The sequence below is a fragment of the Melanerpes formicivorus genome, unplaced genomic scaffold (genome assembly GCF_026170545.1).
Source record: "Melanerpes formicivorus ecotype bairdi unplaced genomic scaffold, bMelFor1.0.p_v2 SCAF_54, whole genome shotgun sequence".
NCBI classification, from domain to species: domain Eukaryota; kingdom Metazoa; phylum Chordata; class Aves; order Piciformes; family Picidae; genus Melanerpes; species Melanerpes formicivorus.
Genome location: NW_027142406.1, coordinates 4434905 through 4547404, shown reverse-complemented (window position 1 = coordinate 4547404; position 112500 = coordinate 4434905). Strand labels below are relative to the sequence as shown.

General features: G+C 48.5%; 2 protein-coding genes across 8 annotated transcripts; both read left to right on the top strand.

Annotated features, from left to right (window-relative positions):
• The first annotated feature begins 51599 nt into the window (after window positions 1-51599).
• Window positions 51600-83696, top strand: MDM1 (Mdm1 nuclear protein). 7 transcript variants are annotated; one of them, XM_068160954.1, is made up of 15 exons: window positions 51600-51775; window positions 53519-53624; window positions 55297-55661; window positions 56665-56799; window positions 58869-59024; window positions 61616-61749; window positions 64777-64876; window positions 68056-68094; window positions 68475-68650; window positions 69263-69538; window positions 71176-71324; window positions 72633-72763; window positions 74427-74676; window positions 75552-75620; window positions 82329-83696. In XM_068160954.1, the coding sequence occupies exons 1-15, from the start codon at window positions 51620-51622 to the stop codon at window positions 82433-82435; spliced, it is 2349 nt and encodes a 782-aa protein (XP_068017055.1). In that variant the 5' UTR covers window positions 51600-51619; the 3' UTR covers window positions 82436-83696. The 7 variants fall into 7 exon arrangements, with proteins under 7 accessions (XP_068017055.1, XP_068017058.1, XP_068017057.1 ...); XM_068160958.1 differs by lacking the exon at window positions 51600-51775 and adding an exon at window positions 52227-52317; XM_068160957.1 differs by lacking the exon at window positions 56665-56799.
• Window positions 83697-100661: 16965 nt separating this feature from the next.
• On the top strand, window positions 100662-106217 carry IL22 (interleukin 22). Its single transcript, XM_068160868.1, has 6 exons — window positions 100662-100751; window positions 100832-101084; window positions 102498-102563; window positions 103027-103170; window positions 103623-103688; window positions 105109-106217. Exons 1-6 carry the CDS (start codon window positions 100687-100689, stop codon window positions 105220-105222), a joined length of 708 nt encoding a protein of 235 aa, XP_068016969.1. The 5' UTR covers window positions 100662-100686; the 3' UTR covers window positions 105223-106217.
• The last annotated feature ends 6283 nt before the right edge of the window (window positions 106218-112500 follow it).

Sequence of the window (112500 nt, the reverse complement as noted above, 5' to 3'; positions counted from 1 at the left end):
CAAATCAAACTGCATGGAGAGGAGCATCAGGAGATTGCAGCATGTCTTAATCAGGGCTATGAGCCTTCACAATTTTGGTTGTTGCTCTGTTCTTTCTTTGGGGTTGTGCTTTTGCCTTTTCCCCTTTTCTTTTCTTTCTTTTTCTTTTTTCTCCAAGTGTGAGAAATGGAACGATTCTGGGATATGGAGACCAGGATAATCTAATTAGCTTTTATGACCAGGACTCCTCAGAGATAATCATAAAAGTCAATTAGACTGTATTAAAAGGCAGCCATTCCCCTGAAGCTTGTGTGAAACAGCTCTTCCTGATTCAGGAAAACAGTAAAAATCTAGCTAGTGAATCACAGAATTGTCAGGGTTGGAAGGGACCTCAAGGCTCAGCCAGTTCCAAGCCCCCTGCCATAGGCAGGGACACCTCACACTACAGCAGGTTGCTCACAGCCACAGCCAGCCTGGCTGCAAAAACCTCCAGGCAGGAGGCTTCCACCACCTCCCTGGGCAACCTGTGCCAGTCTCTCACCACCCTCATGGGGAACAACTTCTTCCAAACATCCAATCTGAATCTACCCATTTCTAGTTTTGCTCCATTCCCCCCAGTCCTGTCACTCCCTGACACCCTCAAAAGTCCCTCCCCAGCTTTCTTGTAGCTCCCTTCAGATACTGCAAGGCCACAATTAGGTTTCCTCCAAGCCTTCTCTTCTCCAGACTGAACAACCCCAACTCTCTCAGTCTCTCCTCATAGCAGAGCAGCTTCAGCCCTCTGATCATCCTCGTGGCCCTTCTCTGGACACCTTCCATCACCTCCAGATCCTTCCTGTAATAGAGACTCCAGAACTGGACACAGTGCTACAGGTGTGGTCTCAGCAGAGTGGAGCAGAGGGGGAGAATCACCTCTCCTGACTTGCTGGTTCTGCTTCTCTTGCTGCAGCCCAGTCTCTGGTTGGCTTTCTGGGCTGCAAGTGCTCACTGCTGGCTCCTGTTGAGCTTCTCATCCCCCAGCAATCTAATCTCATAGAAAGAACAGCCATGTAGAAAGAATGCTGTTGGTTTTTCCACCCCCCCAGTGTAAGAGATTTCCTTCTGCACTTCCCCAGTGCCTGCAATGCATTGTCACCTAGAGGTCACACCCTGAGCTGATGCATTCCTACGGCCAGCCACTGTCAGGGTATGAGCTCGCAGTGCACTTCCAATTGGATTAGATGGAGATGGTTAGCAAAGTGTGGTGACTCAGGGCAAAAGCTGATTATCTGCAGGAAAGAGGAAAGGACTGTGTCCCTGCTGTGCTGCCCTTCCTAATTCCAGATGTTCCACACACACAGAGCTGGCTGAGTGCGCCGGAAGATGTGCAAATACCTAAGCACAGAGCCACAGGAATACATCTGAATCGGTGCCTCCTTGCCTCACCTCTGCCTCTCTGTATTGTAATCAGATCTTCATCTAGGCTATATTTAGGAGCAATTCTGAGGCAATACTTGGTGACCATCCAGCATTTACTTGCTTGGTCTCTCTCCATCTATCCTACTGCATTGCAACAGCTGCCCAGGGAGGTTGTGGAGTCTTCCTCCCTGGAGATATTCAAGACCTACCTGGATGTGCTGCTGTGTGATCTGCTCTGGGAGATCCTGCTCTGGCAGGGGGGTTGGACTGGATGAGGTTTCAAGGTCCCTTTCAGCCCCTGAAATTCTGTGGTTCTGTGTGATGCTGCATGGCCTCATGCAGTTAGTCTATGCATGATGGGTCCCTGCCTTGAGACAAGGTTGTCTGTTACTGTTGTAGGTGAAGGGAAACCAAGGGTTAACTGGTATAACCACATAGAAAAGTCCTGCAGAGGGTAGAGAGTCCCAGGGGGACAGGCAGTTCATCCCAGGATATAGCAATCTGTTACTCCATTCCAGTTTCCTGTATGTCTCCATTTGAAGGAGTGCACAGCCAAATCTCTCTCTCTCCTCTCTGTCTTGGGATGTGTGCTGTTATCTCATAGGCTGTGGGGGAGAGCTTTTGTATATATTTGTAAATAGAATTTCCCTCTCAACTTCCAATCCAGTCTGGAGCAGTTTCATTACACTCCTTGGGAAGGGGTCAAATATCTTTCCTGCCCTTTTGCCCTGGGCAGCTCGTGGCTCAAAACCAGGACAGTCACTCCTATGGGCTTGGTCTCCAGTGCCCCCTGAACTTCAGGCTGCTGCTGAAGCTTTTGAGGGTAGGAATCACATTCTTGCTAGCTCTAATGAACATTACAGACATATATGACTGTATTATAGAATATTCAACATTGAACTTTTAGGTTTGCTTTGCTTAGTTTTCATTTTTCTTTTTCCCTCTGAGCATAGAATCAGAGAATGGTCCAGGCCAGAAGGGACCTCCAAAGCTCATCCAGTCCAACCTCCCTGCAGTCAGCAGGCACATCCAGAACTAGATCAGGATGCCCAGGGCCTCATCAAGTCGTACCTTGAATATCTCCAGGAAAGGGGCCTCAACCACCTCCCTGGGCAACCTGTTCCAATGTTCCACCACCCTCATATTGAAGAACTTCTTCCTAACATCCAATCTAAATCTGCTCTGCTCTGGTCTGAAGCCACTGTCCCCTGTCCTGTCACTGCAGGCCTTTGTAAACAGTCTCTGTTCATCCTTCTTGTTGCCCCCATCAGGTACTGGTCATTACCAGTTCTGGAGCCCTTATTACAAGAGGGATGTGGAGGTGCTGGAATGTGTCCAGAGAAGGGCCACAAGGATGATCAGAGGGCTGGAGCACCTCTCCTGTGAGGACAGACTGAAGGAGTTGGGGCTGTTCAGTCTGCAGAAGACTCTGAGGTGACCTAATTGTGGCCTTCCAGTATCTGAAGGGGGCCTACAGGAAGGCTGGGGAGGGACTGCTCAGGATCTCAGGTAGTGATAGGACTAGGGGGAATGGAATGAAGCTGGAGGTGGGGAGATTCAGGCTGGAGGTGAGGAGGAAGTTCTTCCCCATGAGACTGGTGAAGCCCTAGAATGGGTTGTCCAGGGAGGTGGTTGGGGCACTGTCTCTGGAGGTGTTTAAGCCCAGGCTGGCTGAGGCTCTGGGCAGGCTGATGTAGTGTGGGGTGTCCCTGCCCATGGCAGGGGGGTTGGAACTAGATGATCCTTGTGGTCCCTTCCAACCCTGACTGATACTATGATGATACTGATACTATGATACTATTACAAAGAGCAATATTCTACTTTTAACTGGCTTGATCAAGTATGCACTCTCTGAAACATTACTATGTCTCTTAATGCCAGGAATGGCTTATATTATTCCTGCAGTTATAGATTGTTCAGAGCAGAGACTGGGGTGGGGTGGTGGCATGGAAAGAGGTGTCAGCAATCTAAAGCTCTAATATCATGCCTACCAATAGTTTTGCCTTGAGAGAAGGAGTGGCAGAGCAGCTGGGCAGCTTCCCCATCACTCTCACATGCAGCCAGTCCTGAATTCCAAGCAGAGTCTTATTTATTTCAATTAGCTCCTTGGCCCTTTCAAGCCTCCCTGCTTATCTCAAAACCAAATATTTGCTGCACAGCACGTCCCACTGCCCACTATTGTGTTCTGTGCCTAAATCAAGTCCTTGCAAAACACAGCACAACCACAAAGCCTGCTGTGAATTTATTCTGAGAGTCTTCATTCCGGCTTTACCTGATTCTTACAGGATTAAAGTCTGGGACTTGATACTGCATGAGTGTGAAATTTATGTGGAAGTTATTGTGTTTCATAATAACATCATAGAATCTGAGAATCATAGAATTGTTAGGGCTAGAAGGGACCTCAAGGATCCTCCAGTTCCAACCCACCCTGATATGGGCAGGGACACCTCACACTAGATCAGGTTTCTCACAGCTACATCCAGCCTGGCCTTAAAAACTTCCAGGGACAAGGCTTCCACCACCTCCAGTTCTAAAGTTCATACTCAAGTTCTAAAGGAGGCAAATGTGCAGCAAACAAAGCTCCTGTCAAACTTGTGGCAGATAAGAAGCAGCATTGTCTTGAGATCTGATTTATTATTTTCCTCCCCTCCCCCTCTTTTTTTTTATGGTCTAAGAAGAAATATCTGAGAGCTAGCAAGCGTGGCACTGAGGCGATGTCCCTTGCATCGACGTAGTGAATCTGTCAGCAGTTCCATCAGCAAACCTGTTTCTCAGACCTGTTAACTGCAGCCTGAAAATCAATTCCAGACTTAATCATGGACAAAGGGGTGTGTGCCACCATTCTGCATGCCACTGATACTCATAGATCATTGGGAGAACAGATTCCACAGTCTCAGCCCAGGAGAAACTTTATGCTTGAAATATTTATCATAGAATCACAGAATTGTCACAGGGTTGGAAGGGACCTCAAGGATCAGCCAGTTCCAACCCCCCCTGCCATGGGCAGGGACACCTCACACTACTGCAGGTTGCTCACAGCCACAGCCAGCCTGGCTGCAAACACCTCCAGGGATGAGGCTTCCACCACCTCCCTGGGCAACCTGTGCCAGGCTCTCACCATTCTCATGGGGAACAACTTCTTCCCAACATCCAATCTCAATCTACCCATTACTAGTTTTTTCCCATTCCCCCCAGTCCTGTCACTCCCTGACACCCTCAAAAGTCCCTCCCCAGCTTTCTTGTAGCCCCCTTCAGATACTGGAAGGCCGCAATTAGGTCTCTTCAGAGCCTTCTCTTCTCTAGACTGAACAACCCCAACTCCCTCAGTCTGTCTCCATAGTAGAGCAGCTCCAGCCCTCTGCTCATCCTCGTGGCCCTTCTCTGGACACCTTCCAGCACCTCCAGATCCTTCCTGCAACAGAGGCTCCAGAACTGGACACAGTACTCAGTACTCTGTACAGTATTCAGTACTCTGTACACAGTACTGGCGTGGTCTCACCAGAGTGGAGCAGAGGGGGAGAATCCCCTCCCTAGCCCTGCTGGCTCTGCTTCTCTTGCTGCAGCCCAGGCTCTGCTTGGCTCTCTGGGCTGCAAGTGCTCACTGCTGGCTCCTGTTGAGCTTCTCATCCACCAGCACCCTCAAGTCCTTTTCTTCAGAGCTGCTCTCAAGCCAGTCCCTGCCCAGCCCATATCAGCTGCAGGACCTTGCACTTGGTCTTGTTGCACCTCATGAGGTTGTCATGGGCTCACCCATTTACGAGAGTGCATCATTTGTTGTGCTACAGAGTGCAGAAAACCAGACAGAATAGGTGATTCAAATGCAGAATAGTTTGATGAAAATTCCTTGCCCTTTGGCCTTATCATACAACCCAATGCATGTAAAAAAATTGTGCTGGAATTTGCCTCTTGTCATATCTCATTGTTTAATTATTAAACATGTTTGGTATGGTGCAGTTGCTCTATAATAAGGACTGTCATTACTTGACCAAACAAAATTCCTTGTGCTTTTGTCCTCTTAGATAGGCAATACCTGATAAGGGCCAGGACTGCAGCTCCTGGCTGAAGCAAGCATGGCAGAGTATAATCTTGGGGCCATGCTGGCATTGAGAGCAGCCAGGCCCTGTATTTTTAATTCTTTATAGTTTTCTTCATAATGAAATAAATCCTGCATCCTTCCCTCCACCTGCTCAGACAATTACTGAATTAATCAGGTTGGAAAAGACCTTCGAGATCATCAAGTCCAACCTATCACCCAACACCATCTCATCAACTAAACCATGGCACCAAGTGCCTCAGCCAGTCTTTTCCTAAACACCTCCAGTGATGGTGACTCCACCACCTCCCTGGGCAGCACATTCCAATGGCCAATCTCTCTTTCTGGGAAGAACTACTTCCTCACATCCAGCCTAAACTTCCCCCTGCACAGCTTGAGACTGTGTCCTCTTGTTCTGTTGCCCAGGGTGAGCTTCAGGAGCCTGTCGGGGTGGCAGGCTGGGAAGGGCAGCGAAGTGTGCCGGTGTTGCAGCTCCTTCCGTGGCTGAGACGCTGCTAATTTATCTTCACCTGTGGTTTGCACTACACACCAGCCTGCAGACTGGAGCATCTGAGGGGCAGGCAGACCCTCCACAGCTGTGCAAGTGGTTACCTCCAGTGCAGAGCCGATGCTCCCCGCTCAGTCCCCTTGGGGCCGTTTCCGTTCCCTCCTCCCACCTCAGTCTCCGGGGGGGTGTGCTCGGCTGCAGTCGGGACAGAGCAAGCCTCCCTCCCGGCTGCTTCAGCTCCCAGCACCGCAGCGCAGGCATGGGGCTGTTCCTGAACGCCTCTGCTGCAGAGCTGGCAAACGTTGGCAGTGGACAAGGCAGGGAGCTGGAAGGGGCTTTTCCGGGCAGGGCCTTTTTGGGTGGGAGGACAAAGGAGTTGAAAACCTTATATGGGTCTTCTACAGTTTATATCTCATCTCTGGTGTATGTTCTCCACAGCAGTGTGATGGCTTTCTAGCTGTATAATCTAGCTATATTTCTCTGGAAAAAAAAACCCAGGCTGGGGCTATGACACATAAAATAAACCATAAAAAACCCTAGGTCATTTCTTTTGAAGCCAACTAACTCAGCACTTGCAACCCTGACTTGATAAAAAGAGCTTTATGCCGAACCGTGGGGCCACCCCACCCCACCAAGCTTTTCAATGACTTGGAAATGATTTCTCTTTAATGTCTTGACCTCAGGGCTGGCAGCAGCCTCCCACAAAAGCCCAAGTGTGAAGCGTTTCTTTTCCCTGAGCCGTTGTCTCCTGCGGTCTGCGTGAGGAGGAATTTGCCTCAGCCGGCGCAAGGTGAGCTTTATGGATGGTGAAACTCTGCCAAAGTAAATACATGTGTCCTCTCTCCCCTCTATCGTGCACAAGCAGGGACAGAAATCAAGATCATATGGTAAAAGGCTGATGGGAAAGCCTAGCTGAGGAGCTCCTTCAATTTTATCACAAAATCTCTTCTCCAAATAGCAGAGGTCTGGGTAAGACCTGGCTGTACTTGCCGTGTTAGAGGAGCCCTCTGGGTGCAGGGGCAGGAGAGGCTCTGAGCTGCGTGGCTGGAGTGGTTTAATGAGCAGACAGGGTGCTCTATGGCTTCAAAAGGGTGGTGGTGGGTTGAAATTACTCCCCCAAAATAAAACTGCCAGACTAGCTCAGATGGAAGCAAATGAAACTGTATTTCCAAGCACACTACGATGTAGAAATATGGAATGCAATGGATATGGACAAAACAGACAATATTTACATGTGTTTCCATTTACAAACAAGACAAGACCCTCCCTGGACAAAACCAGAGGGTTACCAACAGCTTCTTCATCTCTTCCCCCTCCCCTCTGTACACAGGACAAGAGAAAGAAGGAGAGAAGCAGAGAGTAGCTTATTAGTACTTAACCACAACAAAGAAACACAGCCAAAGTCAGAAGGAACCAGCTAGTATCTGCTGGAGTGAAGAAGCAGTGAAGAGAGAGTTAGAACAGAACAGAACAGAATAGAATAGGATATATATTTCAAAAGTCATGGCAGTCTGGGGAAGTCCCCACAGACTGGAAAAGGGGAAACATTGCCCCCATCTTCAAAAAGGGTAAGAAGGAGGAACCAGGGAACTCCAGGCCAGTCAGTCTCACCTCTGTGCCTGGAAAGATCATGGAGCAGATCCTCCTGGAGTCACTACTCGCTCAAAAGAATAGTGAAGAGGTGATTGGGAGCAGTCAGCATGGCTTTGCCAAGGGCAAATCCTGCCTGACCAACCTGGTGGCCTTCTATGAGCAGGTGACAAAACTAATAGATGAGGGGCGAGCAACTGATGTCATTTACCTGGAGCTGAGCAAAGCCTTCGACACTGTCCCACACCACATCCTGGTCTCCAGGCTGGTGACACATGGGTGTGATGGGTGACCACTAGATGGATAAGGAACTGGCTTGATGGCCGCACCCAAAGAGTGGCTGTCAATGGCTCCATGTCCCAGTGGAGGCCAGGGACAAGCAGAGTCCCTCAGGGATCAGTCCTGGGACCTGTCTTATTCAACATCTTTGTGGGTGCCATGGACAGTGGCACTGAGTGCACCCTCAGCAAGTTTGCTGATGACACCAAGCTGTGTGGTGCAGCAGACAGCTGGAGGGAAGGGAGGCCATCCAGAGGGACCTGGACAGGCTGGAGAGGTGGGCACAGGCCAACCTCATGAAGTTCAATAAGAGCAAGTGCAGGGTCCTGCAGCTGGGTCGAGGCAATCCCAGGCACAAATCCAGGCTGGGCAGTGACTGGCTGGAAAGTAGCCCTGAAGAGAGAGACTTGGGGGTGCTGGTGGACAAAAAGCTCAACAGGAGCTCTCAGTGTGCACTTGCAGCCCGCAAAGCCAATCAGATCCTGGGCTGCATCAGGAGAAGTGTGGCTAGCAGGTCGAGGGAGGTGATCCTCCCCCTCTGCTCAGCTCTGCTGAGACCCCACCTGGAGTACTGTGTCCAGTTCTGGAGCCCCTATTACAAGAGGGATGTGGAGGTGCTGGAAGGTGTCCAGACAAGGGCCACAAGGATGATCAGAGGGCTGGAGCACCTCTCCTATGAGGACAGACTGAAGGAGTTGGGGCTGTTCAGTCTGGAGAAGAGAAGGCTCCGAGGTGACCTTGTTGTGGCCTTCCAGTATCTGAAAGGGGCCTACAGGAAGGCAGGGGAAGGACTTCTCAGGATCTCAGGTAGTGCTAGGACTAGGGGGAATGGAATGAAGCTGGAGGTGGGGAGATTCAGGCTGGATGTGAGGAGGAGGTTCTTCACCATGAGAGTGGTGAGACCCTGGAATGCGTTGTCCAGGGAGGTGGTCGAGGCCCCGTCCCTGGGGGTGTTTAAGAGCAGGCTGGATGAGGCTCTGTCCAGCCTGATCTAGTGTGGGGTGTCCCTGCCCATGGCAGGGGGGTTGGAACTAGATGACCCTTGTGGTCCCTTCCAACCCTGAATGAAACTATGAAACTATATTAGGATGCATTAGAATACATTGGAATGGAATGGAATGGAATGGAATAGAATAGAATAGACCAGACCAGGTTGGAAAAGACCTTTGAGTCCAACCTATCACCCAACACCATCTCATCAATTAAACCACGGCACCTAGTGCCTCATCCAGTCTCTTCCTAAACACCTCCATTGATGGTGACTCCACCACCTCCCTGGGCAGCACATTCCAATGGGCAATCTCTCTTGCTGGGAAGAATTTCTTCCTAACCTCCAGCCCAAACCTCCCCTGGCACAGCTTGAGACTGTGTCCTCTTGTTCTGGTGCTGTTTGCCTGGGAGAAGAGACCAACCCCCAGCTGGCTACAACCTCCATTCAGTTAGTTGTAGAGAACAATAAGGTCTCCCCTGAGCCTCCTCCTCTCCAGGCTAAGTTAGTTTACACAACGACCTTTATGTTAGACATCAGACCAATTTAGACCTCGTCATTATTTTCCCTATTACACCCAATGGTAATTTATTTACATTCTATCACTTTCCTACTCAATCTGTGGAAAATGTTCCTAGGCACAGCCTAAAACTGCCACAAAGGGGCAAAAGAATAATGCTCACAGAATTGGATTGGATCATGATGGAACACTTAAATGGAAAGGCTATTCATAGAATCAGCCAGGTTGGAAAAGACCTCAGAGATCAAGTCCAACCTATTACCTAATACCCGACACCTCATGACTAACTAAACCATGGCTCCAGGTGACACATCCAGTTTTTTTTGAACACTCCAGGGATGGTGACTACACCACCTCCCTGGGCAGCACATCCCAATGGCCAATCTCTCTTTCTATGAAAAACTTTCTCCTCACCTCCAGCCTAAACCTCCCCTGGCACAGCTTGAGACTGTGTCCTCTTGTTCTGGTGCTGCTTGCCTGGGAGAAGAGACCAACCCCCACCTGGCTACAACTTCCCTTCAGGTAGCTGTAGAGAGCAAGAAGGTCTCCCCTGAGCCTCCTCTTCTCAGACTACACAGACTACAATGCTGCAGTTTCACAGTGGTGAGCACAGCAAATCATACCAGACACAAAGAAATCCATAGCAAGCCAAAACTTCACACACAAGTCCCTTTACATCAGGCCACACCAATTCAGACCAAAACACTAGTGCTCTTCTTTCACCCCCTCCTGGGGTTTACCATAAGCCCCAGAGCTCGCTCTTTCCCTCTATTGCTGGGATGGTTTGAGGCTGGCCAGGCCTGATCTGCCCCTCCTCATTTCTCTGTCCCAAAGCCCATCAGGGCCTCAGTACACCCCCCATGCCTAGACCATAACTTCACAGTAAATAAACCAGAAGGTGCCTCCCATGGGAGCAGTGAGGGAATAAAAAGAAATTGGCTTTGCAGCCAGCTTTCCAGGGATGCAGGATTGATGGGAAGAAATACAAAGATTACACCTCCTCATACACCTCCCCAGCTTTCTTGTAGCCCCCTTCAAATACTGCAAGGCCACAACTAGGGTCTCCTCAGAGACTTCTCTTCTCCAGACTGAACAGCCCCAACTCCCTCAGTCTGTCCTCATAGCAGAGCAGCCCCAGCCCTCTGATCATCCTCGTGGCCCTTCTCTGGACACCTTCCAGCACCTCCAGATCCTTCCTGTGATAGAGGCTCCAGAACTAGACACAGAGCTCCAGCTGTGGTCTCAGCAGAGTGGAGCAGAGGGGGAGAATCACCTCCCTGGCCCTGCTGGCTCTGCTTCTCTTGCTGGTGCCCAGGATCTGCTTGGCTTTCTGGGCTGCAAGTGCTCACTGCTGGCTCATGTTGAGCTTCTCCTCCCCCAGCACTCCCAAGTCCTTTTCTTCAGGGCTGCTCTCAAGCCAGTCCCTGCCCAGCCTATATCAGTGTCTGGGATTGCCCTGACCCAGCTGCAGGACCTTGCCCTTGGTCTTGTTGCACCTCATGAGGTTGTCATGGGCTCACCTCTCCAGCCTGTCAAGGTCATCATCACTTCGATTCATGTGGGGCCTCACTCAAGAGATTCTGCTTTTACCACTTTGGCTTCCTCTGTCCCTATCTCAGGAGGGAGCCAGGAGTTTTCCCATTGCCAATTAAACTAATGAGAAAAGAATCTAAGGCAAATTGGCTATTCTTTGGCTGATTACCTATCCTGCTAGCTGTGTTGGGGCTCAGCATTACTGAAGGAATGAATAATAGTGTTCAGTTCCGGGCCACTGAATTTAGAAAAGATGCTGAGTTGCTGGAAGGTGTCCAGAGAAGGGCAACAAAGCTGGGGAGGGGTCTGGAGCACAGCCCTGTGAGGAGAGGCTGAGGGAGCTGGGGTTGTTTAGCCTGGAGAAGAGGAGGCTCAGGGGAGACCTTCTTGCTCTCTACAACTCCCTGAAGGGAGGTTGTAGCCAGGTGGGGGCTGGTCTCTTCTCCCAGGCAAGCAGCACCAGAACAAGAGGACACAGTCTCAAGCTGCACCAGGGGAAGTTTAGGCTGGATGTTAGGAAGAAGTTCTTCTCAGAAAGAGAGATTTGCCATTGGAATGTGCTGCCCAGGGAGGTGGTGAAGTCACCATCCCTGGAAGTGTTTAAAAAGAGCCTGGATGAGGCACTTGGTGCCATGGTTTAGTTGAACAGATGGTGTTGGCTGTGAGGTTGGACTGGATGAACCAAGCTGGTTCATTCTATTCTATTCTATTCTATTCTATTCTATTCTATTCTATGCTATGCTATGCTATGCTATGCTATGCTATGCTATGCTATGCTATGCTATGCTATGCTATGCTATGCTATGCTATTCTATTCTCCAATGAATATGCTTGCTGCACCAGAACAGCATCTAAAGAAGGGTTCAGCCTGTTGCAGCACGCACTTTCACATCTTTTGCTCCGCAGTAACACTAAACTAGCCAGCCTCTGAGCCCTCCAAAAGGTGGATAATGAATTTCTTTCATCCCAAACAATTTACTCCCCCTGTGCATTAAAACACTTAGGCAGATCAGTTGTGTTTGGAGCAGTGCTGCTCCGAGGTGCAGAGCAATGGAAAAACCGAGCAGCCAGCAGTGCAGTAATGATTATTTTCTTGGTCAATGCTTTTCCTAACAATGATAGAAATAAAATCACATATTTCACTGTCAGAAGTGAGTGCTGTTTACACAAGCAACATGCATAATGAAAACAAGCCTATTCCCTCCTGCCCTTACTCTCTTTGGACACTCTCCAGCATTGACTGAAGTCAGGGAGGGCTCCTGGAAACGCCATGTAGATGGAAAAGTCCCACAGAGAAAGCAGAGCTCATTGCACTCAGGGTTATAAGGATCACCCTCCAGGCCTCAAAGTTCTACACATGGGTTCTACACATTGGCCACAACAACCCCATGCAGTGCTGCAGGCTGGGGACAGAGTGGCTGGTGAGCAGCCAGGCAGAGAGGGATCTGGGGGTGCTGGTTGACAGCAGATGAACATGAGCCAGCAGTGTGCCCAGGTGGCCAAGAACACCAATGGTATCCTGGCCTGCATCAGGAACAGTGTGGCCAGCAGGAGCAGGGAGGTCATTCTGCCCTGTACTCAGCACTGGTTAGGTCACACCTTGAGTCCTGTGTCCAGTTCTGGGCTCCTCAGTTTAGGAAAGATGTTGAGATGCTGGAAGGTGTTCAGAGAAGGGCAACAAAGCTGGGGAGGGGTCTGGAGCACAGCCCTGTGAGGAGAGGCTGAGGGAGCTGGGGTTGCTTAGCCTGGAGAAGAGGAGGCTCAGGGGAGACCTTCTTGCTCTCTACAACTCCCTGAAGGGAGGTTGTAGGCGGGTGGGGGTTGGTCTCTTCTCCCAGGCAACCACTAACAGAACAAGAGGACACAGGCTCAAGCTGTGCCAAGGGAGATTTAGTCTGGATGTGAGGATGAAATTCTTCCCAGAAAGAGAGATTGGCCATTGGAATGTGCTGCCCAGGGAGGTGGTGGAGTCACCATCCCTGGAGCTGTTTAGGAAGAGCCTGGCTGAGGCACTTGGTGCCATGGTTTAGTTGATGAGATGGTGTTGGTTGATAGGTTGGACTGGGTGATCTCTGAGGTCTTTTCCAACCTGGTTAATTCTGTATTCTGTAAGGTCAAAGTTGGGGGGGAATGGCAAAAAGAAGAGATTAAAGGAAAGGTTTGCATGCTTTTTTCCCCCCTACCATTTTAGTTTCTGAAGCATTAAACTCTATCTGGTTGTATTTTTAGGCTCTGTTCCAGAAGCAAATTGAAGAACTAAAAACTTGCTGAAATGAGAGTTAGGATTTCTGCATGACCATTTCACTTACAAACCCCTTGTGTTCTGCAAGAAATACCATGCCCTACAACACTTACTAAAATACAGATATGTTGTAGAAAGGCTGTTTTAAGCTGGGCACATGAATCAGGTCTCAGGAATACAAATCCCTACTTATGAAAGTTGATATGACTGCACAGAAATGTAAGGGGCCCATCCATTCATCAGATGTGTTTTGGGGTTGATTTCCAACAAAGCCAAAAGCACCCTGGCTGGGATCAGCAATGCTGTGTCCAGCAGGAGCAGGGAGGGGATTGTCCCCTCGCACTCAGCTCTGGGGAGGCCACACCTTGAGGGTTGTGTCCAGTTTTGGGCACCTCAATCCAAGAGAGATGTGGAGGTGCTGGAGCCAGGGCAGAGGAGGGCAAGGAAGCTGGGAAGGGTCTGGAGAAGAAATCTGATGAAGAGCAACTGCAGGAGCTGGGGATGGTTAGTGTGAAACAGAGGAGGCTGAGGGGAGACCTCCTGGCTCTCTACAACTACCTGCAAGGAGGTTGTGGAGAGGTTGGTGCTGGTCTCTGCTCCCAGGTCATTAGTGACAGAAGAAGAGGGAATGGCCTCAAGCTGCCAGTGGGGAGGATTAGATTGGACATTAGGAAAGCTTTTTGCAAGGCAAGAGTGGTCTGTCCTGCCCAGGGAGGTGGTGGAGTCCCCAAGCCTGGCTGTGTTTGCAGGTGGTTTGGCTGTGGTGCCTGGGGCTCTGCTTTAGGGGTGAACCTTGCAGAGTAGGGTTCTGGGTTGGACTTGGTGATCCTGAGGGTCTCTTCCAACCTGAATGTTTCTGTGATTCTGTGATTCCATGCTCCTTCACAAACTTGCATGGAATTAGACTTTGCAGTTACAATATTCATGAATGGTTTTCCAAGCAAATGTCTTTCATCATTCTGATAAAAAAGGAACTTAGGTAAGAGCAGGTTGTACTTCAGAGAAGTGAAAAGGAGTAAGGTTTGGCCTGTAGGGGTGGGATTCATCCTAAGCACAGGGTGATGTGGACCTAAAACAGGCCCAGGTCAGCACCATTAACTTTAATGGCAGCTTTGCCTGAGCAAATAAAGGCTCACATGAACTTTCCATTTGTATGTTCATTAAGGAAGAGATTTGGCTCTAGAGACTTGGCTCTGTCTGCCAGCCTCTTTAGTCTGGATTTGAAAGCATATCAGCTGGGGCTATCCATGTAGTTGTAAAGCCAAAGCAGATGAATGAGAGTCACCCCGAGAAAACCTGCTCCCCAGTCACTGACCACAAGAAGTTTTATTCTGTTCTCTCCCAAGACAGATGAAATTGTGAGACTTTCCCCCGTCATCAGCAGCCTCCCTGAGGAATAGTTCCTTGTGGAGGTTCTTCTGCTGCTCTGCCCTGCCCTGCTGAGACCACACCTCCAACCCTGTGTCCAGTTTTGGGCTCCCTCATTCAAGAGAGACAGAGACCTGCCAGAGAGAATCCAACAGAGAGTCACAAGGATGCTTAGGGGACTTGAGCATCTCCCCTGTGAAGAGAGACTGAGAGCCCTGGGGCTGTTGAGTCTGGAGAAGAGAAGGCTGAGAGAGGATCTGATCAATGTCTATCAATAGCTGAGGGGAGGGTGTCAGGTGGAGGGGCCAAGCTCTTTTCAGTGGTGCCCAGTGATAGGACAAGGACAAGACAAACTTGAACAGAGAAGGTTTCAGCTCAACATGAGGAGAAGCTTCTTTAGAATGAGGTTGCCAGAGCCCTGGAGCAGGCTGCCCAGAGAGGTTGTGGAGTCTCCTCTGGAGCCTTTCCAACCCCACCTGGATACATTCCTGTGTGGTCTACCCTGGGTGATCCTGCTTTTGGCAGGGGGCTTGGACCAGATGATCTCTGGAGGTCCCTTCCAACCTCTAACATTCTGTGATTCTGTGGCACAGGGCAGTCAATTTTCACTGTGGTTCAGCCAGGCCCTCCTCAGGGCTGCACATTTCCTGCTCAGCACCCACCACCTTCCTGGCTTTTAGACTTCATTACGGGTAATCGGCTGCGAAAGAGAATATTGAGCCTGTGTGCCTCCACCACCCAGATCCATACCCTGCTAGTGCCAGATCTATATGCTGCTGCCATAATAAAAGCACAGAGCACAGCAGAAAGTGCTCCTAAGGAGATGAGTGAAGTTAATCATAGAATCATAGAACTGTTAGGGTTGGAAGGGACCTCAAGGATCATCTAGTTCCAACCCCTCTGTCATGGGCAGGGACACCTCACACTACAGCAGGTTGCTCACAGCCACATCCAGCCTGGCTGCAAAAACCTCCAGGGAGGAGGCTTCTTCTGTCTTTGTCTTACACCCCATTTAGAATCATAGAATCAGAGAATCAACCAGATTGGAAAAGACCTCAGAGATCATCAAGTCCAACCTGTCCCCCAACACCTCCTGACAACTAAATCTTGGCTCCAAGTGCCACATCCCATCCCCTTTTGAACACCTCCAGTGATGGTGACTCCACCACCTCCCTGGCAGCACATTCCAATGGCCAATTACTCTTTCTGGGAAGAACTTTCTCCTCACCTCCAGCTTAAACTTCCCCTGGCACAGCTTGAGACTGTGTCCCCTTGTTCTGGTGCTGGTTGTCTGGGAGAAGAGACCAACCCCCACCTGGCTACAACCTCCCTTCAGGTAGTTCTACAGATCCATAAGGTCCTACTTGAGCCTCCCCTTCTCCAGGCTAAACAACCCCAGCTCCCTCAGCCTTTCCTCGTAGGGCTTGTGCTCTGCTTGTCTAGCAGCATTCCTTCCAAAGCTGTGCACATGTCTCTATCCAGCTGTATATTTTCAGCACATGCCACTGCAAAATAAATTATTCAGGGTTGTTGGATTACTTATAAATGACACCAATCAATTAACACCCCGGGCGGCAGTCTTTGGGGCTTTTGTCAGAGGCCAGGAGGGTGCAGCTCTCCACTCCACATTTCCCCAGTATGAAGGATTATGGTAATGACAGCTTAATTTTATTGAATTTTTAATTGATGAGTAATATCCCTGGACTCACTGTGCTAACATTAGGCCTAGGGAGAACTAATCTCTCGAAGGAGAGCGTGATACAGCCTGGTAGGTTTAGGCTGTACCTTTAAACACTTTCCACACATCTTGAACAGAAAGTGGCAGAATGGAAATAAACCACTCTTGGGTGTAAAAAAGGAAAGGACAGTGAGGAAAAGAGAAGGAAGTTCTTCCCCATGAGAGTGGTGAAGCCCTGGAATGGGTTGTCCAGGGAGGTGGTTGAGGCCCCGTCCCTGGAGGTGTTTAAGCCCAGGCTGGATGAGGCTCTGGGCAGGCTGATGTAGTGTGGGGTGTCCCTGCCCATGGCAGGGGGGTTGGAACTAGATGATCCTTGTGGTCCCTTCCAACCCTGACTGATACTAATGATAGTTCTGAACAATCCATTGGAAAAGTATTTACCATAAGAATTAGTTTGATACACAATCCCTGTCCCTTTTCACTTCCTCAGGCTGTGAGAGTCTAACTTTGTGCTGTGCTGGCTTCTGCTGGACCTTGGCTGAACTGTTTGTATTAAGTCAAACAAAATCTCTCTCTCCTCTTTTCTCTTGTCCCTTTGTGTCCAAGTGGGTAGGGGAAACAGGGAGGGAGAAGCTCTTATCATCTCCCCTGTTTTTTGGCCAGGGGGGTTCTTGTGCTGTTTGCAAATGGTAAATACCTGTAAATATTGTCTATTTTGTACACATTCATTGCATTTCATTGTAGATTGTAGTATTGCTTGTAAATACAGCTTTCATTTGCTTCCAGCTGGGCTGGCAAAGTTAATGTTGGGGGGGGGTGTGGAATTTTGAACCCACTACATACAATCAGAGCTGCCTTTCCCCAGACAAAAACCTCTTTGGAAGGTGGCACCTAGCAGTCACCAGAGTCGGCTGCTGTCAATTGCCAGAGCGTTTTCTAAGCCTTTGCAGTGGAGATCTGTGCCTTTTCCCTCCGTGGGGTCTTTAAGGAGCCCACACATTAACATGCACTTCACTGCTGTCCTGTAATAAGGTGAAGAAAGCAGGGTGGCTCCGGGTCGTGTGAAACAAAGCAAGCCGCAGCCTGTATTGATCCCCGGGCGGAAGACAGCACAGCGCTGTTTGCAGGCTGCAAAAGCCTCAAGCCTCCTTCCCCTGCACTGCTGACATTTCAGGTGTTTCTACCCGTGCTACCGGCAAGACCACCGGGGAGCAGGTTCTCCAACCTTCTCAACAAAGGAGCCGATCCTGCTGCTGGCTACAAAGCCACAGAGCCATGAAAACAACTATGCATTTCCCTTTCTTAATTGAAGGACAAAACCTGAAATCCTCTCCTCCTTCCCAAGCACCCAGCCCCCAGGCAGATTGTGCTGGTGCATGCTCGTAGCCTGCACAGGCTGGGCCACGCTGAGGGCTGTGCTTCAATACCAGCAAAGAGTAACAGCTGATCCAGTGTATCCCAGCTTGTTTTAAGGAGGAGTAAAGCTTCATGGTGTCAGATAAACACTATTATCATAGAATCATAGAATTGGCAGGGTTGGAAGGGACCTCAAGGATCAGCCAGTTCCAACCCCCCTGCCATGGGCAGGGACACCTCACACTACAGCAGGTTGCTCAGAGCCACATCCAGCCTGGCTGCAAAAACCTCCAGGGATGAGGCTTCCACCACCTCCCTGGGCAACCTGTGCCAGTCTCTCACCACCCTCATGGGGAAGAATTTCTTCCTTACATCCAGCCTAACTCTTCCCTCTTCTTCTTTGGATCCATTCCCCCCAGTCCTACCACTCCCTGACAACTTAACAATTCCCTCCCCAGCTTTCTTGTAGGGGCCCCCTTCAGATACTAGAAGTCTTATGCATGATTTCCAATTTTGCTAGAGATCTTCAAAGATTCTGTTTGAATTGTTCAAGAAAAAAAGTCCCTAATCAAATGAAAAAAACAAACGTAGAATCACAGAATTGTCAGGGTCGGAAGGGACCTCAAGGATCATCCAGTTCCAACCCCCCTGCCATGGGCAGGGACACCTCACTCTAGATCAGGTTGCTCAGAGTGCCATCCAATCTGGCCTTAAATCTGGAGGTGGCTTCCACCACCTTCCTAGGCAACCTGTGCCAGTCTCTCACCACTCTCACGGGGAAGAACTTCTTCCTAACATCCAATCTGAATCCACCCATTTCTAGTTTTGCTCCATTCCCCCTATCACTCCCTGACACCCTAAGAAGTCCCTCCCCAGCTCTCCTGTAGGCTCCCTTAAGATACTGGAAGGCCACAATAAGCTGTGGTTTCAGGACAGAGAGCAGTCCAATACTAAGTTTTTCAATACAGATCACAGAATCACAGAACCTTAGAGGTTGGAACATGCTTGAGAGTTTGCTGTAGCTCTGTGAACTAAACCCAGGCTGTTCAGAGTGCAGCTGAATGAGCTTCATAAAGTCACCACAAATAGTTTAAAACTGTGTGTGTTGGACACTGACACAGATTGATTCATTAAGGGTGATGCAGAGTCTGCATTGGGAGGTGCAGTGAAGATGATGATGAATTTTAATGTGGCCAGTGGCTACTGTTAAGCAGATATGAAATTGGAAATCAATGCCAGCTATTAACTACAAATGGATGCTGCCTTTACATCTGAAGCAGTCTTCCATTCCAAATCCTTCAGAATGAGGCATGAAGGAAGAAACCTTACAACATTTTGCCACTCTCTGTACTCTCTGTTCATATCTGGGGTGCATCTCATCCTCTGTGGACTCTCTGTCTGCAGCAAATGCTCCCCACTCCTGCCATGCAAGATATGGTGCTAGCACCTGGGCCTTACATCTGAGCCTTGGTTTCTGTGTCTGGGAGTTGCATGAGGGCACCCAAACATAAGCTCAGGCTGGATGTGGCTCTGGGCAACCTGATCTGGTGGAAAGTGTCCCTGCCCATGGCAGCAGGGTTGGAACTAGATGATCCTTGAGGTCCCTTCCAATCCTGACAATGTGTGCACTTGCAGCCCAGAGAGCCAAGCAGAGCCTGGGCTGCAGCAAGAGAAGCAGAGCCAGCAGGGCCAGGGAGGTGATTCTCCCCCACTACTCTGCTTTGGTGAGACCCCCACCTGGAGCACAGTGTCCAGTTCTGGAACCTCTATTACAGGAAGGATCTGGAGGTGCTGGAAGGTGTCCAGAGAAGGGCCACGAGGATGAGCAGAGGGCTGGAGCTGCTCTGCTATGAGGAAAGTCTGAGGGAGTTGGGGCTGTTCAGTCTGGAGAAGAGAAGGCTCTGAGGAGACCTAGTTGTGGCCTTCCAGTATCTGAATGGGGTCTACAAGAAAGCTGGGGAGGGACTTTTGGGGGTGTCAGGCAGTGATATGACTGGGGGGAATAAAGCAAAACTAGAAATGGGTAGATTCAGACTGGATGTCAGGAAGAAGTTGTTCCCCATGACGATGGTGAGAGACTGGCACAGGTTGCCCAGGGAGGTGGTGGAAGCCTCATCCCTGGAGGCTTTGAAGGCCAGGCTGGATGTGGCTGTGAGCAACCTGCTGTAGTGTGAGGTGCCCCTGCTCACAGCAGGGGGTTGGAACTGGCTGATCCTTGAGGTCCCTTCCAACCCTGACAATTCTATGATTCTATGATTCATGTTGTATTTTGCCTAGGGCATGAGGTAGCCATAATTCAGCTGTGTTCCTGTGTAATGCAAAGCTGAGGTGTTTTAGCCTCCTAAGTAGTGTCTGTCACCCTGCTTGTACCCTCTCTCTTTTCAACACACAGCTGTGAATGATGGAAAAACACTACACTTTCTTGCTTCATAATAAAGTATTAATTGGATAGACAGAGAGCAAAGCAGTGAAGAAAGGAGTATCCCGATCTCATTGAAATACTTGCTGGCTCTGTTGGCAGTGGAACATGGAGCTAAGTCCCTAATTAAATGGGAAAACAATCATAGCATCATAGAATTGTCAGGGTTGGAAGGGACCTCAAGGATCATTCAGTTCCAACCCCCCTGCCATGGGCAGGGACACCTCACACTACTGCAGGTTGCTCAGGGCCATATCCAGCCTGGCCTTAAAAACCTCCAGGGATGAGGCTTCCACCACCTCCCTGGGCAACCTAAACATAAGTAGTGCACTATTGGTTCTCATTAATCCCCATTTAGAATGTTTTCAAATGGGGTCTAACAAGATGAGCATCATGTTTGAAATGTTCAGTCAGTGCTGTTTAGCATGTCCTTTATGAAAATGCTGTTTCTCTCTCCCCTTCTCCACTGCAGGAGCAGAGGAAGGGAAGGAGGGTGTGGGCAGGATGCATTAGGGATTTGTAGCACATGAGCACTGGAAACAAACACCAATTCTCTTGTGTTAACATGATAGTGGTATTGATGTCATGAGATCTTCTTGCTAAGTAAACACCATAAATGGATCTAATCCTCAGTAAAGGGCCTGGGTGGTGTGTGTCCCCAAACACAGGAAAGTCACAGAGTCACAGAAACATCCAGGTTGGAAAAGAGCCTCAGCAGCACCAAGGCCAACCCAGAACCCTACTCTACAAGGCTCACCCCTAAACCACAGCCCCAAGCACCACAGCCAAACCACCTGCAAACACAGCCAGGCTTGGGGACTCCACCACCTCCCTGGGCAGCACATGCCAATGCCTGACCAAAAGTGAAAGGGTTGGAAACAGGACTATGAGAACCTCTAGCCAAGAGCTTGGCTTTAACATGAGCTGGGATGGCCTTTTGCATGAAGTCCACAGACAACACCCCAGTCAACACAGCTGGTCAACACGGCTCACATGGGGCTGATAGGAAGGACAGAAATGCATCATCTCTGCTATCTTATGTTGTTCTGTGTCAAAATCTGCCTGATGCTCCTCAGAAGCATCTGCACCAGGGGAGGTTTAGGCTGGATGTCAGGAAGAAGTTTCCCAGCAAGAGAGATTGGCCATTGGAATGTGCTGCCCAGGGAGGTGGTGGAGTCACCATCACTGGAAGTGTTTAAGAAGAGACTGGATGATGTGCTTGGTGTCATGGTTTAGTTGATGAGATGGTGTTGGGTGATAGGTTGGATGATCTTGATAGGGTAGGACTGGATGATCTTGAAGGTCTTTTCCAACCTGGTTAATTCTGTCCTGTTCTATTCTATTCTATTCTATTCTATTCTATTCTATTCTATTCTATTCTATTCTATTCTATTCCATTCCATTCCATTCCATTCCATTCCATTCCATTCCATTCCATTCCATTCCATGTTTTAATTGTACTTTGCAGTGGGTCCCCTGTGTTAACACTCTCTTCCTCATTTCCATGTCATCCTTGCTCTGCATAGACATGGGGTATCAACCTCTCCTTGGATAATGTGTATAAATTTGGCTGGCAAGCTTGAAGTATTACTGATTTCCAGCCATCTTTGCCAGCATTTTGACAGTGCCAGAGGAAGATTCCTGTCTGAAGTTTATTTGGGCTGGTGATGAAACAAAGCAGGGGAGGAATGAAGTGTTGCTAAAGTATCTCCAGGAAGCATCCATTTTGTGGATGCCTGAGATTTTCTTATTAATTCATACTGGAAGTTTCAGCCAAGCCTGACATCTCCAGGATTTAATTGCAGCAAAATCAATGGTGCACCAGAAGTAATGAGGTGTGCCTGAATGGTCCTGAAGAAAAGATACAATTGTTGTGTAAGTCCCCCCAGCAGGTCCCAGTTTCCCCAGCTACAGTCAAGTATCCAAGAGTAAGTCAGGTTGCCAAGAGGAAAGATGTTGAGCCAGTGGCATAGAATCACAGAATTGTCAGGGTTCAAAGGGACCTCAAGGATCAGCCAGTTCCAACCACCCTGCCATGGGCAGGGACACCTCACACCACAGCAGGTTGCTCACAGCCACATCCAGCCTGGCTGCAAAAACCTCCAGGGATGAGGCTTCCACCACCTCCCTGGGCAACCTGTGCCAGGCTCTCACCACCCTCATGGGGAAGAACTTCTTCCTAACATCCAATCTCAATCTACCCATTACTAGTTTTTTCCCATTCCCCCCAGTCCTGTCACTCCCTGACACCCTAAAAAGTCCCTCCCCAGCTTTCCTGTACTTTCAGATACTGCAAGGCCACAATTAGGTCTCCATGGAGCCTTCTCTTCTCCAGACTGAACAACCCCAACTCCCTCAGTCTGTCCTCATAGCAGAGCAGCTCCAGCCTTCTGATCATCCTCATGGCCCTTCTCTGGACACCTTCCAGCACCTCCAGATCCTTCCTGTAATAGAGACTCCAGAATTGGACACAGAGCTCCAGGTGGGGTCTCACCAAAGTGGAGCAGAGGGGGAGAATCACCTCCCTGGCCCTGCTGGCTCTGCTTCTCTTGCTGCAGCCCAGGCTCTGGTTGGCTTTCTGGGCTGCAAGTGCTCACTGCTGGCTCATGTTGAGCTTCTCATCCCCCAGCACCCCCAAGTCCTTTTCTTCAGGGCTGCTCTCAATCCAGTCCCTGCCCAGCCTGAATCAGTGCCTGGGATTGCCCTGCACCAGCTGCAGGACCCTGCCCTCGGTCTTGCTGAACCTCCTGAGGTTGGCTTGTGCCCACCTCTCCAGCCTGTCCAGGTCCCTCTGGAAGGATCCCTTCCCTCCAGCGGTCTGCTGCACCACACAGTTTGGTGTCATCAGCAGACTTGCTGAGGGTGCACTAAATGCCACTGTCCATGGCACCAAGAAAGATGTCAAACAAGCCTGGTCCCAGTACTGACCCTGAGGGACTCCACTTGTCACTGGCCTCCAGTTGGCCACGGACGTATTGACAGCCACCCTTTGGGTGCGGCCATCAAGCCAGTTCTGTACCCACTGAATGCAGAGAGCATAAGCTGTAAGAGGCAGATTTAGACTGGATAGAAGGAAAAAAATTCTTGACAGTGAGGGTGGGGAGACACTGGAACAGGTTACCCAGAGAACTTGTGGATGTCCCCTCCCTGGAGTTGTTCAAGGCCAGGCTGGGTGAGCTGTCCCTGCCCATGGCAGGGGGTTGGAACTGGATGATCTTTAAAGTCACAGTATCAGTATCACAGCGTCACGAAGGTTGGAAGAGAACTCAAAGATCATCAAGTCCAACCTGTCACCACAGTCCTCATGACTGAACCATGGCACCAAGTGCCACGTCCAATCCCCTCTTGAACACCTCCAGGGACGGTGACTCCACCACCTCCCTGGGCTGCACATTCCAATGGTCCCTTCCAACCAAAACCATTCTATGAAACTATGAATAATTAGCCAGGGAGCTATTGTTGCCTGTTTTGGTTTTGATTGACAGATAGGCAACAGGATTTGAGAAGGGGAAAGTGTGCTGGAAGATGTTGGCTTGCTGGCACCCTGAGAGGGCTTCACACTCAAATGATGGGGAAGAGAAACATGGAATTGGATGCCAGGAAAGAGCAGAAGGCTTTGTTCAGCTGGGAGGTCTGGGTTGGTATTGATGGTGTTTGTGTTAAAGCTTGGTTTTGACCACAATATGAAAAAAATGCCTGCTACAGGCCAGATGAAATACTCTGTAGATTATCAGCTGTCACCCACTGAAGCCACAGTTCTGAGCCACAGCACTGCCTGGAGCGAGGGGACAATAAGGTACCTGCCACTGTGACTAGGGAGTCTGTGCTCCTAAGGAACTCTGGAGTACAAATATCTCTCTCAAGGCTTCATGCTGCCTGACCTCTGCTGCATTTCTTTCTCCTGGAGAGAAACATGCTTAGGTACATGCTGAATCCAAGCTGGATGTCTTCCATTGCCTAAGCATGCTTGACTTCACACTTTCTCTGCTGGAGACCTGCAAGACAGCAGGATTCTACTTATTTTCCTGCACTGCCTCCTCTACTGCAGAGGTTGCCTTATGCACAGCATAACTGTGCCTTAATTCAGGGCACTCAGCTGGGGAGGCAGGACAATGCAGGCTGAAGGTGGGATATGATGTATGCCTTCCTACTGCTGCAACTACAGAGGCAGCTTCTCAGTGTTGTGGCAGACTGTGGATGAACCACGTTTCAGGAAGAAAGGTAATTTGATAGCATTAAGCCTCTATAGATATATTTAAATAACAAAAATCATTTACAAGCCCTGGGAGATGTAATGGGGATACAGAGTCATCTGGACTTGGACTAAAAATAATACAAGACAAATTTAGCTAATGAGTTCAGTGTGTGTAAGTTTCAATAACTTTCTCTTGCTGCAGGCTCCTCCTGGCTCCTACAGTGGATCAATGTTTCTTTCAACACATGTAAATAATAGAGAAAGGATACAACTCACATTCTCACAGAAAACAACATAGAGCCATTCCATATCAGGAATAGTGTGGACAGCAGGGCTAGGGATGGAATTCTGCCCCTGCACTGGGCACTGGTGAGGCCTCACCTGGAGCACTGTGTGCAGCTCTGGGCCCTCCCTGCAAGAGAGATCTTGAGGTGCTGGAGCAGGTCCAGAGGAGAGCAACCAGCCTGGGGAAGGGACTGGAGGGAAAGTGCTGAGGAGAGGCTGAGGGAGCTGGGGGTGTTCAGCCTGAGGAAGAGGAGACTCAGGGGGGACCTTATCACACTCTACAAGTACCTGAAGGGAAGTTGCAGTCAGGTGGGGGTCAGGCTCTTGTGCCAGGCAGCTTGTGACAAGAGGAGAGGGCATGGCCTGAAGCTGTGCCAGGGGAGGTTTAGGTTGGATGTTAGGAAGCACTTCCTGATGGAAAGGGGAATGAGAGACTGGGATGGGCTGCCCAGGGAGGTGGTGGAGTTGCTGTCCCTGGAGGTGGTTAAGGCCAGATTGGATGTGGCACTCAGTGCCATGGTCTGGTTGGTGTGGTGGTGTGAGGTCACAGGCTGGGCTTGGTGACCTCAGAGGTCTGTTCCAGCCTCAATAATTCTGTGATTCAGGCAGTACATAAGAAACCTGGCCAAATTCTGCAGCCTTTGCTCATGAAAATAATCCCTACTGCCCTCCTAACCTGACTGTGATAAACAGAGCCAGATTTTCTGCAAGAACTTTATGTCTCAATAGATTTCATAGTAGCTCCTAACGCCAAAGGCACTTTAACACCTTTCATATATCTAGCTAAAGCAGAGTGGATGAGCTGCCTCCATCAAAATAAAGAACATAACCAATCAATGAGTATAAAGGCTCTCTCTCCATAATCACCTGACTCAGTCATACATTTAACTCCAGTGTTACTGACCTAAAGCCTTTAAAGCAGCCTGTATTTGTCAGTGAGGCTAAGATTTTAATGCAAGTCCCCTGTATCTATCAGTTTAGTTACAAGAGCAGCTTGTCTGAAGTTCTCAACAGTGGATAAAAAATTGAGACATGAGTTTAAACATGCTGTGTGGTGAGCTTCACCTGCTCTTTGGACTTGCTAGAGAGTCTGGCCATGTCTGTATTACTCAGAGAAGCAGAGCCCAGTGTCTTAGAGGTGGTTAAGTGCAATGTTTGCTTCCTACAGTGACCATCTGAATTTGCAAGAATCACTTAGCACTTAGTCACACAACAACAGCCTCTCCTCCACAACAGTTACTGCCTGTTTAAATCTAAACTTATTCTGTGGTCATGTTTTCTGTGGCACTTGCAAAAGTGTCTCAAGGAAATAATTTTTAGGCAGGCTTTCTTGAATGTTGGTAGCTACAGTCAGGAGGGTACCCTTTTCTTCTTCCTTGTGATATAAGTGCTGCAAGACATCTCCACTCTTCTCACAGGACCAGTCTTTTAGAATAGAATAGAATAGAATAGAACAGAGCAGAACAGAACAGGACCAGGTTGGAAGAGACCTTCAAGATCATCGTGTCCTACCCATCAACCAATCCAACCCACCTAATCAATTAAACCATGGCAACAAGCACCCCATCAAGCCTCCTCCTGAACACCTCCAATGATGGTGACTCCACCACCTCCCCAGGCAGCCCATTCCAATGGGCAATCACTCTCTCTGTAGAACTTCTTCCTAACCTCCAGCCTAAACCTCCCCTGGCACAGCCTGAGACTGTGTCCTCTTGTTCTGGTACTGGCTGCCTGGGAGAAGAGACCAACCTCTGCCTGTCTACAACCTCCCTTCACGGAGTTGTAGAGAGCAATAAGGTCACCCCTGATTCTCCTCCTCTCCAGGCTAAGCAGCCCCAGCTCCCTCAGCCTCTCCTCACAGGGCTGTGTTCCAAACCCCTCACCAACTTCGTTGCCCTTCTCTGGACTCCTTCCAGCAAGTCAACCTCCTTCCTAAACTGAGGGGCCCAGAACTGGACACAGGACTCGAGGTGCAGCCTAACCAGTGCAGTGTGCAGGGGCAGAATGACTTCCCTGCTCCTGCTGGCCACACTGCTCTTGATGCAGGCCAGGATGCCATTGGCCCTCTTGGCTGCCTGGGCACACTGCAGGCTCATGTTCAGCCTACCATCAACCAGCACCCCCAGGTCCCTCTCTGCCTGGCTGCTCTCCAGCCACTCTGACCCCAGCCTGTAGCACTGCATGGGGCTGTTGTGGCCAATGTGCAGAACCTGGCACTTGGATGTGTTCAAACTCCTGCCCTTGGACTCTGCCCATCTTTATAGAATAGAATAGAATAGAATAGAATAGAATAGAATAGAACAGAACCGAACCAAACCGAACCGAAACTCCTCAGCTGGGAATCTGTTAAGAATGAGCTGGTAGGAAGTAATGGGTGAAGGACAGACGTTTGCTGTCTGATCCTTTGCAACAGGATGGCTTCTTCCAAGGTATTTTCATCTGGACAAAGCACTATATACAATTTACTAGTGGAAAGGGGCTTGTAGGTCATGCCTCTCTACTTCAGCTACATAGTTAGAGCTTGATTTTATCCACATGAAGATGTCTGTTGTTGACTTCAATGGGATTAGGTAGTAGAAGCATGCAGAGAGGATGACACAAGGAAGTGTTTTATGCCCAGTCCGCACGGAAGGAATTTGGAGACACCAGGTGCAAGGCTGCAGGTTCAGGGAGAAGAAAGATGCAGATGTTGCATTTTCTCCATTTAGAAATAGGTGTCCAAAAAGAAAAAAAAAAAAAAAGAGAAATCAATATTCTTTATACATAGCTCTAAAATATGCTGCCTAAGGTGACTTGGACTCTACAGTGATGTGTGTCCTAGAAGTCCGATCGATGCAACATCTGCGCCAAAAGTCTACCTGAGTCAACACAGGACATGGGCAGCTCCTGCAGAAAGGAAGTACAGACAGACTCCCATCATGTCTACTTGTGGGGAGTAACATTGCAGGTCCAGCTTTCCTGCTCACCCAGCTACTGTAGCAAGTTCTGCAAAGACCATAAGGGAGCAGGACATGTCTTGTACAAAGCAGAAAGCACAGGCTCAACGCAGTAACCTTTGGTGATGAACGGACACTGTTTTGTTTCAGTCATTGTGGCTGTCTGGGACCTCACCTGGAGTACCCCATCCCTGCAGGTATTCCAAGTGAGGCTAAACAGGGCTCTGGGTAACCTGATCTAGTTGAGGATGTCCCTGCTGACTGCAGAAGGGACCTTCAGAGGTCCCTTCCAACCCAGACCATTCTATGATTCTCTGGGATGGGAGCACTGTGACCTCAGCGCCTCTCCCTCCCTGCCTTTCCTCTTCCTATGTGCTGAGGAGGGGTACGTGGCTGCTGGCAGCTCCCAGCTCAGGAGACCAAGTCATTTCCCACCTCCCTTTGTGCAAAGCAGGGAAGCAAATACTGAGTCAGATGGAATCACTCCCCTTTCCTGGCATAGAAGAGAAACTCACAGTTTATTATGCCTGCTAAAAAGGAAGAGAGGAATCAGTCTATTTTGGTAGAGTTGGGAGAAAGGTGTCCCTCTTCTCTGTTCAAATAATACAATGGTCTGTGTCCTGACTCACCTTTGCAGTATTAATGATTGTAAAACATACCTTTTTTAATTAAACAGAATGGAATGGAATGGGATGGGATGGGATGGGATGGGATGGGATGGGATGGGATGGGATGGGATGGGATGGAATGGAATGGAATAGAATAGAATAGAATAGAATAGAATAGAATAGAATAGACCAGACCAGGTTGGAAAAGACTTCATCCAGTCTCTTCCTAAACACTTCCAGGGATGGTGACTCCACCACCTCTCCAGGAAGCCCATCCCAAAGGCAAATTACTCTTTCTGGGAAGAACTTTCTCCTCACCTCCAGCCTAAACCTCCCCTGGCACAGCTTGAGACTGTGTCCTCTTGTTCTGGTGCTGGTTGCCTGGCAGAAGAGACCAACCCCCTCCTGCCTACAACCTCCCTTCAGGGAGTTGGAGAGAACAAGAAGGTCTCCCCTGAGCTTCCTCTTCTCCAGGCTAAGCAACCCCAGCTCCCTCAGCCTCTCCTCACAGGGCTGTGCTCCAGACCCCTCCCCAGCTTTGTTGCCCTTCTCTGGACACCTTCCAGCAGCTCAACATCTTTCCTAAACTGAGGGGCCCAGAACTGGACACAGGAAGTGTCCATTCTTGGTTTGGATCAAGCCAGAGGTCACAAATGGGTGTCTTTTGCAACCCAAATACAAATGTCAACAAGTAAATGGCCACACTCTGACTCAAACTGTGCTCTCAGTCTTCAGGTTTCCAACAAAAGGCTGGATATGACAAAGTCTGGAGCTGCTTCAGATTTCCATGCAGAAAATTAAGATCAAATTCTGCCCTTGACATTTGAATCATGGAATCATGGAATGGTCCTGGCTGGAAGGGACCTCCAAAGGTCATCCAGTTTGACCTCCCTGCAGTCCGCAGGGACAGCCCCGGCTGCCCAGGGCCTTGTTGAGTCTTACCTTGAATATGTCCAGGGAAGAGGACTCAACCACCTCCCTGAGCAACCTGTTCCAGTGTTCCAACATCCTCATGCTAAGGAACCTGTTCCTAACAGCCAATCTAAATTTGCTCTTCTCTAGTTTGAAGCCATTGCCCCTGGTCCCGTCCCTGCAGGCCTTTGCAAACAGTCTCTCTCCATCCTTCTTGTAGCCCTCTTCAAGTACTGGCAGGCTGCTATTAGGTCTCCCCAGAGCCTCCTCTTCTCCAGGCTGCACACCCCCAGCTCCCTCAGCCTCTCCTCATAGCAGAGCTGCTCCAACCCCCTGATGATTTTCATGGCCCTCCTCTGGGCCTGCTCTATCAGCTCCACGTCCTTTCTGTATTGAGGGCTCCAGAGCTGGATGCAGTACTCCAGTTAAGGTCTCACCAGAGCAAAAGGGCAGAATCACCTCTCTGGTTCTGCTGGCCACATATCTTTTGATGCAGGCTGCCTTTGGCCTTCTGTGCTGCAAGCTCACACTGCCTGTTCATGTCCAGCTTCTCATCCACTATCACCCCCAAGTCCTTCTCCTCAGGGCTGCTTTCCATCACCTCAGCCCCCACTCTGTATTGATAGTGAGGATTGCTCCAGCCCATGTGCAGAACCCTGCACTTGCTCTTGTCAAACCTCATGAGGTTCACCTGGGCACCACCTCTCCAGTGTGTCCAGGTCCATCTCCCCTTGAGTTCAGATTGGGAGTTTTGACTTTGATTTGTGTTTAAGTCTGGAATTTCATTCCATTTCTGCTATGACAAACCCCCTCTCCTCTGCTCTTTTTAGCATCTTTTCAACTTTATGCTTATGTAGACATTGTAGAGTTAAAAACAAATAATGTAACTCCATTAGAATGTGATCTACTAAGCATCATCATCTGAGTAGCTCTTTCCCCTTCCCCCACATGCTGCCTTGTTCTCAAGTATTAAATCACATCATGAAAGCTGCCCTACAGAAAAAAAAAAGGCATCCAAGGCAAGCAGCTGTAGTCCACTAGGGCCAGTTTCATCTTGACGTGTCTATCCCTAACTGTGGTGGATGAGGGTGAGCAAGCCACGTGGGTAAGGAAGTAATCACCAACCAGAATTGCATAAATGAGATGATGCATACAAATAGACTTCAGGGATTAAAGATATTTGGGTTGGGAGAGGAGCTTTAATTGGAATTGACCTTGTAAAACACACTCCCCGCTTTACGTGCAGGCTTCTAATCATGGGTGGGCCAGCTGAGCTGTTTAAAACTGCCTGGTTTACATTAACCACCCAGTTCTTTAGAGACAGTTTTCAGATGCTTGGTGGTGTCACAGAGAAAAAATGACCACACCTGAATGCTGATCCAGTGTGCTAGCAGCCCATGGAAATGAGTGCAGATGTTTGGCATAGCACCTCAGCCAGCACTAGCATGCAACATTTTGACACGAGGAAAGACTTTTCCTTGAGGAAAATAAAGTGATTAGCAATCCAACTGCTGCTCCCAGGACAACTGATTTCCAGTTGCTGGTTCCTAACAGCGATTTTCTAGAAGGAGCAGATCATAGAATCACAGAATTGTCAGGGTTGGGAGGGACCTCAAGGATCAGCCAGTTCCAACCCCCCTGCCATGGGCAGGGACACCTCACACTACAGCAGGTTGCTCACAGCCACAGCCAGCCTGGCCTTCAAAACCTCCAAGGGATGAGGCTTTTACCTCCTCCTTGGGCAACCTGTGCCAGTCTCTCACCACCCTCATGGGGAACAACTTCTTCCTGACATCCAGTCTGAATCTACCCATTTCTAGTTTTGCTCCATTCCCCCCAGTCCTATCACTCCCTGACACCCTCAAAAGTCCCTCCCCAGCTTTCTTGTAGCCCCCTTCAGATACTGCAAGGCCACAATTAGGTCTCCTCAGAGCCTTCTCTTCTCCAGACTGAACAGCCCCAACTCCCTCAGTCTGTCCTATGACAATACAGAAGCTCTAATAACCCAGGATATTGTCCCAGCAACATTTGGTCAAAATTAGCTCTTGTGACTGTACCACAGATCCAAAGGCAATAGGCCCATCACTAACAAACAAGCTCCTTGGGGTTTCTAAGTTTGCTCCCTGGGTAGCTCTCCTGCATCAGCTGTGGCCCTGTAACTACCCTGGAGCTGCAGAAGCTCCGTGCCTGAGAAGGGCTGGGCGCTGCCAACAGGAAACAGGGTGAGATCAACCTCTGGCTCCACACAGCAAGGAAAAGGATGATGAAGCATGTCTGTCTGAGTAAAAAGCCTGCTCCAAGCAAAAACTCTCAAGCAAGCTTCTGCCCCTGTGCAAAGTTCAGGGCTTCTGTGGCTATTATCTTGTGTTTCCAAGTGCTGTCTACAATGAATCTGTAGCTAAATTGCATACAATTAACAAGTGCAAGTAAAATGACGTCCTTCTGAGGCAAGGGACATACAGTGTAAGAATGCCAGGCATAAAGGGACCTGGGGGCAGTGGTTGACAGCCAGCTGAACATGAGCCAGCAGTGTGCCCAGGTAGCCAAGAAGGCCAATGGCATCCTGGCCTGCATCAGGAACAGTGTGGGCAGCAGGAGCAGGGAAGTCATTCTGCCCTGTGCTCAGCACTGGTTAGGCCACACCTTGAGTCCTGTGTCCAGTTCTGAGCTCCTCAATTTAAGAAAGATGTTGAGATGCTGGAAGGTGTCCAGAGAAGGGCAACAAAGCTGGGGAGGGGTCTGGAGCACAGCCCTGTGAGGAGAGGCTGAGGGAGCTGGGGTTGCTTAGCCTGGAGAAGAGGAAGCTCAGGGGAGACCTTCTTGCTGTCTACAACTACCTGAAGGGAGGTTGTAGCCAGGTGGGGGTTGGTCTCTTCTCCCAGGCAGCCAGCGCCAGAACAAGAGGACACAGTCTCAAGCTGTGCCAGGGGAGGTTTAGTCTGGATGTTAGGAAGAAATTCTTTCCAGAAAGAGAGGTGGTGGAATCACTATCACTGGAGGTGTTCAAAAAAGGCTTGGAAGTGGCACTTGGAGCCATGGTTTAGTTGTCAGGAGGTGTTAGGTATTAGGTAATAGGTTGGACTTGATGATCTCTGAGGTCTTTTCCAACCGGGTTGATTCTGTGATTCTATTCTATGAATCCACTTTAGAAATATTTGAGAACTGATGACTACAACTTTTGCTGATAAGAAAAGGATCTGGCAAAATGATGACTTTCTCAGAAGCAGTTTACTTTCCTCTGTGTTACATTAAAAGGAACATTTTCTCCCTTCTTTAACTCCTTGCCCCTAAATCAAGAACTTTCTTTGTTTTCTGCCAAGAAAAGCCCCAACAAATCAAGCTTCCTGTAAGGAAACTCTTTCTTAGCCCTGCATGCAGTTTCTGACTGGCTTCATGAGTGTAATCTCTGTCACCATAGCATCTGGGTGTAGCATCACACTTCCAGGAAACTAAACCCAATTCACATCTGACACAAATGACTCAGAAGCTACCTAAGAGCAATGTATTAAAACATGCTGTGTATATCAGCAATGGGAACAGTTAAAAGCATTTAAAAGACACAGTCCCTGGTCTTTTGCTTCCTGCAGTCTCAGACTCCCTGGAAATCCTTTGACATGCCTCAATGTTAGTTTCATTTTAGTTTTCTTTTTCAGCCAGTCTTCTATTGCTAACTTCTGTGCAGGCTTTCAAAAGTGGATGCTGTCCAGAAATCCTATGACAATAAATTTACTGTATTTAAAAGGGGAAAAAAACCCAAAATCTGAGGAGGAAACAAGATCTGCTCATATTATGAAGTCTGACTATTCAGCACTGCCAGCCTTTCATCCAGCCCTTTGTTTATTGTCATCTTATCCTGCACTTAATCTCATTTAAAGCATAGGTGCTTTAGTGCAAAGACCTTCCTTTTGTTCATTTCTTCCTTATTTTGAGTGCCTTCTGCATATAAGATAGCACATTTAAAGCACATATCCTCTCTCTTTAAAGTGCTCTGCACACCTATGATGTTGTAGAAAGGCATTAAAAAGTTGTTACAAATGCTCAAGCAAGAGTTTAAAGACTCAGCAGAACATAGGCTTTTTCATAGAGTCATAGTAGTATCACAGTATCAGTCAGGGTTGGAAGGGACCACAAGGATCATCTAGTTCCAACCCCCCTGCCATGGGCAGGGACACCCCAGACTAGATCAGGCTGGCCAGAGCCTCATCCAGGGCTGTCCCTCCAGGGACAGGGCCTCAACCACCTCCCTGGACAACCCATTCCAGGGCTTCACCACTCTCATGGGGAAGAACTTCCTCCTCCCCTCCAGCCTGAATCTCCCCACCACCAGCTTCATTCCATTCCCCCTAGTCCTATCACTACCTGAGATCCTGAGCAGTCCCTCCCCAGCCTTCTTGTAGCCTCCTTCAGATACTGGAAGGCCACAATTATGTCTCCTCGGAGCCTTCTCTTCTCCAGACTGAACAGCCCCAACTCCTTCAGTCTGTCCTCATAGTAGCTCTTGGCCTCCTTTGTCACTGTAGTGAGTTTAGGAATTATCCCCCAGCATGAATTGGGAGGAATTACCCCCAAAAATAAATCACCAGACTAGCTGAGAAGGTTTTGGAAGCAAATGAAGCTGCATTTACAAGCAAAGTAAAACCAGAAATATGAAATGCAAGGAATATGTAAAATATGATGAACAGAGGGGCTGGAGCTCCTCTGCTATTGAAGACAGATTGAGAGAGTCCTGAAGAAAGGAATGAGTGCAGCCATAAAAGTGATACAAATCCCTGCTGCTGTCCAAACAGAGCCCAGAGAAAATAGTAATGAACTCTGTAGCTCTATTAAAAAGGAAAAAAATACAATTACTAAAGACTTTAACTTTTGTTCTATAGAGTAGAAATAAGTTTTCAGTGTGTCTGGAGGGTTTTTTGATCTCTTAATGGAGGAAAAAGTTTGAAGTTGTGGCAGGGGAGGTTTTGATTAGACATGAGGGAAAATTTATTTGCTGCAAGAGTGGTCAGGCATTGGAATAGGCTGCTCAGGGAAGTGGTGGAGTCACTGTCCCTGGGGATGTTCAAAAACCAGATGGGCACGGCACTTTGGAACATGATTTAGTGAGTATGATGCTGGTGGGTTGAGAGTTGGACCTGATGATCTTAGAGGTCTTTGCCAACTGAAATGATTCTGTTTTGTTCTGTTCTATAGTTGGGGCTATTCAGGCTGGAGAAGAGAAGGCTCCAAGAAGACCTTATTGTGGCCTTCTGGTGTCTGAAGGGGGCTACAAGAAAGCTGAGGAGGGACTTTTGAGGGTGTCAGGGAGTGATAGGACTGGGGGGCATGGAGCAAAACTAGAAATGGGTAGATTGAGATTGGATGTTGGGAAGAAGTTGTTCCCCATGAGGGTGGTGAGAGACTGGCACAGGTTGCTCAGGGAGGTGGTGGAAGCCTCATGCCTGGAGGCTTTTAAGGCCAGGCTGGCTGTGGCTGTGAGCAACCTGTTGTAGTGTGAGGTGTCCCTGCCCATGGCAGGGGGGTTGGACCTGGATACTCCTTGAGGTCCCTTTGAACCCTGACAATTCTGTGATTCTATGAATATATTTACATATTTATATATATTTACAATTTAGAAAACAACACAAGGACCCCTCCCTGGATGAACCAGGAGAGAACAAATAGCTTCCCCTCCCTCCCCCCTGTACAAGGGACAGGGAGAGAAAGCAGATAGCACTGCCCACTGTTAGTACTTAACCTCAAGAAGGAATGCAGCCAAGGGCAGCAAACTCAAGCAGAAGCCACCAGCTAGTATCAGCTAGAGTTAGAGGTGGAAAAGAGACAGAATAGTTTATGCAACTGCTTTTATCCCTATTAGCAAACCAGAGGAAAAATTCAGACCTTATCCTTATTTTTCTTTTACATACAATGGTAATTTTATCACAGAAACATTCAGGTTGGAAAAGAGCCTCAGGATCACCAAGGCCAACCCAGAACCCTACTCTGCAAGGCTCACCCCTAAACCAGAACCCCAAGCATCACATCAAAACACCTTGAAACACAGCCAGGCTTGGGGACTCCACCACCCTCTCTGGGCAGCACATTCCAAGCCCTGACCACTCTTGCAATGAAAAAAACTTTCCTACTGTCCAGTCTGAACCACCCCAGTGGCAGCTTGAGGCCATTCCCTCTTGTTCTGCCACTAATGACCTGGGAGCAGAGCCCAGCACCAACCTCTCCATAACCTCCTTGCAGGTAGTTGTAGAGAGCCAGGAGGTCTCCCCTCAGCCTCCTCTGTTTCACACTAACCATCCCCAGCTTCTGCAGTTGCTCTTCATCAGATTTCTTCTCCAGGCCCTTCCCAGCTTCCTTGCCCTCCTCTGCCCTGGCTCCAGCACCTCCACATCTCTCTTGGATTGAGGTGCCCAAAACTGGACACAACCCTCAAGGTGTGGCCTCCCCAGAGCTGAGTACAATTTACACTTACAATTTTCTCTGGAATTTTCCTTGGCATGAGCCTATGAAACTGTGACAGCCATAAACTGCAAGGCCAGCTTTCCTGTGTCTGAAGAGAAATCAATTACCACATTTATCTACAAATGCTGCTTCGTGGAATGGATTAGATATAAGCAACGCTGAAAAAAATCAGCAGCACATTAGAGTGCACATCACTACAGAAATCTTTAGGATTCCTTTAACTGGAAGTATCTTGGGATCTAGATCTTGGAACTAGATGATCCTTGAGGTCCCTTCCAACCCTAACATTCCTATGATGCTATCATCTCTAATACCTCCATGGAGAGCTACCCATGGCTTCCAGATTGACCCTGCTGTGAGGACACCATGGTGGCAGCTCTCTCCAGACCTGTGTCCAGTGCTGGCCTGGAAGAGAAGAAGTGCTGGGACACTTTGATTTACAGCCTTGAGGCCTAAAAGCAAGGTTGCACCAAGTGAGCTGTGTGGCTATGGCCAAAGGAAAAGGGACAGCAATGGCAGCCAACTAGCATCATTTTCATGAAGCAATCCTAGATGTCCACATCACTGCAGCTCCAAATTGGAGGGGGAAAAAAAGGTGTGTGCTTTAAATGCCTGGCTGCAGAAATGAATGAACAAGCTCTTAGTAGCAATGGGTTTTCATTTTCCCTGGAGGGAATAGGCAACACAGTGGTTCTGTTCCAAACACATCCTGGTTCCCCCATTATCCAGAAGACTAGGCCAGAACAGTCCTCACTATCAATACAGAGTGGGGGATGAGGTGATAGAAATCAGCCCTGAGGAAAAGGACTTGGGGGTCATGGTGGATGAGAAGCTGGACATGAGCAGGCAGTGTGAGCTTGCAGCACAGAAGGCAAATGGCAGCCTGGGCTGCATCAAAGGCAGCATTGCCAGCAGATCCAGAGAAGTGATTCTGCCACTTTGCTCTGGTGAGACCTCACCTGCAGTACTGTGTAGAGCTCTAGAGCCCTCAGTACAGGAAGGACAAAGATCTGATGGAGAGGGTCCAGAGGAGGGCCATGAAAATAATCAGGGGGTTGGAGGACCTCTACTACTAGGACAGGCTGAGGGAGCTGGGGGTGTTCAGCCTGGAGAAGAGGAGGCTCTGGGCAGACCTAATAGCAGCCTGTCAGTACCTGAAGGGGGCTACAAGAAGGATGGAGAGAGACTGTTTGCAAAGGCCTGCAGGGACAGGACAAGGGGCAGTGGCTTCAAACTAGAGCAGAGCAGACTTAGACTGGATGTTAGGAACAGGTTCTTCACCATGAGGGTGGTGGAACACTGGAACAGGTTGCCCAGGAAGGTGGCTGAGGCCCCCATGCCTGGAGGTATTCAAGGTAAGGCTCAACAGGGCTCTGGGCAACCTGAGGATATCCCTGAGGATGTCCCAGCTGACTGCAGAGGGGGTTGGACTGGATGACCTATGGAGGCCTCTTCCAACCCAGACGATTCTGCGATTCTATGACAAGACTGTTGTGCAAACAGTTGTGCTTTCCTGAAGCGTGCTTCGCTGATGGCTAGCGTGGTTGTGGCAGTCTTCGCTTGCTGGACAGTAGCTGTTCAGCAAAGCATTATACGATTCAGCTGGTTCTCAGACGTGTTTTCTGCTGCATCAGGTTCGTGCCACCTAGTGGTGACAGTGCCACCATGCCGAGCCCCACCGCTGCTGCCGACAGTGCATGCACATCTCTTCACGAAATACAGGCTCACAGGATGTTAGGGCTTGGAAGGGACCTCTGGAGGGAGATCGTCGAGTGCAACCCCCCTGCCAGAGCAGGACCATAGAATCCAGCACAGGTCACACAGGAACACATCCAGATGGGGCTGGACATTCTCCAGAGGAGACTCCACAATCTCCAGTACTCTGTGACCCTTACAGTGAAGAAGTTAGAATAAACCTTTATTAGAATATTAGAATAAACCAAACCAGGTTGGAAGAGACCTTCAAGATCATTGTGTCCAACCCATCAACCAATCCAACCCACCCAAACAGCTAACCCATGGCACCAAGCACCCCATCAAGTCTCCTCCTGAACACCTCCAGTGATGGGGACTCCACCACCTCCCCGGGCAACCCATTCCAATGGGCAATCACTCTCTCTGTGTAGAACTTCTTACTAACATCCAACCTGAACCTCCCCTGGCGCAGCCTGAGACTGTGTCCTCTTGTTCTGGTACTGGCTGCCTGGGAGAAGAGACCATCATCAGCCTGTCTACCACCTCCCTTCAGGTAGTTGTAGAGAGTGATAAGGTCACCCCTGAGTCTCCTCTTCTCCAGGCTAAGCAGCCCCAGCTCCCTCAGCCTCTCCTCATAGGGCTGTGTTCCAAACCCCTCACCAACTTTGTTGCTCTTCTCTGGACTTGTTCCAGCAAGTCAACCTCCTTCCTAAACTGAGGGGCCCAGAACTGGACACAGTACTTGAGGTGTGGCCTAACCAGTGCAGTGTACAGGGGCAGAATGACCTCCCTGCTCCTGCTGGCCACACTGTTCCTGATGCAGGCCAGGATGCCATTGGCCCTCTTGGCTGCCTGGGCACACTGCAGGCTCATCTTCAGCCTACCATCAACCAGCACCCCCAGGTGCCTCTCTGCCTGGCTGCTCTCTAGCCACTCTGACCCCAGCCTGTAGCACTGCATGGGGTTGTTGTGGCCAATGTGCAGAACCCGGCACTTGGATGTGTTAAATCTCATGCCGTTGGCCTCTGCCCATCTGTCCAGCCTGTCGAGGTCCCTCTGCAGAGCCTCTCTACCCTCCAGCAAATCAACTCTTACCCCCAGCTTGGTGTCGTCAGCAAATTTACTGATGATGGACTCAAAGCCCTCATCCAGATCATCAATAAAGATGTTAAAGAGCACAGGGCCCAGCACTGATCCTTGGGGCACACCACTAGTGACTGGCTGCCAGCTGGCTGTGGCACCATTCACCACCACTCTCTGGGCTCGGCCCTCCAGCCAGTTCCTAACCCATCGCAGTGTGCTCCCATCCAAGCCATGGGCTGACAGCTTGGCCAGCAGTTTGCTATGGGGGACGGTGTCAAAGGCCTTGCTGAGGTCCAGGTAGACTACATCAACAGGCCTCCCCACATCCACCAGGCGGGTCACCTGATCATAGAAGGAGATCAGGTTGGTCAGGACCTGCCCTTCCTAAATCCATGCTGGCTGGGCCTGATCCCTTGGCCATCCTCTAAGTGTTGTGTTATTGCACTCAGAATGACCTGTTCCATGATCTGGCCTGGCACTGAGGTCAGGCTGACAGGCCTGTAATTCCCTGGCTCATCCAACCAGCCCTTCTTATGGATGGGCACCACGTTGGCCAGCTTCCAGTCCTTTGGGACCTCGCCAGTGAGCCAGGACTGCTGGAAAATTATGGAGAGTGGCTTGGCCAGCTCATCTGCCAGCTCTCTCAGCACCCTAGGATGAATCCCATCTGGTCCCATGGACTTGTGGGGATCCAAGCTGCTAAGGAGAGTTCCAACCACCGCCTCATGGAACATAGGGAAACTGTGCAGCTCCCTGGCTCCTTCTGCTAGCTCTGCAGGCCAGCTGTCAGGAAGACGTTCTGCCCTTCTAGTAAAAATTGAGGCAAAGAAGGTGTTAAGTATCTCTGCCTTTTCCTTTTCCTTGGTTACAATGTTCCCCTCCGTATCCACCAAGGAGTGGAGGTTGTCCTTCCCCTTCCTCATGTTCTTCCTCATATTGAGGTGGAACCTCCTGTGCTGGAGTTTCCATCCATCGCCTCTTGTCCTATCCCAGGACAGCAGAGCCTGTCCCTTCCTTCCTGACACTCAGCCCTCATCTAGTTATAGACATTGATTAGATCCCCTCTCAATCTTCTCTCCAGACTAAACAGCCCCACGTCTCTCAGCCTTTCCTCATCAGGCAATGCTCCAGTCCCTTCATCATCTTTGTAGTCCTCCCTTGGACTCTCTTGAGTAGATCCCTGTCCCTCTTGGACTGGGGAGCCCAGATCTAGAATCAATATTCCAGGTGGGGCCTCACTAGGGCAGAGCAGATAGGGACTAGAGCCTCCCTCAATCTGTTGGACACTTCTTAATACAGTAATAATCAGATAATGACAAAGAACAATGTCCCATCAGATGCTCTGGCAAGTTTTGCCTTTCACCTCCAAACTGCACACCAACCATTAGAAGACTGCAGATGAAATGCCAGACCTCAGTGAGAGGAAATGCTGAAGGCAAGAGTTCACATCTGTAATTTACCTGCCCACTCCAGCTGGCATCTGCCTGGGGCTTGAAGCCAGAGGCAATGCAGCAATAAAACAGAGAAAAGAGAAGTGGTGGCCAAGAAGGCCAAAGGGGTCCTGGGGTGCATTCAGAGGAGTGCATCCAGCAGATCCAGGGAGGTTCTCCTCCCCCTCTACTCTGCCCTGCTGAGACCTCATCTTGAGTACTGTGTTCAGTTTTGTGATCCCTGGTTCAAGAGGGACAGGGATCTGCTGGAGAGGGTCCATCAGAGGGCTGCAAGGATGATTAGGGGACTGGAGCACTGCCTGGTGAGGAGAGGTTGAGGCACCTGGGGCTGTTTAGTCTGTAAAAGACTTAGAGGGGATTAAATAAATGTTCATAAATATCTGAGGGCTGGGGGTCAGGGCGGGGGGGGGGGGGGGGGGGGGGGGAGGGAGGCTCTGCTCACTTGCTCCCTGTGATAGGAGAAGGAGCAATGGGTGTAAGCTGCTGCACAGGAGGTTCCACCTCAACACAAGGGGGAACTTCTTTACTGTAAGGGTGACAGAGCACTGGAAGAGGCTGCCCAGAGAGGTTGTGGAGTCTCCTTCCTTGGAGACTTTCCAGCCCTGTCTGGATGTGTTCCTGTGTGACCTGAGCTAGATTGTATGGTCCTGCTCTGGCAGGGGGGTTGGACTTGATGATCTCTTTGGGTCCCTTCCACCCCCTGACATCCTGTGATCCTGTGCAGTGCTTCACTCAGGCAGTCCTCACTCATTGCCACTTGAGTTATCTGCCCAAGTCATCATACAGCTGGCAACAGTTTATGCATTGCCTGGAAGCCCTGAAAAGCATCCCTGTGAAACTAAATGCTTCTAGATAGCTTTGTTTAACTGATTTAGTATTTCACTTTGACTTGTGATTATTGCCTAAGCCTAACCTGGAATGGATTGACTTAACAACCAGTTGTCAGCAAAGCTGCAGTAAATTTGGCATTAAAATTCTTCTGTTTGTCTTTTGTTCAATGACATTTTCAGCCTTCCTTAAGCAAATGCCTTTTGGAGATTCCCCATCTTTTTGAGTCAACAATTTAATGCAGGGAGAGAGGAAAAAATCACAATAAAAGAGAACATCTATCCACACTGCAGCATTGGAGTTACACCAGGAATTAACTGGACCTGCAGATTTATTGACCAAAACATAACAGAAGAAATATTTGACTGCAATCTTCCTCCACTGAGCAAGCCACAGAACTGACTGCAGTTTTAATGAAGAGATTGCAGTGGAAAAAACCCAAACAAACTACTATTGTGCATTGGTGCACAGTTTAATGGACTCAGGCACTCAGTCCTCAGGGGAACTGTCATGCCACAAACCCTGCATTGTCCCCACTCAGAGATCAAAGATTTGTCTTGTCCTGGTGAGGAGGTAGGAAGTGAGCTGAAACCCTGAGCTGCTTCACAAGTCACTCCCCAGTAGCACAGGAAAAAAATGTGGTACTCCTGCCACTCTTTTCTGGTGACCTTTAAATTAATACTGGCATCCCTATGAGTTCTACTGACAGAAACTGGTGACCAAAGCTCTTATATGTAATATGTAACCTTCATTCCAGCACCTCAGTAGCTGGTCCTGCTCTCTGTGATGTGTAGCCCCTGCTCTTCTTTTCTGCTACACACCCTTCCTCCAGCAAGCCTTCTGCCACTGGGATTAGCCAAAGTGCCCACTCAGCATATAATAGAATAGAATAGAATAGAGTAGAGTAGAGTAGAGTAGAGTAGAGTAGAGTAGAGTAGCACAATAGAATTAACCAGGTTGGAAAAGACCTTTGAGATCAAGAGTCTAACCTATCATCCAACATCATCTAATCAACTAAACCATGTCACCAAGTGCCTCATCCAGTCTCTTCTTAAACACCTCCAGGGATGGCGACTCCACCACCTCCCTGGGCAGCACATTCCAATGGCCAAGCTCTCTTGCTGGGAAGAACTTCTTCCTCACCTCCAGCCTAAACCTCCCCTGGCACAGCTTGAGACTGTGTCCTCTTGTCCTGGTGCTGGTTGCCTGGGAGAAGAGACCAAACCCCCCCTGCCTACAACCTCCCTTCAGATAATCGTAGACAGCAATAAGGTCACCTCTGAGGCCAAGAAGCAGATGAAACTTCTGAGCCTAACAGAAGTGCTACTGTGGCAATAAAGACCTCTTAGGCATTTTACCAGTGCTTCTTAAATAACCCAATTCAAAACAGGAGACAACTGTTTTAGAGATGAGCCATGATCCCCAAGGAATGTTAAAGATGGATTAGAAAAGTATTGTTTGTTCAGGATTAAATATTGGCTAGACAGAAGAAATGTGAGAAATGAAGTCTTCTTGAATATGTCTTCATGCCATGCTCTCAGTGTTTGATGAGTGTCAGGAGCGAAGCAAGTGCAGATGTAAAAAGATTAGGAGGAAAATCACTTGGAAATGCTGCTGCATTAGAGCTACCTGTTAAAGTTAGGACAGATGTAGCATGTTATGACAGAAACCAATGTAACATCTTTAACATTAAATTGTTTATTTGAGGATGACTGTGTCACCAAACACCAAGCTGGGGGCAAGAGTTGATCTGCTGGAGGGTAGAGAGGCTTTGCAGAGGGGCCTCGACAGGCTGGACAGATGGGCAGAGTCCAAGGGCAGGAGATTGAACACATCCAAGTGCCAGGTTCTGCACATTGGTCACAACAACCCCATGCAGTGCTACAGGCTGGGGTCAGAGTGGCTGGAGAGCGGCCAGGCAGAGAGGGACCTGGAAGTGCTGGTTAATGGTAGGCTGAAGATGAGCCTGCAGTGTGCCCAGGCAGCCAAGAGGGCCAATGGCATCCTGGCCTGCATCAGGAAGAGTGTGGCCAGCAGGAGCTGGGAGGAATAGGCTGCCCGGGGAGCTGGTGGAGTCACCATCATTGGAGGTGTTCAGGAGGAGACTTGATGGGGTGCTTGGTGCCATGGGTTAGTTGTTTAGCTGGTGTTGGATTGGTTGATGGGTTGGACACGATGACCTTGAAGGTCTCTTCCAACCTGGTTGTTTTTTATTATTATTACTATCATTATTATTATTATGCCACTGCACACTGCACTGGTTAGGCCACACCTCAAGTACTGTGTCCAGTTCTGGGCCCCTCAGTTTAGGAAGGAGGTTGAATTGCTGGAACGAGTCCAGAGAAGGGCAACGAAGTTGGGGAGGGGCTTGGAACACAGCCCTGTGAGGAGAGACTGAGGGAGCTGGGGTTGCTTAGCCTGGAGAGGAGGAGACTCAGGGGTGACCTTATTGCTCTCTACAACTACCTGAAGGGAGGTTGTAGACAGGCAGAGGTTGGTCTCTTCTCCCAGGCAGCCAGTACCAGAACAAGAGGACACAGTCTCAGGCTGCACCAGGGGAGGTTTAGGCTGGAGGTTAGGAGGAAATTCTACACAGAGAGAGTGATTGCCCATTGGAATGGGCTGCCTGGGGAGGTGGTGGAGTCCCCATCACTGGAGGTGTTCAGGAGGAGACTTGATGGGGTGCTTGGTGCCATGGGTTAGTTGATTAGGTGGTGTTGGATGATAGGTTGGACATGATGATCTTGAAGGTCCCTTCCAACCTGGTCTATTCTATTCTATTCTATCCTATTCTATCCTATTCTAGTCTAGTCTATTCTATTCTAGTCTATTCTACTCTATTCCATTCTATTCTATTCTATTCTATTCTATTCTATTCTATTCTATTCTATTCTATTCTATTCTATTCTATTCTATTCTATTCTATTCTATTCTATTCTATTCTATTCTATTCTATTCTATTCTATTCTATTCTATTCCAATGATCCTCTGTCTAAATCTGGCCTGCAAAGTAGTTAATCTCTTCTGTGGAAAGAAAAGAGATACCTTCAGCAAACTGCACCTGTGAGCTGGCTCCACTGATTTCAGTGAGAGCTACTTATGAGAAGGAAATGACAGGATTTTGTTCCAGGTGCTGTCATGGACAGAAAAATCCCTAATGAAATTATCTTTGGAAGTGTACCACTACCAACTGGGTATTTTGATACCAATCCAATGGATCATATTTCCTTGCATTTATTTTTCTAAAAGCTTTTAAGTGCTGAAGGCTCTGGTTTATCTGAAACTGAAAAAGCATCCAAGACTAAATTGATTGAAACTTGACTTTTGGGCACTGAGACTGAGCAGCTGTGATAAGGACCAGATTGCTGGCTGGGTGGCATTTTCCTCTCCAGTAATATTGGGAGCTCTACATTTTGTGACAGATTGAAAGAAAACAGTGGAAAGCACCACACATTTGTGCAGACCAGCTGTAAACACAGAAAGGCCCACTGGGCCCATTTTGCAGAGGCCCTGTGAGCATCCCCCAACAGGCAGGTCTGGCTGCCAGGGCTTGGGGGTGATGCAGAGTCACTGCAGCCAAGGGACAGGCCCCCAGGTAGTGTCGTAGGGAGGCTGCAGTTGGGACCCATTCCTGTCTCTGGGGAGCTGCCTCCAGCTGAGGCCATGGTGCTTGGTTCCCATCCAAGTGTCAGTTCACACACAGGATCACAGGCTCACAGGATGTTAGGGGTTGGAAGGAACCTCTGGAAATCTTTGAGTGCAACCCCCCTGCCAGAGCCGCTGTGTGCACCTAACGCAGACAAACACCAAGAGACTAAGGAGCTGTTCAGGCTGGTGGCAGCCCAGGACTTTGTTGATCCTGACTGCTTGCAGCAATGTGTTTGGCTGCCCACTGAGGGCAGCTAGAGCAGGGCTCATTCAGACATCCTGCACTCACTGGCACTCTGAGGGGAGACAAGTTGCTAAATTTGACTTTCACAGACCTTCAAAGCCAGGAGCCACCACTGGCAGGGACACTGGTGGCAGCAGTGCTGGTGGCCACTGGTAGTGACAGCAGGTCCTATATCTGGCTGCAAATACATACTTGAGGAGAATGCATGAACACAATTTGGCAACTACTCTACACTACACTACTCCAATCAATGCTTTCAAATCACCTTATTAGAAGGCACTGGAGCCAGCCAAGTAATTGTGTGCATATAATCTATTTTCCTAGCTAGCTAGCACAGTAGTATCTAACCATTTTTGTGGTCTGTTTGTAAATGTAGTTTTGTGTATACAACTGCTGGAGCACTATTCTTAATCCTGTGGGTTAGCAGAAGTCAGTAGGGAAGAGGCATCCATTGAAGAAGGGTGAGAAATCCAAGTCTGGTGTGTGTTTAGTACAGGTATCTGATCAAGCTGTACCAGTGAAAGCTTGCCATCTGCTGATATTCTGCTTAACCAAACATGAAAATAAGAACAAGGACATCTGCATTGCCTTATGGGAGGGTTACTGGATAAAATGGCAGATAAAAGAGTTGACACCACTCAGGATCCTGGGAACTGCTGCCACTTTGTAACAATAATTCTGGGCATCTCTGTGTCAGAAAACTGCCACCACAAACTGCTGCAGTGCCCCAAGAAATGGACACTACAGAGGAATATGCAACTTCTTCTCCAAATGGCACCAGTAAGGGAGAAAGGGAGTAACAAGCTGTCTGTCTGGAGCAAGCTACCCCTGCTATCTACAGCAGGTGAGTTCCTCATAATGAGGGGGAATATTTGATCTATGCAGAAGCTACTAATGGCTCTACCTGCAGCTGGGTGCTGAAGCTTTTTTGCCTTTCAGTGTATTGTCCCCATCCCAATCTGTACTCAACACTGCTACAGCTACTGATAAAGTGTATTTCAAGCTATTAATAATGACTTTGGCAATATCTGTAACCAGAAAACACAGTGGGTTTGCATACATTCCCCCCCCCCCCCCCCCTTCCTAAAACACAATTCTACTGTATTATGATCTTTTTTCCCCCACAGATAACAGATAAGGTCCATCTATCAGCATGGATGACAGCCACTGGGGCATATTACACTGACTGATCACTATTTAAATAGAAGAATTTTTAGATGTTCCTTTTCCACAGTCTTACCAGATGAACTATGTTGACCCAGACATTCAAAACCTGAACTTGTTGGAACTGTGCTACAGGACTGTTGAAACAGATTCCTATCTGTCCACCTCCTGCCAGGAGCACCAGGGAAAGCTGGAAAGTTGTTCACGTTGGAATGGAATGGAATGGAATGGAATGGAATGGAATGGAATGGAATGGAATGGAATGGAATGGAATGGAATAGGATAGGAGGATAGGATAGGATAGGATAGGATAGGATAGGATAGGATAGGATAGGATAGGATAGGATAGGATAGGATAGGATAGGACAGAACAGAACAGGTTGGAAAAGACCTTGGAGATCATCAAGTCCAACCTGTCACCCAGCACCATCTAATCAACTAAACCATGGCACCAAGTGCCTCATCCAGTCCCCTCTAAAACACCTCCAGTGATGGTGACTCCACCACCTCCCTGGGCAGCACATTCCAATGGCCAATCTCTCTTTCTGTGCTCCTTTTGGATTCCAAAAGGTAAAGTTCAATCTCCTTTAATCAGTGTGGCCAATTCCCACTCCTTTAATGAGCCTTTACTCCTAAATGGCTAAGAGTCAGCCAGGCTGGATGTGGCTCTGAGCAACCTGATCTAGTGTGAGGAGTCCCTGCCCATGTCAGCAGGGTTGGATCTAGATGATTCTGGAGGTCCCTTCCAACCCTGACAATTCCATGATTCTATGAGTCAGCATCATGGAAGTGTGATTTCTCCTGTGTTTACCTAAGTAGCACCAAGGGTGTGAGAGCAGATTATTGTTACAGATGGCAGACAGAGCAAAGTAAGAGATGGAAAGGTTTCATTTATCAGAAAGCTCAGCCTATCTTTTACAAGCCCTTTTCTTAATACACACACCCCAGAGAGCTTTGGCTGCCTAGCAGATGGCCCTCCACAACGACTCTTTGCCTCTCTGCCTTGCCTTTTGACGTTGAACTGCATTACCTTGCTGACACAGCTGAGCCTGCCCACTCCAGCCCTGAGCTGTCTGGGGCCAAGCTCATGTTTCCATTGTTATGGTGCAGTTACCAATGCATCAGACCATCCTGGGATTACACACATCCTGCCAACAGGAGTTACTCCCTGAGGGGCTGTCATAGCAGATTATTTATGCTGGCATTGCACAATTTTGCTTCTTCACTGTGTAAATCTTGTGTAGCTTTTAAAACAGAAAGGAGATGATTTCTACATGAGGAACAGTCATGCAGGCTGGTAATGACTGAGTGTGTGCAGCCCTGCAAGCACCACAGAGCAACGCCCTGCGCTTCCTACAGAAAGTGAGATCACAGCTGGTCACAGCTACAAGTTGGGTGTATGCTAAAGGGGATGAGCAGCTGTGGTTTCACTGTGCTCCCCAGGCAAGCATTAGATCAAAATAACATCAAAATGACACCAAAATGACACATGCTTTCCTTTTTCCTCTAAGAAATGATGATAGGGAAGGACTTTTGAGGGTGTCAGGGAGTGATAGGACTGGGGGGAATGGAGCAAAACTAGAAGTCAGTAGATTCAGATTGGATGTTAGGAAGAAGTTGTTCCCCATGAGGGTGGTGAGACACTGGCACAGGTTGCCCAGGGAGGTGGTGGAAGCCTCATCCCTGGAGGTTTTGAAGGCCAGGCTGGATGTGGCTGTGAGCAACCTGCTGTAGTGTGAGGTGTCCCTGCCCATGGCAGGTGGGGTTGGAACTAGATGATCCTTGAGGTCCCTGCCAACCCTGACAATTCTATGATTCTATGTTAGCCACTGGCACCCTTTCATCAGCCTCACACATTTGAAGTACCTTATTCTCTTCTATAAGTTAAAAAAAAATCTTGTGCTTTTATAATCGAAATAAGGTCATGATTAGCTGGTATCAAACTATGGTTAGGAATCTCACATTATTCTCACTTCAGAGAAGAAGGAATGGCAGAAAGGTCAAGTGTGCTGATTTCAAAGGTGGTCTGATCTCAGACACCTTGGAGTTTGAAGATTGTCCTAGACTGCCATGAATGCTAGCAGCCCTTGGTTATCACAGTATCACAGTACATTAGAGGTTGGAAGGGCCCTCCAGAGATCATTGAGTCCAACCCCCCCTGTCAAAAGCAGGGTCACCAAGGGTGGTCCACACAGGAATGCATCCAGGTGGGTTTGGAAAGTCTCCAGAGAAGGAGACTCCACAACCTCTCTGGGCAGCCTGTTCTAGTGCTCTGGCACCCTCACTGTAAAGAAGTTTCTCCTCATGTTGAGGTAAAATCTTCTATGTTCAAGCTTGAACCTGTTGTTTCTTGTCTGGTTATGGAAATCTCTTCTGTGTCTGGTCTTGAGTAAGCAAAAGACGAAGTTCTCAAAGGCAGCAGTCACTTTTGACAGCGGTTTTCCCTAAGAGATTGAGTGTAATGCACAAAATAAGTGAATGCTGGGCTGATAGTCAGACCTGTCTGTCCACATCATGTTCATTTTATGACCTTTTTCACACTTAGAGAGATGTACTAAACAGGCTCCTCTGCAATTCAGAATGAAATGGTATCAGAGGGACAGACTAGTTTTAGACGATAACATGCAAAGCTTTTGCCAAGGTCAAGAACCATTCCTGAGGCATGAAGCCAGGACATCTTCAAATCCAGATCTCTTGTAAGCAACAAAATGCTGCCCTTTAATGCCTGCTGGATGAGCTCTACCACTTGAGAAAAGGGACTGAATTGAGTACTAAATTAAAGTAGATTTAACACTGCAGTTTTAAAATGAGTTGTAAAATCAGATGGAACAAGCTTGCATGAGAAACATTTGGGATTAGGAGTAAAACCAGAGGACCTGAGCCAGGCCAGCTGTGCTACTGCTCCTCCCTTTCTCCTGTATTAGTAAGTGCCAGAGGCTACAGACTCTGGAGGTAGAAAATATGTTTCATTGCTCTCATTTGATTCCCTCAGGCTGACACATAGAGTGGAGCTGACAGGTTCCATGGCAAGCTGTGTCTAGCCTTCTTTGGCTGGAGGGAGGATTGCTGATACAGTTGTGCTTTGAGTTTTGGCAGGAGATACCATCAATGTTGAGGCAAAAGAAAAGAAAGAGACTTCAGGTTACTGACTCTTATAGGCAGGGTTGCCTGTGGTATCCAAGTTTATAAGTGGTGTGAGAAACAGGCCATAGAAAGTTCCCCTTTTAGTTAGATGTAATAGTTAGCTATTCACAGGCTGAAGTGAAAGGTGCTCAGGAATAATCTAGCTATGATAGAATGGTTTGGGTTGGAAGAGACCTTAAAGATCATCTAGTTCCAACCCTCCTGCTATGGGCAGGGACACCTTCTACTACACCAGGTTGCTCAACACTCCGTCCACCCTGTCCTTGAATGCTTTCAGGGAGGAGGTATCCACAGCTTCCCTGAGCAACCTGTTTCAGTATCTCACCACCCTTACTATAAAGAATTGCTTCCTAATATCTATCATAGAATCATAGAATCAACAAGGTTGGAAAAGACCTCAAAGATCATCAAGTCCAACCTGCCACCCAAGACCTCATGCCTACTAGACCATGGCACCAAGTGCCACATCCAATCCCCTCTTGAACACCTCCAGGAATGGCAACTCCACCACCTCCCTGGGCAGCATATTCCAATGGCTAACAACTCTCACAGTGAAGAACTCTCTCCTCACCTTGAGCCTAAACTTTCCCTGGCACAGCTTGAGACTGTGTCCTAGTCTAAATCTACCCTCTTCCACCTTAAAGCCACTCCCCCTCATCCTATCACTACAAGCCCTTGTAAAAAGTCCCTCCCCAGCTCTCTTGTAGGCTCCCTTCAGGTGCTCGATGGCTGCTTTAAGGCCTCCCCATAGCCTTCTCTTCAGGCTTAGCACCCCAACTCTCACAGCCTGTCCCCAGAGGAAGACTCAAGAGGCCTGGGATCAAGAGACAGAGAAGGCCAAAGATAAGGGTCTGGATATGCAGAAAGATGCAGTGAAGCTAAAAGACAAAGAAACAATACAAAAAGAAATGTAAGGGTCACAAACTGGGCACTTGAAACTACACACACAGAAAAATGACAAACCATTTTCATGTGTGGTTGATTCATTTGAAGAACAGCAACAAGAAGATCTAAATCTGGTGTGAGCATCAGCAAGGCAAAATAAAACACATATATTTGCTTCATAGGAAATAAAGCACAAAAATGGTGAACCTCTCAAGCGTTACAGAAATGTCAAGTGGCTTGAACTCGAAGCTATTCAAATGTGTTATGCAGCAACTCAGGCTTCAAGTGCTTATTTTTCTTCAACAATGGGATCCAACAAGTCCTACAGACCAGCTACTGAGGGATGCACATTTACACCAGTCCCAGACAGTTTATGTGCCATAAAACTGCAAGCAATCTTTTCCTTCTTTTCCAGACCATGGGTTTGTGAGTGCACTGTAATTTTTCCTACACATGGCTCCATCTTTATGATTTCATGATCTGCTCAGCACCTATATAAAAATATTGTTACCAGTCAAAGAGTTTCAGCATTCTTACATCACATTGCTTTGAATTACTGTGTGGTGAGTGATGTGTATACATTGTGTTTGAAGGAGCTAGTGCACACCAGCAGCAATAAAGAGCATGAGATAAAGATCCTAGCATGTCAGTGACTGACATATTTATTGAAGGGCTTCCTCCACAATCAGCTCTTCCTATCTCAGCTACAAGATTTAAAATGCAACTTAAATCAATCAGTGCATACAGAGGAACGTGGATTCCATTGTTTCAGCACAATTTGTTTTGGTTTATCTCAAAACAAGGGGAAGGCTTTGTAAGGAATATAATACCCTGCATTTGAGAACGGTGTGGTGTCATATTTTGCTTCTGCATTAAAGAATCAAACCATCTCGGAATCCAGGCATCCCCAAACCAACTAGAAATGCATTAAGTTTGGCTAATTGGAAAACACCCTGGAAGCACACCGAAATTATGTTTGGCTTGCTTTCCACATATATCAAAGAGGAGAGATTCCTGGCTGTACTTTGATGTCTGGAATCTGTATTTTGAGCAAGCAGCTTGCCAGCTGGCTTTTCACATTCTGTAACAAGTTTGCATATGACTTTAGAAGATGTACTGAACTAGACCTGACGGGACACAGCAAAATAAACCACTGTAACAACAAAGCAAACTGTTTGGTTTGGTGGACCTAGCAGTTTCAAGTGTAATCAGCAAGAAAATTCTAACAGAATGACTGTCTTGATCTTAAAATTAATTAGTGAAGATGTGTGAAATTTGGAAGCATTGTTAGTGCAGCATGTTTCTTCCTACTTCCCCCTCCCCCTTTGCTTTTGTTTCAGATCAACTTACTTTGCTTGCAAGCCTTTCATTACATGATTGGTGCTTGCTCTTCTCTCTCATCCACAGTAAAAAAAACTGTTGCTCACCTTTTTTAGAGGGTCCAACTGGATCTAAACTTTGTGTAAGTCAGTGGGACTGGCACCAAATTTTCCTTCTTTGCCTGGCAGGGTGCTCTGCAGTCATAGGATCTGGATGAGCTGGAATGTGTCCAGAGAAGGGCCACAAGGATGATCAGAGCTCCTCTCCTACAAGGATAGATTGAGAGAGTTGGGGCTATTCAGTCTGGAGAAAGGTCTGAGGAGACCTAATTGTGGCCTTGCAGTATCTGAAGGGGGCTACAAGAAAGCTGAGGAGGGACTTTTGAGGGTGTTAGGTAGTGATAGGACTGGGGGGAATGGAACAAAACTGGAAACGGGTAGATTCAGATTGGATGTCAGGAAGAAATTCTTCTCCATGAGGGTGGTGAGAGACTGGCACAGGTTGCCCAGGGAGGTGGTGGAAGCCTCATCCCTGGAGGTTTTGAAGGCCAGGCTGGATGTGGCTGTGAGGCTGTGAGCAACCTGCTGTAGTGTGAGGTGTCCCTGCCCATGGCAGGGGGTTGGAGCTAGATGTTCCTTGAGGTCCCTGCCAACCCTAACGATTCTATGAAAGCTCTGGCTCACGGAGCTCACACTGCAGCTGGGGGAGGTATCAGCAACCAGCAGCCGGCCCTACTAAGGCGGCAGACAGGGAGGGTCAGTGCCCACGGGCAGGAGTGTAAACACATTGCCTAAGCCGTTTTGTTTAGTCGATCTATTTTGCCACCTTTATTACCGCATTCTCGGTTCTTTTCAGTTTGGTACAGCCGGGGAGAGCAGGGATGAACGTCAGTGACGGGAAGGCAGTGAAGGAAGCCAGCCCTGAGGGAGCACCTGAACAAGAGGGTGGATTAGACTCTCCTGACTGCGCGCTGAGGTCGGGTGAGGTGGCAAAGAAGGATCGGCAGCTGGCACGCCATTGCACAGGCTGCAGAACGGTAAGGGGACTCATTCTCTCCTTTCTCTAAGCATCCTGCTTGTACCAACGCGTTGGGTTTTTTTAACGAGGCGTTCAGTATTCCCCTGGCTCTGTCCTAGATCAGCGCCAAGAGCCCGGCACTGCTGATTGACAGGCCGGTGGGCGCACAGCCTCCCCGTCCTCCTTCCTGGCTATACAAAGCCCTTATCCTGCCCTAGGGAGGGGAGGAGGCTTTTCCTATGGATAAATACCACACAGCCCCCGCGGGCAGTGCCGTGAAGGAAGGCGATGGCGCCACGCGTCCAGCACGGCCCGTGAGGAGAGCGCTGTGAAGCGCCGCGCAGCGCAGCGCAGCGCAGCAAAGCGGCGGCGACTATCCCTAGTGGGTCGCGCTGCTACCCGCCCCTGCTGGGCCACCGCCGCGCAGGCGCCTGGCCAGGCCAGGCGAGGCGGGCCTGGGCGGGCCGATCGGGGGCTTTGCTGGATGTGACACTGGAGGAAGGGTGGCGTTGACGGCTGTGGCTGTACCGTCCGCGCTTCGCCATGCCCGTGCGGTTCAGGGTGAGGCTGCGCGGAGCTGGCGGCAGGCGGCCGTGGGGGCGGGTGGGGGGTGTGTGCCTGCGCGCCCCTGCGGGCCGCGCGCGGCGCGGGCGGGCAGGCCTCGCGCCCGGCAGGCTGCGGGGCAGCCGGCAGACATGGGGGGCAGGGGGGTGTGCAGCGGCTCCCGGGGTGCCGGCGGCGAAGCGGCGTTGGGGGAGACGCTTGCGCTGAGGAGCGCCGGCTAACAGCGACAGAAAGAGCTCCGTCGTGAAGGCGCTCGGGGGCGGGGGGTGGTTCAGGATGCATTTGTTCCTGAAACGTGATTCACTTACAAGATGTAAATAAGATCGGGGTGGGTTTTTGTTCGCTTATGGGGTTTTTTGGGGGTCTATTTGTTTGTTTGTTTGTTTTTGTGGCGTTGATTGTGGTGTCTTTTCTTTGGGGTTTTTGGTGGGGTTTTTTGTTGCTGTCGTGATTTTTTTGTTTTGGTTTTTATTGTGTTTTGGTTTGGTTTCGTTGTGGTGGTTGTGGTTGGGTTTTGTTTGGTTTTTGGATATTTTTTATTTGTGATTTTGTTTGGTGGTTTTGGTTTTTTTTTTTTTTGGTGTTTTTATTTTGTTTTGCTGTGATTTTTTTGGTGTGTTTTGGGGCTTTTTGTGTTTATGTTGGTTGTGGTGTTTTTTTGTTTGGTTGGTTTTTTTTGGTATGCTTTTTGGCACATAGAATAGAATAGAATTAACCAGGTTGGAAAAGACCTTCGAGATCGTCCAGTCCAACCTATCACCCAACACCATCTCATCAACTAAACCATGGCACCAAGTGCCCCATCCAGTCTCTTCTTAAACACCTCCAGTGATGGTGACTCCACCACCTCCCTGGGCAGCACATCCCAATGGCCAATCTCTCTTTCTGGGAAGAATTTCTTCCTCACATCCAGCCTAAACCTCCCCTGGCACAGCTTGAGACTGTGTCCTCTTGTTCTGGTGCTGGTTGCCTAGGGGAAGAGACATGAAATGATTTCACGTGTTCTGTGCAGGTTGGTTAGGTTGGTTTTTGCTCCTCAGTGGGGCTAGCTTTGGAAGAGGCAGAGCAACCTGCCAGCTTGGCTTGAATTCTGCCACTGCCTTGTTGGTGTTTTTCCCCATGGAGATCTGTTACCCAGAGCAACGGAGAAGCAGGATGTGCGCCAGGTGCCTGGCTGACACCTCTCTGTTTGTTGCAGGGGCTGAGTGAATATAAGAGAAACTTCAAATGGAAAACCCCTGAGCGTTGTAACCCGTCGCCACAGCAGAAATCCTTGTGGGCAGGACTTCGGTCCGATCAGTTTGGTAAGCACAGTGCTGTCCAAGCCTGGCTTGGAAAGAATGGGTCTGAGCAGCAGCAGACCTGAGAAGGTTTTCCATGACTGAGTGCCTGGGCTCAGTGAAGTGGTAGTGTTTGCAGATTGTGTGCTCTTATACAGTCAAAAGTGTGTTCCTGGTTATCATTTAGAATGTGTTTTCAAGTGATGTGTACTTTGTGGCTGTGCTGAAACTTTCACGAGATCACAGGATGTTAGGGGTTGGAAGGGATCTCCAGAGATCATCAAGTCCAGAACCCCCCTGCCAGAGCAGGACCATAGAATCTAGTGCAGGTCACTTCATAGGATCATAAAATCAATAAGGTTGGAAAAGACCTCAGAGATCATCAAGTCCAACCTATCACCCAACACCTCATGACTAACTAAACCATGGCTTCAAGTACCACGTCCAATCCCTTTTTGAACACCTCCACGGATGGTGACTCCACCACCTCCCTGGGCAGCACATTCCAATGGCCAATTACGCTTTTTGTGAAGAACTTTCTCCTCACCTTGAGCCTGTGTCCTCTTGTTCTGTTGCTGGTTGCCTGGGAGAAGAGACCAACCCCTGTCTGTCTACAACCTCCCTTCAGGGAGTTGTAGAGAGCAGTAAGGTCTCCCCTGAGCCTCCTCTTCTCCAGGCTAAGCAACCCCAGCTCCCTCAGCCTCCCCTCATAGGGCTCAAGACCTCTCACCAGCCTTGTTGCCCTTCTCTGTTTATATAAAACCTGAAAAATAATTGGGTTCTGACATGCAGCATAAGCTGAGTCCCAAACAGGAAGTCTCAACCTGTGCAGAGCGTGTAGATGGAGGCATTGGGTGACCTTTGAATGGTGGGCCCCTCAGTTTAGGAAGGAGGTTGACTTGCTGGAGCATGTCCAGAGAAGGGCAACAAAGTTGGTGAGGGGCTTGGAGCACAGCCCTGTGAGGAGAGGCTGAGGGAGCTGGGGTTGCTTAGCCTGGAGAGAAGGAGACTCAGGGGTGACCTTATTGCTCTCTACAACTACCTGAAGGGAGGTTGTAGACAGGCAGAGGTTGGTCTCTTCTCCCAGGCAACCAGCACCAGAACAGGAGGACACAGTCTCAGGCTGCACCAGGGGAGGTTTAGGCTGGATGTTAGGAAGAAGTTCTACACAGAGAGAGTGATTGCCCATTGGAATGGGCTGCCTGGGGAGGTGGTGGAGTCACCATCCCTGGAGGTGTTCAGGAGGAGACTTGATGGGGTGCTTGGTGCCATGGGTTAGTTGTTTAGGTGGTGTTGGTTGATAGGTTGGACACGATGATCTTGAAGGTCTCTTCCAACCTGGTCCTATTCTATTCTATTCTATTCTATTCTATTCTATTCTATTCTATTCTATTCTATTCTATTCTATCCTCTCCTGTCCTGTCCTGTCCTATCCTATCCTATCCTATCCTATCCTATCCTATCCTATCCTATCCTATCCTATCCTATCCTATCCTATCCTATCCTATCCTATCCTAAAATTCTAGTTCTAAGAGGAAGGGCCTTTGCAGATAGAAGACAAGCTTTCACAGCTGTGCCCATAGGATGTCCTTCCTCAAAGATAGTAAAACATTTTTTCCTGCAGTCAGGTCTTGTAATAGAGTGACACTGTGCCTTGAAGAGAATCTGTTGGTTAAACCTAGCATGTCTGTTTCAGGAATCACAAGAGAGCCAAACTTCATTTCCAAGAGAAGGGTACCATACCATAACCCACAGATTTCAAAGTCCTTTGAATGGACAGGGGATTGTGATTTGGATGACCCAGTGGAAGCTGAAGGAGCTCCCAGGGCTGCAGAAGTGCACACAGAGCACAGCAACAACGATGTGATTCAGGAAAGAGCTGAGACGCCAGAGGGACCCAGGCTCCCCCCGAAAGTTCGGTCACGTTCGCTAGATTCCAGAGGAGAAGCAGCTCTTGTCCTTGCAGAAGGGGACATGAAGAGATCAACTTCTGCAGCTCCACTACATCAAAATGGACCATCTTCATCTCCACAAAAGGAATTGGGAAAAATGGGCAATGGGGTAAGGGAAGTTACTTACTTATGTTTAAAATTGATGAGTATAAAGATTACTAACTTGAGACAGCAGTTTGATGCACACGCACCAGCCTCTGTTGCCTAACTCTCTCCTTAGTTCTGTGTTATGATAGTCAACATTGGAGCTTCTCTGTTGGGAGAGCATTCCTTGGGAGACCAGATTTTTGTTCCACTTACATCAATAGGAATTTGTCCATCGTCTGCCATCACTGTTGTTGTACACAAGGATTTAGCCAATAACATGGTATCCCTGGGGGGCATTAAGAAGCATGTGTCCAGCAGATCAAAGGAGGTTCTCCTCCCCCTCTACTCTGCCCTAGTGAGGCCCCACCTGGAACATTGCATCCAGTTCTGGGCTCCTGGGTACAAGATGGACAGGGATCTGCTGGAGAGAGTCCAGTGAAGGGCTGCAAGGATGCTGAAGGGACTGCAGCACTGCCTGGTGAGGAGAGGCTGAGAGCCCTGGGGCTGTTTAGTCTGGAGAGGAGAAAACTGAGAGGGGATCTGATCAATGTCTATCAATAGCTGAGGGGTGGGGGAAAAGCAGGAAGGGACAGGGACAGCCTCTGGTCACTTGTACCCTGGGATAGGACAAGGGGCAATGGATGTCAACTATAGCACAGGAGGTTCCACCTCAACAGGAAGAACTTCTTCACTTTGATGGTCCCAGAGCCCTGGAGCAGGCTGCCCAGAGAGGTTGTGGAGTGTCATTCTCTGGAGCCTTTCCAGCCCTGTCTGGATGTGTTCCTGTGTGACCTGTACTAAATTCTGTGGTCTTGCTCTGGCAGGGGGGTTAGACTCCAAGATCTCTAGAGATCCCTTCCAACCCCTAACACCCTCTGATCCTGTGACTTTTCTGAGGTTGTTGGTCATGATGTTAAAAATGTACTTTGCATTCATTGAATTCATACAACCCAAAACCTGTCTCTGAAAACATTTTAGGAAAGGGAAAAAATGGGTGTTAAAAATGGCCTTTTTAATGTTGTCAGCTTCACAGAGCCCTTCAGAGAAAAGCAGGCATGAACATTTCACACTTAAGTACTTTACCCAGAAACTCTGAATATCAAAGCCAATTTGTTTGGAGGAGTCCTCATGAAAAATCACCAATACTTGCAGCTGAACAGGTAACTTAAAAGAAAGTATTCATTGACATTTTGGAGTTTTTAATGTACCAGCAATGTTGCTTACCTTCCAAGGTTTCCTTTCTTCCTTTTCTGGCAAGGGAACAAAAAACTTGAATATTGTTGCATGATTTGTAATTCCACCCCACCCCCCCCCGCCCCAATATACAGCAGTGCAGTATCATTAGATTGGTTTCCCTGTAGTAAGGTCTAATGACTTGTTCTCCTTATCCCAGGTAGTATTCCATCCTTTCTAACAGGATCATTTTCTTCTGGTTGCATTAATTCACTTTAGGAGCTCTAAGATCCTACTGAATGTTACCCTTCATTTTTATAGATTTTATGTTATCTAGTATCTCTACTCTGCCCTGGTGAGGCCCCACCTGGAATATTGCATTCAGATCTGGGCTCTCCAGTTCAAGAGGGGCAGGGGTATACTTGGAGAGTCCAACAGAGGGCTGCAAGGATGCTGAAGGAACTGGAGCACTGCCTGGTGAGGAAAGGCAGAGAGCCCTGCAGCTGTTTAGTCTGGAGAGGAGAAGACTGAGAAGGGATCTGATCAATGTCTATCAATAGCTGAGGGCTGGGAGTCAGGAAGGAAGGGACAGGGACAGCCTCTGCTCACTTGTGACCTGGGATAAGACAAGGGGCAATGGATGGAAATTACAGCACAGGAAGTTGCACCTCAACTTGAGGAAGAGCTTCTTTACTGTAAGGGTGACAGAGCACTGGAACAGGCTGCCCAGAGAGGTGGTGGAGTCTCCTTGTCTAGAGATCTTCAAAACCTGCCTGGATGTCCTCTTATGTGACCTGCCCTAAGTGGTCCTGTTTTGGAGGAGGGTTGGACTCGATCTCTGGAGGTCCCTTCCAACCCCTAGCACTGATTTTGTGATTCTGTGTGTAGAAGTACAGCATGTGCCTCATCCCCCTCACAGTAAAAAAGTTTTTTCTCATAGAATAACGTGGGTTGGAAGAGACCTTTAGGATCATCAAGTCCAACCATTAACCCAGCACTGCCAGGTCACCACTAAACCATGTCCTGCAGCACCACATCTCCAAAGCTTTGCAAACCCTCCAGGAATGGGGACTCCACCAGTACCATGCCTTCCATGTATTGCTTACCCCCTACAGCTGCCCATCTTGAGCTCTGCCTTCTGCACTAACCCTCTGGCATTTTGGTCCCATCTGAGTAGCTGTGTTCCTGCGTAATACAAAGCTGAGGTGTTTTAACCTCCTAAGTAGTGTCTGTCACCTTGCCTTCTACCTTCTCTCTTTTCAACACACAGTTGTGAATGATGGAAAAAAACTACACCTTTTTGCTTCATAATAAAGTATTAAATGGATAGACAGAGAGCAAAGGAGTGAAGAAAGGAGAAACCCAATCTCATCTGAAATACTTGCTGGCTCTATTGACAGTGGAACATGGAGCTAAGTCCCTAATCAAATGAAAAAACAGTCATAGAATTATAGAATTGTCAGGGTTGGAAGGGACATCAAGGATCAGCCAGTTCCAACCTCCCTGCCATGGGCAGGGACACCTCACACTACAGCAGGTTGCTCACAGCCACATCCAGCCTGGCTGCAAAAACCTCCAGGGATGAGGCTTCCACCACCTCCCTGGGCAACCTGTGCCAGTGTCTTCCTACCCTCATTGGGAAGACTTTCTTCCTAACATCCAATCTCAATCTACCCATTTCTAGTTTTGCTCCATTCCCCCCAGTCCTATCACTCCCTGACACCCTCAAAAGTCCCTCCCCAGCCTTCCTGTAGCCCACTTCAGATACTGCAAGGCCACAATTAGGTCTCCTCAGAGCCTTCTCTTCTCCAGACTGAACAGCCCCAACTCCCTCAGTCTGTCCTCATAGCAGAGGAGCTCCAGCCCTCTGATCATCCTCGTGGCCCTTCTCTGGACATGTTTCAGCACTTCCATATCTTTGTTGAGATGGAATTTCCTGTCACCATCTTTTTGCTCATGTGTGAGTGCATTTGCATGAATTGGTTAACTGATGCTGAAAAATTAAGGTAAGCAAATTGCACTTGGGTGGGTTTTTTATGCTTTCTTTCCCATCCAGGTTATTAGCAACACAAGTAAGTCCATGCCTCCACCTAAAACTCCTGCAATTACTTCTGCACCTGCATGTGAGAGAAATTCCAAGGAGTCTCTTCCTGTTAAGGATCCACAAGAGGGAGGTGGTTCACATGGGAAGGAATCTCTGGTTCAGGAGCAAGTAACTATTTTTATTGTTCATTTCTAGAAGTGTGGGCTCATTGTGAAATCTGTCAGTTACACTTCAGAGCTGTTGCCAATGACACTGTACTCAGTAGTGGGTTTGCTATAAGACTGAAAGGAACATTATACAGCCCTGCATGATCTTAGTGGGGTTTCTGGAGTGGGTTCTGTAGTGAATGCTTAGACCTCATCTTGAGAGGACCCCTGCTGAGACCTCATCTTGAGTACTGCATTCAGTTCTGGGCTCCCCAGTTCAAGAGGGGAGGGGTCTGGAGCACAGCCCTGTGAGGAGAGGCTGAGGGAGCTGGGGTTGCTTAGCCTGGAGAAGAGGAGGCTCAGGGGAGACCTTACTGCTGTCTACAACTACCTGAAGGGAGGTTGTAGCCAGGTGGGGGTTGGTCTGTTCTGCCAGGCAACCAGCACCAGAACAAGAGGACACAGTCTGAATCTGTGCCAGGGGAAATTTAGGCTGGAGGTGAGGAGAAAGTTCTTCCCAGCAAGAGAGATTGGCCGCTGGAATGTGCTGCCCAGGGAGGTGGTGGAGTCCCTGTCCCTGGAGGTGTTCAAGAGGGGATTGGATGAGGCACTTGAAGCCATGGTTTAGTTAGTCATGGTGTTGGGTGATAGGTTGGACTTGATGATCTTGGAGGTCCTTTGCAACCTTATTGATTCTATGATTCTATGATATACAAGGCTCTTCTTGTAGCTATCTCTCTTCCCTGTTAAAATAGAGCCATTGTCAGACAATGTGTTTACCAGGACCATTGCTGCCCAAAATGCACATTAGAGGGAGTACCTGTGGCTCAGCTTTAGCCCTTGGTACTTTTGATGTTGTTAAAGGCTATTGTTGGCTTGGAGGCATTATGATTTAAAACTGGGACCTGCCCACTGCATTAAATCTCCTCTGAGAGTGAGCAATTTGATGCCCCTTTTTACCTCTTTTGAACAGATGTGAAGAAAGCTTACAAGGTGTGAAGATTTCAGGAAGCATTTATTTCTTTTAATAGGTTATGAGGTTATGTTTTCCCAAGAGAGCTAATAGAGGAGCAGAAGGCTTGAGAAGGGAATTTTGTTGATAGTCTCTAGACCCCTTTTTGCTTAATACTGGAAACTTTGATTAATATATTGGATAAAACTTGGGGGGATTTTGGTGTGGATGTTTTTTTTTTCTTCTTGAACAATTCCAACAGAATCTTTGAAGATCTCTAGCAGAATTGGAAATCATGCATGAGACTTCCAGTATCTGAAGGAGGCCTACAAGAAAGCTGAGGAGGGACTTTTTAGGGTGTCAGGGAGTGATAGGACTGGGGGGAATGGATCCTAGCTAGAAGGGGGGTAGATTCAGATTGGATGTGAGGAAGAAGTTGTTCCCCATGAGGGTGGTGAGAGACTGGCACAGGTTGCCCAGGGAGGTGGTGGAGGCCTCATCCCTGGAAGGTTTTAAGGCCAGGCTGGATGTGGCTGTGAGCAACCTGCTGTAGTGTGAGGTGTCCCTGCCCATGGCAGGGGGGTTGGAACTGGCTGAGCCTTGAGGTCCCTTCCAACCCTGACAATTCTGTGATTTCTGAGAGGATAAAACAAGCAGGAAAAAAAGCTTAAACAACAAAATCAGCAGATACAGCAGATCAGCTTTGCTGTGAAGACAGAACAAATCAATCTGATCCTTTATACAGCAGAATGTCAGCAAATCAGATTTTTTTCCTTTTGGTTTGTTACAAACTGTTTTCTATTGCTTGGCTGTAAAGCTAGGAGGTTTTCCTTTTATAATTTATCACACATTCATTGAATCACAGAATGGTCTGGGTTAGAAGGGACCTCCAAAGGTCATCCAGTCCAACCCCCCCTGCAGTCAGCGGGGACATCCCCAACTTGATAAGACTGCCCAGAGCCCTGTCCAGCCTCACCTTGAATATCTCCAGGCATGAGACCTCAACCACCTTCCTGGGCAACCTGGTCCAGTGTTCCACCACCCTCATGGTAAAGAACCTGTTCCTAACATCCAATCTAAATCTGCTCTGCTCTAGTTTGAAGCCATTGCCCCTCATCCTGCCACTGCAGGCCTTTGCAAGCAGTCTCCATCCTCTTGTAGCCATTGCCCCTCATCCTGCCACTGCAGGCCTTTGCAAACAGTCTCCATCCTCTTGTAGCCCCCTTCAGGTTCTGGAAAGTTGCTATTAGGTCTCCCTGGATCCTCTTCTGCAGGCTGAACACCCCCAGCTCCCTCAGCCCGTCCTCATAGCAGAGGTGCTCCAGCCCCCTGATTGCAGAAATCTATGTGTTCAGTGTTGCACAGCTCGGGTTAGACTGCACACCTGGTGTTTGATTTCTGTGTTCCATGAATTTTGAGAAGCATACAAAATGGGTCACCTGCCTAAGTCAGTGTTGCACTCAAGAGTCTCAGCTTTGGCATTTGGCTGGTTTCTTTCTGCGTTAACAAAGGAAGGTGGTTCTTGGGTTGTCTTAAAGATGCAAACCAGCTAAAGATGACAATGAAGTGAACTCCTTGCAAAGAGCTTGTTGTCAGAAGGGATGTGGGAGCTTTCCAGACTGTCAGCTAATGTGGTATCTTTAAAACTATCTTTGCCTTAGAGTAAGAGGGAAGAGCCGATTCAAAAGCCAGCAGAAGATGCAGCAAAACAAGGGAAGTCAGAACACAAACAGCCTAAACAAAAAACTAAGCAACATAGCAGTCCAAAGCCCCTCTCTTTACATAGGAGTCATGGGTATGTATGAAATAGGAAAACCTAGCCTAGTAAGTAGGTGTACAGCAACCTGATGTTTAGAGTGGTGCAATCCATGCCATGCCCCCTTGCAGGGTTTGAGCTACCTGTGGGTATGTCTAAACCTGGTGTTCATTTCCATCCCCTCCTCCGGGCAGCCAAAGTGGGAGCTTTGTAGCCACACTTGTGCAGTTCAACCTCTGGTGCAGTAATAATACCATTCATAAATTCAGCATGAATGAAATGCAGTGGATGCAGTGCTGCTGCTAAGCTTTCAGCAAGTGCTTTGGTAGTTGTGTAATCGCCTTTCAAGCTGCTCTCCTGTCCTTGCTCTGTGCCTTAAAGCTGTGGTGGTTGTACTTGATGTCTGCTTTTTCTGGTGTGTATGGCAGAATACAGAATTAACCAGGTTGGAAAAGAACTTTGAGATCATCCAGTCCAACCTATCACCCAACACCATCTAAACCATGGCACCAAGTGCCTCATCCAGGCTCTTCCTAAACACTTCCAGGGATGGTGACTCCACCACCTCCCTGGGCAGCACATCCTAATGGCCAATCTCTCTTTCTGAGAAGAACCTCCCCTGACACAGCTTGAGACTGTGTCCTCTTGACCTTCTGTCCCAGACTACCAAAAGCAAATAAGAGGTAAAGGGAAGTAAAGAAATCTGTCCCCTTTAGGGTAGTCTGATCAGCATGGAAATAAAATGAAGTTGCATGCCACTGAGCGCTATCAAAATGGTTTTTATTCTCCTATCACCTGTGCTGCAGGATCTGAGCTCATGTTTTCATGTCTACACATCTGAGATGTGCTAAGAAAAATCAAACCCCCAAATGGATGAAGGTTTTAAAGTGCATTAATTAATTGAGCCCTGCTGTCTTTGTATGTCCCAGTGATTGCTTTCATTCACATGACTTGGCAGTTTTAAGGCACTAGGTTAAAGATGGGAGAGGAGGTTTAGCTAGGTCTGAATGCTGTTGGATGTTGGGAGGTGGTAATTATGAAGTAATTACTCCAAATTCTGGGAAATAAAGTTGCTTTATGAGAGAGTGAGTGGGTAGTTACTGTAGTGGAAACTTGGGTTTTTCATAGCTCTTTGACAGAGTAGTTTGCAGTTCATTTTTGTCAGGAGTGGTGTGTAAAAGTCTTCATCATTTGCTATGACTCACTCATTTAAGGACCAATTTTTGCCTCTTAGGCCTTCAGTGTGGCAGCACAAGACAGAAGTTTCCAAACCAGTGATGGGGTAAAATTGCTGTCAAAATGTGGAAGCTCTCAATACTCAGACAGGACTGTCACTCTGTATGCAGGCTGCATTGCCTGCATTGCTTGTGCAGCACAGTGACTGGGATCAAGGCACAGCACTGATGTGGGGTTTTTAGCTAGCCCATTACTTTTGCAACCAAACCAGGAGGCATTCTGTTAGCTTCAAAGAAAGGGAGATAGGGAAAGAAATTTTGAATAGAAAGGTGGTTTTTTGTTGTGGTCTTTTTACCTTGGTATTTTTCTCTTTACACAGTGCATTTACCTCTGACTTAAGGCTTTTATGATCTAATTCTGAAGTGAAAAAGACAGCTTTTCCACCCAGTGCTGAATGTACTTAAATAACAAAGCAGAATTAAATCCAAAGCTGATAAATCCACAGTTGAGTGCTAGAGGAATTGGGAACATTGCTTATTGCCTTCTAAAGGTTACATGGTGTTAATTTTTCTCTGTCTGTGTGTGTGAGCGTGGCAGAAGGAAAAAATGAACCCATCTTTTGAACTGCTGAGGCCTTTTGAAGATCAAAGCAAGCAGGACATAGTTAGATGAATTATAGTGACCATTGTTCTGGTAGTCAGATGTTTCTAACCCAAACAGTTCACCCCACCCATGTGCAGAGTGCTTTAAGAATGGAGGTCATAGGAGGAAATGTCTCAGACACATTAGTGCCAAACAAGGCTTTTGTGGTTTTTTTAATACACCTTCATAGAATCACAGAATTGTGAGGGTTGGAAGTGACCTCAAGGAGCATCCAGTTCCAACCCCCTGCCATGGGCAGGGACACCTCACACTACAGCAGGTTGCTCACAGCCACAGCCAGCCTGGCCATAAAAACCTCCAGGGATGAGGCTTCCACCACCTCCCTGGGCAACCTGTGCCAGTCTCTCACCACCCTCATGTGGAACAACTTCTTCCTAACCTCCAATCTGAATCTACCCATTTCTAGTTTTGCTCCATTCCCCCCAGTCATATCACTGCCTGACAGCCTAAAAAGTCCCTCCCCAGCTTTCTTGTAGCCCCCTGAAAACACTGGAAGGCCACCATAAGATCTCCTCAGAGCCTTCTCTTCTCCAGACTCAACAACCCCAACTCCCTCAGTCTGTCCTCATAGCAGAGCAGCTCCAGCCCTCTGCTCATCCTCATGGCCCTTCTCTGGACACCTTCCAGCACCTCCAGATCCTTCCTGTAATAGAGGCTCCAGAACTGGGCACAGTGCTCCAGCTGTGGTCTCACCAGAGTGGAGCAGAGAGGGAGAATCACCTCCCTGGCCCTGCTGGCTCTGCTTCTCTTGCTGCAGCCCAGGCTCTGGTTGGCTCTCTGGGCTGCAAGTGCTCCCTGCTGGCTCCTGTTGAGCTTCTCCTCCCCCAGCACCCCCAAGTCCTTTTCTTCAGGGCTGCTCTCAAGCCAGTCCCTGCCCAGCCTGTATCAGTGACTTAGACCAAGATGCTGCACTTTGCATTGAAACAATTAAGGCTTTTGTGTGTATTACAGTCTGCTGATTTGACTGTCAGGGCAATGGCTTCTGGCAGAAGGGTCGTGAGGAAAAACCATCAGAATTAACTGCTGGAAGAGCCACCAGCTGTGATTAAGCTTTCTCACAGCTTTCCTGGCTGGGCTGGTATGGATGAGTTGTGTTTCAAAGTGTGCATTTTTTACATCTCAGCCCTGATACTTAGGTGCAAATATCCTTATTATTGTGGATACAACTTTAAAACTGCTTGTTCTGTCTTTTTTTCCACCCCCCTCTCCTCATTCTTGATTTCTTAGGAAGATGAGCACTGAATATAGGTCAAAATTTTTGTCTCCAGCCCAGTATTTGTACAAAGATGGAGCTTGGTCTCGGATCAGGAGTAAAGGTCCCAACCAGGTGAGCACTCTTAAAGAAATCTGAAGCCTGAATATGCTTTGCATTTTGATCTTTAGGTGCAAAAAACCTTTGAATTGTGATGTTTATGAGATGCAGTTTTGAGATTGTAATGCTAATGACTCCAGCTCCCAAAGGTGAATATACAGAGACATTGAGGGCTACAAGGATGATGGAGCACTGCCTTCTGAGGACAGGCTGAGAACCCTGGGGCTGTTCAGTCTGGAGAGGAGAAGACTGAGAGGGGATCTGATCAATGCCTATCAATATCTGAGGGCTGGGGGTCAGGATGGAAGGGACAGGGACAGGCTCTGCTCACTTGTGCCCTGTGGCAGGAAAAGGGACAGTGGATGGAAACTCCAGCACAGGAGGCTCCACCTCAATATCAGGAAGAAATTCTTTACTGTAAGGGTCACATAGCACCAGAACAGGCTGCCCAGCGAGGTTGTGGAGTCTCCTTCTCTGGAGCCTTTCCAGCCCTGTCTGGATGTGTTCCTGTGTGACCTGTGCTGGATTCTGTGGTCCTGCTCTGGCAAGGGGGTTTGTCCCTTCCAATCCTTGACATCCTGTGATCCTGTGATCCCTGGAAGTTTTTAAGGTCAGGCTGGATGTGGCTGTGAGCAACCTGATCTACTGTGAGGTGTCCCTGCCCAGGAGGTTGTCCCTCCCTGGCAGGAGGGTTGGAACTGGCTGATCCTTGAGGTCCCTTCCAATCCATTCTGTTCTTCAAAGCTGTATCTAACCCTGCTTCTGATGGCTTCTTGAGACTCATCCTTGCTCAAGGTGCCTTCAGAACTTTCTCCCTTAGTTGGCAATGCACATGTGAGTCCAAAGCAGACTTTCTGAAGGTCTGAGACCAAACAGGCAAAAGACTGCAATAGAATCCTGGTGTGACCTTAGCTGTAAGCGATTACTCCTAGGCTGCTACTCCAAATACAAAGGATTGCTTTTCAGCAGGTTGACTAAAAATTCTCTTTGAGTTTGGCTTTTGAAAAATGAATGTGAGCAATTCATAATCACAGTAGGGACTCTCTGGGGCCTGTGTCCTGCTGAGATAATGCTCCCTCTGAGTCACTGAAGGCCAGGGTTGTCCTTTGTGCTTCTTCTCCAGTTGGCTGGAGACATAGTATTTTTCCCCCCCCTGCAGCGTCCTGCTGCTCTGGATTTATAGTCTGTCTGTTGTGGCTATCATAATTAATTTTTAATTCATCTATTTAGAGGGAATAATCCAACAGATCACCTCAGACTTCAAGCTCTCCTCTTAAAATGCCAAGTATATGTGTTTAATGGGCTGTGCTCTGGAAGTTTGGTGGGTCAAAGGGTGGGATGTTAGGCCTAAGTGGATTTCCATCTGCTGCATTCAGTCACTTTTAGTGGGTTTAGTGGAACTTGGGCCACTGAACTGTGTTCCTTGCAGGAAGATTGATGCAGGAAGTCTAGCATAAAAGAAGAATAAATAAAGGCTTTAAAAATATTGCCAGAGGAGGTGTCAGCACTACTTTGCTGCTCTTTGTCAGACTGCTTGCTTCCTGTGAATCGTTTTTCTTCTTAGTGAGCCAGAATTTGCACAACAACAGTGTCACAGAGTTATTTTTGATCAATTAAACACAGAAGTTTTGCTGTTGCTTTTTCTTCCTGCACTTTAATTGGGCTTGGGTGAAGGGACTGAAGGACACAAGGCATGGTGAGTGTTGAAATAGTTTAACCATAAAAATGACAGTGTGAACTCTGCAGTACAATGTCTAAAGAAAAGGCTTCTCCTTTTGTTTTTCCTCCTCCCTAAAACTAAACTACTTTTAGCCTAGAATGAAGCTGTACTGTGACCTGTGCTGTTTAATAATCACTGCTACAGACAGTGGGGTTGAGCTTAGCAGTGTTGTGGATACACCAGAGGGACAGGATGGCATCCACACACTGGACAGGTGGTGCCCAGGTGAACCCCATGAGGTTCAGCAAGAGCAAGTGCAGGGTTCTGAACCTGGGCTGGAACAATCCTCACTGTCAATACAGACTGGGGGAGAAGGGGATAGAAAGCAGCCCTAGGGAAAAGAACTCGGGGATGATGATGGATGAGAAGCTGGACATGAGCAGGCAGTGTGAGCTTGCAGCACAGAAGGCAAATCACATCCTGGGCTGCATCAAAAGATGTGTGGCCAGCAGGTCCAGAGAGGTGATTCTGCCACTTTGCTCTACTCTGGTGAGACCTCAGCTGGAGTACTGTGTACAGCTCTGGAGCCCTCAGTACAGGAAGGGCATGGAGCTGATGCAGCAGGTCCAGATGGGCCACAAAAATGATCAAGGAGTTGGAGCAGCTCTGCTACAAAGACAGGCTGAAGGAGCTGGGGGTGTGCAGCCTGGAGAAGAGGAGGCTCTGGGGAGACCTAATAGCAGCCTGGCAGTACCTGAAGAGGGCTACAGGAAGGGTGGAGAGAGACTGTTTGCAAAGGCCTGCAGTGATAGGACGAGGGACAATGGCTTCAAACTAGAGCAGAGCAGATTGAGATTGGATGTTAGGAACAAGTTCTTTACCATGAGGGTGTTGGAACACTGGAACAGGTTGCCCAGGGAGGTAGTTGGAGCCCCATTCCTGAAGATATTCAAGGTGAGGCTGGACAGGGCTCTGGGCAGCCCGATCTAGTGGAGGTTGTCCCTGCTGACTGCAGAGAGGTCAGATTGGTTGACCTTTGGAGGTTCCTTCTGGCCCAGACTATTCTGTGATTCTATGATGCAGTGATCCTGTGATGCTATGAATGATTTTGACATTATGTCCTCTGTACAGTACCATCAAGACGTGTCATGTAATCAGCAGCTCCTCACTGAGATAAGAGGAATGCCGCTGGAGACAGTTGGAGTGTTTGCAGCGTTCAAACAGTATTACACATGCACACAGATCCTAGTGACTTGACATAAGCATACATTGGTGTGTGGGGGATGTATTTCTGTGTGTTAAGTCTTAGAAATCTAAAGTACCTCCTCAAGGCTAGCAGCAAGTGGGGCAGTGCTAGTGCTGATGCATTGGTTTCACAGCTTTTTGCTGGATCTCAGGGAGGCAGCATAGAGCCACGCTGACAGGTGTTTAGTACTGATTTCTTACTCAGACTGAAACACAGTTACAAGAGTGATAATGATGACATGGGAGCAAAATAAGGCATTTAAGAATAATTTTGTATTCCTCTCCTTAGGCATCTCAAAACACCCTAAATTCCATGTGGTATATGGAGGTTGGTTGCATCTCAGTTGCATCTCTTTCAATGTTTGGAGCACTGTGTCTGATGAAAAGAGCTAGCATCCAGCACTAAACTCCTTCATGGCTGCTGCATAACTTCTTGTGCTCACTGTATGAGTAATGGACAGCTTTTTGCTGTAGCTTCATGGCTCAACCATGCTTATTAAATGCACACTTCTGTTATGTTTTGCTTGCCTTTCGTTGCATTTACTGCGGCATGCAATGTTTGTGCTGTGGGTGGCCCTGTGTACTATGAGTAACTTGGCTTTCTCCTTTAGCTGCCATTAGCTACTGCAAATATGCTATAATATTATAGACTACCAGTGAACTTTAGGCAGCCATGGAGCTTAGGAAACCTCCTTTGTTGATGTGCAGGTGAAAGAGCTTCGAGAAAGAGCAAAGGCTTACAGGCAGCGAGTAGAGGGAACTCACTTCTCCCGGTACCACCTCAATCAGATCCTGTCTGACAACAACAGTCTTTGGGATGTGTCTTCAACTTCCAGTTCAGAAGAAGGCATCAGCAGCAACATCAGAGCACTAGATCTTGCTGGGTAAGGTCATCATTCGTGCTTGGGATTCTGTAGCTTTGGAACAGAACAAGATGCTGAATATCGGAGGAAATTCAGTCTGGAGAAGAAGAGGCTCCAAGGAGACCTAATTATGGCCAGGGTCTGAAGGGGGCTACAAGAAAGCTGGGGAGGGACTTTTGAGGGTGTCAGGGAGTGATAGGACTGGGGGGAATGGAACAAAACTAGAAATGGGTAGATTCAGGTTGGATGTTAGGAAGAAGTTCTTCCCCATGAGGGTGGTGAGAGACTGGCAGAGGTTGCCCAGGGAGGTGGTGGAAGCCTCATCCCTGGAGGATTTTAAGGCCAGGCTGGCTGTGGCTGTGAGCAACCTGCTGTAGTGTGAGGTGTCCCTGCCCATGGCAGGGGGTTGGAGCCAGATGCTCCTTGAGGTCCTTTTCATCCCTAAAAATTCTATGATTCTAAATGTAACCTTTCATCTTGTCAGCTGTGCCACTTTTCAATATCAGAGCTGTGCTGGTAGCAAGAGACTGAACTGGATGGCTGTGTTGTCCATAGGCATGTCTGTCTTGTGCAGATCAATGGTTTGAAACACTGCTTCAGTGGGATGAAACACTGCTTGCTTTTGTTACTTAGAGTTTCTGATAAGGAGACTGCACCAAGCCCCAAAATGCTGCAGCAGCCTGACTCCAGAGAACAGCCACATCAGGACAGCACTGAGAGGAAAGAGCTACCAGATGCCTCAGCTGTTCCAGTCAAAAGGCGTTTAGCTTGGGGTGAGCCAGAAGGCACCAAAGAAAGGGAGAATCCAAAGGCAACAGAAGAGGAAGGAACCCAAGATGAGCAGGCTGCAGTTGTGGCTCAGCAGTTAGAAGGAACTAAGAAGGATGTCAATGAAGATAAGAAAGAAGGGTAAAACTAAACGGTTTGTTTGTGTGTGTGTGGGGGTGTGTATGTTTATATACTTTTTTTACTCAAAGGATGCCAATGAAGACAAGAAAATGGAAGGGTAAAACTAAATGGGGTTGTTTTGAGTGTAGAATAGTATAGAGTAGAATTAACCAGGTTGGAAAAGACCTTGGAGATCATCCAGTCCAGCCTATCACTCCACACCATCTAATCAACTAAACCATGGCACCAAGTGCCTCATCCAGGCTCTTTTGAAACACTTCCAGTGATGGTGACTCCACCACCTCCCTGGGCAGCACATTCCAATGGCCAAGCTCTCTTTCTGGGAAGAATTTCTTCCTACCATCCAGCCTAAACCTCCCCTGGCACAGCTTGAGACTATGTCCTCTGGTGCTGGTTGCCTGGGAGAAGAGACCAACCCCCACCTGGCTGCAACTTCCCCTCAGGTAGTTGTAGAGAGCAATAAGGTCTCCCCTGAGTCTCCTATTCACCAGGCTAAGCAACCCCAGGTTCCTTGCATAGTGTGGCTATGCCACCAGCTCCTTTCCAAATGCATCTGGAGGAAGAAGGCAGAAGTGGTAGTGCTGATTTGCCTAGGGGCAAGAGTGGCTACCTGAATGTGGGGGATGTTTGGTTCCAGTTCCACCGCACTGACAGGTGGCAACCAGGTTTGACTCTTTTCTAGGTGAGTACTCAGCCCTCCTGTTGAATCTCTGCTACTGGAAAGCAATACATTCAATGTTTACTGGGACAGAGGGAATCTGATTTTTGCAGCTTGAGACTGTTTGTGTTTTATCCATTTACATAAAGAAATCAGAAGCGGAGGCTCCACATCTGGAATCCAGGATTCCACGTTGCAAGCAGATGTTTTAGCTGTAGGCTGTTGGTGTTTTATAGCCCTAACTTTCTGGCCTTAGGTTTCATTGTAGGAGTGTGTGCTCTTGTGGCCAAGAAAGCCAAGGCCATTCTGGGCTGGATTAGAAGGGCTGTGGTTAGTAGGTTGAGAGAGGTTCTCCTGCCCCTGTACGCTGCCCTGGTGAAGCCACATCTGGAATCTTGTGTCCAGTTCTGGGCCCTCAGTTCAAAAAGTACCTCAGGGAACTGCTTGAAAGAGTCCAGCACAGAGCCACAAAGATGATGGAGTGGAACATCTTCCTTAGGAGGAGAGCCTGAGGGAGCTGAGGGCTCTGTAGCTTGGAGAGGAGGAGCCTGAGAGGTGACCTCATCCATGTTGATAAAGAGGTGCAGGGTGAGTGCCAAGAGGCTGGAGCCAGGCTCTGCTGGGTGATGCCCAATGCCAGCACAAGGGGCAGTGGTGGAAGCTGAGGCAGAGGAAGCTCCATGGAAACAGGAGGCAAATGTTTTCCCTGTGAGGGTGACAGAGCCCTGGAAGAGGCTGCCCAGGGGGGTTGTGGAGTTGTCCCTTGCTGGAGATACTCAAAACCTGCCTGGATGTGTTCCTGTGTGATCTGCTCTAGGTGCTCCTGCTCTGGCAGGGGGGTTGGACTGGATGAGCTTTCAAGGTCCTTTCCAACCCCTAACATTCTGTGACTCTGTGATATTAGAAACAAAATGCTACAGTGCACAACTCCTTTAATAATTTATCTCTCTCTTTTTGGCTAATTAATTTTTTTTTTCAGTGAGAGTGCCTTGGTGCTGAACTCCTCTGCAGCTGTGTCAAATTCTTCTTCTGCATCCTCGAGGGTGGGCGGCCGGCTTCCTACTCCAAAGCTGAGAGCTCTCGGTGGAGCTCGGAGGACTCATCATGATCTTACTACCCCAGCTGTTGGTAAAAAGACTTTCAAATGCAAAGCAGGAGTTCAAGAACTAAAGGAAGATCTAAAGGAAGAACTAAAGGGCTGAGCCCAGAGGGTGGTGGTGAATGGTGCCACATCCAGCTGGCAGCCAGGCACTAGTGGTGTGCCCCAAGGATCAGTGCTGGGCCCTGTGCTCTTTAACATCTTCATTGATGATCTGGATGAGGGCATTGAGTCCATCATCAGTAAATTTGCTGAAGACACCAAGCTGGGGGCAGGAGTTGATCTGCTGGAGGGTAGAGAGGCTCTGCAGAGGGACCTCAACAGGCTGGACAGATGGGCAGAGTCCAAGGGCAGGAGATTGAACACATCCAAGTGCCAGGTTCTGCACATTGGCCACAACAACCCCATGCAGTGCTACAGGCTGGGGTCAGAATGGCTGGAGAGCGGCCAGGCAGAGAGGGACCTGGGGTTGCTGGTTGATGGTAGGCTGAACATGAGCCTGCAGTGTGCCCAGGCAGCCAAGAGAGCCAATGGCATCCTGGCCTGCATCAGGAACAGTGTGGCCAGCAGGAGCAGGGAGGTCATTCTGCCCCTGTACACTGCACTGGTTAGGCCACACCTCGAGTCCTGTGTCCAGTTCTGGGCTCCTCAGTTTAGGAAGGAGGTTGACTTGCTGGAGCATGTCCAGAGAAGGGCAACGAAGTTGGTGAGGGGTTTGGAACACAGCCCTGTGAGGAGAGGCTGAGGGAGCTGGGGTTGCTTAGCCTGGAGGAGACTCAGGGGTGACCTTATTGCTCTCTACAACTACCTGAAGGGAGGTTGTAGCCAGGCAGAGGTTGGTGTCTTCTCCCAGGCAGCCAGCACCAGAACAAGAGGACACAGTCTCAGGCTGTGCCAGGGGAGGTTTAGGCTGGAGGTTAGGAAGAAGTTCTACCCAGAGAGAGTGATTGCCCATTGGAATGGGCTGCCTGGGGAGGTGGTGGAGTCACCATCATTGGAGGTGTTCAGGAGGAGACTTGATGGGGTGCTTGGTGCCATGGGTTAGTTGTTTAGGTGGGTTGGATTGGTTGATGGGCTGGCACGATGATCTTGAAGGTCTCTTCCAACCTGGTTTATTCTATTCTAAGATAAAAAATAAAAGAAAAAGACCCATCCCTGGAGGTGTTCAAGAGGGGATTGGACGTGGCACTTGGTGCCATGGTTTAGTAGTCATGAGGTGTTGGGTGACAGGTTGGGCTTCATGATCTTTGAGGTCTTTTCCAACCCTCTTGATTCTATGATTCTAAATGAATCTATTAGATTACTTGAAGTAATAACAGTCTTCTCCACTCTAACAGGAGGTGCAGTTTTAGTGTCTCCTCCTAAGCTGAGGTCATCATCTTCACAGAGGAGAACAAGAGGTTTAGGAGCACACCCTTCTGCTGCTAAGAAGGGGGCTAGAGAGGCTTCAAAAAGAAGGCCCTTCCAGGTGAGCCAGAAAAGGACTTGCCATTGTGCATTTTAAGAATGTGCTTTGAAGTCATTGTGAATAAATTACCTAATAAATTGTGTGTTTTGAGAGCTGTCATTTCCTCTTCTAAAACTCTCAGCATCTGTGATTCAAAATGGCTGATGGCTGAAGACAATATTTTTGTCTTGGGGTGTACCCAGCAAAAATATTGGAGTGAGATTCAGTGAACTCTATTTTGGCTTTCTCTGCTAAATGCACAGGATCTGCTGTAAAAAAAACCCAAACAAAATACCCCCCACAAACAAACAACCCTGCCATCAGGAGCTGTTGGTCCTGGGCTGCATCAAGAGAAGCAAAGCCAGGAGGTCGAGGGTGGTGATTCTCCCCCTCTGCTGTGCTCTGGTGAGACCCCACCTGGAGTACTGCCTCCAGTTCTGGAGCCTCTGTTAGAGGAAGGATCTGGAGGTGCTGGAATGTGTCCAGAGAAGGGCCATGAGAGTGTCAGGGAGTGATAGGACTGGGGGGAATGGAAAAAAAACTAGAAATGGGTAGATTCAGATTGGATGTCAGGAAGAAGTTCTTCCCCATGAGGGTGGTGAGAGACTGGCACAGGTTGCCCAGGGAGTTCTGGAGCCTCTATTGCAAGAGGGATGTGGAGGTGCTGGAAGGTGTCCAGAGAAGGGCCACAAGGATGATCAGAGGGCTGGAGCACCTCTCCTGTGAGGACAGACTGAGGGAGTTGGGGCTGTTCAGTCTGGAGAAGAGAAGGCTCTCAGGTGACCTCATTGTGGCCTTCCAGTATCTGAAGGGGGCCTACAGGAAGGCTGGGGAAGGACTTCTCAGGATCTCAGGGAGTGATAGGACTAGGGGGAATGGAATGAAGCTGGAGGTGGGGAGATTCAGGCTGGAGGTGAGGAGGAAGTTCTTCCCCATGAGAGTGGTGAAGCCCTGGAATGGGTTGTCCAGGGAGGAGGTCGAGGCCCCGTCCTTGGAGGTGTTTAAGCCCAGGCTGGATGAGGCTCTGTCCAGCCTGATCTAGTGTGAGGTGTCCCTGCCCATGGCAGGGGGGTTGGAACTAGATGATCCTTGTGGTCCCTTCCAACCCTGAATGATACTACGATGATACTATGATACTATGATGATCATCTGTAGTGAGTTCTGTAACAGAAGCAGGCACAATTGCATTAGCAGCTGATCACAGAGTCATAGAACAGTTGGGACTGGGAGGGACCTTAAAGATCATCCAGTTCCAACACCCCAGCCATGGGCAGGGACACCTTCCACTAGACCAGCTTGCTGAAAGCCCCATCCAGCTTGGTCTAGACCACTTCCAGGGAGGGAACATCCACAACATCTCTGGTAACCTGTTCCAGTGCCTCACAATTAAGTTAGTTTAAAATCTAACAGGTTTTTTTTGTTGCTTGGAAGAAAAGTAGCTTTTGGTTTGACCTGGCTAGATGACTTCCAGACCATGTTAAACACTTGCTATCAGGAATGCATTTTCTTTAAGCTTAATACTTAAAGAAGTATTGAAGAAGTACTTCACAAGCTTGAAATACTTCTTCCAGTACCCTCCTGAGCAGTGTAACCACATAAGCCAACATCTGCTGCTTGTGTGTGGATCTGTAGATGAGATGCTGGTATGGGGTTCTTACTGATTGTAATTTCTCTTGTGTTTTAGGGTGTGGAAGCTGTTTCACTCCTTACTTCTCCACCTGCTGGGCTTGGAACTTTGGATCCTCTGCCACTTAGGCAGGAGCTGTGGCCTCCTAACAGTGTTTCTAACCAGCAAGTTCCTATTGCTTCAGCTCATCAAAGGCATTCCTCTACACCTCCTGTGCTGAAGTCAGCCCAAAACTGTGCTATGCCTTTCTGGAAGCCATCTCCTCGTATTCAAGGGACTCTCAAGGATCCAGAATTCCAGCACAATGGTGGGGTTTGTGTACTAACAGGTTGTGTTTAGAGTGCTGCAGGATGGAAGTGGCTACTCTGCAGCATCCAGGCCAAGAGAGTGCTGGGTTGGCTGCCTTACAGGCTCTACAAAGAACATGTTGTTTGTAAACAGAAGCTTTTCCATTATATCTTTAGTCTTGATGAGGAAATGTGCACATCTCAGAGGTACAGAATACAGAATTAACCAGGTTGGAAAAGACCTCAGAGATCATCAAGTCCAACCTATTACCCAACACCATCTAATCAACTAAACCATGGCACCAAGTGCCTCATCCAGGCTCTTCTTAAACACTCCCAGGGATGGTGACTCCACCACCTCCCTGGGCAGCACATTCCAATGGGCAATCTCTCTTGCTGGGAAGAATTTCTTCCTCACCTCCAGCCTAAACCTCCCCTGGCGCAGCTTGAGACTGTGTCCTCTTGTTCTGGTGCTGCTTGCCTGGGAGAGACCCAGGCACTTTGATCTGGCTGTTCCTTGATCTGGATGCTCCTTGAGGCCCCTTCCAACCCTAACAATTCTATGATTCTGTGAAGTGGGTGTCAGGTTAAGTGGGATAGTGAAATGCAGATTAGTTTCCTTGGGACCCAAGATTGAAATTGATGCTGAGTTCTAGCTCTGCACCTTGACGGCAGTTTACTCACTGTCATCTACCAAAGATAGCTGCACTGAGGAGAACACAGTGGAGTAAGTTTATTTTACCTCAGGGTGGAGTAAAAGCATCTCTTGGAGTGTTTGCTGTTTGTAAAACTTAGTGTTTTGGAAATGACATTTTAGAAGGGCTCTAAATGGGAAGAGTTTCCTTTGCTCTCTTTTGAAACGATTCAAAAGTATGCCTTTGACTTTTTGTCTTAGGGAATCTTGGCAATCCCAAACCAAGGTCTTTCCAGTTACCCCTTCAGGAAAGGAACCATAATGATGAAGGTATTTCATGTCTCAAAATATTGTTGTGTATCCTGTGTGTGTATGGATGAATTTTAACTTGTGCACTGATGTGAAAGATCTCTGAATGTAGTAAGACAGACTGTCTTATATGTTTGCATGAGTAACTACCACATTGTTCTACTAAAATGATGTAAAGATTATGGTTATGGGGAGGTGAACCCAAATCAACCTCATGAGGTTCAGCAAGACCAAGGGCAAGGTTCTGCAGCTGGGTTGGGGCAATCCCCAGCATAAGTGTAGGCTGGGCAGGGGCTGGCTTGAAGAAAAGGACTTGGGGGTGCTGGGGGATGAGAAGCTCAACAGGAGCCAGCAGTGAGCACTTGCAGCCCAGAGAGCCAAGCAGAGCCTGGGCTGCAGCAAGAGAAGTGTGGCCAGCAGGGCCAGGGAGGTGATTCTCCCCCTCTGTTCCACTCTGGTGAGACCCCACCTGGAGTACTGTGTCCAGTTCTATTACAGGAATACTGTGTCCTCTATTACAGGAAGGATCTGGAGGTGCTGGAAGGTGCCCAGAGAAGGGCCATGAGGATGAGCAGAGGGCTGGAGCTGCTCTGCTATGAGGAAAGACTGAGGGAGTTGGGGCTGTTCAGTCTGGAGAAGAGAAAGCTCTAAGGAGACCTAGTTGTGGCCTTGCAGTATCTGAAGGGGGCTACAAGAAAGCTGGGAAGGGTCATTTTAGGGTGTCAGGTAGAGATAGGACTGGGGGGAATGGAGCAAAACTAGAAATGGGTAGATTCAGATTGGGTGTTAGGAAGAAGTTGTTCCCCATGAGGGTGGTGAGAGACTGGCACAGGTTGCCCAGGGAGGTGGTGGAAGCCTCATCCCTGGAGGTTTTTGCAGCCAGGCTGGCTGTGGCTGTGAGCCACTTAATCTAGTGGAGGATGCCCCTGCTGACTACAAGGAGGGGATGAACTAGGTGATCCTTGCGATCTCTTCCAGCCCTGATGATTCTGTGATTCTAGTAATCTGAAGCATGAATCTGGAGGTGTATTTTAAGACAAAGCCATTTAAATGCAGCTGAAAATTAAGTAGACCATTGTGGTTCAAGCTTGCTGAGTTCCATACTTAAAATCATTTCCTCCCCACAAGATTTTTTTTAAGCTTTTCTGTCTATAGCAACAGATGTAAACTGCAGAACCATCCCAGCTCAGGCTTTGCAGCTGCAATAGCTTTGGATGCAACTTTACAAGTACCAAGCATCTTAAGAGAGAAGATTTTCTTTGTGAAACTTCAGCAACAGATGTGCAGCATGGAATGATCCTGCTCATTGTCGTTAACACCTGCTCCTCTGCTCAGTGCCTTAGGGGTACTTAATGGCATCCTGTTACTCTGATTGCTTTTGTTGTGGGTTTAAGAGCCATAGAGTTCCTTAAGGTACTCCAGAAAGGGCCAGATCACCCAGGAAGTGGACATCACAGGATCACAGGATATTAGGGGTAGGAAGGAACCTCCAAAGATTATTGAGTCAAACCCCCCTGCCAGAGCAGGAACACAGAATCCAGCACAGGTCACACAGGAACACATCCAGACAGGGCTGGAAAGGCTCCAGAGAAGGAGACTCCACAACCTCTCTGGGCAGACTGCTCCAGGGCTCTGGGACCCTTACAGTAAAGAAGTTCCTCCTGATGTTGAGGTGGAACCTCCTGTGCTGTAGTTTCCATCCATTGCCTCTTGTCCTACCACAGGGCACAAGTGAGCAGAGGCTGTCCCTGTCCCTTCTTTCCTGACCCCCAGCCCTCAGATATTTATAGACATTGATCACATCCGCTCTAAGTTCTCTCTTCTCCAGACTAAACAGCCTCAGGTCTCTCAGCCTCTCCTCTTAGGGCAGTCCTCAAGGCCCTTCAGCACTCTGGTAGCCCCCTGTTAGACACAGTATTCCAGGTGTGGTCTCACCAGGGCAGAGTAGAGGGGGAGGAAAACCTCCCTTGGGCTGCTGGACACACTTCTCTTAATGCAGCCCAGGATACCACCAGAAGGTGTACTCTTTTGTTATTTCATTCCCATCAGCCTGCATCTCCCTTCCCTATATAAGCTGGATGCTTAGTTTCTGAATAGAATAGAATAGAATAGAATAGAATAGAATAGAATAGAATAGAATAGAATAGAATAGAATAGAATAGAATAGAATAGAATAGAATAGAATGGAATGGAATAGAATGGAATGGAATAGAATAGAGGTAGGAAGTGCCCTTTGAGGTTGTTGAGTCCAACCTATCATTCAACACCACCTTACCCTAATACCTAACACCTCCTGACAACTAAACCATGGCACCAAGTGCCTCATCCAGGCTCTCCCTAAACACCTCCAGGGATGGTGACTCCACCACCTCCCTGGGCAGCACATCCCAATGGCCAATCTCTCTTTCTGGGAAGAACTTCTTCCTAACATCCAGCCTTTTTCCTTCCTTTTTCCCTCTCTCTCTCTCTTTTCCCAACTGAACCTTATCTCTTGTATGGAATTTCAGGGGAGGCTTTCAGCCTTGGGCAGCCTGGTAGTAAGCTGAACATCAGTGTGCCCAGGTGGCCAAGAAGGCCAATGGCATCCTGCCTGGATCAGGAATAATGTGGCCAGCAGGAGCAAGGAAGTCAATCTGCCCTGGACTCAGCACTGGTTAGGCCACACCTGGAGTCCTGTGTCCAGTTCTGGGTCCCTCAGTTTAGGAAAGATGTTGAGTTGCTGGAAGGTGTCCAGAGAAGGGCAACAAAGCTGGGGAGGGGTCTGGAGCACAGCTCTGTGAGGAGAGGCTGAGGGAGCTGAGGTTGCTTAGCCTGGAGAAGAGGAGCTCAGGAGAGACCTTCTTGCTCTCTACAACTACCTGAAGGGTACAAGAAGGATGGAGAGAAACTGTTTGCAAAGGCCTGCAAGGACAGGACAAGGAGCAATGGTTTCAAACTAGAGAAGAACAGATTTAGATTGGATATCAGGAAGAAGTTCTTTACTCTGAAGGTGGTGGAACACTGGAACAGGTTGCCCAGGGAGGTGGTTGTGGCCCCATCCCTGGAGATATTCAAGGTGAGGCTGGACATGTCCCTGTGCAGCCTGATCTAGTTGGGGATGTCCCTGCTGACTGCAGAGGGGGTTGGCCTGGATGACCTTTGGAGGTCCCTTCTGGCCTGGATGATTCTGTGACGCTCTGGTTCTGTGACTCTCTGGTTCTGTGTTTCTGTGATTCTCTGAACAGTATCTCCATTTAAGCTTCCATTTTTTCTAATCCTGTGTGGAGTGGAGAGTTTTCTTTTTCTCTTCTGGGGAGGGGTAAAAATGCTTCTCTCCCCTCCCTAAAACTACAACAGCTGTTAGGGGCTTTTTTTCCCTGTTTAGTGTAAAGTTAATGCTGGGGAGCAGCCAGTGCACCACTGCACTGCATTTTTGTGCCTTTTGTGGGCAGACACAAACTCACTCAGTAGTGTGAATCAGCCAAAGGCACTGCAGCCTCATTAGCTTGAGCTGCTGTATGCTGTTTCTTAGCACAGTGATGAGATTGAGCTTGATGTGGTGCTCTGCTAGCTGCAGGCCTCTGGGTTTGGCTCAGATTAGACTATGGGCAGAGCAAGCATCTCTCTGATTGCAGTTTATTTATAAACACACCACAGAGAAACCTAAAGCCTTTTGCTGTGCCTCTTAGGCTTCTTTGCTTCTTGGTTTTGAGAAGGGTTCAGGCCAATTCTCTGTTTTACTCACTGCAGTTGGCTGAAAACTCTGTGGGTTGTGCAGATGGCTCAGCCAAGCATCTGCAAAATCCTACAGCACTCTGCACCTCCCTGCACACAGATTCAATACTCTTAACTGCTGTTCCTTTTTGTTTGTTGTTTTTTTTCCTCACAGGGAGTTCATGTGCCCATTTCTTTTCATGCACATGCAAACCTGGGAGTTACTCCAATTGCATGTGTGCAGAAGTGCAGTTAGCAGTTCTCTCACACATGGCAGTGTAGCTGTTAGGCGCAGTGTGTGGGCTTCTTACACTGACCACTGTATTTCAGGCTCTTTACTATGAGGGTGGTGGGACACTGCATGATTAGAAACAGCCTCAGGGCTGGACTCTGGGCTGGAGTAGGCATGTGGAAGAGTGAGCCTCTGTATCATCCTCTCAGGTCATTTAAATTACAGTTGAATTCTACTTCCTTAAAGATCTATATAAATGGACCACAGGTAACATAGGCTCCAGGGAGACCTAATAGCAGCATTCCAGTACCTGAAGGGGGCTACAGGAAGGATGGAGAGAGACTGCAGTGACAGGATGAAGCAATGGCTTCAAAGTAGAGAAGGGCAGGTTTAGATTGGATGTTAGGAACAGCTTCTTTACTATGAGGATGGTGGAACACTGGAACAGGTTGTCCAGAGGGGTGGTTGAGGCTCCATCCCTGGAGATATTCGAGGTGAAGCTCAACAGGGCTCTGGGCAATCTGATTCAGTTGAGGATGTCCCTGCTGACTGCAGGGGGGTATCGCACTGGATGAGATTTGGAGGTCTCTTCCAACCCAGAGCATTCTGTGATTCTGTGTTTCTACAATGTAGATATGCTGTAAAAACTTAATTGAAGCAGTGGCAAAGTAAAGTGTCAGGACTGAGCTGAGGAAGTTTTATTTGTTTGCTGGGAGGAGGGTTACAAAAAGTTGTAATTAGAAATAGTAATGTCACAGAAAGAGTTACTGGCCACTGGGATGGGCTGCCCAGGGAGGTGGTGGAGTCACCATCACTAGAGGTGTTTAGGAAGAGACTGGATGGGGTGCTTGGTGCCATGGTTTAGTGGATTAGATGGTGTTGGGTGATAGGTTGATCTAGAAGGTCTTTTCCAACCTGGTCTAATCCTATCCTATTCTATCCTATCCCATCCCATCCTATCTCATCCTATCCCATCCTATCCCATCCTATCCTATCCTACTCTGATCTCCTTAAATCCATTATAGGAGAAGAATGTAATTAAGGCCATTTTTTCATCCAGCCAGAGTTGCAGTAAGATTTTAATAGTGATGTTAGATAAGTACAGTGTGCTTTGTATCAGAGAAGCAGCTTCCAGGGTGCTTCATTTTATTGAGTCCTGCTGGGTGTGAAGTGGACCCTGGATTCAGAAAGAGGACCTTTCAAAAGTCCATTTTTAAAGCATGCTTCTTCTTGTCTGTGTGTTAAACTTCCTGGGGTTTCTCAGAAGACATTTGGCAGCTTGTGGCACACCAGAGCAGTGTGGCTCAGAAGGGCTCTTTCGGGGTTCTGACATTTGTCATGTTTTATATCAGAAGAGAAGGCTCCAAGGAGACCTTCTTGTGGCCTTCCAGTATCTGAAGGAGGCTACAAGAAAGCTGGGGAGGGACTTTCTAGGGTGATAGGGAGTGATAGGAGTGGGGGGAATGGAGCAAAACTAGAAATGGGTAGGCTCAGATTGGATGTTAGGAAGAAGTTGTTCCCCATGAGGGTGGTGAGAGACTGGCACAGGTTGCCCAGGGTTGAAGCCTCATCCCTGGAGGTTTTTGCAGCCAGGCTGGCTGTGGCTGTGAGCAACCTGCTGTAGTGTGAGGTGTCCCTGCCCATGGCAGGGGGGCTGGAACTGGCTGGTCCTTGAGGTCCCTTCCAGCCCTAACAATTCTATGATTCTAAGGTTGTTTGCTTTGCTTGAAGTGATGGGTTTCATCCAAGAGCATGATAGTATGAGAGTCTGGTCTATACAGAATTCAGTGGCACAGGAACAATTTCTGAGGTCTTCTGAGACAGGACTGTAAATGCAAAGAGCACAGAATTTTAGGGGCCAGAAGGGACCTTGAAAGATCATCCAGTCCAACCCCTCTGCCAGAGCAAGATGACTTGGAGCGTTGAGCAATTCCCAGGGGACAGGAGGGAGTTGGACATGTAGCTCTCTTAAACTTACCAAGCACCCTAGTAGCTGTCCAGTGAGATTCCTCTCCTGCATATCACAGAAACATTCAGGTTGGAAGAGACCCTCAAGATCCCCAAGTTCAACCCAGACCCCTACTCTGCAAGGCTCACCACTAAACCAGAGCCCCAAGCACCACATCCAAACCTCTTTGAAACACAGCCAGACCTGGGGACTCCACCACCTTCCTGGGCAGCACATTCCAATCCCTGACCACTCTTGTCCTGGAAAAAGGTTTCCTAATCACAGAGAATCACAGAATCAACCAGGTTGGAAGAGACCTCCACGATCATCAAGTCCAACTGATCACCCAACCCTAACTAATCAAGTAAACCATGTCACTAAGTGCCTCATCCAGGCTTTTCTTAAACACCTCCAGGGACATTGTTGTCCAGTCTGAACCTCCCCAGTAGCAGCTTGAGGCCATTCCCTCTTGTTCTATCACTACCTGGGAGAAGACACCAGCACCAACCTCTGCACAACCTCCTTTCAGGTAGCTGTAGAGAGCCAGGAGGTCTCCCCTCAGCCTCCTCTGTTTCACACTACCCATCCCCAGCTCCTTCAGTTGCTCTTCATCAGATTTATTCTCCATGCCCTTCCCCAGCTTCCTTGCCCTGCTCTGCCCTGGCTCCAGCACCAGTTGCTGGTGCACAGTGTAAATAGAGCGCGTCGTGGTACTATGTCAGCATCCGTTGCGAAAGAGGGCACGAAAATATTTGCTCTTTCATAGTCTGCCATAAATGTCAGCTGTGGTTTAATGTGTCTGTTTAATCTTCTGGCTGTTTAACTTCTTCTCTTGTTGCTTTCCCCCCCTCCCCAGAGGACAGGTTGTCGCAGATTTCTGCTCGCTCAGCAGCCTCCAGCTCGCTTGCGTCTCAGATACTGGAACGAGCTCAGAAGAGGAAGGATTTCTGGGGCAAGACATAATTTCTGCCATCCAGCTGGATGACAGCTGTTCTGTAGAATGATTTGGGGGGTTGTAGTGTGCATTTTAAAAGCTTGTGGTTGTAGATACTGTAGAATCATCAGGGTGGGAAGGGACCTCAAGGATCATCCAGTTCCAACCACCCCCTGCCTTGGGCAGGGACACCTCACACTAGATCAGGTGCAGCATCCTTTCACTTCTCACTGATCAGGCCAAACTTTTAGGACTTGCCATCCCAATCTAAAATGCCAGTGTTTCAAGCAGTGTTTATATCCTTTATATCATAGAGTCATAGTATTGTTAGGGTTGGAAGAGACCTCAAGGATCATCTAGTTCCAAGCCCCCTGATATGGGCAGGGACACCTCACACTAGATCAGGTGCAGCATCCTTTCACTTCTCACTGATCAGGCCAAACTTTTAGAACTTCCCACGCCAATCTAAAATGTCAGTGTTTCAAGCAGTGTTTATATCACTCCACAATCTCTGGGCAGCCTGTTCCAGTGCTCTGGGATCCCTACAGTCAAGTTCTTCCTCATGGTGAGGTGGAACTTCCTGTGCTGGAGTTTCCGTCCTTGTCCTGTCCCAGGGCACAAGTGAGCAGAGGCTGTCCCTGTCCTTTCCTTTCTGACCCCCAGCCCTCAGATATTTATAGACATTTATTAGATCCCCTTTTGCTCTTCTCCTCTCCAGACTTCTCTGGAGACTTTTCAGCCCTGTCTGGATGTGTTCCTGTGTGACCTGTGCTGGCCTCTATGATCCTGCTCTGGCAGGGGGTTTGGACTCAAAGGTCTCCAGAGGTCCTTTCCCACACCTAACATCCTATGTGATCCTCTGTGTGTGTGTGAGAGTTATGTCTTAATTTATTATGTCACAACATTGCTGTGAGGTTTTATGTTGAGGGTGTTTTTGGGGTTGAGGTTTTTTTATAGTGGCACCTCTTGAAGCTGAGATGATTTACTTCTTTTTTTATGCAACCAGTGTGTTGCTTTTCAAGATACTCTGTTGTGGTCATGCCCCTGAATACTGTCCTAGGTCAACAGCACCAAACACCTCAGTTGCTTGATTTTTTAACCAGCCCTCCTAAAGGCAGCTGTGGTGTATTTGTTTATGTTACTGTATGAATTGTCAGTGCAACACAGTGCTGTAACAAAACCACATTTACTACTTACTGCTCTTAACTTGCTGCCAAAAACATTCACATTACTTCATTAGATAGCTAGCATGCAAAATGCAGGGGTTTGAAAAAAGAAAAAAGAAAAAAGAAAAGAAAAGAAAAGAAAAGAAAAGAAAAGAAAAGAAAAGAAAAGAAAAGAAAAGAAAAGAAAAGAAAAGAAAAAAGAAAAGAAAAGAAAAGAAAAGAAAAGAAAAGAAAAGAAAAGAAAAGAAAAGAAAAGAAAAGAAAAGAAAAGAAAAGAAAAAAGAGAAAAGAAAAGAAAAGAAAAGAAAAGAAAAGAAAAAAGAGAAGAAAAGAAAAGAGAAGAAAAAAGAGAAAAGAAAAGAAAAGAAAAGAAAAGAAAAGAAAAGAAAAGAAAAGAAAAGAAAAGAAAAGAAAAGAAAAGAAAAGAGAAAAGAAAAGAAAAAAGAAAAGAAAAGAAAAGAAAAGAAAAAAGAAAAGAAAAGAAAAGAAAAGAAAAGAAAAGAGAAGAGAAAAGAAAAGAAAAAAGAAAAGAAAAGAAAAGAAAAGAAAAGAAAAGAAAAGAAAAGAAAAGAAAAGAAAAGAAAAGAAAAGAAAAGAAAAGAAAAGAAAAGAAAAGAAAAGAAAAGAAAAGAAAAGAAAAGAAAAGAAAAGAAAAGAAAAGAAAAGAGCAAAGCAAAGAAAAGGAGAAAAAAGAAAAGGAGAAAAAAGAAAAGAATTAACCAGGTTGGAAAAGACCTTTGAGATCACCCAGTCCAACCTATCCCCCAACACCATAGCAGCACCTAAACCATGGCACTGAGTGCCTCAGCCAGTCTCTTCCTAAACACTTCCAGTGATGGTGACTCCTCCACCTCCCTGGGCAGCACATTCCAATGGCCAAGCTCTCTGTCTGGGAAGAATTTCACATCCAGCCTAAATCTCACAGCTTGAGACTGTGTTCTCTTGTTCTGGTGCTGGTTGTCTGGGAGAAGAGATCAACCCCTACCTGGCTACAACCTCCCTTCAGGGAGTTGGAGAGAGCAAGAAGGTCTCCCCTAAGCCTCTTCTTCTCCAGGCTAAGCAACCCCAGCTCCCTCAGCCTCTCCTCATGGGGATTGTGCTCCAAACCCCTCACCAGCTTTGTTGCCCTTTTCTGGTGGTAGGGTTTGTTTCCTGTCCACAGCTTTTTAGCCAAGATGACTATTAGAGTTCCATATGTATAGTACTGCAGCCCATCAGTGTGTCCTGATAGGAACGTTTGGCCTTCTGGGGGCAATACCCTTCTTCTACAGTTAACTTCAACTTCTCTAGACAGTGCAACCTCAGCCACCTTCAACAGTGGCCTTGCCCCAGCCCCACTTCAAACTCAGGTATTTAGGAGTAGTTAATCTCTAAAACTCAGAAGGATGTTTTTTCACGAGTTGGATGTTTTAATTACCTCTTTTCTGAGTTGCCTGTGTCTGGGAGAGTGACAAAATGTCAGTGATTTATGCTGACAGCCTGTTTTGCCTTTATAAGGAATGCAAACAGTTTAACATGAAGTAAAGGAAGTAGGTGGCTGGCAGGCAGTTGGGTTCTTCTTGTAGGGCTTTAGGGTTTTAATGCTCTGTATGTAATTTGGACATTTTATACAAGAAGAATGTGGGTTTTGTACACACTTTGATTTTTGTACACAATTATGCACAGATAGTGCTGAAAATAAAACATGTTGTTTGGTTTGTTTCCCTTGGAGTTATGCCAGATCAGTTTGGTAGTGCCTGGTGTGTTGGCACTTCTCTGCTTAGTTCTGTTTCACCTCTTCAGCTGGAGGGGTTTCTGTGGATGTTTGAAAGACAACATGTCACCTCAGAACTGATCACACGGAAGCACAGAATGTTAGGGGTTGGAAGGGACCTCAAAAGCTCATCCAGCCCAGCCCCACTGCCAGAGCAGGAGCACCTAGAGCAGATCACACAGGAACACATCCAGGCAAGGCTTGAGTATCTCCAGAGAGGGAGACTCCACAACCCCCCTGGGCAGCCTCTTCCAGGGCTCTGTCACCCTCAAAGGGAAAACATTTTCCTCCTGTTTCCATGGAACTTTCTCTGGCTCAACTTCCACCACTGCCCCTTGTGCTGGCACTGGGCATCCCCCAGCAGAGCCTGGCTCCAGCCTCTAGGCACTCACCCTGCACATCTTTATCAACATGAATGAGGTCACCTCAGTCTCCTCCCCAAGCTACAGAGCCCTTAGCTCCCTCAGTCTCTCCTCCTAAGGTATTTGTTCCACTCCATCATTTTCATGGCTCTGCACTGGTCTCTTTCAAGCATTTCCCTGAGGTCCTTCTTGAACTGAGTGACCCAGAACTGGACTCACTATTCCAGATGTGGCCTCAGCAGGGCAGAGTAGATGGGAAGGAGAACTCCTCTGGACCTACTGACCACAGCCCTGCTAATCCACCCCAGAATGGCCTTGGCCGCCTTGGCTACAAGAGCACATTGCTGGCTCATGGTCAACCTCCCATCCACCAGGACCTCCAGGTCCTTTCTCCCTTCACTGCTCTCCAACAGTCCCCAACCTCTAGTGCTCCATGGGGTTGTTCTTTCCCAGATGCAAGACTCATGGTGCAATACTGTAAGCAAACCTGACACATAGGTTATTGTGTCTTGTGACTTGGAGGTCTCAAAATCAGACCTGCACAAAAAGTCTGACACAGCTGTCAGCAATACCACGTAAGCCTTGGGAATAGGTTGTTATTCTGAACATTCAGACCAACCTCCAAATACATTTCCTGATGTTTCTTTCCAGCTAGTTGAGCTTGGAAAAATTAAGGTTCAAAAGAGCAGCTTTGATTAATAATTACAAGTGCATGCTGTACAGTGAATGTGTATTGCTTTCTGTCAAGGAAATCTTAGAAGCCTTGAAGTGGAGAGAGCATGCAGCTGCCAACAGGAGATGTATGTTACGAATAAACAGCTGTTGACTTAAGATTTACAAAACTCATTAATGATGGAACCAGTTCACAGGATCACAGAATGTAAGAGGCTGGAAAGGACCTCCAGAGGTCATCCAGTCCAAGCCCCCTGCCAAAGCAGCATCACCCAGGGGAGTCCACACAGGAATGCGTCCAGGTAGGTATGGAAAGTCTCCAGAGAAGGAGACTCCACAACCTCTCTGGGCAGCCTGCTCCAGGGCTGTCACCTTCACTGGAAAGAAGTTTCTCCCCATGGTGAGCTGAAACCTTCTCTGTTCAAGTTTGTCTCCATTGTTCCTTGGCTTATTCCTGTGCACCACTGAAAAGAGCTTGACCCCCTCCACTTGACACCCACCCCTCAGATATTCATAGACATTGATCAGATCCTCTCTCAGCCTTCTCTAGACTCAACAGCCCCAGGGCTCTCAGTCTCTCTTCACAGGGAAGATGCTCAAGTTCCCTAACTATCCTCATGGCTTTCCCTTGGCCTCTCTCCAGCAGGTCTCTGTCTTTCATGAACTGGGGAGCCCAGAACTGGACACAGGATTGCAGGTGTGGTCTCAGGAGGGCAGAGGGGGAGAAGAACCTCCCTAGTCCTTTTCTTTTCACTTTTCTTGCTGCACCCCAGGATCCCATTACTTTTCAGAGGATAATTTCTTTTCAGAGTCTCAATTTCCAGTGTCTTCCATGATGCATCAGCCTTAACCTACTTAAAATGCTGAAGCTACCCCTGACACCCTTGACTGAATAGTTAAGGAAGATTTATCTGGGGCTTTTCAGCTCTGTGGGGAAGTCTGGGAGAACACTTGGGGTTGTGGATAATCCTATCCAATTAAAAACTGCTCAAATCTGTTAGTTTTGCTATAATAATTTACTGCTACTTTCAAATTTTAATTGCTGAGATGAGCTCTGAAACTGCGAAGCTATAAATGCTGTTAGCCTTACAACTGCACACAGCCAAGTGTAGCCCCTATTGCAAGAAGGATCTGGAGGTGCTGGAAGGTGCCCAGAGAAGGGTCACGAGGATGAGCAGAGGGCTGGAGCTGCTCTGCTATGAGGACAGACTGAGGGAGTTGGGGCTGTTCAGTCTGGAGAAGAGAAGGCTCCAAGGAGACCTCATGGTGGCCTTGCAATATCTGAAGTGGGCTACCAGAAAGCTGGGGAGGGACTTTTGAGGGTGTCAGGGAGTGATAGGACTGGGGGGAATGGAGCAAAACTACAAGTGAGTAGATTGAGATTGGATGCTAGGAAGATGTTGACTGGGGGGACTGGGGGGAATGGAGCAAAACTGGAGGAGAGGAGATTTAGACTGAATATTAGGAAGAAGTTCTTCCCCATGAGGATGGTGAGAGCCTGGCACAGGTTGCCCAGGGAGGTGGTGGAAGTTTCATCCCTGGAGGTGTTTGCAGCCAGGCTGGATGTGGCTGTGAGCAACCTGCTGTAGTGTGAGGTGTCCCTGCCCATGGCAGGGGTTTGGAACTGGCTGATCCTTGAGGTCCCTTCCAACCCTGACAATTCTGTAATTCTATGAAGGTGTATTAATTATTTTAAGGGCAGGGTGGATGTGGCTGTGGGCAACCTGCTCATGTCAGAGGGGTTGGAAGTAGATGCTCCTTGAAAATTCTAAACCCTGAAAATTCTGTGATGAGCTAGATTGGTTTTAAGGAGGGTGTAGACACATTTTTGGGGCATCCAGTGTGGATTTATATCCCAAGGCTGCCCACTGCTTTTGTAGTGCTGGTCAGGTCACTATGAGCATGTTGTTGTACAGGGGTCGTTTTCAGCCTTTTACAATGAATGGAGCCACGTGTCTTCTGTACTGCTCATATGGATTCCTGTGTAGTAGCAACCTCCTGGAAAGAGATTTGCCTTCACCAATGCCTTGCAGGTTCCCCCTGGAGCTAAGGTCCACAGCCTGGAACCCAGTGTAGCAGAAAGATGAAAGGAAGTGAAGTTACTTACCAGCCACCAGCTTGCTCAACAAAATTCTGCTCCGGGTTGCAAGATGGTTTCCTTATCTAATTCTTTGATGCCATCACTTTCTGGCAGACAGCAGCAGGGGAGAAAGGAATTTCCAAAGTGCTGTCTGTAATGCTGAGCAAGTCTGCAGTGCTTGAAGATGGGGAAGGGAGCACAGCTTCCTAGAACGGTTTAGTCTGTGCTTCTATGCATGATGTCCTATTGCCTCATTACATCTGCCTGGTCCTGCAAGGCTGAGTTGGCACCTCGTGCTCTGCTGTCAGAACAGCTCTTAATGCCTGGCCAAACCTGTCAGCAAAGAGCCCCCCCTCGCTGTCTGAGGCAAGTGGAAGTTTTGCTCTGCTCCGGGTGACCAATTTTTAACGCAGCCTAAAGCTCACTTGTTCCATTACCCAGAGGCACGCAGGTACCTGCTGAGGACAACCAGCCATGCAGTGATTGTGATGTGAAGTGACCTCAATTAATGTCCTGATTCCAGCAGTTATTCAAACCTTTGCAGACAGGAGCTGTAGGAAAAGAGGGGCGGAGGGACAGACTGTGGTTAACGCTTTGGTGTGCAGTCAGTTCCTTGCCTGTGCTCTGCGTCACAATGGCAGTGGGAAAGTGTTACTCACCTAGCAGTGGTCATACTGAAAGCAAGCAAGCAAAAGCTGGAGGGAGAATAGTGGATGGTGGCTAATCAGAAAACTCCTCTGAGTTTAATATTTTCACAGAATCAACCAGGTTGGAAGAGACCTCCAAGATCACAGAATCAATAAGGTTGGAAAAGACCTCAAAGATCATCAAGTCCACCCTGTCACCCAACACCTCATGATTACTAAACCATGGCTCCAAGTTCCACGTCCAATCCCTTTTTGAATACCTCCAGGTATGGTGACTCCACCACCTCCCTGGGCAGCACATTCCAATGGCCAATCTCTCTCTCTGGGAAGAACTTTCTCCTCACCTCCAGATCACCAAGTCCAACCAGTTGCCCAACCCTAACTAATCAACCAGACCATGGCACTAAGTGCCTCATCCAGGCTTGTCTTAACTCCAGGGACTTCGATCCCAACTCCTCTCTGGGCAGCCCATGCCAATAGCCAATCTCTCTTTCTGGGAAGAACTTCTTTCTAAGATCAAGCCTAAACTTCCCAGCCTAAATTTCCCACAGCTTGAGACTGTGTCCTCTTGTTCTGGTGCTGGACACCTTTTGAAGAACGACATCTGGAGTTTAATGCTAAAAATGTGGATGAGCTTCCTAAGCATTTTGAGATTTGCTGCACTTCATCTGTGTCACAGGTGAGCTGACCTGGAGAGGGACTGTTTGCCAAGGCCTGCAGTGACAAGACAAGGGGCAATGGCTCTAAGCTGGAGAAGAGCAGATTTAGATTGGATGTTAGGAACAGGTTCTTTATTGTGAGGACAGTGGAACACTGGAACAGGTTGTCCAGAGGGGTGGTTGAGGCTCCATCCCTGGAGATATTCAAGGTGAGGCTCAACAGGACTCTGGGCAACCTGATGTAGTTGAGGATGTCCCTGCTGACTGCAGGGTGGGGTTGGACTGGATGAGCTTTGGAGGTCCCTTCCAATCCAGACCATTCTATGGTTCTGTGATTCTGTGATTCTATGATTCTATGGTTCTGTGATTCTGTGGATCTGTGATTCTATGGTTCTAGGGTTCTATGGTTCTATGATTCTGTGGTTCTCTGATTCTGTGATTCCATTTCACAGGATGTGTTCTAGAGAAGCTCCTGGAGTGGCTGTGCCGTGCCTGTCAGATTTGAACTTCTCCTGCAGACTGTGCTGCACATGGGAAAGGTTCTGAGAAAGTCTGAGGGACATCGCTTGGTGGTCCTGCAGCATCTTGTCAGGGTGGAGGAGGGTTAGGGAGAGCGGCAGTCCTTTGGGAAGGCAAGCAAGGCCTGCTGACAGACTTTACAGCTTACACACCTCCTTTTGGATCAGTCCATTCCACTCATGGGGCTGGAATCAAGATGCAAGAGGGAAAAGCACTCATGGCTGCTCTTGGCAGAGGGAGCTTGGTGGTAGAGTCATGGCAGCAAATCCTCCTCAGAGCAGACAGCTCTTCAGTGGAGGATGAAAGGACAACTTGTTTCTGTTTGAAGGGGGAACTTCAGCCTAGTCCCTGACTGCAAAGACTGAAAGTTAAACTACTAAAAGAAAAATAATGATAAGGTCTATAGAATTCATTGGCTTGCTGATGGGAATACAGAGTAGAGGCAGAAACAGTCCTCTCTCTTTTCTTCTGCTGTTGCTTCTGCTTGCAACATCTCTCTCTTCTGTGGCCTTGCCAAGGTATCTCTGTGTATCTTCCTGTGTGGACTCCCTTGGGTGATCCTTCTCTGGCAAGGGAATTGGAGTGGATGAATCTCTGGAGATCCCTTCCAGCCTCTAAAGTACTGTGATACTGTGATACTTCATGACTTGAAGTCAAGTAGGAATGGCTGACAGGATCCTGTACTTCTGGATTTCTCCTTTCCTAGGTCCCTGTCTGGTCTCTTTTGATGTGACACCTGTGCACAGGCATAGAATCACAGAACATTATAGGTTGGAAGGGACCTCTAGAGACCCTAACCCTAATCCATCCTCCCTGCCAAAAGCAGAATCACCTAGCGTAGTCCACACAGGAATGCATCCAGGTGGAGCTTGAAAGTCTCCAGAGAAGGAGACTCCACAACCTCTCTGGGCAGCCTGCTCCAGGGCTCTGTCACCCTCACTGCAAAGAAGCTTCTCCTCATGTTGAGCTGAAACCTTCTCTGTTCAAGTTTGTATCTGCAGATACACCATGATCTGGAGAGCCAGGTGCCCATCTCTCACAGGAGGTCTCTTGTGGGGCTGGGGGAAATCTTTTGGCTCTTGGTGCCCTCCAGGTGATGTCAGTCTGTGAGTCATGGAATCATAGAATCATGGAATCACAGAAACATGGAATCATAGAATCATGGAATAATAGAATCACAGAATCATGGAATCATAGAATGCACCACGCTGGAAGGAACCTCCAGAGCTCATCCAGTACAACCTCCCTGCAGTCAGCAGGGACATCCCCAACTAGCCCAGGTTGGACTGAGTTCCCAGACCAGACCTCTCGTGAGGAAGGTGCTCTTTGTGGCTGCAGTGGGGAGCTGGCTCCTGCCTGTTGATGTCCTTTGGCTTACACGACATGGCTAAAAACAGACAGCCCAGGAAAACAGCATCCTGATAGCCAGACCATAGCTATTCTGTTTGGTCTCCTTTTGGTGCCATAAATCTCCCTTTGTGACAATAGTGCTGCTCCAACAGGAAGCTCACTGACTCGGAGGCTCTCCTGGGAAATGGGCCATGACGTAACTGCAGGCTGGGGAAGGGCAGGGCCATGGACTGTTGGCTTCCTAGGGACAGATGCTGCCTAGGAGACTACTGCTGACAACACAGGAGCCAGCATCTCCTTCTCTAGCAGTCCTCTTACAGAATAACTGAGCAGCCAGAGGCTCACCTTTGGCAGATGGTGCTGAGATCAGAGCCTCAGTGGAAGCCCTGCTGTGTGGGCGCTGTGTGAGCACTCTCTGGGCATAAATCATAGAATGGTCTGGGTTGGAAGGGTCTTCCAAAGGGCATCCAGTCCAAGCCCCCTGCAGTCAGCAGGGACATCCTCAACTAGATCAGGCTGCCCGGAGCACTGTTGATCCTGACCTTGAATATCTCCAGGGGCTGGGCCTCAACTACATCCCTGGGCAACCTGTACCAGTGTTCCAGCACCCTCATGGTAAAGAACCTGTTCCTAACATCCAATCCAAATCTGCTCTGCTCTAATTTCAAACCTGTGACCCTTGTCAGGGCTTTGTAAACAGTCCTTCTCTGGCCTTCTTGTAGGCTCCCTCCAGGTACTGCCAGGCTGCTATTAGGTCTCCCCGGAACCTCCTCTTCTCCATGCTGAGCACCCCCAGCTTCCTCAGCCTGTCCTTGAAGGAGAAGTGCTCCAACCCCCTGATCATTGTCATGGCCGTACTCTGGATCCACTCCATTAGGTCCATGTCCTCCCTGTTTTAAGAGCTCCAGAGCTGGACAGATTAGGTCTCATGTACTCCACCTTAAATAATGTTGCTTCTCTTCAAAATGCCTTTACTTAAATACTTGAGATGGTGTGGATTCATGACATGGTCAAGCTGATGGTAAATCAGGGTGCATAATGCTGGAGAGGTTTCATAATCCAAGAGAGATGTGGAGGTGCTGGAGCCAGGGCAGAGGAGGGCAAGGAAGGTGGGAAGGGCATGGAGAATAAATCTGATGAAGAACAACTGAAGGAGCTGGGGATGGTTAGTGTGAAAGAGGAGGAGGCTGAGGGGAGACCTCCTGGCTCTCTACAGCTACCTGAAAGGAGGTGGTGGAGAGGTTGGTGCTGGTCTCCTCTCCCAGGGAATTAGTGACAGAACAAGAGGGAATGGCCTCAAGCTTTGTCTGGGTAGGTTTAGACTGGCCATTAGGAAAGCTTTTTTGAGGGCAAGAGTGGTCAGGAATTGGAATGTGCTGCCCAGGGAGGTGGTGGAGTCCCCAAGCCTGGCTGTGTTTGCAGGTGGTTTGGCTGTGGTGCTTGGGGCTGTGGTTTAGGGGTGAGCCTTGCAGAGTAGGGTTCTGGGTTGGCCTTGGTGACTCTGAGACTCTTTTCCAACCTGAATGTTTCTGTGATTCTGTGTTTCTGTAACTGTCACTGAATTTTGGAGTATAACCCAGCTTGCAAAATCCTCTTCCTGGTTAGGATGGTTTTCTTTGAGAGACACTAAGTCAGAAATTCCACTTTGCCATGTCACTGAGTCACTGCTGTGCAACCACACCACAGTGACAGGAAGCACGGAAGTTTCAGTTCACCTGGGGTGACTGTTTGCAAGACATTGCTGGATAGATGTAGGTCACTCTATAAAGCGACAGAGTCTCATAAATGCATGCCTGGTTTTACACTCTGACTTAAGAGTGATCTGCTGGCAAGATCAATAGCAGGGTCTTCAGTGGTGCATGGCTCTGTGCACTGAGATGGTCTAAATTCTCTCTTCTCCTGTCTGCAGGAGATAAATGATGGTTCCCGTTGGCAAGTCAAATGAAAACTTTTGTTTATCACAGAATCACAGAATGTTAGGGGCTGTAAAGGACCTTGAAAGTTCATCCAGTTCAACCCCCCTGCCAGAGCAGGAGCACCTAGAGCAGATCACACAGGAACACATCCAGGTGAGGTTTGAATATCTCCAGAGTGGGAGACTCCACAACACCCCTGGGCAGCCTCTTCCAGGCTTCTGTCACCCTCACAGGGGAAAAATCTTTCCTCCTGTTTCCATGGAACTTCCTATGCCTCAGCTTCCACCACTGCCCCTTGTGCTGGCATTGGGCATCCCCCAGCAGAGTCTGGCTCCAGCCTCTGGGCACTCATTCTTTACATCTCTATAAACATGAGTGAGGTCACCTCTCCTTCTCTCCAAGCTACAGAGCCCTCAGCTCCCTCAGTCTTCATCATGAAGAAGATGTTCCACTCCATCATTTTTGTGGCTCTGTGCTGGAGCCTTTCAAGCAGTTCCCCACAATATTCCATCTGCACAATATTCCATCTGCACAATATTCCCCACAATATTCCCCACAATATTCCATCTGCAGCCTCATCAGGGCAGGGTAGAAGGGGAGGAGAACCTCCTGGACCTACTGACTACAGCCCTTCTAATCCACCGCAGAATGGCATTGGCCTTCTTGGCTACGAGAGCACATTGCTGGCCCGTGGTCAACCTTCTATCCCCCAGGTCCTTTTCCCCTTCTCTGCTCTTCAGCAGGTCAACCCTCCAGGGGTTGTTCTTTCCCAGGTGCAAGACTCTCCCCTTGCCTTGTTGAATTTCATTCAGTTTCTCCCTGCCCAGCTCTCAGCCTGTCCAGCTCTGGCTGAATGGCAGCATAACCCTCCTGTGTCAGCACTCACCATTCTCTGCTGATAGTGGCAGCAGCTGTCTGCAGAGGCAGGACCTCTGAACTAACATCTATTGCACTTCCATTGACACTGGGTTTTGTTGGCCTTTCTTTGTTTGTTTGTCTGGGGGTTTTTTTTGTTTGTTTGTTTAGTGTTTTGTTTGCTTGTTGTTTGTTTGTTTGCTTTCATATTAGTCACTGAATCTTCTTGGCCCACCACAGCAGTGGTCCTGAGGCAGCAGTAACAACACTGGGAGCAGCTGTCTAGTGTTGTCTCAACATGTCCATGGGTGGCTTTCTGTAGGATCTCCACTGCTTGAATCACAGAATCTATTGATTCTATAATCAATAAGGTTGGAAAAGACCTCAGAGATCATCAAGTGCAACCTATGAATGTTTCTGGGGGGACAATAAAGTCATTTAAACCAAGCTGGGGAGTTTCTTGGTTTCTTTGGTTTTGTGTGTCCCAGAATGTTGTTCAAAATGGAGACCACACTGAGCTGTTAGCTGCCTTCCACTTAGACTTTTTAGGGCATGAAATGCAAATTTTGTGATGTTTATTGTCACAGAATCATTAAAGGTGGAAAGACTTCTAAGGTCATCAGGCCCATCAGCCCAACACCACTATATCCACTAAGCCATGTGCCAATGTCTGCATGTTTTTACCACACCTGGTGACTCCACCACCTCCCTGGGCAGCCTGTTCCAATGCCTGACCACTCTTGCTGCAAAGACATTTTTCCTGGTATCCAGTTTAAACCTCCCCTGCTGCAACTTGAGGCTATTTACTCTTCTGCTATCTCTGATTACTATGGGAGTGTATTCTTTCCATCCTCATCTTCCAGCTCAGGGGGCTGAATACCCTGAGAATACCCTCTCCTCATCAGGCAGTGCTGCAGTCCCTTCACATTCTTGTAGCCCTCCACTGGACTCTCTCCAGCAGATCCCTGTCCCTTCTGACCTGGGGAGCCCAGAACTGGATGCAATATTCCAGGTGGGGCCTGACTAGGGCAAAGTAGAGGAGAAGGAGAACCTCCCTGGATCTGCAGGACACACTCCTCAGAAACAAAGATATCTGATGAAGCAGCAGAGAGGTAAGCAAAAGTGTTACTACCAGAGGAAATGTGTTACTCACTGTGCAACAAAAGTGTTGCTGTCAGGGGAAGTTAGGTGCACTGCACGTCCTCAGCAAAAAGCCTGAGTCAGCAGTGTCTGCACTGAGATCTGCCACGAGAGGCTCTTCCAAACTCAAATCACAGTCCCAGGCTAACCTATTTTAATGATCCTCCTGCTCCTCATTCCTCATTCTGTCAGCATCTTATGCAACATTAAACCTGTGATGGCAAAAATAGGATCACAGAATCACAGAGTGTTAGGGGCTGGAAGTGACCTCAAGAGACCTTCCAGTCCAACCCCCCCTGCAGGATCATCTTTACTAGATCTCACAGGCATGATGCTGTATGTATAGAATCATGGAGTGGTCTGGGTTGGAAGGGACCTCTGTAGCTCATCCAGTCCAACCCCCTCTGCAGTCAGCAGGAACATCCTCAACTAGATCAGGTTGCCCAGGGCCATGTCGAGCCCCACTTTGAGTATCTCCAGGGTTGGGACCCCAACCACCTCCCTGGGCAACCTGTTCAAGAATCATAGAATCAATAAGGTTGGAAAAGACCTCAGAGATCATCAAGTCCAAGCTGTCACCCAACACCTCATGACTAACTAAACCATGGCTTCAGGTGCCACATCCAATCCTTTTTTGAACACCTCCAGGGACAGGGACTCCACCACATCCCTGAGCTGCACATTACAGTGTTCCAGTGTTCCATCACCCTCATAGTAAAGAACCTGCTCCTAACATCCAATCTAAATCTGCTCTGCTCTAGTTTGAAGCCATTGCCCCTGGTCCTGTCACTTCAGGCCTTTGCAAAGAGCCTCTCTCCATCCTTCTTGTAGCCTCCTTCAGGTACTGGCAGGCTGCTATTAGGTCTCCCTGGAGCCTAGGTTACCTGTGATCCATTCATACAGATCTTTAAGGAGGTAGAATTTAATTGCAATATAAAAGACCTGAGAGGATGATACAGAGGCTCACTCTTCCACGTGCCTACTCTTGACTATGTTTCTAGCCCATTGTCCAACCGTGAGTCCATTGTTAATCATGCAGTACAATTGTAGCTTATAGGGCTTTGACATCCCCAAGCAATGCTGCAGCTTGGGGCAGTGTGGCTGGAAAGCTGCCTGGCAGAAAGGCACCTGAGGATGCTAATGGACAAGCAGCTGAACAGGAGCCAGCAGTGTGCCCAGGGGGCCAAGAAAGCCAACGGCATCCTGGCTGGGATCAGCAGTGCTGTGTCCAGCAAGAGCAGGGAGGGGATTGTCCCCTGGCACTCAGCTCTGGGGAGGCCACACCTCGAGTGCTGTGTCCAGTTTTGGGCACCTCAGGACAAGAGAGATGTGGAGGTGCTGGAGCCAGGGCAGAGGAGGGCAAGGAAGCTGGGAAGGGCCTGGAGAATAAATCTGATGAAGAGCAACTGAAGGAGCTGGGGATGGTTAGTTTGGAAAAGAGTAGGCTGAGGGGAGACCTCCTGGCTCTCTACAGCTACCTGCAAGGAGGTTGTGGAGAGGTTGGTGCTGGTCTCTTCTCCCAGGTCATTAGTGACAGAAGAAGAGGGAATGGCCTCAAGCTGCCAGTGGGGAGGTTCAGACTGGACATTAGGAAAGTTTTTTTCAGGGCAAAAGTGGTCAGGGATTGGAATGTGCTGCCCAGGGAGGTGGTGGAGTCCCCAAGCCTGGCTGTGTTTGCAGGTGGTTTGGCTGTGGTGCTTGGGGCTGTGGTTTAGGGGTGAGCCTTGCAGAGTAGGGTTCTGGGTTGGCCTTGGTGATCCTGAGGGTCTCTTTTCCAACCTGAATGTGTCCTTGATCCTGTGCAGACGTACTGAAGCCCAGGACATCTCCTGCATGCCAGTCTGCTGGCGGTGACCCACAACAGCTGAGCCCCTAAGTACGGTTGTTGGTTATTCACCTGTGGCCTCATTCAAAGCAAGAAGGAAGTGTCTGTGGCTTTTGAGGCAGCTGTGATGTAGAGTTCCAGTCCTCCTCAAAAAATCCTCTGTCTTCAATATGGGTCAAGGAGTCATTGTCGAGAAGATTCAACCGCTATGGTTTCTTGCTGAAGGGGGAAACTCTTTGCCATTACACTGTAAGAGTTTACTGCTGAGGTCACTGCTGGGATGGACATTTAACTCTTGGGATGGCACTGGGGAGAAAATATAATCTGGAGCAATGAAAATATATATATTTTTGGGGTATTAAGTCTACTTAAAGAGGAAAAAAAAAAACAGAGAGTGTTTTGGAGAAGCTTGGAGAATTGATTTTAATTGAAGTAAGAGCATAGCAGGCTATGTTTTAGGAACAGGTTCTTGACCATGAGGGTAAAGCAGCTCTGTGGAAAAGGACTTTGGGGTGCTGATGGACAAGAAGCTGGGCATGAGCAGGCAGTGTGAGCTTGCAGCACAGAAGGCAAATCACATCCTGGGCTGCATCAAAAGATATGTGGCCAGCAGGTCCAGAGAGGTGATTCTGCCACTGTGCTCTGCTCTGGTGAGACCTCACCTGGAGTACTGCATCCAGCTCTGAGCCCTCAGTACAGGAAGGGCATGGACCTGATGGAGCAGGTCCAGAGGAGGGCCACAAAAATGATCAAGGGGTTGGAGCAGCTCTGCTATGAGGACAGGCTGAGGGAGCTGGGGGTGTTCAGCCTGGAGAAGAGGAGGCTCCAGGGAGACCTAATAGCAGCCTGGCAGTACCTGAAGGGGGCTACAGGAAGGATGGAGAGAGACTGTTTGCAAAGGCCTGCAGGGACAGGACAAGAGGCAATGGCTTCAAAGTAGAGCAGAGCAGATTTAGATTGGATGTTAGGAACAGGTTCTTTACCATGAGGGTGGTGAAACACTGGAACAGGTTGCCCAGGGAGGTGGCTGAGGCCCAATCCCTGGAGATATTCCAGGTGAGGCTTGACAGGGCCCTGGGAAACTTGCCTGATGAGGAAAGGCTGAGAGCCCTGGAGCTGTTTAGTCTGGAGGCTGGTTTTGGAGATGTCCAGAGAAGGAGACTCCACAACCTCTCTGGGCAGCCTGCTCCAGGGCTCTGTCACCCTCACTGCAAAGAAGTTTCTCCTCATGTTGAGCTGAAACCTTCTCTGTTCAAGTTTGTCTCCATTGCTCCTTGGCTTATTCCTGGGCACACCCAAAAGAGCTTGGCCCCCTCCACTTGACCCCCACCCCTCAGCTATTGATAGACATTGATCAGATCCCCTCTCAGCCTTCTCTTCTCCAGACTGAGCAGCCTCCTGTTTTACAACTGCCTCCTGAGTACAACTCAGCCTCCTGTTTTCTCATTAACCTGCTCCCCCACCAGGCCTATCAGTTTGGCAAATGAAAAATGTATGGAGGAGAGCCTTCTAGACATGTTCTTGAATAGCTTTGTGGTGCATCTGGGGTATGCAGTAGATTGTCAATGCCTTGGGTCCAGTTGTGCTTTTTGTTGCCTGCTGCGGTCAGGATGCTTTTGCAGGCTGGGCATGGGAATGGGATGTGGTAATGAATGCTCCAGGGGTGCAGCTTCAAGGGCATAGAACTGCAAAGCTGATGTGGCAGGTATCTGAAGGCAACTGAGGCAGGGCTGAGGAATGGAGAGATGAATTTGTGTTGTGGATGCATCAGGGCAGGCTAACATGTAAACCTGGTGCCAGCCAGCCTTCAATGTCTTCCTTCCAGGTATAAGAGAGAGAGGTGAGCCTTTCAGCCAGCAAGGCAAGGCTGGTTTGGGCTCCTGTCCTGAGAACTTCAGTCACAAGGGATGAAGCTCAGCCCCATTTCAGTCAACAAAGCAAGGCTTGTTTGGGCTCCTGTCCGGAGAACCTCAACCATAAGGGGTGAAGCTCAGCCCCATTTCACCCATGAGGGATGAAGCTCAGCCCCACTTCAGCCAACAAAGCAAGGCTGGTTTGAGCTCCTGTCCTGAGAACCTCAGTCATAAGGTGTGACCGTTTGAGGCTGTGCCTTTAAGAAAAGGGACAGTGCTGGGACACTCTGGCTGAATGAGACATCCTGTAGTGGGCAACAGTAGACTAGGCCTTCTCTCTCAAACCCACCACATAAGGGATGAAGCTCAGCCCCATTTCAGCCGTAAGGGATGAAGCTCAGCCCCATTTCAGCCAACAAGGCAAAGCTGTTTTGGGCTCCTGTCCTGAGAACCTCAGCCATAAGGGATGAAGCCTAGCCCCAGGGATGCCCCCTGTTCATTCTCAGAGGCAGAGCTGAAGCCTTGGGTTTCCAGATCTGATTTCTCCCATGTGCCAGCTGTGTGCTTGGTGTGTAGCAGACAACCAGGAGTTTGCATTTGTACCAGCTCTGTGCCCTCATGCATTACCAGCCACAGCTGGGTTGCAAATTATGCTCTAAGTAGAGCACAGTTTCCCTGCCCAGTGTTTCAGACTGAGCTGCAGCACTGCCTTTACCTTAGCAGAACAAAGTCAGGAATATGGAAAAATCAGCTGGATAAGTAAGTGCATGGCCAGCACACCTGATCACAGCCTGGGATATGGACAATGTTGTGGGAAGATGGGAATTTGGAGATCAGGAATGTGATAAATGCAGTGCTGGTCCTACAAGATTTCTGCTCTGTCAGGGGTGGGCAGAGGGACAATGACTCCAGTGAGCCATTGTGTGGGAAAGGCTATTTGTATTTGCAGGGTAGGAGCAGTAGGTGGTCAGAGCTTTGGGTCTGTGTGGCTTCATTTGCTTCTAACTGAGCTGGTCTGGCTAAAAGTTAATTCTGGGGGGAACTTCAACCCACCACAGTCTGGTTCACTCTCTGCCCACCTGTGTATGCCAGTCAGCAGCGGCAGTGCCACCAGTCCATTACCACAGAAGGTGAGCAAAATGGATGTAATTTACATTATCTGCCATCAAATTGCCAGCCTAATCAGTGTCTGCTAAAATCAGGTCAGGAGGCACAAACCCATATATTTCTCAGCTCCTCTCATGCAAAAAAGAATCCAGGATTTCAGCCCCAGGAAAAGCCCCTGCCTTGCCCCTGCATCAAGGTTTGGGTTTGCTTTAGGAGAAACTAAAGGTGACAATGGCCTTGAAGTTGTATTTGTGGGTTTTGAAGTGGTTAGGTAGTTCTCAGAAGAGGATACTGGAAAGTAAGAGACTTGCTGATGTCATTTTTTATTTCACCACCAGTACCCCTCCAACCAACAAAAAACCCAGAGCTGAGAGAGATGTTGGTGGCTCTATATAAGGTGCACCTCACCTCCTGCAGAGCACATCAAGAATCACAGGAAAGGTAAGGCTTGCAGCCTTTCTGCCTCTCTCACATCACCTTGCTCACTCTCCCCGAGGCTAACATTGCTCTTTTCTCACCAGTGCTGAGTGCTGTAGCTGTAACCTGCTGGGACAGACAACTGGAATGGGAGCCATGGCCTTCCTGCAGGCTTTGACCAAGAGCTTCTCAGGATGGGTCATCTTCTGCTGCTGTTGCTGCCTTCCTCTTGTTCTCACCAGCCCTCTGCCTCCAAAAGGGCCATGGGTGGCTTCGACTGCTCATCATGCCTGCAGGCTCAGGAGGATCAACTTCCAGCCCTACATCAGGAATCACACCTACACCTTGGCTAAAATGGTACAGTAACCTCTGTGTCCTTCATGATGGGATTGGAGGACTCCCTCCTCTGCTATTGTGCCCTAGCTTCCTGCCTTTGGCATTCCCCTTTCATGCATTTCTCCATAAAAAAAACCCCACCCAAACATGCATTTGCTGTAAGGCAGAGCTTGGGAGTGTGAAGTGAGTCTGTTGTCCACTGGTGGAGGGAGGTTGCCCTGTACTCAGCCCTGGTCAGGACACACCTTGAGTCCTGTGTCCAGTTCTAGGCTCCTCAATTCAAGGAAGATGTTGAGATGCTGGAAGGTGTCCAGACAAGGGCAACAAAGCTGGGGAGGAGTCTGGAGCACAGCCCTGTGAGGAGAGGCTGAGGGAGCTGGGGTTGCTTAGCCTGGAGAAGAGGAGGCTCAGGGGAGACCTTCTTGCTGTCTACAGCTCCCTGAAGGGAGGTTGTAGCCAGGTGGGGGTTGGTCTCTTCTCCCAGGCAACCAGCACCAGAACAAGAGGACACAGTCTCAAGCTGTGCCAGGGGAAGTTTAAGCTGGAGGTGAGGAAGAAATTCTTCCCAGCAAGAGAGATTGGGCATTGGAATGTGCTGCCCAGGGAGGTGGTGGAGTCACCATCCCTGGAGCTGTTTAGGAAGAGCCTGGATGAGGCACTTGGTGCCGTGGTTTAGCTGGTGAGATGGTGTTGGGTGATAGGTTGGACAGGATGATCTCAGAGTTCTTTTCCAACCTGGTTAATTCTGTATTCTGTATTCCTGCTCCTGCTACCCCAGGGAAAGGCAGCCCCTGGCACAGTGCATTTTCTTCTCTTTAAGTGAGATATGAGTTTAAACTTTTCTGTGTACTCAGCCCATTTGGAGCTGGGCCTGACAGTGCCTCCAGCTATGGCCAGGCAACTCTTCAGGCATCCTACAGTTCTCTTCTTGGGCTGCTTTTACCATGGGTGGGTCCCCCCTGCTGTATGCCACCAAGTGCTGCAGCATCTCCCAGCAGAGCTGCAGCCCCTGGTGATATTGGCCACCTGTGGCATCTGGTTTAGTCATCATAACCACTGCAACAGCTGACATTCCAGGGCAGGACAGGCATTTAGACTTCTGTTTATTTGTTTTCCAGTGATACTGACCTGGAATCCCACCCAGTTAAGGGGCAGAAACACACAGCCCAAGCTCATCTACTTGTAACAGGCTGTCTAGGGTGTCCATCCCCTCATCTCATCTGAACTGTTATTAGAAGCACAGAATTGTTAGGGTTGGAAGGGACCTCAAGCACCACATAGTTGCAACCCCCCTGCCATGGGCAGGGACACCTCACACTAGATCACATCCAGCCTGGCTTTAAAACCTGATGAAAACCTTAGGGTTTGAAATGATATTTTTAGGTGAGGTTCCTATCCCCACCTGACGTTTCCCTTTTGTTTTCTTCCTCTCAGGCCAGAGTCTCAGACCACGACACAGACAACAGGCTCATCGGCCAGCAGCTCTATGCTAACATCAAGGTGAGTCCTACATCAGGAGGCTGCTCTTTGCACCCTCATGCAGCATTTGTTTGATCTCTTGCTGTGATTTAACATGACCTAGTCAAGGTTTATTCACGGTGGGGCTCAACAGGGCTCTGGGCAACCTGATCTGGTTGAGGATGCCCCTGCTCACTGCAGAGGGGGTTGGACTGGATGACCTTTGGAGGTCTCTTCTAACCCAGACTATTCTATGATTCTAAGTTTCCATGATTCCATGGTTCTATGGTTCCATGGTTCTACGGTTCCATGATCCTATGGTTCCATGATTCTATGATTCCATGATTCTGATTCTATGGTTCTATGATTCCATGAATCTGACTCCATGATTCTACGCTTCTATGATTCCATGGCTCTATGATTTCATGATTCTATGATTCTATGGTTCTGTGATTCTGTGATTCTATGATTCCATGATTCTATGACCTTTCACTTGCATACACAGGAAAACAACCACTGCTACATGATGAAGAGGACTGTGGAGATGGTAGTGAAAGATGTGCTCCTCACTGAGGCCAAGAATCAGTACCTGTATGCTAAGGAGGTGGCAGAGTTCCTGGCATCCCTGACCCAGCAGCTGAGACACTGTGTGAGTAGTGCTGGGTCTCTTTCCCTCCCCTGAGCTGTGACTCTTGTGGCTGCTCCTGAAGCTCAGAATGCTGCCAACAGCAGCAAGAGGCAGTGATAGGAAAGGAAACCTCAGATCAAAGATGCCTGGGGAGGTGGTGGGAGTCACCATCACTGGAGGTGTTCAGGAGGAGACTTGATGGGGTGCTTGGTGCCATGGGTTAGTTGTCTAGGTGGGTTGGATTGGTTGATGGGTTGGATGGGATGATCTTGAAGGTCTCTTCCAACATGGTCTAGTCTAGTCTAATCTAGTCTAGTCTAATCTAGTCTAGTCTAGTCTAGTCTAGTCTAGTCTATTCTATATCAAACTCAGGGCAGGTAGAAAAATATGAAAGAAAAAGAAACCAGTGAAATCACAGTGTTGCATGCAGCTGCCAAGCTTATCTCTGGATGTCTTCTTTGTTTTTTTTTTAGCAATCATCAGGACAGAGAGAGCACATTGAAAAGAACCTGGAAGAAATGAAGAGGAAAATGGAAGAGGTACATTTTTGTCTCAACCTTTTAAAAAGAGTAGTTCCAAACCCCAGCCATTTAGTTGGATTGAGGCTGAGCTCATTATGAAGCAGCCTCAGGAAATTGTTTAGGAGGAGAAGCCTGCAGAGGCATTAAGGAGGGGATTGGTGATAGCTCCACTTCCAGCCCTCCTTCATTTCTCCTGTTAACTCCCTGCAGATGTGAGGACACAGTCTCAAGCTGTGCCAGGGGAGGTTTAGGCTGGAGGTGAGGAAGAAATTCTTCCCAGAAAGAGTAATTGGCCATTGGGATGTGCTGCCCAGGGAGGTAGTGGAGTCACCATCCCTGGAGGTGTTCAAAAAGGGATTGGATGTGGCACTTGGAGCCATGGTTTAGTTGTCAGGAGGTGTTAGGTATTAGGTAATAGGTTGGACTTGATGTTCTCTGAGGTCTTTTCCAACCTGGGTGATTCTGTGATGCTATGATTCTATGTTATGATAATTTAAACCTGCAGAAGTCATAGAATCATAGAATGGCTTAGGCTGGAAGGGACCTTAGAGAACATCTCATCCAACCTCCCTGACATGGGCAGGGATGCCTCTCAACCAGACCATGTTAGTCAAGGTCCCATCCAACCTGGCCTTGAACATCTCCGGGGAGGGGGCATCCCCAAGTCCAGATTGTAAGTATAGGCTTGATTACATTTGACTGAGATTATACCTTCTGTTATAAAGAACTCCCTCTGTGGAGATATTCCAGACCTGCCTGGATGTGCTCCTGTGTGATCAGCTCTAGGTGCTCCTGCTCTGGCAGGGGGGCTGGACTGGATGAGGTTTTGAGGTCCCTTCCAGCCCCTGAAATTCTGTGACTCTGTGATAGTATCTCCCAGCCTGAGAAAGGAAGAAGAAGAGAGATTGTTTTGGTACAACTAGTTTAAGTTCCTTTTCTACAACTTCCTGAAGGGAGATTATAGCCAGGTGGGAGTTGGTCTCTTCTCCCAGGCAAGCAGCACCAGAACAAGAGGACACAGTCTCAAGCTGTGCCAGGGGAGGTTTAGGCTGGAGGTGAGGAAGAAATTATTCCCAGAAAGAGAGATTGGCCATTGGGATGTGCTGCCCAGGGAGGTAGTGGAGTTGCTGTCCCTAGAGATCTTCAAGAAAAGCCTGGGTGAGGCACTTGGTGCCATGATTTAGTTGATAAGATAGGGTTGGGTGATAGCTTGGACTGGATGATCTTGGAGGTCTCTTCCAACCTGGTTGATTCTATGATTCTATGATCTCTTCAGATGGGGTTGTTTCAAACTGTCTTTGTTTTCCTTTGCACACCCAGTAGTGATTTGTTTGCATTGTAACACTTTCTGTTCAAGGCCTGGGGGGGAAAAAAAATTATTTAAATGCATAGCCTCAAACTACCACAGTGCTAAAACTGAAATTCTTATCTTTTCTAGCTGGGAGAGAATGGGAAGACTAAAGCCATTGGAGAGCTGGATTTACTCTTTGACTACATAGAAAATGCTTGCACTGATGCCCCAAAGAAAGGAGGGGGCAAGAAGAGAAACTGAAGGAGTTTCAGACCAGCCTTGAAGATGTGTCTCTGAAAAGCTCAAGTTGATTAATTATTGTGGAAACTCCACCCCCCTTCTCCCCCTTCCTTCCTCCCCCCCCAATAGATGCAGTTTATGTTTCACTTGTGCCAAAAACCAACCAACCAACCAAACCAAAAAGGCAAACTAAGTGGCATAGACTGGATGCATATTGGTGGTGCCTTTGAAGATGAAAACTCCAGGACTAGGAGTCACCATCACTGGAGGTGTTTAAGAAGAGACTGGATGAGGCACTTGGTGCCATGGTTTAGTTGATGAGATGGTGTTGGGTGATAGGTTGGACTCGATGATCTCTGAGGTCTTTTCCAACCTGGTTAATTCTATCCTATCCTATCCTATCCTATCCTATCCTATCCTATCCTATCCTATCCTATCCTATCCTATCCTATCCTATCCTATCCTATCCTATCCTATCCCATCCTATCCTATCTCACAAGGTCCCTTCCAGCTCCTGAAATTCTGTTTGCAGTTGTATTTCAGTGCAGGGCATCAGTTGTTTTCCAAGGCATGCTCCTGTCCTTCTCACCTCCATAGGAAAAAGGGCAACTGTCTCTGTGTTTTATGTGCTGAAGTTTGGCACCCATCAGCCTTGCTCAAGGCAGGCAATGATCCCTAGCCAGGATGTTTGGAACCCAGCACCTGGACATCTCTCTTGCCTCTGTTCCTCCCCTTCTGAGCTTCAACCTGAAAAGCTGAGTTTTCAGACTGATTCAGAAACAGTTTTTCTCCTTCATATTTAATGGTAACTTATTTCTAAGGTAATAATTATTCAGTACTTTTATTTATATCCATTAATTAAAAGAGAATATGCAAGAAAATGTATTTATGAAGCTGTACCTGAGGGGTTTTGCAGGGACTAGGAAATGGAAACTGCTCAGTTGTATTTATATGCAGATGGAATGGTTTATAAATGCTTATTCTTTAATTTATTATAATAAATATTTTGGTCCTCACTTGTTGCCTTTTGCACATTTTTATTCTCTTTAACTCAAATGCAAGGGGCTGGAGAGCTGCCTGGCAGAAAGGGACCTGGGGGTGCTAAAGAACAAGCAGCTGAATAGGTGCCAGCAGTGTGCCCAGGTGGCCAAGAAAGCCAAAGGCATCCTGGCTGGGATCAGCAATGCTGTGTCCAGCAGGAGCAGGGAGGGGATTGTCCCCTGGCACTCAGCTCTGGGGAGGCCACACCTGGAGTGCTGTGTCCAGTTTTGGGCACCTCAATCCAAGAGAGATGTGGAGGTGCTGGAGCCAGGGCAGAGGAGGGCAAGGAAGCTGGGAAGGGCCTGGAGAAGAAATCTGATGAAGAGCAACTGAAGGAGCTGAGGATGGTTAGTGTGAAAGAGAGGAGGCTGAGGGGAGACCTCCTGGCTCTCTACAGCTCCCTGCAAGGAGGTTGTGGAGAGGTTGGTGCTGGTCTCTGCTCCCAGGTCATTAATGACAGAACAAGAGGGAATGGCCTCAAGCTGCCCCTGGGGAGGTTCAGACTGGACATTAGGAAACTTTTTTTCAGGGCAATAGTGGTCAGGGCTTGGAATGTGTTGCCCAGGGAGGTGGTGGAGTCCCCAAGCCTGGCTGTGTTTGCAGGTAGTTTGGCTGTGGTGCTTGGGGCTGTGGTTTAGGGGTGAGCCTTGTTCTGAGTTGGCCTTGGTGATCCTGAGGCTCTTGTCCAAGCTGAATGTTTCTGTGGTTCTGTGACATGAAGCATATTGTGACTGTAGTGGTGCTGAGCCAATGGCCACCTTGTTGTACCCAGAAAGGATGCAGCCTTGGTCTAAGAGTATTCTTCTTCTTCACCACAAGGCTGCAGTTTTAACTTATCACGGGCCAGCATTAGTGGGGAACATGTGAGTCAGTCTTTCTTGTGAGGGGTGGCAGGAAGAACAGCATCACTCTGGAGAGTCATCGGTTTGGTCATTTTATTCTGCCTCAGTATAGAGCCACTGAATTATTTTGGTTGGAAAGATCTAAGATCATCAAGTCCAATCACCAGCCTAACACTACCGTGGCTAATAAACCATGTCCTGAAGTGCCATGGCCACAGACTTCTTGAACAATTCCAGGGACATTGACTCCACCACCTCCTGGGGAGCCAGTCTTTCTGAAAAGACATTTTTCCTCCTACCCAGTCTAAACCTCCCCTGGCACAGCTTGAGGCCATTTGCTCACATCCCACCACCAGATACTAGGGAGAAAAGACCAACCCCCACCCCACTTACAACCTCCTTTCAGGTACTCGTAGTGAGCCTCGCCTCAGCCTCAGCCTCAGCCTCCTTTTCTCCAGACTAAATTCCAGTTACTTCAGCCACTCCTAGTAAGAATTGTTCTCTAGACCCTTCCCCAGCTTTGTTGCCCTTCTGGACATGCTCCAGCACCTCAGTGTCCTTGTATTAAGGGGCTCAAAGCTGAGCACAATATTTGAGGTGCAGCCTCACCACTGCTGAGTACAAGAGCATGATCTCTTCCCTGCTGCTGCTGCCCACACTCTTTCTGATCCAGGCCAGGATGCTGTTGGCCTTCTTGGCCTCCTGAGTATATTGCTGCCTCATGTTCAGGTGGCTGTCAGCCAGCACCACCAGGTCCTTTTCTGCCAGGCAGCTTTCCAGCCACTCTGCCTCAGGCTTGTAGTGTTACACGAGGCTGCTGTGACCCAAGGGCAGGACCCAGCACTTGGCTGTGTTAAACCTCATACAACTGACCTCCATCCTGTCCAGATCTCTTTGCAGAGCCTTCCTACCCTCAGGCAGATATCATATTGAATAACTGCTGGTGAAAACTCCCAAACTGTCCCCTCTGATTCAGATGGGGAAGTAACAGTCAGGCAGCAGTTGCTACTGAAAACTCAGAGCACTGTATTTTCACTGTCCCTTTGACATGCTGAGCACAGAGCTCTGTAGCATCAGGGATTTGAGAACACTTCAGAAAATAAATGCTTGGTGCCTGCTGTGCACTTGCAGCCCAGAAAGCCAATCACATCCGGGGCTGCATCAAGAGAAGCATAGCCCGCAGGGCCAGGGAGGTGATTCTCCCCCTCTATACCACTCTGGTGAGACCCCAGCTGGAGCACTGTGTCCAGCTCTGGAGCACTGTGTCCAGCTCTGGAGCCTCTATTACAGGAAGGATCTGGAGGTGCTGGAAGGTGTCCAGAGAAGGGCCACGAGGATGAGCAGAGGGATGGAGCTGCTCTGCTATGAGGACAGACTGAGGGGGTTGGGGTTGCTCAGTCTGGAGAAGAGAAGGCTCTAAGGAGACCTAATTGTGGCCTTCCAGGATCTGAAGGGGGCTGCAAGAAAGCTGTGAAGGAACTTTTGAGGGTGTCAGGGAGTGATTGGACTGGGGGAGATGGATCCAAGCTAAAGGAGGGGAGATTCATATTGGCTGTGAGGAAGAAGTTGTTCCCCATGAGGGTGGTGAGAGACTGGCACAGGTTGCCCAGGGAGGTGGTGGAAGCCTCATCCCTGGAGGATTTTGCAGCCAGGCTGGTTGTGGCTGTGAGCAACTTGCTGTAGTGTGAGGTGTCCCTGCCCATGGCAGGGGGGTTGGAGCTGGCTGATCCTTGAGGTCCCTTCCAACCCTGACAATTCTGCACACCCAGATGAAAACCTATTTACAAAAATGTAAAAATGAAGCCAAGTTTTTATCAACTTCTCCAACCTTGAAAACCACCAGGTGGAAGACTCTACCTTGGGAACCTCACGAAAACCTTGTGAAACCTGGGAGAAGGCCACACAGCAAATTTTGCAGGATTTTATAGCCAGGTTTCCTTGCAAGGCATGTGTGATGTGTGTGGGTGAAGGATGGGTGGTGATGGTCACTTTTGAGCAAAGGAAGTAGAAGCTGGAGGAGGTTTCCTTCACAACCAGGGGAAATGGCTGGGAAACACATTGCTGATCAAACAAAACTGAAGTGGCCTTTCAGTCAGGCAAGCTGGGTTTCTGTTCAGTCAATAGGTACAGCTCAGGAAAGAAAAATCAGGCTGAAACATTTCCTTTTGATGCTTTCTAAATAGACCATTTCAGTTTTACACTTCAAACTAATGTTTTGGCTTTGAGTTTTGCAGAATCATAGAATGGTCTGGGTTGGAAGGGACCTCCAAAGGTCATCCAATCCAACCCCCTCTGCAGTCAGCAGGGACATCCCCAACTAGATCAGGTTGCCCAGCGCCCTGTTGAGCTCCACTTAGAATATCTCCAGGGATGGAGCCCCAACCACCTCCCTGGGCAACTTGTTCCAGTCTTCCACCACCCTCATGGTAAAGAACTTGTTCCTGACATCCAATCTAAATCTGCTCTGCTCTAGTCTGAAGCCATTGCCCCTTATCCTGTCTCTGCAGACCTTTGCAAACAGTCTTTCTCCATCCTTCCTGTAGCCCCCTTCAGGTACTGGCAGGCTGCTATTAGGTCTCCCCAGAGCCTCCTCTTCTCCAGGCTGAACACCCCCAGCTCCTTCAGCCTGTCCTCATAGCAGAGCTGCTCCAACCCCCTGAGCATTTCTGTGGCTCTCCTCTGGACCTGCTCCATCAGCTCCATGTCCTTCCTGTATTGAGGGCTCCAGACCTGTCCACAGTACTGCAGATGAGGTCTCACCAGAGCAGAGTACATTTTCTTCCAAAGGTTGATAGCTGATTTCAAAGCCCAAGGAGAGCTGTTTCATTTTGAGGTCTCTTCCAGCCTTAGTGATACTGTGATTTTGAGTTGGAAAAGGGCTTTGGGCTGACCCAAAAAGGAATTTTTTTGCTTTAAATTTCCAGCTGGGTCACCAAAGAGAAACTCTGTTGCTCATGCAGTTCTGATTTCCCTTGGCCTATATCCTTTTCCTCATGGACTGTCTGTAATTTCCAGAGTCCCTTGACCTAATGCTGCTGGGGAAGGCATTTACTTCATATCCTTTGTCAAGGACACCTCCATTGTAGAGGCTGGAGGACTTCTTCCTGAGTGAAAACTGACAGAGCTGCCTGCTGCCCAGTTTGCATTTTGTTGGTTTTTCCTCTTTGGTTACAGTAGGTAACCAGAACAGGCACTCTTTTTGCTGCCTAAGGACTTATAAAATACTTCAGCTGCCTCTGAAACGTCAGAATGTGAAGACAGAGGAACTCAAAGCATGAACAGCAGTTTCCACATCCTGCTGAATAAGTATTGGGGGCAGTTTAAGAAACATCTCTTGAATTCATTGGAGACTTACTCAGCTGTGAGGCTTACACATTTAACGTCTCAATATATGCTCCTTAAGTGACCTAGGGTTGATAAATCCACTTTGCTGCTGGAAGTATATTATAGACAATGTACAGAACTGAAGATCCCCTAATGGTAAAACCAGTGGCATGTGACTATGGCAGCCTGTGCTTCAAAGGACAATTAGCTAAACAATTAGCTGCTTGGAAGAAAGCATGGACTGCATTGAACTAAAGTAAATGCCCAATAACCTTGTCACAGAGACACAGAATGTTAGGGGCTGGAAGGGACTTTGAATGCTCATCCAGCCCAAGCCCCCTGCCAGGGCAGAAGCACCTAGAGCAGATCACACAGGAACACATCCAGGTGGGTTTTGAATACCTCCAGAGAGGAGACTCCACAGCCCCCTGGGGCAGCGTCTTCCAATGCTCTGTCACCCTCACAGGGAAATAATTCATCCTCCTGTTTCCACGGAACTTCCTATGCCTCAGCTTCCACCACTGCCCCTTGTGCTGGCATTGGGCATCACCCAGCAGAGCCTGGCTCCAGCCTCTGGGCACTCATTCTTTACATCTCTATAAACATGAGTGAGGTCACCTCTCCTTCTCTCCAAGCTACAGAGCCCTCAGCTCCCTCAGGCTCTCTTCGTAAGGAAGATGTTCCACTCCTTTCATCACTTTTGTGTCTCTGTGCTGGACTCTTTCAAGCAGTTCCCTGAGGTCCTTCTGGAACTCAGGACGCAGAACTGGACACAATATTCCAGATGTGGCCTCAGCAGGGCAGCTAAAGATCTGGTTAACACCCAGCTGCAGAGTTTGTCAGGCAAAGTGGATGAAGTTCACCACTAGCAAAAGTGTTATAAACCACCTTGTAAGGGAAAAGCTTTCTTCTGAAGTCCAGGAAACCACTCTCTCTGTTTAAGCTTTCAATACCAAATCCCAGGCCAAATTCACAGATATCAATTGCTACAATTGAACCTAGAATTCACTTCTGCATGGTATAGAAAAGGAGATCACTACTACATATTTAGGAACAAGTTCTTTACTATGAGGGTGGTGGGTCACTGGAACAGGCTGCCCAGGGAGCTGGTTGAGGCTTCTTCCATGGAGATACTCAAGTTGAGGCTCCATGAGGCCCTGGACAACCTGATCTAATTGGGGATGTCCCTGCTGACTGTGGGTAGGTTGGACTGGATGACCTTTGGAGGTCTCTTCCAGCCTGGACCTGATGGAGAGGGTCCAGAGGAGGCCACGAAAATTATGAGGGGGAGGAGCACCTCTGTTATGAGGAGAGGCTGAGGGAGCTGGGGGTGGTATATATTTCAGTATTCAGTATTCCTAAGGTTGGAAGAGACCTCAAAGATCATTGAGTCCAACCTGTGTTCAGCCTGGAGTAGAGAAGGCTCTGGGGAGACCTAATAGCAGCCTGCCAGCACCTGAAGGGGGTTACAAGAAGGATGGAGAGAGAGACTGTTTGCAAAGGTACAGGACAGGGGCAATGGTTCAAACCAGAGCAGAGCAGATTTAGATTGGATGTTAGGAGCAGGTTCTTTACCATGAGGGTGGTGGAACACTGGAACAGGTTTCCCAGGGAGGTGGTTGAGGCCCCATCCCTGGAGGTATTCAAGGTGAGGCTCCATGAGGCTCTGGATAGCCTGATCTAGTTGGTGATGTGCCTGCTGACTGCAGGGGAGGTCAGACTGGATGACCTTTGAAGGTCCTTTCCAGCCTGACCCACTTCTACCAGCCTAGCAGCCGTGGGCATCCTCCTCCCCCAGAACCAAGCCCACATTTCCATCTGCTTTGCTTTTTCCTGTCGTGTTTTAGTAGAAGATTTTGATACAGCCATGAGGAAATTGCAAGAGAAAGCAGGTCCCAGACTGATGAAGGCTCCTCTCTTTCCCCACCCCCCCTTTATTTTTTTTCCCATACTGTCTGTTTTTCTTTTTTGGCTACAATCTCTTCTTTGGCCATAATCTCATTCCTTTTGGCCATAATCTCCATAATCATAATCTTATCTGGATGAGGGCATTGAGTCCATCATCAGTAAATTTGCTGATGACACCAAGCAT

Coding starts and splice junctions, on each gene's coding strand:
- IL22 (XM_068160868.1), top strand. CDS start 100,687: ATGTTGGTGGCTCTATATAAGGTGCACCTCACCTCCTGCAGAGCACAT. Junction 100,752..100,831: donor CATCAAGAATCACAGGAAAG/GTAAGGCTTGCA, acceptor TTTTCTCACCAG/TGCTGAGTGCTGTAGCTGTA. Junction 101,085..102,497: donor CCTACACCTTGGCTAAAATG/GTACAGTAACCT, acceptor TCTTCCTCTCAG/GCCAGAGTCTCAGACCACGA.
- MDM1 (XM_068160954.1), top strand. CDS start 51,620: ATGAACGTCAGTGACGGGAAGGCAGTGAAGGAAGCCAGCCCTGAGGGA. Junction 51,776..53,518: donor ATTGCACAGGCTGCAGAACG/GTAAGGGGACTC, acceptor TGTTTGTTGCAG/GGGCTGAGTGAATATAAGAG. Junction 72,764..74,426: donor CAAAAAGAAGGCCCTTCCAG/GTGAGCCAGAAA, acceptor CTTGTGTTTTAG/GGTGTGGAAGCTGTTTCACT.